The sequence below is a fragment of the Parasteatoda tepidariorum genome, chromosome 8 (genome assembly GCF_043381705.1).
Source record: "Parasteatoda tepidariorum isolate YZ-2023 chromosome 8, CAS_Ptep_4.0, whole genome shotgun sequence".
NCBI classification, from domain to species: domain Eukaryota; kingdom Metazoa; phylum Arthropoda; class Arachnida; order Araneae; family Theridiidae; genus Parasteatoda; species Parasteatoda tepidariorum.
The window spans coordinates 82782222-82926400 of NC_092211.1; positions in this window are offsets into that span (position 1 = coordinate 82782222).

Genomic DNA, 144179 nt, shown 5'->3' on the forward strand with positions numbered 1-144179 from the left:
ATAAAAGTTTAGAAGAATTTGTATTATAATGTTAATTAAATTTTTTAATCAAAAAATGACTACTTTAACACGTTAGCGTATATGAGACATGTTAAATATGAGACGATTAATTTTTTTTTTCTCATCTTTGTAGCTGCTAACATGTTTAAAGCCGATTTTTTCAGAAATTTCTTAATTTTTGCGAGAATGATCATTTCTTAATTTCATTATACAAATACAACTTACTCATTTTTGAAAAGAAAATCATACCACTTTTCCCCATTTTTCCCTTATCCTTATAATAAATTAATTTTATTATATTCCTTCATTAATTTAAATACGAAATAAATATCAATCCAAAAAAAAAAGAAAACATTTAAAGCATTTTTTAAGCAAAATCTATGCAATTTCTATTTTTTCTTAATTTTAAACTAAAGTATAAGGTTTATTCCTATTAGAAAATTTTATGTCGGGCACCGAAAAATAAACTAGTTCAGCAATCTTGAAAAAAAGTTATTTATTATTTTCTTAAAAAAATATTCAAAACATAGTATTTGAATGATTACCCCCCAAAACCAGCAATAAGCATTAGTGATAAAATATTAAGATAAATGACTTTGTATCCTAGTAAGGAGATATTTCACGGCAAACCACCAATGTTCATTAATAACAGATTGACAGTCATGTACTATTAAACTGTTTGCCTCACAATTGATGACTTTGAAGACGAGACAGCGAAACAGCATGTCAGTGCTATATATGTATTTCCTAGACCATCAATCACAAGAAAACCACAGCCTATAGGTCATATTTTTTCCCTGTCCATAGAATGCTTGTTTTTATTCATGAGGGTCCTGTTGTACCGTTTGACGCATGATGTATTTCATTTTTGTGCTAATGTTGGACTTCTAAGCCTTCGGCCTACCAAAAGCTATATGATTTATCCAACAAGTTATTTGATATCCAACAGGAAGAAACTCTGTTTTAGTGTCTGTAGTATGTATAAAAAAATAACATACTTAAATACAATTATAGGCACAAGTGACGAAATAAAAATGTTAATTATTTGTACTATTTTTTTCGTAATGGCAGGCACTGAACTTTTACGTTCTTCACCTAGGCTAGATGCCTGAAGTATTACTCATTTAACGTTACCCAGTGGGCACCTGTGAACCTAAGTCACGGAGGTGAGCAACATTACCTACTCCACACTGCCGCAGATACCCGTTTATAAGGCGGGCCACATTCACACATCACACAATAGAGAACAACGCAGAGAGAAACATCCATGCCCTGAACGGGATTCAAACCCGCAACCATTGACTTCGCAGTCAGGCACGCTAACCGCTCGACCGTCTGGCCAGCCATTTATTTGTACTATCACATTTCATGTAGTGCACGTTTAGGCACTTAAAGATCTTGATCTTACTGTATCATATACCACGTATTATTATTATAAGTTTTCATGCTCAGCCTTCGGCCTAGAAAAGATCACTTGATTTGTGCAATAAGTTATTTGATACCCAACAGGAAGAAACTCTGTTTTAGTGTCTGTAGTATGTATAAACGAATAACATACTCAAATACAATTTCAGGTACTAGTGACAAAATAAAAATGCTAATTATTTGTACTTTATCACATTTTATGTAGTGCACGTTTAGGAACTGAAAGGTCTTGATCTTACTGTATCATTTGCCACGTATTATTATTAGTTTTCATGCTCAGCCTTCGCCCTAGAAAAGACCACTTGATTTGTCCAATAAGTTATTTGATACTCAACAAGAAGAAACTCTGCTTTAGTGTCTGCAGTATGCATAAAATGGAAGCAAATTTAAATACAATTACAAGCATTACTGATTCAATAAAGGTGTTAATTATTAGTATTTAATCACATTTTATGTAGTACGTGTTTTGTTTCCTAAAAATCTTCCTGTGTCATGTGCCGCATGGAATTATTTGTTTCCACGTTATTAGTAGTCTTCTAAACTTCTATCTACGAAAATCATATAATTGATTCTTTCACTTACCCAACTGGAAACAAACTTTGTTATATAGCATGTAACGAAACAGTAAGTTTTGGCCCTACCGTTTCGATCCCGTTAACGGTTTTCTTTGCCATTTCTGTTTTTCTCTTTTAGATATTGAAATTTAGAAGATTTCAATGAATTTACAAAACATTCCAATGTAGTTGTAATGACCCTTATTTCTATTTTATTAATTTTTGGTGGCTAACATGAATCATATTTTCAAACATTTTTATTATTTCAAGGTAGGAATTATCTGAAAAGCGTTTCCGGATTGCACAGATATCCTAATTTATTTATTTGTTTGGTTACAAAATTTTACAAAAATAATATGTCATTATACATAATTATTAACATAATTGCATAAATAATGAAATACAAAATAAAGTGTCTTGAAAAAGATTTTCACTAATTCATTATAAATTTTATTTTTTACTTTGTAACCGTCGTTGAACAGCCGACCTAATTTTGGACTTACAACTACTTATGATCAACTCCGTAGCCTTGTAATTTGTAACCAATCCAGAAGACAAGGATATTCCTGGATCAGTATCCCTAGATGTTATGGGAACATAGAGGACTTTGTGTCCTGATAGATTTAACTTGCATTAGTAATCACTTACTTCACGGGGAGTCTTCAGCCGGCGGGNCTGTTTTAGTGTCTGTAGTATGCATAAAATGAAAGCAAATTTAAATACAATTACAAGCATTAGTAACTCAATAAAGGTGTTAATTAGTGGTATTTAAACAAATTTTATGTAGTGCGTGTTTTGTTTCCTAAAAATCTTCCTGTGTCATTCGAATTATGGTATTATTTGTTTCCATGCTATTAGTAGTCTTCTAAACTTCTATCTACGAAAATTATATAATTTATTCAATTAATCACTTACCCAACTGGAAACAAACTTTGTTATATAGCATGTAACGAAGCAGTAAGTTTTGGCCCTACCGCTTCGATCCCGTTAACGGTTTTCCTTTGCCATTTCTGTTTTTCTCTTTTAGATATTGAAATTTAAAAGATTTCAATGAATTTACAAAACATTCCAATGTAGATGAAATGACCCTTATTTCTATTTTATTAATTTTTGGTAGCCAACATGAATCATCTTTTCAAACACTTTTATTATTTCAAGGTAGGAATTATTTGAAAAGCGTTTCCGGATTGCACAGATATCCTTATTTATTTATTTGTTTGGTTACAAAATTTTACAAAAATAATATGTCATTATACATAATTATTAACATAATTGCATAAATAATGAAATACAAAATAAAGTGTCTTGAAAAAGATTTTCACTAATTCATTATAAATTTTATTTTTTACTTTGTAACCGTCGTTGAACAGCCGACCTAATTTTGGACTTACAACTACTTATGATCAACTCCGTAGCCTTGTAATTTGTAACCAATCCAGAAGACAAGGATATTCCTGGATCAGTATCCCTAGATGTTATGGGAACATAGAGGACTTTGTGTCCTGATAGATTTAACTTGCATTAGTAATCACTTACTTCACGGGGAGTCTTCAGCCGGCGGGGATCGAATTCACAACTTCTTGGACATGGGTCCAGTGCCCTACCAACCAGGCTATCCCAGCCTTTCATTATAAATTGTAGGCAAGGTCTCGTAAATATTTTTAATAATTTGGACCTTTGATTCCGCATGAGTTTTTAAATACTTAACCTTTTGCTTAGGGTGCTTACCATGATGAAGCCAATCTGGTCCATTTATTGTACCAGTCGTAAGCAAAAGTAAGCCGTAACCATTCAAAATTCTAGATTTTCTGTTACAAATAATGAATAAATAATTTTGTGAGCTAAAAAAATTGTTTAGAGCTCTTGAAACATAATCATTATAATAAAAAAGCAAGAAATGGAATGAAATGTCTATAGAAAAATATGCGAATCGAATTAGTAACGGAATTAAATCGGAAAGGTATCGAAATGTCAACAGGACCGAAACGCTAACGGGATCGGAACGGCAACGGGACCGGAACGACTGGACCAAAACAGCGGTATCAAGGAGCTATGGATCGGTCTCTAATATGTATGTCATACGAGCATGCTTGGTGCAATTACTAACAGTAGCGACTCATAAAATATGGTAAATATTTGTTCAATGATGCAAATTGAATTAAAGTTGTTCTGATAAAAAAGAGTGAAGTACTCTAAACAAAGCTTTTGCTTTAAAACTAAATTTCCCACTATAAATTAATTGCTGCAAACAATAATTTAAGAAAGCTCATCAAATAAAGAAAATTAATATCTGAATGAGTAAAAATTCAATCATGGGGACAAAAGTTTATCATCATGTAACTTCATGCTATAAAAAATATTATCCATGAATTCTATTTTTTCCCACTATAAATAATGACTTTCCACTTTGTGATTTTAAAAACTAACGCTGATGGTAGTTTTCATTAATCGCCATCTTAATAACAAAGTAGGGGTTGAAATGTTTTCTTTGTAGTAAATTTTCATACTGAAAAATATTTGAACCACAGTTCTAAAGATCTTCCCACTTTGATAAAGCCAAAATCAACTTCTGTTTTTATTTATCTCTAATGCAGGAGAAACGGAGTATGAATGCAGAGATATTTCTTTTATAAAATGTATGAAGCAAAGTATTCAAATTAATATTTGCATGAAAAAAGAGTAAAGCACCAAAATTGTGTTGCAAAGTATGCAAAATAAAATTTACATGATAAAATGTCCAAAAGTCTCCCCTTTTCAATGTAAAGTATGCAAAAAATTTACATGTTAAAAAGAGCAAAGTATCAAATTTTCTAAGCAAAACTAGACAAAATAAAATTTACCCGGCTTTTTAAGGGCAAAATAATCAAATTTGTTACTCAAAGTATGCAAGACAAAATTTGCATAGTTAAAAGTACAAAAGTATCAAATTTGCAGTAGAAAGTATTCAAAATAACGCTCGCATGGTAAAAAATGTAGAGTATCAAATTTTTTCCACTAAGTACTCAAAATATAGCATAAAATATTTAATGCACTCTATATACTCAAATTCAAAACTCGTTTAGATTCGATTTAATTGTAAAATGGTTTTAAATTTCGTTTGTTAAATTATAAGACATTTTATTTAACTTTAATATAATGTGAAGCAAATCTGTTCCTGTAAATAAATGCTTAATTGCCTGGGATTCGCAATATCTAAAGCAAAAGTTGCAGAAGTGATTATGCCATTAATACACTCTAGAAAACAGTTTTGTATTTCATTACACATCTTTTAGTTATTTGTTTGCTATTGTACAGAATGTAATAAAAGAAAGCCATAAAAAAATAGTTTAAGTATTATTTGTTCTCTGATTTTAAAAAAGTTGTTCATGTGATATTTAACTGAAAGTTCCCCCTTCCCTTTGCCCTGGGGAAGTTCATAGGGGTGGGACACAATAAAATCTAAAAGGGAATCCTTGTTTTTAACTCAGATTCGGATCCTCCAGAGAAAATGACATAATTTTGACCTACAAACTGTATTATATGTTTTATAGAATGTACTAAATCAAAAGAAAAAAAGATGTATAGTTCTATAAAGAAGAGATAAATGACCATTCTAAAAATTGTTTAGTTCCTTTCATCCTAAATATTGTTTAGTTTAGCTATTCCATTTGCAATCAAGCAAATTTATTTGTAAAAAAAGTAACAAAAATTGGTACAAACTGCGTAAATTAATAATTACTCTACAAATACTGTGGTAGCTGGTTGGTACATGCTATCAGATGTGCATGCTATTTTTCTTCCTTTCTGTTGAAAAAAAACTCAAATTTGAAATGACTATCCATTGATCAATTTGCATGAACAGGCAAAGCAACATATTTTATCAACAAAGCCACAAAGTAACGTATATTTTAACCTTCATCGCTTTAAGTTTTTAATCATACATGATTTAAAAACCTATCGCAGTCTTAACAATAAAACCCAACATCAGCTGCCTATAAAACTAATTTTCATTTATTTAAAGTAAACAGAAATAAAAGACGTAAATGTTGTCATTCACTTACAAAAACGTAGTGGTACATGAGTTAGAAATAATCTTAGACCGTATCAACGCCCTTCAGCCAAATGGCTGCGAAATCCAGAAAAAATTGGTAAACCATTCAGCGAGGATAATGCTGCATCACACAAAAACACACGCATGCAATTCTGCAGATGATTGAAAGTATTGACTCTCCTCACTGCGTCCTTCTTATTGAACAAGGCGTAGTTCGGGGATCAATTACCATGATCAAACCTGACATGGGTTGCTTTTCGTCCCACACCGTCACTACCAATTGTTATCTCTTCTCACCTATGGAATTTTTTCAATCTACTGTAGTGAGAAAGTCTAGAGAATGGTTTGTTTCTGCAAACCATGCGACGATGAATTTCACTATTCTTAATTCCCTTCTTCTTCTTTCACTCTGCACAGCTCTGACATCATTGTTGTCCACGGTCTTAATATCGGCAGCGATAGGGGTAAGCGCTGTCTCTAACCGTTTGCTTGTGGCAAGCACCATCTATGCATTCCATCTCGCTCAGAGCTCGCTTGTGACCATTCTACAGGATTTTCTTGTTGCATCATGTATGGTTTTGTTGCGAGAACTGTTCTGCCAATCCTTTCTGTACGATGGCAATAGCGATAATGAGCTATTATGCTATTTATCCGCTACATAAAGAAATCAATAAAAGGAGATTTACTGTGCTGACGTAGCATCAGGCACCAAAATTAAATGCTGCACTTACAGTTTGTGCGCAAGCAATTTCTGAACTATTACGACGTCATTCTAAAAGAAATACTGTGCAGCCATCAAGAGACCTTCTCTTTCCTCAAAACTTCCCTTTTTTAAGTCTGAGGTTTTTTACTGCTATGGAAACACGATTAAATTATTTCTTGTCATAGAGAATTAAAAAAATGAAAAACTCTTTCAGCATAAATCATTTCAAAACAGTTAACCACATACGCCCCTAAATTTAATTATTTTCAAAACCGCAGTCATATCCTCCTCTCGAATCTGGTTTTCAGAGAAGTTCTGATGATAGCCCGAGAATACTTCGCCATTCATTTCTGTGTTGGAAATTATGGAAATACTCTTTTTCCGATTGCATAGAAATATGTAGAAAATGTTTTTTTTTAAAAATTTCCAATTTAAAACTTTTTTACTACATTGTGCTTATCGCAAACAAGAGAGTTTTTTTTTAAATGTGGTGATCTAAGGAACTTAACTTTTCCCATTAATCTATCCGATTTTAAAGAAAGAGTAAGTCGCATTTATATAAATATACCGAATGATTTCAATCAGAACTAAAACTTATAATGAATTTATGTCTCTAATATTCTAAAATATTGTGGGTTAATACCTTAGAATCGGAAATAGTTATTTCTTGCGTAAAATTGCAGTTGCTTCATGTTACGTTACATATATGATATTACTTATCGATCTAAAGCCGAATAAAACTAAAACACTGCAAGAAAAAATATTTTTCATTTAAGTTTATTCCGTTAGGTAACCATATAACACAGAACAGGAAGCGCCAATCTATACAACTTACACACATAAAACTGAAATTTATTAGAACAATACTCTTTTAATATTCTCTTAAACTTTATTTCCATTTGCACTTAAATTATTTGTTTTTACTTTAAAGAAAACTGTAAAGCAATAGTTGAATTGAAGAAAAAGTGGATTAAACCACTACTCCACTGAATTTTTATCCGCCATGTGCTTAACTTGAAGTGTAAGAAATGAGAGTATTAGTGATATAAGTTAGGACGCATTTTATTTCTAGGGCTCAAATAATAATAATAATATAGTCGTCGGAATTATCAATAGTAATATAATCGGCTGATGAAACGAAACCATAGGAATAAAAGCAATTGTTTTTCACTTTTAATGTTCTAAAAATGACTTTATCAACAATCAAAATTTGGAATAAATGTATCAAAACTTTAAAGCAATGAAACATTTCCAATAAATACTTCAAGATTTAAAATGCCTTTCAATATAAATAAGAAACACTAGAAAACGATAGATTTAAGAAATAAATTCACAAAATTCCCTGATAAATATTTGGCAGTCTCCATTTAAAATAAGGCAAACATCTCTTAAGAAACTAATTGTCATAAAATAATTGATTCTTTTGAAGTTCAAAATATTTATCTCTTTGGTAAATAAACAATGATGTATTCATTGGCAAGAGAATCTATTGTTTTCCAAAGCTGAAGGTGTTTTGATTTAAGTAAATATATTATTTCGCCTAGCGAATAAAATCCCAACTCCAACCATTCTTCATACAGAGGTGGCCGAAACTTTAGTCTAAGTGCGAGATTATCTATATCTTAACAACAATGAATGCTCTAAAGGTAATCATGATTATCAATTATTGGGATGGCGGTTACTTTTGCCGCCTTTCTCGTGGAAGTCTCATTCCCTCGCGAGAATTGACGAGACGGCATTTGTTTTTCTTCCCTAGTGAAAAAAGTTTTCCCCCTACCTATAACTCCAAGAATCTTCATTCGTTTTGAAGCTTTTGACATGGATTCTTCTTCATCGTGATGGATAGTCAAGACTTCTTGCTAAAGAAAGTCTAACTTGCTCTGACCTTATGGATTAGGAGGGGGATAGAATCTGTCCAGACAGTTGCCAGTGATTTATTTCTTTTTCAGCCTTCAAAGACAATATAAAAGAAATTTCTTTTTCAGTATTTTATCCTGTCAGCAGCAGATATTAAATTTTTTTTTATCACCGAGCCGATATAAATATTTTTCATTTCTCTAAAAAAAAATTTATAGTAGGAAATATAGATTATTTAATGATGATAAACAAATAACAATATTTAAATTTAAGATTACTTAAAAGAATCCTTACTTGAAGATAATAATCCATGCCCTCAGATGGAAATGGATTGGATTGAATGTAGAAATTTTATGGCACAAGATCCAAAGGAGGATATGCTGCGCCAAACAATTTGCTGAGTTAGATCTAATGGTAAATTGCACACAATAGATTCATTCTCATAAAATAAATGAAACTAAAAGAATTGTTTATCTCAAGATACGTATTTTTAAAAGTTCATAAAAATCAATAAAAGCGTAATTCTATAAAATACACAGAAAAGGTAAAACGGTTCATGGGTAAGAAATAAGAGTGAATAAAATCAGATAAAACAGTTATATACAATATAAAATACCAATAGCTCGCATAAATGCGAAAATGTTAGGATGATGAATATCATCTAACAAATCCTTCATACATAAAATCGTGCTATTAAAGAAGGTAAGACGATGTTGGTTAAAACAAGGACAAATGGTTAAAATGTGATGAACGGTAAGTAAAGTATTGCAAGAGTCGCATTTAGGAGGAGGTTCTTCAAACAACAGATGAAGATGCTTGAGTCGAGCTTGGCCGATTCTGAGACGATTAAGCTTTACATCTGCATTACGTAAACGTAATACAGGTAAGGGGTCTATATCAGATAGAAATGGAATTTTACTTCATGTTAAGCTATGGAGAATTACATAAGCTATATTTCCTGGTTTATTAACCCACTAATTTATATTTCTGATTTTTTTTCTCTCATTTTATTCATGAAAATGTGTTCAATTAAAGTTAGTTATTACAGTTTGCTTAATATGGAAATTAATCTTCGTAGTTTAAGATTAAGATTAAAGAATCCTTTTCTATATGATGAAAATTCTTATTAATTTTTTTAATAAAAATAGCGCAAAATTTATTTTTGCTTAAATTTTGCATCTATTTTTAGACCTACTTTGCATCTACTTACACATTAGAGTGCATTTAACCCGAGTTAAATCAACACCTCCTAGAATAAGGAAGGCCTCACGGATCAATTTAGTAGTCCGATGTGACGAAGTTAACTGTGCAGTTGATGAAAAATAAGAAAGATGTCATTACGTTCGGGGTACTAAGCTGCGCAGTGGTTGAAAATACGAAATATGTCATTACGTTTGGACTACTAAAGGATATTTATGGTAACCCGTGCAGAGGCCTACTCTTTTCTAGGAGGTGTTGGTTAAATGGTATGGAATTCGAATACCAATACTGAAAAAAAAAATTTATGTTGCTGATTCAATCAAATAAAATTAAACTGTGTTAAAAATATGTCTGATTTAAAAACAGAAGGAATAAGCAAGAAAAAAAAATAAACGCGAAAATAATGGACACTAGTCCAGTTTTCATTTTGTGACGTAGCTAAGTTAACTGTTTACCAATCATTAAGGCAAAACTGAGCCATCCTCATAAAGTCCTCTTTTTTGCTTTAAATATATACAATAGCTAGCTCTGTGGCATGCGAAGAGGTTTACCCTTTCTTTAACCAAAGTAGAGCTTGTTAGGATATTGAACCAGTTGAACCTTTTTCCATGCTTTTTTACTTATAAAAAAACATTAACATTCAAACATAAAAAGTTACAAGGTTCTGCCCCATTTGAGTTGTGTATCAGGGTACTAAGAGATCATTAAACTTTTATTTTAAAAGGGAGATGAAACCAAAGGGTTATTTGTTAACATTTAAAGAAAAACTGACTTACGATTTACAATCGAAGACGAATGGGCAAAGAAAAATTTTCCAAAAAAAGAAGTCATATCTTAATTTTAACCAGGACTTTTTAAAAATCATCATATTACATATATATTTAATTTTTATCTCTACAAATTGATAAATTGCAAGAAACTATTTGCTTAGTTCATTAACTACAAGAAACTATAAACTATAACTATAAACTACAAGAAATTATTTGATGTATTGATTTATTAACTTAAAACTATTTGCTATATTGAGTTACCACTTCAAAGCATTTTAACAAAACGATATGAAATATTTTTCAAATATTACAAAATTCAGTGATTAATGTTCTAAAAGCTTGCACTTAGAATATTAAGATTTTTACAATAATACTCATTATAAAATCGTCATTTAAGATAAAATGTCTAGTTTTCAAATATAGTTTAAAAATAAATGCTTACAAATATTTAATTTTGAAATGTAACAATTCGGTATATTAATCATAAAAAAAATTACAATTTCAAATTTTACCCAGTTTTCCAAATAATGCGTTACAGTCATTTTCTATACGAAAATAAAAGATTAAAAATGGCAAAAACTCCAAAAAAATGCTATTTTAACAATTGTTTGTTCAAATTAATTTATTTAAGACAAAAAATATACGAACAGTCCGTGACAACCATAAATTATAATTTTTTATTTTAATAAAACTACGTATTTATAATTGGCACAAAGATATTTCTAGCATATATTCGTCTTTAAAAACTAATTGCAAATGTTATGTGTGGAACAAAGGGTGAAATTTAGCCCGTGAAATTCTGGCTTAACATTGGAATTTTTGTAAGAATTTAAATTTGCCGTATAGTTTTGATTACAGATACTAGTTTATAAACATTCGTATCATAAAAACAAACAATTATATCAGAAAACATCACCCTAGTGCAGCAGTATTCAATCAATTTATTTTTTGCAACATAACTCGAACAACAATAACAACATAACTCGAAAATTCATTTTATCAGTGCAAAAATATTGGAAACTAAAACTAACTTCAAACTTGAAAAAAAAGTTCAAGTATTTTAGAAAGAACGATAAAAGTAGTACCTCTATAATGCTGTTCGTCAGTAGCTTATTTTATGCAATTTATTCAATACTGAGTTTTTATTTTTTAACGCATACATCTATGCTATACAATGAACTAGTTCTAAATACGAATTTGTTCCATGGTTTAATTAACAGGTATTTTAGACTTTTTATGTTAGATAGAGAAATAACACTTAATATTTTTGATAAAAACGGAAGAATTATTATGATACCTATCAAGAATTAAAGAAGATAAAGTAAGGCAACGGCAGCCAAAATTAAATTCGAATTTCAATTGGTTAAGCCCCGAATTCGTTCATTTTTTTTCGTGGTGTAACCATAATCTTGTCGGTGTGTGATGCTAATTTAAAATCAACAGAGTGCTTCACCAGTAGGCTGGCCTACTGTCGAAGCACTCCGTTGATTTTACAAGAATTTCAAGGATTGAAATTACAAGGATTGTAACAGCAAATTAAAAATAAAAATTACACTCAGCCGGTAAAGGAAAGACTGCAAAACAAAACAATAAAGCAAAACAGAAATAATAACTACCGAGCAATTTTTCAATTCATTGAAAAAAAATTATCCAACATCTCACTATTTTTATGTCCTGCATTGATCAGGCGCCTTAAGTGATGTTAAGGAATTATAATTATTTTCATTAATTCAGTAATTTGAATTAAAAAAAAAAGAAAAAAAATTATGAAAAGCACTTAAACCACAAGCTCCTTTCCTCTAATCAATATTTCACCAGAATAAGAAATTATCAAATGCCTCTGAACCTCATTTTAATGACTAAACAATACTACTCAAACAGCTTACAGCTCCGAAGACACGGAAATGGATAATTATACCATCGATTCCCCACCAAAAATACCAAAAAAGCCAATCAAGAATTCTTTGTCATGTTGTTAAACGTTAAAATATTTACAAACCTCCATTTAGCATTGTGTGTCTAAAGCATAAAGCTTTTTAATTCAAGTCGAAGCCATGGATAGGGTGCGCATGTATGCAAATGCATTCTATTCCAATACCATGAATATGCAGGATCTTCCCATTTCCTTCCCTGTCCCCCCCTACCACAAACTGGGGGGGGAAGAGGTAATGGTTGTGATTTGCATTAATTAGTTTTGGGGCGTTCGAAACTCCCTTTAATTACGCAAAATTAATTACATATTGAAATCCGAATTCCCTCGGTTACAACAGCACCCCCCAAACTACCCTAAGAAGGATGAGTCGGCTGCTGGGTTGATCGAAAGTACCACTGAATCATTCATTGGGAAGTTCTACTCTAACCCTTTGAATCCGGAATAAATGCCAATACCGATCCGATGCACCAACCCCCCTGAACTGTCTTTTGGAAGAGGGGGTGCTCGAAATGTCATGCAAAAGATAGACGTAACAGTCACCGGTCGCCAGCTGCTCCTTTTAGTCCCGAGACACTAACCTTGGAAATTAGTTTTGACTTCTTCTTCTTTCTGTGGGAACACAGAAGTTAGATTTGTTTTGATCTGGTTTGGCAGCTTACGACAGTGATACTCATTTGGCGATTTTTTTGTGTCGTATCCCGGGAAATGAAAGTTATCATTCATTCAGTAGATAATTAGGTTATTTATGCAGTTGAAAAGGGTTGGTGATTCAACCCTGCATTTAATAAACGAGAAGGTCTTGTTGAAGTGTACTAATAGCCAGATTGCGAAGAAGTTTTCTGCGATTTCGTGCGATTCTAACCTTACATTTTATTCAAGATTTATGTTTACTTTGTATTTTTGTAGTACTGTATTTCTTAATTTTTATGCACAAAAATATTCCTAATGTTTCTATTCTATGCTGGTCGGATTTTTCCAATCAAATCTTCGAATTTAATCAAGTTTTTATTAAATCAACCAAAAACGCTGGCAGATTTTACATGAATGGATGTCACATATAAATTCGAAGAATGTCGCTTGTTTCTATTTCTTATATTACTATTACGATACTTAGCTTGACTTTTTTCCTTCCTCAGAAGCACAGAGGTACGATTTCCTATGATCTGGTTATCAACTTAAAGCAGCAATAATCATTTAGTGAGATTTTTTCTGCCGTGTCCCGGAAAAAGGTTGTTATCCTTCATTCAGCAGATAATTAAGCTTTGCTGCTGAATAAGGATATTGATTGAGCTCAGCGTTAATTAAACAAAAAGATCCTGTTGAAATGTAGTTATAGCCTGATTACAAGGAACTTTTCTGTGATTTACTACTTCATAATTGTAATACTATTGGAGCTTTATAATTTAGCACGTGCTATGTTTGTTATATTTCTATATTGTATTTCATAACTTTTATTTCAAAATATTTCTCATGTAACTTGTAGTACTCAAAATTCAGTGAGAAAATTTAGATTTCGTGAATGACATACTTTTGCTTGGATTAGATTAAATTTTGCCATGATTATTGCTTTGATAACTAATACAAATGAGTATTGTTGCTAAATTTGTATGTCATTGATCAGTTTTTAGACTATTACTTACGTATCTGATGGTCACTTCGAAGTTTCTGAGTTGGCTGGTAAGCAGTTCAATGTAAACTTCTCAATATATTTTAGGAATAAGTTCTCTTCAGTGTGGTTTCACTTTTATGAGGGACATTTTAAATAATAAAACACTCAATAGTTTGTTAATATGATTGCCCCAGTCAATCATAACAGGAAGGAGAAGATTTATTATCTTGGTGAAGCGTGGTTTCTTTAATGCATGCTTCACCTTAACTTGGGAATAATTCCTGTGAGATAATCAGAAATGCACCAATCAGTCACAACAGGAATGATATTTATTATATTGTTGAGGCATGGTTTCTTTAATAGATGCATCACCTTAACTTGGGTATAATTCCTGTGAGATAATCAGCAATGCACCAATCAGTCCTAACTAGAGTGAGAATATTCATTATATTTGCGGATTCTTTGAGTCATGCTTCATTGTAACTTGTGAATAGTTTTTGGATGATATTCAGCAATGCAACCATCAGTAAAAACTGGAATGAGAAGATTCATTATGATTATTGAGTATGGTTTTCAGTATTATTCATGCTTCACCAATGAATCATTTCTGGTTGATGCCTCGGTATGGCATCAATCAATCATAACTTTACTGTAACTCGTGAATAGTTTTTGGATGATATTCAGCAATGCACCAATTAGTAAAAACTGGAATAAGAAGAATATGATAATGAAGCATGGTGTTTAGTACTATTCGTGCTTCAATCGGGAGTTATTTCTGGATGGTGTCTCAGTATGGCATCAATCGATCATAATCGAATCAAGAAGATTCAATATTGAAGTGAGAAAAAGAGTTTCTTATCTAATGCTTCACTTCAACTTTGTGAATATGTAGTTTCTGAATGATGTTTATTAGTTTTAGAACTGTTCATATATGTTTGCTGTCGCTCTTGACAAAATGCCTGGGACATCTCGGTACTTTTGTAGAAAACGGTAAACCATACTTTGAAAAAATTGCCCTTCGTCATTTCACTGCATTTTGCTGTAGATTATTTTCAAAGAGAGTCAGTTTACTTCCTTGAAGTACTGAAATATCAGAAAATGAATGAAGCTTGTTTCATCACTAATTGTTAAGTTTAAAAAGTAGAGCAGTGCCTCCAATCATTTATAAGCTATAAGGCTTTTTTAAAATAAATCATGTTTCAGTGATTTCTGGAACAAAAACCAAAAAAACCCTTAATATTGCCACCTCAGAAAAATTATAAAAAATGACATACATAAATTAATAAATTACAGTGCTCTCAATGCCTCTATCCTGCAAAAACCAGGCACATTTGACATGCATTTTTCTAAGGATGTTTTCTACTATGAACTTTAGATATATTTTTCGTAATTTAATTTGAATAGAATTTTCCTAATATCTATGTTACCTCTTATTGTTAGAAACTGATTACCAGACGTTTATTTTTGATATTTAATATTTTTGATATTCTTACGTTTTTTTTTTGGAAAAAAATATAAACTGGTTATTTAATGTTTATTTTTTTAATCAGTTTCTTGAGATGCGAAGACAAAAAAAATTATATTAAATATTTTTTAATTTTAAAATTTTCTTTACATGTATTTCTTAAGCGAAATTGCAAAGAAAGGTATTAAGGAAAATTAATCAAAAATTTGTCATCACATTTTTTTCCTTCTTTTTTGTCTTAAAAAATGAGGCCTTCAATTAAATGAAACATAAGATGGGAAAAAAACATACTCCGAAAGAACATGAATTTATTTCCCTACCTCCACATATTTTATTCTACAACTTTTTAAATAGAATACACCATTAATTAATTCAACAAGAAATAAAACTTCCCAGAATCCATTTCTAACGTGCACACAATTCCAAAACTCGCTTCTGCCAATGCTTCTATATTCGGACAGCACGACTTTCCAATTTTCTTAGAACGAATATCCGAATGTCTCTGCAGCGGGAGGGAAGGCCACCTAATGGGAAACCCTTTTCCGGGGCAGGAAGATAGGAATCTTAGAAAAATAATGGATTACTGGAGGAATTCTTGAATCGCGTGATACAACATTTGGACACGAAAGGCGAAGGTATGCTGAATCATTCATGAGAGTCTGGTTGAATAAGGAACGCGATGCATTTTGCTACATCGAACATTATATCCACTGCCCCCAATTGTTGATTCCTCAAGCGCACCTGGTCTGGAGAACTATCCGGAAATGGTCAGGGAAGCCCCACAGATGCGGAAGGACACAATAAATGACTGCAGATATAGTGTAAGTGCACAATGTCAGCCATAATACACTAAATTGTTAACTGTCTTGACCTGATTAAAAACAAATCAAATTATTTTTAAAGCATTTAAAACGAAATGGATTCTTTGAATAAAAAAAACTTGCAGTTTTGAAGATCGTTTAAATAGTTAGATACGTAGAATGTAGAACTTGGTAGTTCAAGTTCATGAAGTAGTTCTGCTACACCAAAACATGTTGTTGTTTCTAATGCTACTTGCCACACTAGCAAGCCTGCTTGGTGAAACCGAACAAATTTAAGGCAGAGTGTGCGTTTCTTGTTTTTCAGTGACGCCATCTGTGGCCAAGAATTCGACTTCTGGCACACCATACGTCGTACCCGTTTATAAGGCGGACCTATTCATGCACAGTGCCCTACTGACCAAGCTGTCCCGGCCACAAACCAAAACATAAATTTTCCTACATATTAAACGCAATGAAATCAAACGGTGAAATAAATTAAGTCTGAAACAAAACAAAACAATAAGTAGGAAAAAAGGAGAAAAAAGTCGATAGTTTTCCTCGTATATTCATGAGATCTCCATTTACCTAAGCGCAGTTAATGAGAGTTAGTAACATACTTAAATAACTTGAAAAGTGGTGGCAAAATTAAGAAGAATTTTTCATTATTTTACACAGTTCGTAGCCATCACAATATTTTAATAATTCCAAGAGCTAAAATAGATAGAATACAGAATAGTTAAGATACATAGCTCCTAATTGAGACTTTTATTTGAAAATGTAAGCTAATAGTATTAAACTTGCAAAATATCTTCCAAAAATTGTTCCAACTTTTGAACTTTTTAAGCACAGTACAAACCGTGGTTAACCCTATGAAGGGTTTATGTTGTCATATGTTTCCTAACTTCTTCATTAATATGACAGCAGATTAGGAGTCACACTCCCTTATGTCTTATGAAAGTCGTAAAAAATTTTGATTGCCCATGTTCTCCGATTTCTCCAATTAAGTATATTGAATATCCTGTTTAAGAAAGTCAATATAATTCAATTAATATCTACCCTTTACTTCTGCTGTGATTGATTTAGTAGAAAAAAAAATTTTGCGTGTTTCTGTTCACTTCTATTTGAACAAGGTAGCCTTCCTCATACAATATTTGCATTTTGACTTATTTTGTAATATTTTATTCTCCAAACGTTCTAAACTGCGGATTCGTTCTTCTATAAGAATATAGAAAACTTGGAAGCAAATATTTTGAAATTAGTAGTTTTTGCATTAAGCAACAGATTTTATTGAAAGTAAATGGAATTTGTGGAATGAAAAGACAAGTGTGACAAAGAGTGAAGTATTTAAAGATACGAAAATTAAAAGCAACACCACTCTGTCAAACGTTAAAGTGACTGAGCAAACATATTAAATAATATATAATAGTTAATAAATAATAAAAATAATAAATATATAATAGTTATTAAACTAAATTTTACACAAAGGAAGGAAAAAATATCACTCAGTTATAGAAATCGTAAGATTCTATATTATTTAACCCAAAGAAAGATAAATCCCCATATATTCTTTTAAGGAACTGATTACCTTGTTGAATAAGGGTGTGACTTTTTGTGACTGGTTGATACGACATATTTTGGACATCTCTTTAGGTGTCTGAACCTAAGTGGATAAGAAAACAACAGTAATTGTCATATTTAAAAGTACAAATTCAAGCTCTAGACGTAAGAGAAAGTCAAAACCAACATTCAAGCTTTGTTTGTTATTTATATTCCAAATTATATATCTGATGATACTGTTTAAAGTGATACAATTGGGTATTGTAATTTTCCTCTCTGCTTATATATATATACAATCAATCATAACTTTACTGTAACTCGTGAATAGTTTTTGGNTCTAAATCTGCTTATTACTACGCTCAACCTTTTTTCATTTTTAAATTTAAAAACAAACAAATCTATTATATTAGATTTAAAAAAATTAGAAAATAAGAAATATTTACAATATTTACATGTTGTAAATATTTCTTTCTATATTAGATATCTCTTCGATTTCTTTCGCTGTAAATAATTCTGCACCTGCAGGACGCTCCGCCGAACTCCCTCAGTTGCTTTTTTATTTTTCGTTGATTTTCTTCTTAAAAATCAATGTTCTTCACAAAGAAAACATATTTTGTAAATGAAATATATAATTATTATAATTTAATGTAAGAACATTTTGTTAATAGGTTAATCACTACAAAATGACGACCTTGTTTTTTTTTAAAAAAATTATTAACTATTCTTGAAAAATAATTTAAATTTAGACTTACAAATTGCGTGACTCAAATGAAAAGTAATTTTAAGAAAATTAAATATAAACGTTCAATACGATCATTTCTCTCGAATTACTTTTTATATGCTACAAATTTCAAAAAATATGCTAAGATTTTTATCTGGCAACAATTTTGCTATCTCACTCTTTTTGTTACTTCAGAAATCAACTCAAGCAGGAACCTAATAAATAAAAATCTTCCGAAAGATAAATAATTTTTTCTACAACAATGCTTAAATATCCATTATTTATGGAAAAATGAGTGAGGAAAATTTATAGCAGAATATGTGAGAAAAATCATTGCAATCCTTTAAAATTGCAATTGTGTTTGAACAAATTGCAATTTTATTTTATTTTATAACTGTCGTTATACTCCTGATCCAATTTTTGGGTTTACGGCTACTAACGTTCAACAACGTAGTCATGTAACTTTGAACCTAATCCGGAAGACAAAGGAACTCCTGGATCAAGTATTGAGTGAAATTTGCCATCGTGGAGGACTTTTTGAGGAATCTAACTCACATTTGCATTACATTAAGAGGAAAACCACGAGAACCTCCCACGGTTAGACTGACGGCAAGGGGACTCTAACGCTTGATCCGTCTAACACTGAGAATATTTCCTGTCAGCACTGTGGTCGGTGCAAGCCGGATGCGGAACTCATATCGACCAGACATCGTTGGGATTCGAACCCGGTTCACATCATTCAAAGGCGAAAGCTCTATCCAAAAAGTACTCATTTCAAGTTTATTAATTAAAAATGCTGCATTTAGAACTTCAAATTTCAACTATATAGTCTCGTTTCTGCAGGCTATATAGCAGTCCGCATGGTATTTTTACATTTAATTTAACAATGGACACTTCTTGGAATGTAACCAAATATAATTTCTTTTATTTTATTCCATCTTACTTCCTTCACATTTTTCTACATGTCTTTGTAATTTTAAGTTCCTAAGTCTTATAGTCATAAACAGAACAACCAAAATAGTGAAAGCGATAATGACTCTTATGCTCTTTTTCTCGTTTTCTTTTGGCATAAGAGAAAGCAAATTTTAAAAATACATTACACGAAAAAGCATTTTATTTAGAACACAGTCTCTCTTAAATGCCAAACTAAATATATTCACCCTCTTACATCCTTAAAGAGTTCGTGCAATCAATTGTAAAGCAAAAATCCAATATCGACCACTTCTTCCAAAACATCTGGTTTTTCGCTTGTACATTTCGCTTGAATTTCCACCATCATCTGCTATAAAATTGTCTCACAAGAGTTAAATTGAATTTCAGATCTAAAGAACACCTGTTTCGCTTCCGATATGTACGATCTGATTGGCTGTTAGAAAACTGTTTATTCCACAGGTTGTCTTTGACAACTTAGACGAGAAATTCTCTTCCACTTCAGATCTTTCACACAGATCTTTGACAAACTGTAAAATTGAAACTTACTTTTAGTAACGAATATTTATATTTATACTTAGAATGCATTTTGGATTAAAAAAAAGTTTTTTTTTCAGTTTCCAACATAACAGAAAAAAGAAATAATCAATTATATTAAAAATCAATTCTTTATTATAAATAAATTATATGGAAAATCAAATCTTTGTTAAAAATGAAAGTAATTCATTTATTTATGATACACAAAAGACAACTTCAATTGAATCGAAAACATTTTGCTTTAAAAGCACAAAACTTGCCTTGCAATTGCCGAAACTCGAATTAATTTCAATCAATTAAAATAAGTTAATTTAGCACAGATCTCACAAACTCTGAGTAAAAGTATGGTAAAAACTACCGGAATAAGCTGAAATTTACCATGTCAGGATAATTGGTAATACTAAAAAGCTCAGTAATGATGTTAGTAAAATCAACAACAAAATATGGTTTTTAATAGGTGATAAAATTTGATAAATGTGGTAATTTTATCCTGATACCTTTAAACAGGCATAAAAAAGCCCTTTACTGGTTAAATATACCTTTCAGTTTTGTATTTTCTTTAAATGTGAGGTAATAAGAACTATAATTTTGAAAGCTAAAACTTGACAAAAAACTATTGCCATTTAAATGTAAAAATTACAAAAATAACCTTCAAGCACCAGAGGGAAAAAGAAAAAAAAGGAAGACCTAGAACAAGATGATTAGATAGAGTAGAGAAATAGTTTAAAGACTTGAGAGTTAACAGATGGAAAAATACATCATCGACTAAATCTAGATGGGGTAAACTGACTGAGACGGCCCTGGCCGGTAACCGACTGTAGTGCCTAAGAAGAAGAATGATTTAAATACCTTATATTTTGGTTTTATTCGCCGAAATTATAGGATTTTCACTAGAAATGTTATTACTATTCAGTTAGGTAATTTTGCTAGAATTTTTTTACCCGGGAATTTTTTCAACCTTTTGATTTCTACAGTTATTCACTCTGGCAATATTTTATTTGTTTTGAAAGGAAGCTGTGGAGAAATAGAAGAAGACTTAAGATAATTAAGGGTTCCATAGCTGAAAGGAATCGGGAACAGCTGATCATGACAACATTTTTTTAAAAAAAGAAAATGAAAATATTTTTTATTCACTATTGGCTCTGTTAAATAATGAATATTCCATATCGGTCCCTTTATGTAGAAAAGATATTTTTGGGGTAGTTATCGAAAGCTATTGAAATAATTTCTTTAAAATCCTGTCACTATAAAGAGTCACAAATTTATTCTAAAAATTTGACCGCGAATTAAATTTAATTCTTGTACTAGCTTAAAGTTTTAATCTGTGTTCTGATCCTACCTTTTACAAACTGCCCCTTTTATTCTCATTTGAATAACATTTCTCCTATCTAATCCTCAAATGAAATTTTTGCAGTTAAAAATTTTAATTTATTTCGGAAAAACAAGATTCAAAGCTGTAAAAAAAGTGTGAAAAACAAGAACTGCTTTTTTGATATCATGGGGGAAAAAACTCTAAATAGGGTTCCTTTTCTTAACAACAGAATGTAATTGTCTTTTTGTTGTTTTATTTTTAACTTTTTTCATGTAGAGTTGACCAAAAAAAACGGACCACCCTAAATAGCTTTTGATCCAATGATCGGATCTTAACTTTCTAGAACTCAATCATAAAGGTTCGAGAGAGTGACTTCGAATATACTAATTAGTTAGTGCGGACAATATTTTAAATTACGAAATCAAACACAAAAACACGCTTTCTCTGAATAAACATACCTATTTTTCAATGGATTTTGATTTCTGACCCCCAAAATATAGGGGATAGTTGCAATTGGGAAAATATGCTCCCCACAGTTTGGTCAGGAGAGCTGTCCAAAGTTTGGAACTCTTAATGTTAATTTTACTTTTTGCGTATTTCACCATATCTCGAGAACTTTTCAAGCAAATTGAAAGAAATTTGTCACACAATTATGAAATTCATTTATTCAAAGATGATTCTAAGCAAAAAATATTTCTCAGTAAATATTTATTATTTTTTTATTCTTTAATTTAATAGTAGCCGAAAAAATTGAACTGCAAGGTATACAATTTTTCATATCATTTCAAAGTATTTAATTTTGCATGGTAAAATGCAAAATTTGAGTTAAATTGGTTAAATAGTTCCAGAGAAATCAAATTTCTTAAAAAGCCGTATATTTTAAATTGACTGATTAAAATCGAGCCGTATATTGACCAAACTATGAGGAGCATATTTCCCAGATTACGGCTACCTTCCATATGTGGGGGGTCAGAGATCCAAATCCGTTGCAAAAAGAGGTATGTTTATTCAGAAAAAGTACGTTTTTGTGTCTGAATTCGTAACTTAAAATATCATCTGCATTAATACATTAGCATATTCGAGATCACCCCCTCGAACAGTTAAGATTAAGTCCTGGAACGTGATGATCTGATCAATAGATCAAAAGTTATTCAGGTTGATCCGTTTTTTCTTTTCTGTATTTTTTGGAACACTGTACACTGCAAAAAATAATTATGTTTTATTATGGAAAATTTCTGTCAGCAAATTTTCCAGAGATTATCCGTTTGCCATGGAAAAAATATGTTAACACAAACTTCCTGAAACAAATCATTCGAAACAATTTCTGTACGGACCAGAATTTTTCCGTATGTCAGAATATGGCAGAGAAGTTTGGTATAAAGGTAGTTGTATACCCTCTAGTTTGTATGATGAAACAGATTTCTAAACTTTATATTAGTCTTTTAATTGTTCAGTTTTTGGCGTGATTTTTCACGATTTTTGAGGTATTGAAGACCATCAAGATTCAAAGAACCGTCTTAGAATTTTTTCTTTTGTCAGATATTTTGAGCGGGATTCGAACCCGAGATCTTCCTGATATGAGACTAGCTCTTTGCCCACCATACAGTTCAGACAGAGTCTGTTTCAATACATCAGGTTATGTATTGCGCTTTGAAACCAAAGTTTTTCATGTTCAAGAACGAAAAAATATGTATCCAATAGATGCAATCTGTATTTATGGTTACAGATTTTTTTTGTTAACAAAAAAAATTTCACTTTTGAAAGATTTACTATGTCATTTAACAGTCAATTACTACTTTAGAGAGCAGAAATATCTGGTACGAAAGTGACAGAGTTATTCTTTCTTTTTTTAACAGAAATTTCTTGCAGTGTATATTTATAAAAATATACAAGATTTGATAATTTTTCCTGCACAGATAGAAGCTCAAAAATTCCTACAATTAAATTCCTACAATTAAATTCATTTCATTTCAATTTCTAGATTATACTTTCATATTTCCACGCTCAAAAGTAATTCGGTTTAAAATAAAATATAAAACAGTGCTTTATTTGGACAGATTCACTTTTATTTATTTATTACTCACGAAATTGTTTGAAAAACTACACAATACTTGAAAAGAGTAAAAAAAAAAACAGAAACAAAAATTATCTTTATATGAAACAAAATGAATAATATTGTCCTTGAAAGTTCGTGATGAAACGAGGAAAAACAATCAAATTTTAGAAAGTATAAATTCCATTTTGCTTTTTAAAGTAAAGAAATGGAGCTACAGCTATTTCCGAAATGAGAATTTCTTCAAATAAAAAAAATATTTCTTTTTTTACTTTTCGGTGATTTTGTTTTTTTCCAGTAGAAAATAATAAATCATTTTCTTAATCAGTTTAATGGACATTGGACATTTTAGGGAACGATAGATCAGCATAACTTTCTAAAGAAATGAAAATGTCATCTGCTTTTCAACAGAAGGATTTTTGGAGAAATAAGTTTTGAGATGTATTAGAGATTTAAAATCTCATTTATTATTATCTTAAATAAATATTGAAGAAAATCGAAATGAATATCTCATGTATGGTCATGATAACGTTCAAGAATTTTTTTAGCCATTCTACTGACAAAATTTTAAAACATTTTTTAAAACAATTTAAGGATTGTGGAATTTATTTCAGAAAATAGAAAAAAAGTGATCAAAGAACAAAAAATGAGTTATAAAAATTGAATGTTTGTGTTATCGAAAAAGTTCAAAATCTGGCATTCTATAGAACACCTAGGCATTTTACAGAACACCAAGAACTGGCCATTTTACACAACAACATTTACACATTCCTTGACCTACATTTTACACATTTCCTTGGTGTTGGTGTACAATGCCTGATAACAAACTGGCAAAGTATAGAACATGATAACGTTTTCACGGAGAAAAAAATTCCGCTAAAATTATTGTATTGTGTGGTAAGAACATTTATGGTAAGAAAAACTGTAATTCTTGTAATAGAACCAAAATATACGGTATTTAAACCATTTTTAAAATAACGGTTAACTGAATATTCTGATTTTCAAAATTATAGTGCGCACTACCACACATTTAGTAGAAATACAAAATTGAAAAGTAAATTCTACCAAAAAAATTATTTTTATGCCACGCTTTAAGGCATCATGATTAAATTAACAAATTTTACCACATTTACCAAATTATAAGGTCATATTTTGTGGCTAATTTTACCAAAATTATTACAAAGCGCTTTGGTAAAAATTGATCAAAACTACTATATTCTGGTAGTTTCGTTAATACTATTTTTTCTCAGTGTTGATATTTTATTTTATTTTAAAACTGTTAATGAACAGTTCACTCAATTTTTGGCTAATGACTACTAATGTTGAACTCAGCAACCTTATAATTTTGAACCCAATCTAGAAGACAAGGGAACTCCTGGATCAAGTATTGGGTGAAATTTTCCTTCGTGGAGGACGCTTTGATGGAACTAACTCACATTTGCGTTACAAGGAGAAAAAGAACCCGAAAACTTCCCTCGGTTTGCCTGACTCTAGCACATAATCCGTCTATCACTAATGATATTTTACATCAGCTCTGTGGTCGGTGCAAGCCTTGTGTGGATTTCGTATCGACCATCTATAGCTGGGATTCGAAGCCGGTTAGCCTCATTGGTGGGCGAACGCTCTATTCCCTGAACCACCATGGCTGCAGTGTAAATTGTAAAATTAACTTTATTAATCAATTTGATGAAAGAAATATTTTATCAAAAATAAATGTATGGTTTAAAAGTCAAATATTTCAAATATCATTGTTTTAAAAACAATATTTATTTAGATTAATCGAATAAAATGACAGTAATAAGAATTATTAATTTGTTATTAATGTAGAACAAAAGTATATGTATATAGGGGAGAGTCGGGTAGCCCCGCCCAGCGGGTACCCCCACCCACTGTCAATTTCATATGTATAGAATATTTTTTCAAGTCAATGGGCCATCGGACATTAATTGTTATATTAAAAAAAGATTATTTTCAAAGTTTCAAGTATTTATGCAGCTGGTAACATGGTAAACAATAGTTTTGAAAATATGTTGAATACAGTAGTCATGAAATTAAGAAAAATTGGTTGAATGTTTCGATTAAACTTCATTTTAATACTAAAAAAATAATTTTTTCTATACATACAGCATTAAAGTATGTAGTCTTAAGTTTAATTTGCACAAAGAAAGAAGTTTGTATGTAAAAAATTGTTCGAGTAATTACAAATTTACAAAAAAATTGGATTTCGGGTAGCCCCGCTCACATGAATGTCGGGTATCACCGCCCAATTTTATTTCGTCGATAAATGTACGGTTGCAAAGATTATTATTTTATTGCTTCAAATTTGAATGTTATATGCATTTTTAACAACAAATATTGTTGTTATTAAATGATTGTTATTAAATGATAGAATTCACTAAAAGTATATAAATATGTAATAAATAAAATAATTTTGTAATAAAAATGATAAATGAGGTTTATCTATTGTCAATACATTGGTCATTCTCATTTACACCTGAAAAAATAGCTAAAAAACGCAGTTTTTGTAACTGGGCGGGGCTACCCGACACATTTTGAAAAGAGCTGAAAAACATGTTTTTTTAAATTTCTATTTTTTTACGTTTTACTATTCTTTTTTTGGTTTATTCTTTTTGCATTATTTAATAAGATGATAAAATAATAGAAACATACAAAAATGTTGATTATTACTCAGTATTATACAGAAATATAAGCAATACTCCTTAAGTGAGCGGGGCTACCCGACTCTCCCCTATATATAAATATATTTAAAATTGATGCTTGGCTCAAACAGAGAGGAGTCGGTGTTTTGGTGTTTTGTCGGTGTTGATCCCCTCATATTATAACGGAGGCACAAAATAATTTAAAATTTCGATATTAGTTACTTTTCCCAAGATTGATATTTCTGAATTATTTTATTTGGTGAATTTGCTTATGTTTATTATCTTACTTTATTTCAATTCTGATGCCTTCAATTGCAAGTTAGAACAATGAGGCAGATAAGCTTTCGGAGACTTTTACAAATCCGACATAGAATATTATATTCCCGACATTCCGAACATTCTATAACTGACATTGAAGATTCTAAAATGGACATAGAACATTCTATAATGGGCATAGGACAATCTATAACGGACGTGGAACATTTTATAAGCGATATGGAACATTTTATAAATGACATAGAACTGAATTTATGTCACTAATTAAGTTGAGAGTCTAATTAATGACTAAAATGTCAGAATTAAGTATACTGCAACAAACGTAAACAATTTAACCTAATCTTAATTAACTAAATTAAGTTAAATCGTAATCTACTAGATTAACTAAGCAAACTGAAATAGTCGAAAAAATGGAAAAGATGGCAAAGGTCTTTTGGAGGAATCATATCATCCATGATTACCAGAATAAAGGCAAATCCTTTTAGTTATACGAAAAATCGATATCACTGAGCCTTTTTAATAAACTGATTATAGTTTTTTTAGCATAATATTATTTGTTCTTTATATCGTAACAACTATAAATTTTTTGCAACTTTACTGGATACTTGATTTGATAAATAAAAAAACAATAAAAACAAAACTGCCCAAGTCAAAATTTTTGATGATTTTTCATTGATTGACCGACATAATATTTATGGTAACGATCAATAATTCCATCATGAACCATTATATTTTTTATGGTAACCAACATAAGTAGCCATCACCCCAAATGTAGGAATTCGGACTGATTTATGATGAGTCAACATAAATAAAAGCCAAATGGTTTTGATGGTATATTCCTGCTGAACCAACAAGAATTTCCATTAAACCATCATGGAAGCGTATTGTCGTACCATTATGAACCTTCACGAACTTCTATAGTATACTGGAAATCAAATGCTGGAATGATCATGAACAACCATCATTCCAAAGTAAGAATAAAATTTATGATGGGCCAACATAAAGAAACTAAATTGTTTTGATGGTATATTCCTGAGAACCAGCAAAAATTCCCATTAAACCATCATAAAAATGTATAATTGTAACCATCATGGACCATCACGGATCACCGTGGATGGTTGGTTCATGAGAATCAAACTTTTCTTGATGGTTTACCATCATAGTATTAAAGTAGCATTGGTAGAAGTTTGTCGGCATATCAAACATCTTTAACGCATAATGAAAAATGTTGAATGATGGTGACCATCAAATGAAGTTGGGCCATCATGAATCGCACTGAAACCAACATAAACCATCAAAAAAATTTTATGGTTTATGACTCTTACTTAAAACTAAAAAAAATTTTTCAAATCATAACAAAGACTAGTCATACCGGGAAAAATTCACAATTTCTTATGAAGAACAATTTAAAATTTCTCCAAAAAGCATTCTAAAAAATCAAGGAAAAATTCAGTTTTTCCAATTAACACTAGAAAGACTGAAACTTAGCATATACCTATATTGGCCAAAAGCAGTCAAAATGACTGGATTGTAAAAGAATAAACAATGTGTAAAGAAATTTCCTAAAAATTAATTTTTGATATTTCTTATATTGTTTACAGTTATATAACAAGTTTTTAGTAGCTATTGACAATAAAAAAGTTATATGTTATACAAAATTCTAAGAAATTGTGTCAATATGCACATCATTTTTTTTCTGATTGAAATTAAAAGCAGTCAAAATTACTTCCTTAGGCAATCTAGTGTTAAAAGGAATTTTTTTTATCAGTTTTTACTGTGAAAAGTGATTTCTAAGAAGAGTTTCTCAACCTTAAGTTATAAAAGAAAAAAGAAAGAAAAAATAACTCGTGTTTATTTCCACAAACTGAGAAAGGTGTAGAAACTAGGGAAATGAATCTTTCGTGAAGAATGATTCTTTTCTAAAAGCTGTGCCACTTTTTTTGTGGCACAGTTTACAAAAGAATCATTTTCGTGAAGGGCAAAATCTTTATGAGTACTTTTTTTTCCATCAGTAACGCACAACTTAATAATGATCATTCAACAATTCTTTTTCCAACGAAAGCTAAAACCATATTTATCCACTATATATCCATTAGTATGTGTATTAATTTATCATGAAATTGCCAATTAAGAACACTGAAATAAACATTAAAGATAAGTTTCTTGCGCTCTTTCGTTTCGAACGAACCGAGTAGGCTTAATAAATTTTAGAATAAAAAATTATGTTTTGTAGGAAAAGTAAATAGTTTTTTTTAATAATATTTAAAGCATATTTTACCCACCATAAGGTACATTATTTCAATGTTTACTATCAGCATCGAAATAAATATTTTATTACTATAAGATTTTCTTATACTGCAAGATCATCAGTTTTATTCCATATTGCCCTCTACCCTTTCGTAATTGATCGGTAAGTCTTCGTCAGCTACGAGGTAGTAACGAAGCGGCCCTTCGGCTATAATCGATGGGATTCGAAGATAAAAGGCGCGGCAAAAGGTCCCCCGATGTTGCATTTCCAGCACTTTTCTACCGCAGGAATTCTACGATGGAATTTCCTCTTATGGCCAAAAGGCAATCTCTGAAAACATCCACCCTACTCGCCCGACTTCTCCCCAGGTCACGTGGGACAAAAAGGATGAGGTTTTGGACTAGTGACAAAATAGTTTTAGAATCACGCAACCAATAATTTTTTATTTTTCGAAAATAAGCTCTAATTTTCGTAAAAATAGTTGTAGAAATTCAATTTTATTCATTGATTTTTTTTATTTATAAATAAGGAATTAAAAAGCAGCCTAATTAATATGAGATATAAATGTTTACAAATGTTTTTAAAAAAAGTTATGTTTTTTTTTTTAAGATCAATCTGCAATTTGATCTAGATTATTCGTACTTAACGTTATTAAGATTTCATAAACAATTTTGAAAGCAATTTCTTGTTTAGTAATGAGTAATGGTCTCTTACTTATTTAAAATTATAACTTTACCAAATTAAGTATTTATTTACTTAAAATATTCCTATCTTTAATGGAAAGCTTTAAAAAGTATTCTACCTAAATTTTTTATTCAACCGAGGACAAAATCTTTCATGTTTGAAATAGATGTTAAGACAATAATTAATATAAAACAGTATTATTAAAAAATTACTCATTCCTTTTAATGGCCAAATATGTGAGGATATTGAAAAATTGCATCTTTTTATAATATATATATTAAATGATCAAAAGCATTTTAAATTACTGTTTTGAAAAATTTAGTATGTGAAAGAGAGAGTAAATTTTAATGAAACGAAATCCAAATTGAATATTTAAAAGAAGTAATTCAAATTCCTTTATTGCTTTTGATGTTTTTTTAGGTTTTGAATTAAACTATTGGGGCCCCTCTTTTTCAAATTGCAGTTATTCCCTCATATTGCATCGGTCACTTATCTCGGTTGAAATAAAGATTCTGTTTATCCAGAAAAACTTACGTAATGCAAATTATCGTTTGAATGTACTAAGTTCTACCAACCCTTCAAATTTTAAAGCATAGCTTCATAGTATGCGAAATTGTCGGAGATTACGCATTTTTCTTTACGAATTGTACTTAATAAATATTTTTATGTTAAATAATTTATTTATTAATTGATAGATTTTGTTTAATGTTTAAGAGCTCAGAAGAAGAAATATTTTGTTTTAATTATAAGCAAGAATATTATAAAATTTGTTCTTGATAGCAAAAATAATTTTTGAATAAAGAACGCAATGATTGATTTTGTCCTTTATATTGCTCCTGCTATAAGTTATGTACCAATGCGCTTATTAAAGATATTTTTTTATTTGAAAGGCTGAAAAAAGACTCAATTTCCTTTCTTGTGCTAAAAACATCTCTCCAAGTCCATTTTAAGTTAATGACCGTAAAAATAATGCTTGTCACTTAATTTGTCACTATTACTGTAATTGTGACAGATGTGCAGTCATTTATTACATCATTCTTTAGCGCATACATTATAATACATATGCACAAAATTTCATTCCACTCACTCAAGCGGAAGATTCAGGAGATCAGCGAAGTTATTTTATAATTACCCTGTATTTATGATGTTATTTATTATTATCAAATATATTTGAATGGTATTTCCAAAATGTTTACTGCTTTAGTATCTTTAAAAAAAATTATCTCGACTTAGTTCAGCAGAACATAAAGAAAGAATTTTTTGTGGGGCTGGCTTTAGATCAACATCTTCCCAGATCAGAAATTTAAAAAAAAAAGAAAAAAAGATTTGAGATGCAATTGGAAAATTCGAAAAAGATTTAGAAAGTTTGAACATTACATTACCGGAATGTCAACTGCTCTACTACTACTTTCAGTAAAATAAAAATAAATAAATTTAAAAAAAAAAATAAAGTAAGATAAAATTTTTAAAAAAAATAAAAATATGAACTGATACAGAAATAAAAGTTAAAAATTGCAAATTTCTGTTTAATTTTCCAACACATTAAAGGGCTCAGTTTCATCCTATCATAACAGGAACTATAGTTTTATTTTTACGTAGTGAAAGGCAAAATAACTTTATATTTCAGCTATGAATCATGCATCAGAGCAGATATTTTGCTACCACTAAAGGAAATGCCCTTAAAGCGAAGCAAGAAGGTATTTCTGCAATATATGTATATGGTAAGAGACCCAAATAGGGTCACTGCTGTAAAAATAAAAATAAAAATTTAAAAAAAAATTTTTTTTTTTATTGTTTAGTCTATTATTTTAAATGTAGATGGCCATATATACGCTTAAAGTACTGTAAATAAAGTAAAGGAGCGATAAGAGTCTTCAATTTTTGCAATTCAATACAACGCAAAGCAAACGAAGCGACATTTCATGTTGCAAAAAATATTCTGATAAATTGAACACATATGCGTGTTTTTTTTATTTATTTATGCAGATTCTGCTTTGATCATTCATCGTTATTGAAAGAATTAAGGTGATTTCCTTATCCTTCAAACAGTCTTGTAGCGAAATTTTAATTTTCGTTCATGATCTAATTATAGATAAAAGAAAACAGTCATCGGGCATATTACAAGCACAGAATATGTTCACCGCGAGAAATCAGCTTCCAAGTCATTATCAGAACCTAAGTTTTAACCCATGACGAAAGTAATAACAACAGACGTCAGAAAAACTGAGAGCTCGATACAGAGCAATACTTACCGTTTTGAGCTACATAAAGAGTGTTGTGAGTTTTGAAGAAAAAAAAATTCTATTTTTGTATGTCTGTCTTGTGACGACTGGAAATAAAGTATCACGCTGATTTAAGGCTTTGTTGGTACAATTTTAGAAGATGCAAACATTGAGTACTTACAAGAGCTCCAAATGTGGAATTATATTACTTAGCTCCACCCATAATTGCAACTATCTGATGCTTTTAACTCATTTCTCTTTTTTTTTCTTGACACTCTTTACAAAGAGAATATCGACCAAGTTACATTATTTAATGTGCTGAAACAAAAACTAGAATGAAAAATGCTTAGATCTGTCCATATTTGATACTTTTACCTTATTCGATACTTTTAACTTTCAGAGCAAAACTTTTTTTTGAACAACTTTCTCTCTGAATAATGCATATGCATTAAAAAAAACGTAGCCCACCTATTCAGCTGTTTAGTCAATTTTGTGTTCAGTACATTGAATTCACAAGAAACCAGTTAGAAAGCAAAAATTAGTATTTAAAAATTTTGTTGCCCATTTAACTATCTTGTATTATATTTAAATTTCATAAACTCTCTCGTGTTTAATGAGATTCTAGTGTAAATTTATGAGGACTTTTTTTTTACTATACAACATAAATATATCTAATGGCTTTTCATGAATGAAAGTCATATCTGAATAGAACCGACTATTTTGCTTCTTATTCCAAAAAAATTTGAAATATTTTGGAAAAGTCTTAACTTTTTCATTCGCTTTTCAAAAACTCTGCAAGTTTGAAATACACAATCCGGGCGTAACCCTTTTCTCCAATCCCAACTTCCGGAAGGCATCTCTATCATTTATTTCCAGAATTTGCACTTTGAGACTGGCATCTGGAATGGAGAGGTGGTATTCGTTTTGAAACATTCTAGAACGTTTCCTTTGATGACACGTTCATCGTTTATCACACCTCACGAGTCCCCTGCAGAACTCCACCCCTTCTAGAAGTGGATGATGTAGTGGAAGAGTCTGGCTTTGACACCCTAACAGTGGGCCTTCAAAAACCAGAAAGTTCGATGCCAATAATTCGAGTATGCTTTCGAGACCTAAAAGCTTTTCACTCAAGAAAGTAAAAAAGAATATAATGGTGATTGTAGATAAATTTATAGATAGACATAGATAGTATTTTATATTTTGAGAGAAACTTTTTCATTGAAGAAAGGAATTGCCAAAAATATGATGTGCTAAAAACAATATTACTTTAATTTAAAATCGCTGATCAATTTATTCTCATGTTTACGTCATCAATGAAATTTATCAGAAAAATTCTCTAAACAGGAGTAATTAGAGCAAAAGACAATTTCTATCTAACATGCAACTTAGTTAACCAAGATTGATTTCTGCTTTAGGTTAAAAGTGAGCAAGTTACTTCATTAGCACAAGTGCCAATAGTGCAAAAACTTAGACTTATACTAACTTATAAAACTTAGACTTAGTTATTAAACAACAACTTAAACGTAGATAACAACAATTAGTAGAGATTGATTTCTACTATGGGTTAAAAGTGCGTAAGTTAAATCGGAGTTAGTACAAGATTCAATACAAGAGGCAATAGTGGCTATATCACAACAATGATTAAATTAGTCAAGATTGATTTCTGCTATAGTGAGTAAATCAGTTAGGAATTATTATCGCAGGAGTCAAATGTTGCTATATTGTACCTTCAACTTGGTTAAACAAGATTAATCTCTGATATGGGTTAAAAACTTAATTGATGTTCGAAAATTAATGTCCTTGTGAGACAACAATGTTCTAGGAAATGCTACAGTGTGAATTATACAATGCTCAAAATAGCCCTATTTAGTGTTATTTTGTGCAGCTGAACTTATTGCGGCCTAACTTTGAAGAAATATAAGTAGCACTACAGAAATGAAAATAAGTCTCAAAACATTTGTGTGTGCCTACATTTGATAAGCACAATGCTAAATTGTTAAAAAAAAAAACTTGGCAGTTAACTGAAAAATAAAAGGGTTTTGCAAACCAGTATCATCACAATTTAAAAGTCTAAAATTTACTTAACTATTGATTCACCCCACATTAGGCATAAAATTCAGCTTATCGTAAAAAACTTTTAGTCTTCAACAAGACATTTATCAATCCTATTCATATAGACATAGAAAAGGAATGAAAATTCTACACAGCAGGACAAATTCGAAATCCAACAAAATCGCTCCGCGTTCGAAAAGTATTTCCTCAGCAACGGTGAAAATGTACCCCCAGGTGATAGAGACTCTCTTGAAGAAGAAACTTGCTCTGTCAGATAACGCTAGAGAAAAACTAATTACTTTCGCATACTCTTTTACCGTTAGGCAAGGATCCTTGAGCGAGTATAAAGTCACCAAAGTCCGTTTATACATCAGCGCAACAGTGTATAGAACTGGCATTTTCACGTTTATGAGAAATCCATACCTAAAATTTAAATTCTGATTCGACGTAGTCATGAACTCAACTGCCTCTCGTGGGCTCTCTGACCTTCTTAAAAATTCTTCCTACTTTCAAAAAGAAAAAAAAAATTGAAATTTTTTATTATATATTTATTATATTATTTTTATTTACTCCTTGTTTCTTTGGTCTTTGCACGCATTTTTACTTCAACATTTAAACTATGTGCTTAACAAGCTTTAATCAGGTATTTCAATTTTTCACCAGATTCGTCTGCTTCTATTTTATTATAATATTTTGTAACAATGCTGCTTCCGTTGCAGCGTAATATTATACAGCATTACATAAAACAATGAAGAAAAAAAGCACACTTTTCAATATTTCATGCGAACGCGAAAGATATCGAAAAATGATTGAAAAATTATTAGCAATTTGTAACAAAAAAACGCCATGCCCATCGGCGAAGCCATGCAAAAGATATAAGGGATAGTTTAATCTGCAACAAAGGAATTCCGTATTTTAGGTATTGAGTCCAAATTAAAATGTACTGGACAGTGGCGATTGCTTACAAATTGCCCCATAAAAATTTTCAAAGTGCTGAAAAAAAGATCAGAATCATAGTCTTTGTTCTCGAGTTATTAGCAAACCAGCATACAGACAGATGTTTGCCTTTTTAAATGGAGAGTAANCATTAAAGATGGGCAAAATTTTAGGAAGTGATAGTACACACCCAAGCAACCATTTTTTATCTAAGAATACATGGTCGAAAGCTAAACGCAAAGAAGCAGGCGCATTTGGAAAGTTGTTTCATGCAAACGAGAAAGCTCCATTCCTATTGCCAGTTATCGCGCTGCGAGATATTATTTGCATGTTATGGGAAGAAGACCCTTAAGCTTGGTGGTCCTTTAATTTGGCCACCACGCTCGCCAGATCTTTCATGTCTCGATTTCTTTCTGTGGGGGCAGCTGAAGGCTCTTATGTATAAGACTCCCATTGAATCTGCAGAAGAACTTGTCTCCAAAGTTTTCGGCCACTGCAGGGGAAGTTCGGTATATGCCTGGTGTGTTTCAGAATGTTCGCCAATCTTTTCTTCGCCGTTGTACTGCTTGCTTAGCCGCTGCCAGCCACTGTTTTGAACGCTTGTTGTAATCATATGCCATTAAATTTGCTTTTATAACTTAACTTCATCGTTCTTTGTGTGTTTTTGCCTCATATAAGAACATAACTTCTGACTCCCTCTAATGGTTTCGGGTTTTGTTTTCGACCATACATTCTTTAATAAAAATTGTTTGCTTAGGTGTGTACTATCACTTCCTAAAAAAATTGTGAAGTGGGGTAATTTGCACTTATGCACTTTATTCATTATGTGCAAAAAACGCTTAACTCTTAGCAACTAAAGCCCTTCAATGATATTTTTAGAAGAAAAAAAATTTTAAGAATAATCTAAATACCATTTTTTATGCGTATATATATAAAACAACAACTGAGGTTAAACTTTTTGCCACCAGTGAATGACGAACTTTATTCATAAAAAGCGATACAATATTTACAAATATCTTACAAAACAATCAAACTGAAACTTTCTAAATATTTTATTCATATATAAAGCATTATCTTAAACATTAAAAAAATTTATTATTATTATTATTTTCGAACATAAATTATAATTACGGAGAATAACAACGGGTTAATATATATTTTTGTAGATTGCCTATCGTTGGAATAAAAAAAACATTTTTCTAAACAAAAAAAACTTCTTTTACAAAATAAAAACCGAAACAAATTGAAAATTTTAATAAGAAATGCATTTTTTACGGGTTCTTTTTTTTTTAACATCCTTTTTATTATGGACTTGACCTGTTATATACTCATTGATTATTATTTAGTATTAAACTATGCCTAATCATTTCATTGAAACTTCACATATTAATAAAGTGCTGAAAAAATATTAAAATAGGTCTCTTTGAGCATTGCAACCAAGACTATGATGCAAAAGTGCAATAATCATTTTTATCGACATAATTTGAATGATTATTTAAAAATTATTTGTTATGTGTGCTTGTAAAGACATTTTATGGGGGAATATTCGAATAAAGTGTTTAATGTCACATTCACTGATAACGACTATACTACGCTATACGTAAAAAAAGTATAGTCTAAAACATTTTAACTCAGCCTCGATTTAAGGCATTTCGAACTCGATGAAATTAAATCATAAACTAAACAATAAGCATTACTAATGAATCTCGGGGTAGTGGAATCAATATTTCGAGCATTTCAACCAATACTTCCGTGCAAAAACACAATAATTATTTTAATTGGTGCAATCTGAATAATTATTTGATATACAGGGTGTTTATAAATTCCCGGACCCATTTTGATGTTTAATAACTCATAGAATAATGAAGATCTAAACAAACTTATGGCATTTATTGATGGAATAACTCATATATTTTCCTTTTCAGGTTTGAATATCTTTACTTTTGTAAATATCATCTGCGCGTGTGGTTAATTTCAGATAATTTCACTTACGAGTCTAAATATCTGTACTTTTCTTAATATCGTCTGCTTATTAATTTGCATTTTCTCTCTTTTGTTTTTGGCAACTATTGCAATGTTATGTTTACTTTTGATGTGTTTGTTCTATGTAGTACTTTTCTATGTAATGTGAGTGAATATTAAGGAGAATGCATACACCCCAAGAGAAAGCACAGATTTTATGGTGGTTCATAGAAACGAAATCGATAGTGCAAGCACAGAGAAACTTCAGAAGAATTTACCAAAAAGATCCTCCATCCAAAAGCGGCATCTTGCGGTTGAAAAAGAATTTTACAGAAACTGGAAGTATCGAAGATAAGAAACGTTCCGGACGTCCCTGCACAAGTGATTTTGACATTGAGCGTGTCAGACAGACATTTTTAGACATTCCAAGAAGATCTGTGAGATCAGCGGCAAGAGAATTGGATATGCCAATTTCGACGGTGTACAAGGTTATTAAGAAACAATTAACACTGCACGCATACAAAGTTCAAATTGTTCAAGGTGTGGAACCGGACGATAGGCCTAGGAGAATGGCGTTTGCAACAGATATGGTAGGAAGGATTGAAGATGATGCTGATTTTCTGAAGCTCATAATATTCTCCGACGAAGCATCCTTTCATGTTTCTGGCATTGTTAATCGCCATAATGTGCGCATATGGGGATCTGAAAACCCCCATGAATACCGTGAGACACAAAGGGATTCCCCAAGGGTAATGTGTGGTGTGGACTAATGCACGACCGAGTCATTGGGCCTTTCTTTTTTATCGAAAAGACGGTCTCCTCAGTCGTATACTTAGACATGTTGGAAAACTTCGTATTTCCGCAACTAGAAGAGCTTCAGCCACATGTCTTTTGCAACAAGATGGTGCACCACCTCATTGGGGTATCATCCTTCGTAGTTCTTTGAATAACTATTTTCCAGGAAGATGGATTGGGCAAAGAGGTCCAATTCCTTGGCCACCCATTTCATCTGATATAACGACGCTGGATTTTTTTCTTTGGCGATTTATAAAGGACAATGTTTACAAGAGGATCGTTTCGAGCATTGATGACCTAAAAGCCAGAATTACAACCGCAACAGCCTCTGTGGATGCCGACATGCTTGCCGCTACCTGGCGTGAAATTGACTATCGACTTGACATTCTCAATGCGACGAAGGGGGCACACGTGGAAATTCATTGACAAGGGTCATGAAATATTTTGAGTCTATCTAACCATTTATGTTATTAATTTTAATCTATATTTATTATTTTATGAGTTATTAAACATCAAAATGGGTCCGGGACTTTATAAACACCCTGTGTACGCTTATAATAACATTTGATGTGGGACTGTTTGAATTTAGCGTTTAATGGCAGAGACCAGGTAACGATTATACTGGCCTGTACTTCACCAAGTTATAGTCTAAAAGATCAATCTCGATCCATGGCATTTCGAACTCTTAATATGAATCTATCAAAATTATAAACTTTTGCTATAAACATCAATAATGAATTACGGGTTGTGGAATCAATATTTACGTATCAAAAAAAATCCCTGAAGGTAATCCTTAATAAGGAGTCAAATTGACGTAAGTATACAATACAATTAGGTGGGTAGCTATTAAGGGTTAATAACAAGCATTATCTAATATTATTTGAGTAAAATCTTTATATTGTAGCATTTCATACATAATTAATAACAGTTTTGAGTATAGTCTAGCACTTTTTCATTCTAGTATTTTTTTTTTTAAATTTCAATAACAATAATGCGAATCTTATAATATGACGAGTATTAGCGTAGTTTTCTAATAAATTAAAGCTATACCAATATTATAAACAAAATCCTCCTGGAAGATCTCCTGTGACATTGGCTAAATAATGGCAACAGGTGTCTTGGATTGCTTGGATACACGTTATTACTACCTCCTCCTCCTCTTCCTCTTCTCGTATCACAGCTTCTATACGTGACTACCATTTGATAGGATTGAGTGGTCATTGTGCGACTTGTCATTTCCCCCTGGCATTCTATGGATGCGGGGGCGTCAACTGTTCTTTGGGGAGGGAGCTTAACAAGATTTTATTCCGGGCGTACTTTTCTTGTAACAGCTGGTGGCCCAGCACAAATCTCACAACAGCTGAGAGCACTTCTTGCGAACAATTTTATGGTTGATGAAGATAATGGAATTGAATTTATTGGTGTTGAATATGCATGCGGGAGTGAGTCATTCTATTTTTTTAAATGATTATGAGAGTGTTTGCTCACCTGTGGCTCTTATATGGTTTCAAAGGATAACATTATATGGTATTTTGGTGGTGAGTATGCACAGAAAATCAAGAACCTACAAGATGCAACTAAAGTCTCTTACGTGATCTAAGTTAGATTATTTCAATGTCTCAACTGTAAGTGCTATATTGCAAAGTAATGTTAATAAATTTATATATGCCTGCTCTACATTTTAGATTCAATGTAGGTCCAGCTAATATTTGTTCAAAAAATTGTGTTTATTTTTTTAATAATATTTTTTAAGTTCAGTTCTGCAGGAATCAATGATCTAGCTGAACTAAACCAACCTTCTGATTTGTTGACAAACAATCCTCTTCCACTAAATCTATCTCCTACAGAAAATGAAACTTACTCAACATTTTCAACAAAAACGTTCCTAAAATGTTTCTTGAATCAATATAATCTCTAAAAATATCAATTTTTTTTTCCAACTTTTGAGCACATTTTATTTTTAAAAAGAAGGGTTAACTAACAACAGTTTTAGTGTCAAGGACTTATCTCGTGATTTTTTTCAACCTTTAAGGATATTTTATTTTTTTAAAAAAAGGGTTAACTAACAGCAAGTTTAGTGTCAAGGACTGATCTCGTGATTACCAGAGAGTAGGTACAATTACTAATTTTTTAATACCGAAATAAACAAACAAAAAAGCACTTAAATTAATTCAATTTAACCTTTTAGTTTCAAAAAGTGTGGATGACAAGGGAAAACTTCTTGGTTAGATGTCCTTACACGCAGGATTGATATGACGCATAAAACTTTCAATTCCTAATTCAACTTAATTTTTTATATAAATTTAAGTGAAAATTATTTTAGGATTAAAAATTATTTCCAATCATGATCTTTCTCTTTAGTACTTTTAATGCCCTAAAGCTTCATTCGTAAAACTGTCGGAAAATCATATTATATTCATCATCAAATTTTTTCCATTTTGGATTTCACAATTAAAATGTACCAATATTTGAAATAAAAAAATGTCTTGTTGAATTAAAACTCATGGATGTTTACTTATAACTTTATACTGTTAATAATAACTAATAACTTTTCTATTCCTTTTCACACCATATCATATATAGTCAAGTATATCTAAAAAATATTCAAGGAAATAACTAAAGAGAATTCTGATGACTCAGTCTGAACTAGATTTGTCTATTAAGATTATCTAGGACAATAATTGTTAAGAAAACAATTTTTTATTTTATTAATTTGCCTAAGTAACGACTGCGTAAAAAAAAGCATGCCGTCTGTATTTAAATGAAGCAATTGAAATTTACTTAGAATAAATAAGAGTGACACGTGACATTGTTTTCACAATTTACCATATGCAGGCAGATATCCAAGGCAATAATTTTTCAGCATCCTGCAGATCCATTCTGAACTAGATTAATTCTGTAAGATTATGGGAATAATATTGGTTGAGAAATTAATTCGTTTTTTTAACATAAGTATATTTTAAAAATTCAAATGTACTAGTTTTAAAACTAAAAACAAGCTGTTTTTTTTAACAAAAAATAATCAATATTTACTATTACTAAATAAGAGTGACATTTAAAACTATTTTCACAGTGGTGTGTTTAAATTCTGGTTGTTTAACCGTATTAGGTGAAAGCAGTTAATAAACGATTTTTTTTTTCACAGTTTAAATACCATCTTATTTACGGTTATTTAACTGGTTTGTCTGAATATGGTAAGATAAACATTAAATAAATTGTTATTTAACCATTATTTCGTGAAATTTCTAACAGTGCAGACAAATATCCAAGACAATAACTTTTCAGTATTCTGCATCACCATTCTAAACTCAGTTAGTTTTGTAAGATGTGGAATAATAATTGTTTGGAAATCAATTCGTTTGCAATATAAATAATAAATGTATTTTAGGTTTTATAATTTCAATTTGCTAGTTTACAAACTAAAAACATGCTGGTTTCCTTTAACTAAAAATAAGCCATTTTTACCATTATTAAATAGGAGTGGCATTTGGGACTATTTTCACAATATACAGACAAATATCCAGGGCAATAACTTTTCAACATTCCTCCGCATCATTCTAAACTAGATTAGTATTGATTATTGGAATAATCTCTTATTGGATTAGAATTATTGCGGAAGGAAAATTCTATTAGAATTGCCTATCGAATGAATTGGAATTTAGATTGGGAAGGCTTTGTCTCAATTGGATTAAAATAAATCTTTCTATTGAAGAATATCAAAATCAAATTACAATAACTTCATTGTTTGTATGAGTTATCCTGTTATATTGATTTCTCATTATTCTTTAGACACCACACGAGCATTTGACCCACTCCAGTCTTCTGTGTTTTTATTGAAGATCTCGTACAAGTCACGAAATTGAAACTTATTTCATCAATATATTTCATTCCCTTTTGGTATTGGTTTTAAAACAAAGCTTTTTCATTTTTGAAGCCAAACTTAGGGTCTGATATTTTATTGATTACTTTGAGTTTAGTGTAATACGTGAACTTTCATCGGCATTTTTTTTATTTATTTTCCAAAGAAAATCGAATAGTTTTACTCACATAATATTGATATGGATCAGAAGGATGTTGATAACTCTGTAAATTGTTTAAAATGTATTAATTCTGAAAAATAATGCATCATTTGATTAAATTTTGATCTGATACAAATTTTTATGTTCGTTAATTCAAATATTTTAAATTTTAAGATAGAACTTGCAAGATTGCCTTGTTATTTTAATTGTGGTTAGAACTCCTCTACTTTATTTACTTTTTCAAAGCCGTTATAAGGATGGAGCAAGCTGGACGATTTCCCAAACGTCTGCATTTTGTCGCCTCTAAATGAATGCCTCGCTGGTGATGTTCATAAAAGTTTTTTTTTTCAAATTTTAGGTGAAAAAATTCAAAAATCTTGCTTTCTATTTTATAATATGAATATGGATGAAATGGAGAAGAAGGCATCACACTCCATATTTTTTGGTGTTCCGAACTAAATATATTTCACACGAATGAGAAGTACTGAATTCGAAAAAAATTCCTGTAACATTTTAAAAAGATGATTCCAGATGGGTCTTTTAATGCTAAGTTTTTGATTTCTAAGGCCAACACTAGTACTGAGTAGTTCAAATTAAAAAAAAAATAGAAGAAAAATAGAAAACTTACAAAATGATTCATTTTTAGCAATGAAATTTGAGAAGAAAAAAGAAAGAAAATTTAAAAGGCCCCACAAAATGTTTTATCCAGGGTTACCGCAAAGTAAAGGCGAGATTGCATTTTCTAAAACCTCTTAATTTATAAAAATCAACATTCTTTGATAATCTTCTCTAAATATAGGATTAAACCTAATTACATAATATGATGTAGTTAGATATTTCGTTTTCTTAAATAATAATTCGAATAATTTTCTTTCCACATTTTTGCGTTCGGCACGAAAAAAAAAATTCTATTGTAATTACCTTACTATAATAACATTTGTGGTAAAAAAAAAATAAGCATAAAAATCAAAATACACTGTATTTATACTATTAATTTTGTAATTTTTTACTTTCATAAGGTAACGGTTTCCATATAATGTTCTAAGGTATCATGATGAAATTAAAACATTTTACTTTAATTACCAAATTTTTATCACCTATTATAAGATCTTTTTTTATTGTTAATTTTACCATAATTATTACCAAAGCGCTTCGGTAAAAATTACCAAGTTTTTGATGTTCCCATAAAGCCAGAAACACGATAAATTTTAACATATTCTGACATTTTTGACCATAATTTTTATTCTCAAAGTGACTGCTTTAATACCGCAGAAAAACTATACTCCAAAAAATATCAACTTCACGAAGGATAAATTTAGTACGAACACTAAATCAATTTTTTAGTTTCATTTCGTGTGTATTAAAATAAAATAATATGACTTTTTATTTTAGATCTGTGATCAAGCGAGGTAATTAATTGATATTGTGAACAACTTTCTAAATAATATATATACTGTAGCTGTTAACCTTCATCACTTAATAACTTTGATCCCATTTTAGAATGCGAAATTAAATTAATTATTTAAAAACAACCATCCCCGATTTCTGTCTTATGAAAAAGTAAGCCACGAAAATTTCTCGTGATTAGACTGTTGGACTTAGAGGCGTATACCAAGATTGGAAGCGATTAGACTGATGGACGCGTATAACAGTGCGAACATTTGGTGTCAGCGATGTGGACAATACAGGTGTCGAAATTTAAGCCAATCGAAATTTGAACCTAGATCTCATATGTCAGGCATTCTCTCTTTTTTCTACATATTTTTTTTCTTAAATTATCTCGGTTCAAAGCGGTTACATTTTTTGTTTAAATTTTTTTTTTCCTTTTTGAGTTTAATTAAAAAATTTTATTGCTACTTTTGTGTAAGGCAATGTCTGATCTTAGAATTTTAAATATTAGAAATTTTATGTAATTTATTTCACTTCGAAACATTAATTATTCAAAATAATATCTAAAAACCCCAAAATACTTCTTTTTGTGCATCATCCAACAAAAATGCTAAATCATATATATATATATATATATATATAGGATATAGCATGACTTTACCTTNTATATATATATAAAATTTAGCAATATTAGTAATATTGTATATATATATATACAATATTTTTTTTTCTCTTTTAGCATACACTTTGTTATCAAATTTCATGTTTTAAACTTCGGAGAAACGTATTATGATAGGGAAAAAAAATTTAAGGCTCACATGAAATCACTATTAGGTCATAATAAAATAAAATAAAAACTCTGCTTGAATTCATTGTTTCTTATTTTATTTTAATTTCATTTATATAAAGAATATTCCTTTTTTTTCTCTTTTAAAGATAAGTGAAGGCTGTGAAGAAGATATGTAGAATGACACAAAAAAATTTCTGTCAACGCACGCATCAAACTGCTATTATATCACAAAAATATGGATGTTAAAAAAAATGATAAATAAAACGCAACATGTGATACAAAGAAAATTCAATCAAAAGATTTTGCATTTAGAATTCCTTTCTTAACTGTCACCGCGTCTCGTCCAAAATACCACAACAATTGAAAAACAACGTCGTTATTTTAAGCCTCAGCGAAAAACAAAAAACATATATTAAAATTGAAACGATCGAGAAAAGAAAACAAACAAAAAAAACAAAATAACCGTCAAAATCAAATTTCCTTCATTTTTCTCAATATTTCTTCGCACCCTTTCTCCCTGAAAAATTCTCTACCCCCATTTTTTTTTCCACGACAAGCGACGATATTTTCATCGGGACAAATCCATCACTGATTCATACACACTCCCCCGCAAGGCTTTCATGTATGGCCTGGTTCTCGCCGTGGGGTGGACGGAACATGGGGAGTTTGCATTCGATTTGGGTGGTGGAAGATAGGGTAAGGGTGGAGCACAGTTTTTAAAGTAGAAGAGCGAATCGATTTTGTGTCTTTCTTTCCTTATTCTTTGGAAGGGATCTTCAAGTGCGAGTGTTTGCGAAATGTGTGAAGAGGTTCTTGAGGACCCTAGGGGGTGGAGAAATAACGTGTTGCAGACGATTGCTCCTCACTCTCAATACTTCCTTTTATACCTACTCTCTCTTTCCTCCTACAGCCCTAGTACTTAGGTATAGAAGGTTTTTCTCAAACTTAAGTTAAGGCTGGGTACTTTCAAACTGTTCCTGAGTGGATGAAATTCTAGTTTGAAATAGCGCTTTTACCACTTTACGATTCGCCTGTTGCCGCTCTTTGCTTTTAAACTTTAGTCGAAAGCTGCTGCCATTTTTCTGTATGAAAGGCTATTTTCTTGCTATATCGTGTAAACCGAAAATACTTAACGAAATTTTTCTTTTCCAAGATGAATTTTAATGTCTTGAATAGTTTCGAAAACAATTGTCCCCTTCCATTGTCTTTCCTAACTGCCATTAGACTTTTATAACAATCGAACAAACCAAAGTTTCCTCGATACTTTTTTAGGAACTTATTAGGGTGCTTAAAATAAACCTCGTGAACTTAATTCATACTGTATCGTAATCCAAACCAATTATCTTATTCCTTATCAAGTGGCTTTATTTAAAATATATTAATCTCCATGAGTTTCTTCCTTACTAACTGTCTTCAGCTGCAGACTTTAGTAACAATAATATAGTCCACGGTCATATTTATTGTTTAGGAACTTATCAAGGCACCTAACGTCTGGCAAAGTTAATTCATACCATACCATAGACACTTTATCCAGTCTCTTTGTTAATTTTTTAACGTGATTTGAGCAAGTTCGTAAGCATTTATATCCTTTATGAACTGTCTTTGCTACAAATAGGACAATTTCTTTGCGCTCTTTTCCTATCATATGCCTTTAGTGCTTCACAGCAACAGGGATAAATACCATAACCTCTTCAATATTTTTGATTTGGAATTCGTCAGGGTGCTTAAAAACTGTAGTTAGTTTTGAAATAAATGCTTTAACACTGAAATTAAGTAACTTCTAAAGATTGGGATTTCAAAAAGAGGGTAATTCTTTAAAGATTTAGCAGGCCTGGCAAGTTTTTAAACAAATCAATAGAAATGACAACTGCGTTCTCAATAAATTGTTTACTTCGAAGTTAGAATCATTTGAATTGTTTGACTCTTCTCTAATAATTATCCCAATTGTCTTTAGACTTTGGTAAAAATGGAGTCTAGAATAATCTTTGTATTTTTGGCTTTGAACTTTTCAAGCAGCCTAAAAATTTACTACAATAAGCAGTGATTTTGCAATAAATGTTTAAATACTGAAAATCAGTACATATGAAACATTAAGCTACCTAAAATTATGCATTATCTTGACCCATATTAATGTTTAAAATGCAAATTATCAATAATAATTTGTGTATTCATATTAAATATCATGCAATCAAATGGACAAAATAACAATATTTTTGCTCTGAAAAGATTGTTATATTTGAAAAATATAAGAAAGAAAAGCGAAATACCGAAAAACTATAAAAATCTAATTTTCCGATAACCGCTCTGAGGCTAGATGAAGTGGGTTCAAATCCTACTATAACACTAGAGTTATATTTTCGCTGTCTTTTCTGAAGTAGTGCTATGTGTTTTTTAAACTGAAAAGAGTTTTTAAGCCTTTCTTTATATTTACAAAGAAACCCACATGCTTATGCAAATAAATAAAACTTGCTACCCATATAAAAGTTCGATAAAACAACCAGCATATGTTTTTTTAATTATATGAGTTTCGCAGCTTTAAAACACTTTAATTAAATATTTGAAGCTATCAGTCATGTCCCTTTACCCCTTTTGTAATTGAGAAATTATGTTAGAATAAAAAATAATTAACGGTCATCCAACTCCTATAAAAATAACAAATAACGGTAAGTAGCAGTCCTATAAAAGAAGTGTAAACAGATTATCGGAATTCTGTTTGGCAAGAGGCATAGACATCAAAAGGTTAAAACTACCAAATGAGTGGTAAAATAAGCGACAGTTCTGAAAAACAATTTCGTAACTTTATCATGATACTTTAGAGCATGGCGCAAGAAACATTTATTCAGCTAAATTTACTTTTCCCTTTTGTATTTATTACTAAATGTATGGAAAAAAGAATTATAATTCTGAAAACTAAAATTTCCAATAAATCAACACCATAGCGAACTGTAAAATTATCAAGTGAATGGTCTAAATACTGTTTATTTTAGTTTAATTGACAAAATTATATTTTCTTTAACAGGAAATGTCTTTATCACCCAAATATGGTAATTAATAACAATAATAATGATAAAATTTACTAAAATACGTTCTGAATACAAATAAACTAATTATGAAATTGCATAATAAGAAGCTGTAAAAAAATTAAGATAGTGAATAACATGATAATATGACTTAGTAAAAGCTGCATTCATATGAGACTTGAAAACGCAAAATGTTACATTATCAATCTAACTCATAAAACACCACTATTGATAAAATTTTTAATAAATAAATACTTAAAAATAATTTCATCCAATTTTCGTCACGAACATAATTATCTTAGCTTAAAATTATGAAACATTTTTGAAAGAAGATGATCCGCTTAATAGTTTGAATGATTAATAAAAGGCGTTTTCGATTCAATTTTTCACAAAATTATACTGTGTAGTGCTGCTGCCTATTTTTTTTTTTTTACTTGAAAATATTTTGCAGTTCTTCCATTTAATAATCTTAAAATACAATAGCAGCTAACAAAAACACATAAGATGCTCGTAGCTAGTCACTTATATGCTCTTCAATAGCAGAAAAAAAATTTATTCGAAACAAAAATTTTATCACTATATTTATTTTTCTTTTTCTCATTTTAGAATTTTCATAGCTTTTTTTATCTAATATTTTGATTTAAAGTCATTTTCTGAAGCTTATTAATCTGATTTAAAGCTACTACTGTTTATTTTCTACTACATAACTTGAAACACTTCCATTACTAGCTTTTTGATATTAAGCTTTGTTTACCACCTCATTGACATTAAAAAATTTTGCAATATAATTTTTCCTTTTTAATTTTTGACTTTTCACAAATTTTTTGTCATCTAATATTGCTATTTTAAGAAGTTTATGATTATCAATAATTTTATTTACTGAGTTTTAGGGATTTGTGATTCAAAATAACTCAAAAATTCCATTTTTTTAAATTTGATTTTGAAAATTAAAGTTATTTTTCCACTGTAACATTACCACGCCAAACCTAGTAACAAAAAGTATAATTTGTAATTATAATATTAGGAAATATATATTGTATTAAGATTATGGTCTTCAAGCTTATGGGGCAGATTGGATAAAAAGTAAAGTTTTTTGTACAAACTGTGTAGATTATTTTTAACGAAAAATTTTTTTATTGTATTTCTAAGAATTCTGCGATAATCAGTATTACTTTCGAAGAAATATCATTTTTTTTTCATTTCCATGAAATTTTAGATAAAATTCTGAAAATTTCAAATTCAAGCTTTTGCCGCGGTGGCTAAGGGCGCTCGTCTCCCAATAATTGAGTGACTCGATTTCAAGCCATCGATACGAATTCCGCACCCGGCTCGCGCTGACCACTGATTCGACGTAAATTATTCTCAGTGGAGAGATGGATCATGGGTTAGAGTCCTCTCATTGGGTTTAGTCCCTTTGCCTTCAGACTAATTGGCGATGGTTTTCGTAGTTTTCCTCTCCATGTAACGCAAATGTGAGTTAGTCTCCCAAAACTTAATCCAGGAGTGTCCTTGCTTTCTGGATTGAGTACAAAATTACAAGGCAACGATGTTGAACATTGTTAGTTGTAAACTAAAAAATTGTTGAGCTGTTCAAGAACGATTATTGTATAATCCTTAAAATAAGACAATTTTAAAAGAAAACTTATTTCCTGTTACATAAAAGACGTATTTCTTATAGCGTTTATTAGAAACATATTACAAAGTCTAAGAATATTGAAAAAATACCTGGCTAACAGAAGCATGAATGAAAGAAAGAAAACATATAACGAGATAAATTAAAATAAAAAGCACGAGATTTTGATGGAACATCAAAGAGCTGTTGATTTTTGAGAAGATAGTTTCTGATTTTGAGGTTTACATTAACCGGTTACTGGTTTCTCTATTTTTTTTTAATTTCAAGGTTATTACTAACCCCTTTTCGGGGGTACTTTAATTTTGTTAATTTATGTGTGGATTTTAAATAAATAAAAATTTCCAAAAAAAAAAAAGAAAGAAAGAACTGTTTCTTGAAATAGCTTGATTCGTTGCAATACTCATAATTAATTTTATAAAAACCGTACATTTTATAACGTTTATTAAAAACGTCTTCTCATAACTTAAAACTAGAATAAAATAGTGTTTGTAAAAATTTCAATTATCTATTGAAAATTGACCTATATTTTATTCATTTAAATATATAGTTTCAATTCAAATAATATTGTATTGTATTTAAATAATATAAAATATCAAAAATGACAGAAAACATACTAAAATCCCTCCCCCTCTTCACTTTTAATCGATTATAGGAAAATTCAGCTTCTGATTATAAGGGTTATATGCCTCTCTTTTCGATACTGCCATGTTCTCACAACATTTTTAATTCAATAGTTACTGACACCAAACGTGACAAGTGCAGTCATTCAAATCGACTGAAATGTCACGTGTTTAATGTGAGCACCTACCGTCCATCACAGATAAGCAGTGTGTAATACCTATCGAAGCATTACAACAACGAATGGAACCTGCAAATTCCAGCCCATGGTGCAACAGTTGCTGTCGAAATTACGGACGGCTGTTAGGTTACCCCCCCCTATCCGATTACAGTCACAGTTGGCAGTTCATGGCACGAGTCACAAGAGAGCACAACGTCCCCCCAACGGACTGCAACATGTGGGAGCCTAGGAACGCATTCGCCCGTTATAACACCATCCCCCAATCTACTCCCCCGCATTTACGATAGAAGGGCGATATCAAACAAAACTACTGAAAGCGTAACAGCTGGGAGGGCATATAGGATGACGTCAAAAAAGATTGAATTCTGGGATACGAGAGACGTGAGCAAACGATAATAAAAATTTATGGCCTGGAGCACCCTTGGTAATGGTAGATCAAAAGAATAAATTTATACTTCAAAGACATGAAAATTTTTAGCAGTTATTTACTCTCTGAATTCTATCACATTGTAAAAATAATATATTACCCGTTCTTGAAATATATGCAACATTCTTATATTATTACATACTTAAAATGACTAAGTATGTTGTGTTACGTAACTCATATATCAACCCGTTCGTGGGGTTTTCATGCGGAAACATTGTGTATTAATAAATATTTCAAATTATTGCTTTTTAATGGGATGTCTTACTTTTTTTTAAAATATATGTAAAATTGAAAATTTTTGGAAAAATTACAGTATGATGTAGTAATGACATTTTTAGTGAAAAGAAAACAATAAATCTGGTAGATAAAACCAAAATATACAGTATTAAAAACATTCATGGGGAAGTTTATCCGTTCATATGGTAGAGTTTATCAAAAATTCAGGTTTTCAATGTAGCTGTTCTTATCCTCACACATTTAGCAAAAAATATAAAACTAAAAAGAAAATTTAATCAAATAAATTTATACCACGCTCTAAGGAATTAAGATAAAATTACTACATTTTATCACATTTACCAAATTTTATGACAAATTATAAAACCATATTTTATCATTAATATTACTAAAATCATTACCAAGCAGCTTTGGTAAAAATTACGGAGCTTTTTGATATTCCCATAGATTCAGAAATACGGTTAATTTCTGGTAGTTTTGACCATACTCTTTTTCTTAGTTATAAAAGTTTTAAGAGTAAAACTTTCTACATTAAATTTCTAATATTTTAGGAATAAAACTCCTCGAATTATTAAGATAAATTGACCAATTTTTGACACATTTATCAAATTTTATCACAGATTATAAAGCCATATTTTATTGTTAACTTTACCAAAATCATACCAAAACCGCTTCAGTAAAACTTACTCCGACTATTGGTTTTGTTCTTTTGGGGTTGTTTGGTTTTGTTTTACTTTAAAAGCATGATAATTTCAAACTCTAAATAATTTTAGTTATGTTCAAAAAGGCATGAACCAAATCACCATTGTAATAAATCACTAAAAAATCACAGAAATATATATTTTCCTTCATGTAATCAAAACCTATAATTGAAATACTTAGAGCAATATAACGATAAACCACATCTTCAAATTTGTTAGGAAAGCATTTTTATGTTTGTTTTTCCTGTGAAAAATAATACAGTTTATAAGTAAAAGATAAGAGGTTTCTGTCTGTTGTGCTGGTTTGTAGTACGAAATTCGAGACAATTATACAAAAAAAGCATGATAAATTCTATTTTAAAAACTTTTGAGAAACATGCAAAAAGATGGACACACTAAAATACAACTGATTTGTGTATTTTCTTTTTATTGTACATTTAAAGGTATTTTTAGGGAGAAAAACACAATTTTTATGCGAAAAAGAAGATATTATGTGTAATTGTGCTATTTTGTAGTAGAATAACAGTAGTAGTAGTAGAATGAGAAAATTGCAATGATTCTAAGGAAGAGTTGGATCTAAAAATTCCATCTTTCGAAAATTGATGCACTTTACTCTTGGTAAACTTAATAAACACTTTCAGAATAAAATGTTAATTGGGCTGTAAAAATAATTAATTTACGTAAATTAAATTCTTTTTTTTTCTCTTGAAATAATGCTGAAAATCTACCTAGTACATTCCACGTGCGAGAAACACGTTTCAGATAACCATTAAAATAATTAGATTTCCTTTTTTTTTCGTATAAATAAATTTGCATTTAGAAACAAACAATGAATAGTTTTAAAAACGCTTCGAACACGCGTGAAAATACAAATTTGTTTTACACTAATTTTTTTTTCTTTCAGTAAATGAAATTACTTCTCGCCTAAGACTATCAGGAATATTCATAAACTATTTAACTCAAAAAACTCACGCGAAATTTAGTCAAGAGTTAACATTACCCTACTAGAAATTCCTGCGCTTTTTCGAATGGGTTGATGTTCTTTTATTTAATTTTTTTTCTTTAAAAATGAAAAGCAAAAACATTTTCTTCATTTAAGAGTGTATGCGTGTGCTTGCGTTAATGGAGGACTGAGAGTTAGAAAAAGCAATTGTTTCAAGAAAAACATAGTGAGTAAAAAGACGATAAATCAAGAGCTGTAGTAATTGTTCCTTTTTCTCTTTCTCACTTTAATGCGNAAAATAATTAGATTTCTTTTTTTTTCGTATAAATAAATTTGCATTTAGAAACAAACAATGAATAGTTTCAAAAACGCTTCGAACACGCGTGAAAATACAAATTTGTTTTACACTAATTTTTTTTTCTTTCAGTAAATGAAATTACTTCTCGCCTAAGACTATCAGGAATATTCATAAACTATTTAACTCAAAAAACTCACGCGAAATTTAGTCAAGAGTTAACATTACCCTACTAGAAATTCCTGCGCTTTTTCGAATGGGTTGATGTTCTTTTATTTAATTTTTTTTCTTTAAAAATGAAAAGCAAAAACATTTTCTTCATTTAAGAGTGTATGCGTGTGCTTGCGTTAATGGAGGACTGAGAGTTAGAAAAAGCAATTGTTTCAAGAAAAACATAGTGAGTAAAAAGACGATAAATCAAGAGCTGTAGTAATTGTTCCTTTTTCTCTTTCTCACTTTAATGCGCTTACTCGCTGAGAAAATTTTCGAGAGTTTTCTAGAACAGTGTACGTTCGAAAGAAAAATTTAAAAAAAAAAAATATTTCTTGTTTTGCTATTTTTATATCTGTTATTTTCCCATTTAAAAACTAGAGCGCTTGAATATTAATGATATACATAATAAAAGGAGTGCTTAGCCTGTGATAGTGAAGTTTCAAGGAAACAATAGCGCGCGAGGAAAAAAAATTAGGAAAAAGCTATGGAAAGTGGAAATTGCGCTTGTTTTATATATTAAAGAAAGCAGTAAATTGAGCATTGAAAATTTGCAAAAGCGGCTTTCAAGTGCTCCAACGAATGAGGATAATTTTAAAAGCTACTGGACTGAACTTGTAGTAAACCATCTTCTTTAATGATTAGATTTTGCTCTTTAAATTGATGAAGAGATTTTAGGAGGTACTTAAAGCTGTTATTGCCGTTTATTTTATCTTGCCTAATGAATATTAATTAGAATTTTAAAGAGGTTATCAGATTAGTTTCGGTCATTATACATAAACTAGTTTACTCAGTTAAAAGAATTTAGTTTTTTTTTTTCCTTAATATTATTACATTTTTAGAATGTTAATTAGATATGATTTTTAGTTATTTTGGATCTGAAATCCTTTGATTTAGTGATTATTTTTAAAATAAGTATGCATAAAATTAACCTAGCTTCAATGAAATTAGTAAATATTAAACTTTAAAACAACTCAGAGAAAAGGGAGTTAGTTGGTCTTTTTGGCGCAAGAGACAGAAATGTCTATACCGCACCATGAACTTGGTCTGAAAAACGAGTTCTTCTAAATAAGAGACATGAATAATTTAAAAAGTGAAATTAAATTGAGGTGTAAAATCCAATGTCCTTAAGGTATAAGAGAAGATTATAGTGTGATTTATCGCCAATTTGTAAATGTAAAGTAGGATAATAGCAGCCAAAATAGAGTTGTCTTTGAAATTTCAATTTGTGGCACTGGGTTAGAATGTGTTTAGTAGTTAATTTTTAATTACAGCTAGAGCAATCTGGTGCAGGTTCACCTACTAAAAGATGTTTATGTGTAACACGTGTATGACCAATACGCAAATGTTCAGTATAACTTCGTATTTTCTCGGCATAATTAGTTTCATTGCTGGTTGTATATTTGATTTAAGACTGTGAAACTTTGTTATTTGTCTCCAAATTCCGATTTTTTTTTTGCCATTCTGACTGTAGTGGAAGATTAATTGTTTCCAATATCTGTATGTGATAATAGTTCAACAGAAAGGTTTTGATTCACTTTAGCGAGTTATTGTTTTACAATGATGCAAACTAAAACAATAGAGGGTTTAAAATTTGGACTGATTTATTATTTTTTTATAAAACTTATATACTTATTTTGGGGATGGTATTTTGAATCTGAAATACCTTGAATTAGTGATTATTTTCAAACTTTGCATACCTATAAAACTACTTTGCATCTATACAATTTACAGATAATAAACTTTGAAGCAACTCAGAGAAACACGTCATTGTTTTACAATGATACAAACAAAAATAATAATCGAGATAAGATTGGGCTAATTGTTTATTTACAAAATTTATTTAGTTATTTTGCGGTTGATGATTTAGTCGGAAACCCTTTGAATTAATTATTATTTTCAAAATATGCATACATATAAAATAACCTTGCTCGAATGAAATTTGCAGATAATGAACTTAGAAGCAACTCGGAAAAAAGATTTACAGTTTTACAAAGACGTAAACCGAAGCAATAGATGATGTAGAATTTGGATAAATTGATTATTTACAAAATATATATCAAATAACTGATTCAATAAAGTTTCCAAAATTATAAGTTGTGGTGTAACTCAGAAAAAAAGCGTAATTTCCTTAAATACAGACTGAAGTTATCGATTATATTATATTTGAACTAAATATAATCGATCGCAAGAATTTAAATATTATATTCAATATTACAATTGTTATCAACTTTATATACAGTCATAAACATTTAGGAATATGATTTTAAACGTAAATTTATGAATACCTGAAATCAAGATTTGGCATAAGTATAATCATTAATATTTTACTAAACGTCGGTAATATATTATCGAATATTAGGTGAAAACGAAGTGCCACAGTCATAATGCAAGATTACAACGATTTGATTTCTAGTAATAGTAATAAACAGCTTACAGGAACTTCTAGTAATAAGCAACTTACAAGAGTGAGTTATGTAAATTTGTGAGCCTAAAACTAAGCTAAAAGTTCATATAGCTTGTTTAAAATTTAAGCACTCGGTCCAAATTTAAACTTGATTAAAATCCAAACACAAAGATGAGTTGGAAAAAACTTAGTTAAAATCAAAACAACCAAATTTAAACTAAAGTAATTTGGCTAAAATCAATACAACTAGATAAAAACTGATTAATTTATTTTCACAATTTTACTAATTTGAACTGAATTGAATTGTAAAATCCGATGTCTTTGAGGTAAGGTAATAAGCTAGGATAAGGAATGCCACTCAGTAAAATTGCTAAAGTCACATTTAAAATACTTTTAAATTCAAATTTCAAGCAGTGCGTCAGAAAATGCTTTACCCTAAGATACTCCTGAAAAAAAACTGTATCGTGGGGGAGCTTCATTTAAAATTTTACATTTGTACGTTAAACGGGTTTGTCTAGGTAAGCAGTATTGCGCCAATTTTGACTATTTATGTCCAAGAGCCATATTTTACTGTATAACTTTGAAAACTTAATAAAAAATATTAATAATATATTAATTTAGCTTTGGGCCGAGATAACCTGATCAGTAGGGCGCTGGGCCCATATCCGAGAGTTCGTGGGTTCGAACCCCGCCGGCTGAAGACTCCCCGTGTAATAAAGTGACTGATGCACGTTAAATCTGTCGAGTTTCAAGTCCTCCATGTTCCCATAACAAATCAATACTGCTGGGGGTACTGGATTAGAGATTGATCGTTCTCTGATTCAGGTCAAAATTACGATCTGTGGATGAATGAATGGATGTATGAATGGGTCCGCCCTATAAACGGGTGTGACGTATGGTGTGGCAGAAGTCGAATTCTCGGCCATAGATGGCGCCACTGGAAAACAAGAACAATCGCACCCCCTCTGCCTAAAGAAGCAACAATACGTCATCAACAACAACATTAATTAAGCATTATACTAAACTTTAAAAATTAATTGCACAAAAGTCATGAGTGCGCATTCACATTATGTTATCTCTTGGCATTGTGATATAACATATTTTAATGTAACGAAATTAAACGGTGTTCTAGACATTGAGGTAAAAAACTGAAGAAAAAAAATTATGAGATAATGAGATAATGCTCACAGGAAGATGACGAGCCCCTTATGAAATATATTTTCGATAAAGTTAATTATTTGTACTTTATTATTACTTTCCATCCAATGCACTTTTCCTCAATTTGGTTCTTTCCACTTTCAAAAATTTTATTTCCATCCTTTTTAACAAATATTCAGTTTTCATTTTATTTGCATTCAAAAAATCGGGTTTTAAACTATTCACTCGAAAGTTTAGCTTCGCTCTTGCACTAAAAATATTTTAATCCACGTGCTCAGGAAATTAAATTTTATTATCTAGTGCAGAGAGAAAAGTTTAATTGGCTTATAGCTTGCTGTGTTACTATAAGGGGGAGATGTTGTTAAGGGATAGGGCGCTTCACCGGCTTATCGAAAACGGTTAGCTGCAATGACAAGAAAGAAACATTAAAAGCTGTATAGATTAGTGAAAACATTCCTCTCCTAACAAGAATGAAGAATTCTCATTTTTTCTCGAACTTTCATTAAACAAATCACCACTAAATCTCGTATTATTTTTTCGTATTTACAAAGGCACGCAATTGCGTGTTTCTTTCTATTTAAGGCACATAACTCGATTTTGCTAAGTATAGCTGCTGTTATATTCCCCAAATGCGTTTCAGTAAGTTAATCCTTTTTTTCATAAGCATCATTTCAAGGGAATAATTATTTTTTTGTAAAAACTTGTTTTAGTTTAGATGTTTATACACAAGGACGAAAAAAAATATTCTAATCCGTATTATTTTTTTATAATCTTGTGTCTTCCCAAATTATAGACTCCTATAAAACTTCAGAAGTAAAAATACATATTTAAAATACCTATATACACCGCAATATTCAACAAATTTACAAAGAGCATAAAAAAATTATTTGCTTGTCTATTTCGTTGTTTAACAGCTGTTATTCCATCTGTTATTATATATTTCGAAATAGAATTGTGCCTCTTTCTGATATTTTAAAAAGTAACAGTCAATAGTTATGATTAATTATAAAACTTTGCAAAGCTTTATTTGCTTAATTTTTAAAGCTGCTTTATATCAATGCCTAAACTAAAACAAATGAAGTGAAACCATGCATTTTTAAGTCGATTTCTAAATATATTTTTTTTTCTGATAATAAAAGCGCATCCGTATTTCGTATAAACGATTTCTGGCATTTTTTCAGCAGGAAAAGATTAACATTGATAGCGGATTTACTCTATTGTGACATTTTAGCCAATGAAAACATTAAGCTGTCTGAATACACAAGTCTACTACTACAAGAATCGTTAACCTTAAGACAAGCAGTAAAATCATATTTTTATATTTCAACATCAGAAAAATGACACTTAAAGCCTTCTGCTATATATATATATATATANATATAACCGAAATAGTATCGCTAAAAAAAATTTAAAATTTTGTGAAAATTTCACGGTTATCCAAAAAACTTTCTAATCATTAATGTAAGTATTTTCTTCTAGGGAACTTAAGAACATCTCTGAAGTTAATAGGTCCCTCAGTGGACTGATCGTTAAGACACGGTTCCCAACAGATCACCGAAGTCAAGCATCACTGGCTGCGATCAGTGAGTGGGTGGGTGACCACTTGGATTAGTCTGCATAGGGACCGAGGGTGTGCGGTATTAGTCCTCGTTAAACTGTTCTACCGTAAAGTGCTCGACTTCACGTGCAGGTCGTCGGGCTACCGAAGCGGGGATGCCATACCCTCTGCAGAGGATCAAAATTGTGATGGCATGTCTTCGGATCATCCTCAGGGATGTTTCCCAGACCGTCACCAAAAAGCTCATTGTGCAGCTCTAGTGCGACGTAAATGAACTACTACTTCTTCTGAAGTTAATAGAATTCAAAAAAGTTTACATCTTAGTTAAAAGCAGATTTTCTCATAAGGATACTTCAATATATATATATATATATATATATATATATAAGTAGCACAGTAAATAAATACAAAAAGGATAAAAAGGAAGAAGAAAATTAATAAAACAAAACAACATAAAACATATATATATATATTATTATATCTTATTTTCAAGTGTTTATTTTTAATTTTTTATGTTATTTTATTTTAATATTCTTATCTTTTCATTATTCAGTAATTTTTTCCATGTTTTTGCTATATTTTGAGCCTTTATGTATATATCATTTTTCAGAAATAATATAATGAAATGTTGAGTTGAGTAATACAAAACCCGGAAGTGGTACTGCTGCTAGAACAAAATAAAGCATTGAGATCTCTCTTAAATGTGAAGAACATCAGCTTTTGAATGATGTCGCAACTGTCAGCCGAAGGCTGTTAGTATATCGATAAACCCAAGAATTTATGAATGTAGATAACGCAAGAATCTATGAATATAGATCAGTATATAGATAAACACAACTTAGAATTTTTCGCAAAAAAATAACAATAAATTCAAAATTCAAGACTTTTGGCTGAACTTTAAATGATATGTATAGCTGATGGTGTTCTTTAAGTCTCGAGAAGTGGTGTGATCAAAAATATAATTTATTACCAGATGAGCCTGAAAAATTAAAATACAATAGTTTACGCATATCTCCAGATAACGTAAAACGAAGATAATTCTCATGTATTGTTGCAATTAGCGAAATTAGAGTTAGATTTGAAAATTTAGTTAAAAATAGGAGCGATTAGCGTAAACAAGAACCATTACCGAGATTTCACTTGACGAGAAAAGATAAATTGCAAGCAGGTTGTGTCCAAATAAAAAAAAATAAAAAAGTATTAAAAAAATGCACGACAACAATTTTGTCTCCATGAGGAATTCCACTTCACGAATACCTTAGTTTTTCATTTTCTTTGCCCTTCGCTATGTTACTTTCCCTAACTTATGATTTATTTAATTACATGGCTGTCATTTGCTTCGTTGATTTATTACGATGAATAGAGGCAACGAAATAAATGGATAACACTCATTTTAAGTGGTTTTGAAAGTAATTTTTTTCATTTTCTTCCAATTGTTCGTCCTTTCGTCACATTTTTAACTTTTAACACCATTTTGCGAACGCTCGGAATCATTCGTTTTTATGCTCCTTTTTGCTCATTTATTCTAACTGTGAAAGCTTAAATGATCAATTGATAAATGAAAACTTTGGAAGAATCAATCATTTAGGACGTAATTTTTATTTTAATTGTTTTGATTCATTGTCCTACAGTTGTTTTTATCAACTTTTAATGTCACTTCTATTGTAAATCAAGAGTAATCTCTCACAGTACATTAAAATGTAATTGACAAGTCAACGCTTTTATGCGTAATTAATTGAAATTTTGAAAATGAAGAGTTTGGTTAAAGTTTCTGTTTTAAAACTATTAAAAAAAATTAAAATGCAAGGAATTACCTATTAAACTCTACAAGAATATAAAGACAGTCAATCTTTGTACCGATTTTTTTTATATTCAAAATAATTCGGAAACTAATTTGTAGCTGCTTTCCTAACTATGCCATTTTAAGTAATATCAATATTTTTGCTTTTTTTAAAAAAAAACTGCAACCAAAAATATTCCGATATTATTTGTTAGAAGTAAGAAGTATTAAAAAATAGTGTCTTGCTCAAAAAAATGTTTAAGCATTTATAAATTTATATTAATAAACCTTCTATTTTAAAGACCGTCATATTTTCACCAATCATTTTTTTACAGCTAAATAACATTTTTCAACAATAGGTAATTCCCAAATTAGTTTTGAAAATACAAAATATTCTAAACTGATATAAGTTAATACAAAATTTCTGAAATTGTAACAAATTGAAACACTTAAAATCTGATCAAAAATAACATATATTTGTAACCTTTGCTGTTAAGCTTCATAATTATCAAAAATATTATTTATTTATTGCTTGAATATGAAATAATTATAATGCAACCACAATAATTGTATTACCGGACTTCATTAATGACATAAACATTTGAATATTATGACCGTTTAGTACATTTGTTTTTATGGTATAATATATATATTTCTTCATATATATTTTTACAAATATTTTTGTTTTTAGTTTTCAATATTTTTTATAGTTGCAAAAAAACTCTAAAAAATACAATCTTAAGAGTTTGCTTATGATTTATTTTATTCTAGAATTTAGTGTTTAAAGTTTCAATAAAATTCTTCCTCGCAACACAATTGTGGTGTTATAACTTCGAAAAACATGGTTTGAAATAAGTCTTGAACATTTTAAAAATCTTTTTAAAAAATAGCCTCTTTCCTGAAACCTAATATTAATGAATTCGAAATGTAAACTTTATTTCAGGATTTTAACAGTGGTTACCATTGTTAAAATCAGGGGCACCTGGACGGGAGGTCTCGGGATGTCACTGTGACTTCCCAAATATTTTCATTATTCGGCAAATTCGGCCATTCGGTAAATTTCGGCCATTCGGCATTTTTACGAAATTTCACTTTTTCTCATTTTTAAAAAAAACAGTATAAAGTTAGTCAATATTACACCTTTATTTACTTTTTACAAATAGCGATGATAAAAAATATACAAAATTATTATTTAATGTTCCTATTCCACGACTCTTATATTTTCCTCAATAAATTTACATCCTTCCTTGCCACTGAAAAAGTCAATTTTTTATCATTTTTTATGGAGCTCCTACTTTCGAGTACAAGCGAGCCAGTTTCTTTTATGTAAAATAAAAATTCGAAAAGTGTAACAGCGAATAGGAAAATACAGTTTCGTTAGTAATATCTGCGAATGTTGCATGAAGTTGAAAAAAAATAAACAATTGTAGTTACATACTGTAGATCTTATTAATTATCTTAAGTATAACATTTCTTAAACTTTTAGGATATATATAACTGGCATAACTGGATATATATAACTGGATAACTGGCATCTTTTGATAAAATATTCAATATTCATCAACGTTAGCTGAACTGAATATATATTTGCTGAATATATAAATAAAAGTGTTAATCGTTCTGTTTCTTTTTGTGCATTAGCAGTTAGTAAATTTGATGTAAAGATTAGTTACGTACTTGCTTGTTGATACTATATTAGACAAATCATACTTATTTCTTTAATGCCACACTTTTTTAGGAAGTTTTTTTCTAGTCGTAGTGAAATAAAAATTGCAACAATAATTTTAAGCTTTAATGTCTTAAATTTCATGAACACTTAAAACCACAACAATAATTACCAGATAATTTTTATGTGTTTAAATTAATTAGGTATTTATGATGATGAAAGACATTTTAAGTAATTAATTAAATATAAAAGAATAAGAATGATTGCCTTCTTTAGAATTCGATCCAATCAGAAATTTCATCAGGCAAAATCGAAATTTCCCCTATCCCAAAAATCAACAGTCAAGACGCACTTCAATGGTTTTGAAAATCAACAGTCATAACGTTTGAATGATAATATAGAAACTATCTATCATATAGTTATCAGACATCAAAGTAATCAATGCAAAAGTTAAAATTAAGCAAAGCTAAATGAAAAATTTACGATTCAAATCCATTCCATATTTTGAAAGCATTTAAAAATTACCGTTGGATTTGAGAAAGCACAAAAATTAGCATTGATTTTGAAAGTATATAAAAACAGTATTTGACGATTGTAAAAACGTAAAAAATTAGACTCAAAATTAAGAACATTTATAAATAAGCATTATTTTAAAGAGTTTGAATTAAAAATATACAATTCGCCAGCCATTTGTAACTAAATAGTAATATTTAAACAAAACTCTGCCAAATAATCTAATAATCTCAAAAAGAATTATTTTCTACATTAAATTATATATCTTTTTGTATTTTCAAAAATTGCGGATTCGTTTCTGAAGATTAAAAAATTTCTTTTTGAGATCTGTCATATACACATATTTAAAATCCGAAATTAAATACCTGGTACATATAAATAATTCAATAAGTCTTTTAAACCGATACAAATGGTTTTAAAGAAGTCCTATCGAACTTTAAACTTCTCTTAAATGGCGCAAACTCTCGGAAATACAGAGATTTTGGAAGCGGAAATTGTCTGAAAGTTTTGTTCCGTTCCAGATAGATTGAAAATAGTTCAAGTTTCTGAAGTCTACTTTTATTGCTGGAACATTTTAAGATGAAGTTGGTGAATTCCCTTTTACTTCTTAAAAGTTCAGAGTTCGTGACTTATATAAAATTGGAATTTGCTAAGAATATATTTATAGTATTTATCAAACGTAACGTTAATATTTCCTCGAAACTTTTATTTCCAACTTTTATTTTATCATTTTTTATTTAATAAAAATTTATTTCGTTAGCTGGTTTGCTAGTTTTTTTGATATAAGAAACAAAACACTTGTACCATTCCTAGGACTGGGTATTCTTTAAAAATCAGCTTTAAATTTAAGTACCCAGTGTCCTTAATTTTTTTTCCAAGAGATGTTTGTTGCTGGTCTAGCTCCTGGCAGGATTCGAACCATCTCTGTGGTAGTCGTCGGACGCACTAACTACTGTATAAAGGGCATACAGCCCAGTTCAGGGTGAGTGAGGAAGCTTTATGCATAATGGCCACCGCAAAAGTTTTTTTTTTTTTTCAAGTAAACCAATTTGCCCACCTGGAGAATGACCTTTCGTCAATACAGGTAACTGAAGGGCAGATTTGTTGACCACTCTTTCAGGGACACCCTATTAGTTGGGACAAAATTGCTAACACAGTAAAGACAGATAGTACAGAGAATGAAAGAACATCCATGCCTTGCCCGGGAGTCAAGCCCAGAACCTTTCTGATGCAAGACCAGTTCCCTGAGCCCCTACACAGTCCGATCGACATGTCTTTAAAATAGTCAATGAGATTTTGATGTGATTTGTAATATATATAAGTAAGGAAAATCACAATTAAAATAACAATGTTCCTCAATTTTTAATTTAGAGCATGGGTCAAGATTTGCTTCTTGGTTAATGGTTCTCTGCAATTAGATCAAAAATTTAATTGTTCCTTTTTAAAATCAAATCAAATGCATAATTATTCAGATAAAGAAATGGTCATGTTCTGAAGTCTTTATCAAGGTCTTGGAATAATTCTATTGGTTTTTGAAATTTCAACTTTCGTTTGCTACCACTGGTAAATGCATTTCGAGCAAAACTCAAATGTAGAAGAGTTATGTAATAAGTGCCAACTATACAAATATAGGGATAAAGTATTTTATCGATATATTTGGTAATTAATAAAGCTGCTCCAATACTTTGCAGTTTTAATACCGATACGGTAAAAATAGTGCCTTACGGCCCTTCGAAAAAGATATGTACCGAGAAAATTAAGTGATAGTGATACATTTTGACTATCATGAGTTAGCTGAAAGCAATAGCATTATACCAAGTGATGCTGGATGCAGTTAATCTCGATGCTGATAGGATGAACTACCAAAAAAACGTGTTTTAATTGATTTAATAACATAAAGCCACCAGAAAGGGCAACAAATAATAATAAATTAAAAAATGTCATTATTTTAGCTCTATTAATTGTTTCGGTGCATGCCTTTCAGTTTTGGACATGATTTCGTAGTAATGCTCAGTACTGATTATTCATTTTTTTTTCCGTGCGATGAACGGGTATTCAGCTAATTTTATAAATAAAATCGTAGATAGGATTTATATGTTAACAGTTGCACAGTGAAATGAAAACATCAAATGACTATGTGATTGTCAGCATTCACCATAGTGATTAAGTGAATTTCGTCATTCACTAGATATTAGATTAGCACGTAACACCTGCAAATTTTTGCTTTTATAAATGGCATTTAAAATGGCTAGCAAATATTAAAAACAGTCTTTCAAAATATTGTAAGCATTTTGACATCTATCTTTTCTTTTATAAACTTAAACAAGATAATTCAGTAAAAAGTCTTATAAGTAAACATTTGAGCATAAACTAAAACAGCTTTTCTTTCATAGAAACTTATATACCTTTACCCCTAACAACTCCAAATAGAAAGAGGCAATCTAAGCTTATTTCCATTTAAAATGTTTCAACATAAATCAAACAAGTAAAGAAAATCATCTTTAGTAAAAATCATACTGAAATTTCCCCAAAACCAATTTAGCGTCCATTTTCTATCAGCCACGGAATCCAGTTGCTTAGAACGTGTTGCGAAGGACAAAAACATCGGCAACACTTTTCTCCCTTTTTAAAAACATCATGTCCCATTCCGTTGTTTGCTTTTAGGAGAGAAACTTTTAGTTTTCCCGACTGAAAATAAAGTTAAGGCGACGCCTTATAACAGGAAAAGAGAAGGAAAAAAAAGTCTACAAAGTGATTTAAGACGGCGACAATGGCGACAGAAACTACATTTGCTGCTCCATCAATGGCACCTTTCGTCTCCAATCAGTGCAAATAAACATTCGATTGTCTCCGGGTTCGTTAGAGAAAACTTTCCTCTCTCTCTCTCAGTGTTCTACTACCTCCTTTTCGAATGTCTATTCCAATCAAAGAAGCCCCTTGGGGGTCTTAATCTTCATCGGCTCGGCATCCAGTGTTTGTCTTATTTTTTTTTCTGGAACATTCTGAAATAGATGATGAGCAGCTACAATGAAAATTAATGGTTTTTCAAGGCTGATGATAACTCTATTTGAATAGAAAGTTCGTGAAGTATTGTTGTCTTTATCTGACGTACTTTTATTAAAACAAATGTAGAAACTGTCAATAGAAAGAAATGCTGTAAGATTTTATTTATTTTCAAATGCTAAGACATGTTTGATCAATGAAATTGATAAACTACGGCAGCTAAATATTAAGAAAAAAATATTAAAATATCCAATTAAAGAATATGCAAGACATAAAATATAGTTAAAAACCATTACTAGATAATTAATAACGGTACCTTCATTTCATAACAAAAGGGGAAATTTCAGAAGTACATAAGAGACAATTCAAGAACAATTAGTTTCTTGCGTGTTATCTGTTATACGAAGCACATGGGCCACTTTTATGTCTTCAAATTTAAAATCATAATAAACAAATCACTAAAACTTAGTTATTAAAAGTTATAGTCCAAAAGCCTTGTCAAAATTTTTAAAAAATATATACGAAGAAGAAAATAAAATAGAGAAGCTTTTAATAGGAAAACGTAAAGGTCTTCATCAGGATACATCCTTTACGATAAATACGATATTTCTGAATAAAGAATAATTATCTTAAGATAAAAATTATTCTTTATATATATATATATATATATATATATATCAGAGCTCGAGAAATCGCCCGTCCTCGGCGGTCNAAGGATTATTTAAAGTGTTGATTATAGCTTCTTGGCCAGTTTGTATTTTACATAGTTCTTTATTAGGTTTAAAATTATATTTGAATAGCCACAGTTAAGATGGTTGTAACTGGGAGAAATAAATTTTCCTATTTTAGTGGCATCATGGCTTATAAAAAGAAATTCGATTAACTATACTTTAAATTAATTTATTAAAGGAACAACTATTTCTAAAGAATATATTTCAACAATGAAAATATTCATAGCTGCATAATTAAGTCATCGTGTAGAAATCATGCACTATGAAAAAATAAATAAATAAATAAAAATAATCTCTGAAAAAACTGTCGTATAACATAAGAGCAATTACAATAAACTGTTATTATATGTATTTGAACTGCAAATCAAATTTTCCACTAACACTTGAACATAAATTATATATTCTGCTTATTTCATACAAAATGACGCTATAATAAACGAATATTCTTTTTAAAACAACAATAAGAAATGCTGAATTAAAGTTATGAAAAATCTCTTCATTTATCTTATTATCCACTTATATTTTATCCTTTATTTTATAACCGCCGTTGAACAGCCAACCCAATTTTTGGGTTTACGACTTCTAATGTTCAACTCCGTAGCTTTGTTATTTTGAACCCAGACCAGAAGATAAGGAAAATCCTGTATCAAGTAAGTATTGGGAGAAATTTGTCTTCGTGGAGGACTTTTTGAGGGAACAAACCCGCATTTGCGTTACGCGGCGAGGAAAACCACGAGAACCATCCACGCTTAGCCTGAACGGAAGAGGACTCTAACCCATGATCCGTCTACCACTGAGGATATTTCACGTCAGCACTTTGGTCGGTGCGAGCTGGGTGCGAAATTCGTATCGACCAGTAATCGCCGGGATTCGAACCCGGTTCACCTCATTGGAATATTAACCACTTATAAGAGAAAACTTGGGTTCATTTTTTCAATGACCATTGAAATCTCGGCCTTGTGTTTTAGTATTTCGTAAGTTAGGAATTATTTTTCCGCAAATGATATTCATATAAACTTATACACTTCTCACCAGTTTATACACAACCCAGACCACCCGTACACCTATCAAAATCTAGAATAACCACTTTTCGAAGAGAGGGCCATTGCGGAACGAGCAAGAAGATAGTCAATTAGGTTCTTGAAGGTGCTCACTAGGATTATGAGCCATGCCAACGCCAATGCTGTGACCAGTTGCTTTAGGTTACGCGATTAAGGATCCATCAATCCTTCAGCCACTACGTAAAAGAATGACAACTGCATTGTTTAAGAATTATTATTTTAGTTGCAAGGACATTAAATATATACTTTCCAATGTATACTAAATTTTAGAATATCATGCTTCTTTTTAATTATTTGAATAACATTTTACAGCAATTAGATACCTACAAGTGACGTCATCAATCAGGTTCGACGTGACATCTCTTAAGTTTCCAATTAAATCTGTTTTAAATCGTATAATTAGGCATGATGACTTCACTTCTTCTCGAGTTGCAAGTACACAAATGTACTACTTCTTACAATAATAAATTCCAATATTTTTCTGTAATTACTAGTTATATTGTTTATTATAAATCGTTGGTGATACATTCAATTATCATAAATGATGCATCATTGGAACATTACTTTAATATTTTTAGTAGTTAAGGAACAGTATTCAAATGAAAATAGCAAAGTTTAGGAAAAGTAATTAATTTTAACCTGATTATAGATGATACTTTCACATGCATAAAAATTTAATTCTTCTGCTAGTAAAATAAACAAATAACTTACTTTTAAATTAATTAGTTATAAATATTTACTGTAATAGCATAGTTTTTAGAATTTCTCCTGCTTTATAGATGTAGATACCAAAATATAGCAACGCTTATTTCAGTAAAATTTAAAACGCAAAACTTTAAATATTGAGTATAAAGTAAGAAAACAGCCATTACACAAATTATATTCTCAAGGCTCTAATGCCATATGTAAATTTCTCTAGGTACTCTAATGCCATCTTGACCGTGGTAAAATACAGTTCCAGAACCCGGAAATATGATCTGCTACAGTTCCTACACCTAATGATAGTTCTCCTCTCACTGTATATAAACATGTAAGCCTTTAGCAACAGGAAAAGATCATTTTCTTCTAAATGATCTTCGCCATCAAGTGAAAATGCGATGGCTGGAAATTAAGCCCGCCGTGGCGATGAATAAGCAAAAGGTTGGCGACGATGAATGGCAAATTAGGCTAGTCACCTTTTCACGCATCGTTCGTCCAATCGTGAAAGCGGCAATTTTCCGTCAGTGGGCCAACGTCGCAAATTGCTCCAGCCGTTGCACATGCACATATGGACGCATAAAGGCGTCTTAAAAAGCTGAACCTTTTTCATAGGTCACAATGTATCATTCTCGGATGGCGCAACAATGACGTCACGTAGAGCACCATGAGGGATGATGAGTGGAGCCTTACCTTTAATAATTTCAGTAGTGCTGCGAGAGAAGGTGGTATTGGAGGGTGGGCTTGGAACAAATTGCTCGATACAGATTCGCTTTTCCTCTTAAAATATGCATGACTTAGTGGGGCGAAAATTTAATCTGGAAAATTCTATCAACTAGACTGATTTATAGGTGAAGAGAATAAAAACGATCCAAGCCATAACCTAGGAAAGAAAAAAAAAATACGAAAATCGCCATTAAATTTATTAAAATTAAAATTTATTTCAGAAAAATTATTCCAAGCCATTTTTCTTAACAGCAGTATCTATTAAATGAATTTAGTACAAAAGCAATTCCTATAAGTAATTCATTCTTTTTTCTTTTTGTGGATTATTTCTGGAATAACGATACACTTCTGTATCATTTCAGTATTTCGTCATACATAATTTGTATAGTTTACACTCAAAAGGGAGAGTTTATTTGTTTTTTGTTTAGAGAAGTTCCCCCGTGCACTAGAAAAATCAACTTGAATGACGCAAAATTCAATATTGAGAATTTTGTATACTTGGTATTTTTGTATGATAGTATACATGTTGCAAAAAAAAAATTTCGAAAATAATATTTTTAACCAGTTTTATGAATTTTTTTATTTTATAACCGTCGTTGAACAGCAGACCCAAATTTGAGTTTACGAATACTAATGTTCGACTTCGCAGCCTTTTAATTTTGAACCCAATCCAGGAGGCAAGGGATTAGTACTTCTGTAGGTATTGATTTGTTTTGAGAACTTGGAGGACTTTGTGACTCCAACAGATTTAACGCGCACCAGTCATCATTTAATACACGGGGACTCTTTGGACGACTGGATTCGAACTCCCGTTCTCTCGAACACGAATCCAACGCCCCACCAACCAGGATATCTCGGTTCCGTTTTATGAAATTGTACTTAATTGTACTTGAAATTGTGTTTCAGTGATGATAGTATTAGCAATGGAAGGAAAATAGCCATTATCAAGACACTTTTATCAAATTTGAATAGTTGTCAGGCCGCTTTGTTACCTAATATTTCAGAGAGACCAGAAATCCAAGGAAAATTATTTACTAATTTTCCGGGAGTAAAATATCGTACTGATCCTTAATTTTATGAGTATGGGAATCTGGTCTTAATTTTCTGTTTTTCTAGGCTTGAATGCAATTTCTTATTATTAACTAAGTTTTCAAAGTTGACATATTTATTTTATAAATGTGGCATTCAACATAAGCATTATAATTATTTATTAACATTTATTAACGTAAGATTAACATTTATTAACATAATTTATTAAAATAGGAAAATAATTTTTCAATCAATCAAATATTGACTTTTGAGAGACTAATGCTTTCAACAATTTTAAGTAGATCATAACAAAAGTTCTCTTTTGTACCTTTTTTTTATAAAATTTTAAGTTGTGAATTAAAATGAATAAGGAAAAAATTACTCAATCTTTTTTTAAATTGAGATAAAATAATTTTTAAAAAAATACGATTAAAAATGAGCGAAATTAAAATTGATCTGTAAATCAATCTTTTTGATTCAAAATTTCTGAACTTGTTTAAAAGTGTATTTTTTTATTTCCATATCATGTTTTAAAAGTTCTAATAGGAGACTTTTGAAATCCTTGTAGAACAGTAATAAAAATATTAATATATTTCTCAAACTTAAAGTTGATATTACAGTCATACGTGAAGAGAAACGTATGCGTAACACTACTTTGACCACATAACCTATCTTTAAAGCTTAAATAAAAGAGCGTATTATCAAGAACAAAAAATTTTCAGCCCATTCTACGAAAACAGGGAGGAAAAATATAAAGCTTTTGAATTAATTTTCGGTTATCAATTGTTAATAAAACCAATAGTTACAAATATTCAAATAATGTTTTTAATGAAATACATTATAAACAAAAGGTATAGAATCATCAACTATAGTTAATTTAAATATGAGCAATAATATATATTTTCAACATTAAGTTGAAAGGAATACAACATGTGGATGCTGGAAAGATGCACGATTGCATAGAATATATGTAAAATGAATTTATAGCTATTTTTTGTAAATTATTGATCTAGAACAATAGCCATTATATAACCAATTTTAGACAATATTATTGAACTAGAACAATAAAAATTTTATAATGAAAATATTTTGATGAAATTATGGGTGAATAAAAATATGTTTTTATGCGTCTAGAATAGTTTTAGAATATTTACTTACTTTTATGAAAGAAAAAATTTACCTTATTTTTCATTTGAAATTTACACTGCTTTTTTAAAATCATTTTGTTGCACATCATTTTGCCGCAAAATCTATTGTACTGAAAAACTTCTTTCAAGTAATCTAATAAACTGTATTTTCAGTTTCCAAATGTTTATGAATATTACATAACTCATTTTATGCGATTTTGAAACAAAAAAATAGCCCCTGAAGGAATAATACAATTACTAGAACAAACAATAAACTAGATCGGATGTTTGCAAAGTGCTTCGAGAATCAAATATGTACAACCAATTTCCGAAATCGAATTTCCACAAATGAAGCCATTAACCGCAGTTACCAAATAGTTTTATTCTCCCAACGTTGGCAACAGCACGTACAAGCCTCATCAGTTGAAAGCATCAGCAGCAGACGATTCTGTAAAAGAAGAAGCAAAGAAAAAAAATTCAAAGGCATCCGAGCTTTAATCCTTTTATCCTGTCCACTTCCGCAATCTTCCCTTTACCTTATTCTTACTAACTGTAACTTTATCTCTCTTCTGCGGATTCCTCGTCAGACACGATTACGGAACCACATAAACAATTTCCTGGAAGACGACACTTTTAAAAGGATTTTTTAACCGAATTCCGCATTAATTAGATTAAGCGGATGGCAACGGCAAATTCCTTTCTTGAAATTTCTTCCCGCCGTACAGGTGGTTTAGTATATAACTACTTAGAGCTTCATTAGGGGTTGTTTTGTGTAGGGTGACATTTAAAAGGCGACAAAATTCACTCACCGACGAAACACCTTATCCTAAACGAATTTGGATGTACGGTGGCAACTTTTTTTTTCTTCATTATCTCTTTGTTCCTCTAAGAAAAGATGGGGCAAATTGAATTTACTGGAAGGAAGCTTTTAATATTTAATGCTTCGAAACTATTTTCTAAACATACCTGGTAAATAAAATCACATAAGCAACTTTCAGTGTTAATTTATTTTATCCGAATTATTATTACTGAATCTAATCTTTAAGCTCCTGCTTTCATACTTTTATGAAGTCCAAAAGCAATTAAATTACAATTTTTATGTTGTTGTTTTTTTTTTTAAATTTCCATGTAAGATTTAATGAATTTTGTTTTTAAGTTTAAATATAAAATGGCTGATTAAATTTGAATATTAGTGGCTCAAAACAAGCAACAACCGAACTAGGCAAAACAAACATTATTATGCACATGAGGTAAAACTATCAAACAGTGTTATTAAATTAAATTATTTTAACTTTAATTAAAACTTCGAAGGAGATATTATTTTATTTTATATATTATAACTATAATGTAAGGTTGAAGGACAAGGAATTTAGTTTAAATGAAATATAGTTAAGAAGCGAGAAGATATTTTAAAAAAATATTTTAGCAAACAATAATAAACAGCTACAAATATTTAAAAGCGAAGAGTTATATATTTGTATCTAATCTGTTGCCACCTTTTTAATATAAATGCTAAACTTTTCTTTTAATTCACATAAGTTAATTAAATTAAATTTATGTGAATTAAAAAGGCTATATTTTTAATCTGTATTCTGAGAATACTTTCTCTTAAAGGCAAATATACAAAAGTCATAGAACAAGTATAAAATATATTTGTGAGGATGAACAATATGTTTCATATTGCATAAACTTTGCTTTCTTGTTTTGATAAAAAAAAATCATATTTAACCATTTAAATGATTTCCCGAGTTTTGTCGGGTTTAGATAAGTAGTAATTACCCGAGTTATACCGGATTCAGTTAAATTACAATTATAAATTATCTAGTGAAAACCTGAGGGTAGCAGACATTATCAGTATGATTTGTTTCAGCTCGTTCTTATTGGTGGGGAAAAAATATTTTTGTTTGACTGGCAGTTTGCCAAGTTTTGTTTAAGATCTGTCAGGTTGAAAGGCTGAAATGGATTTTGCAGATTTTAGTCAACTTGCAAATTTCCGATTTTGTCAAATATTGCATCCAAAACCACGATGGCAGATAATACTTTCAAAACAAAGATATACACTTCAGTTCCATGTTGCTAAAAGAATAGTGGTTGCTGGAAAAGGATTGAATCTTTCAAAACAAATAGTTTAACATTTCTAGTGTTGGTAATATATAATAGAAATAAGAGATACCAACCTGGGCTCCAAAGAGTTGAAAAGGTTAAATATCAACATAGTATGCATTGTTAAAATTCATTATCTTTAAAGTAGGAATAAAATTTGATTTTCTGCAATTTTTTTGATAAAAAAATTGATAAGGAAAACGGTGAAATAACTTACTTTTAAAAAGTGCACAGTATTTTAAAAACTAATGCAAAATAGCCGCTTAAGTTTAATTTCTATACCACGTTTTGCATTAAAATAAATACTACAACTGTTGAAACTTTAGCAGCACCTTTTAAACTATTTTAACTGTGTTGAAATATAAAACTTTCCTGTGACATTGTTAGGGAAAAAAAGGCTGTTCTCTTAGTACGTGCTACCTTTTGTATTTAACTATATGCTATGAGTATTTTTATCATATTGCTTCGAGCAGGCCCACAGTCGTTATAGTCTGTCTTAAACTACGAAAGATTGTATGTGTAAAAAATACTAACGTAACACCAGGAAAATGGATGAACTTCACTCTTTGCTGTGGCAACGGAAATTAAATAATTGCATTCAAAAACGAAAATTTAAGTAACTCATTAAATGAAAGTAGTGTGCTAAACCACAATGGTCAAATGAATAAAGTTCAATCAGTTTTTGTGGCTATAGTGTAATCCAAATTTAGTCCCTTCTTTTTTGTTAGATAAATATAGCAAATTATTTCGAAAGAGTTTAGGAACTTAACATATCTGTAAAATTGTAATCCCTTTCCTTCATTCAAACAAAAATTAATCAAAATGCAGATGATTGAAGTATGCGCTATATACTTGCAATAATCATATAGTAAATATTATTATTGTTTCTACTTTTTAAAAAATATCTGCAGATTATTGCTCATATCAGTTCGAAAAGATGGGAAATTTTTCAAAACAGCAGCATTTACCTATAAATAAGAGTGGAAAAACAAGTAGCAAGTGCAAATCATCAATGTCGAAATTTTAATTTTCTTTTACTTATTGGCAAACATAAAGGCATTTGCAATTTATTTTCTCACTGTTTATTTTTTTTTATACCTACCTAATGTAAGCTAAAACTTTGTAAGTGAGAAAAATATTCTTGATCTAAATTTAATTTAAATGGTAAGTAATAGAACTATCACATGAAGGTTAACCTAATTTTTACTATTATTTGACTTCGTATTGCTTAAATTTTGTTAGCTAATAATGTAGCATAACAAAAGCATTTGTAAAGATTTTTATACCCAGTTACAAATAATATTTCAAATAGCATTTGATTAAAATTTATTTGAATTAATAGTGTATGTGCTTCTTTTTTGCATGCTTATCAATAATTCCCATGTGCTTAAATTTTTATACTCAGTTCCCATTTATAGAGAGAGAGAAAATAATCCAATAGGAATAAAAAGTATAAATATCCATGTTTATTATGTACACTAACAAAAGAAAAAAAACACGATAGTTCAAAGATAAAAAGCTATCTAAATTCATCTAACTATTTCGCTTTCATCACATCTTCATTCAATAGCCTAAGACAAGTTCAAAGATAGGAAGGAAAAAATCGGATTCCTCTCTAACAAATACAATCGAATCCTATTTCAGCGCTTTTTCAACACGCTACTAAGCTTATTTCTGTCACTCCGTTACGGTTATCGTTAACAAACTGGGGTGGAACAATCCCTTCTTTTGGCTTATGCTGCCGTCTGCTGCTTTTTTTTTAGTGTGGGTATATAGATGAAAAGGAAAAATAAAAATATAGAAAAAATCATCTCTATTCCCGCGTCTTGTCCAATTTCCTTCGACACGAGCAAAGGGCAGGGTGGGCCCCAGGCCCCTCGAACTCCGTAATGGTTGTCCTCATTATGAGTTGACAGGTGGGGCCCCTGAAACAATGCTTCGGGACACTGTTACTATGGAAACGAGAGACCACCATTTCTTCAACTTCATTTAAGGCAAAAGCTTCTTAACATTCCTTTTGTTGGAAATGCGTTTCAAGCAGGCATATAAAAAAATCTCATTCTCTTTTTTTTTCGTGACATTTATTTTTTCCCTCTTTTCCCCGAGCAATCTTATAGCTTTGAATTTTTTTCTTCCCTAACTCCTTTTTATTTTGGCTCCTTCTCTTGGCGGTGCAGACACACTCTGTAACTTTAATACGCCAGAATGCCTGTTGCCACATTTCATTACAGAAATTATGAATTTTTTCTCTTTGTAATTTGCTTCCCTTTTGTTGGAATATTTTTTTTTCTCCATTGCATTCACAAAGTAGAAATGCTTGAAATAAAAACTCGCATAGTTTGTTGTGATATATTTAGTACAATTCTGGCGTGCTGATTTTATGAGCTAAAAATTACCAAATCTCATTTAAGTTTCCCTTTTTATTTCTTTTTTTTTTCTCTTGGTTTGTCTCATTATCAACAAGAAATATAATGCTATCCAAAAAGTGTATATTATGCAAAAAAGGAAGTTTTCTTAAAAGGAAATCAAATTAAGCAAAATTATTTCAAACCATGGCTTAGCTCTGGATAAAAAAAATGTTATTTATGCATTGTTTTTATTTCGTACATTTTATTTCTTAATTTAAGTAAAGAATAAACGAATTAATTCTTTAAATAACATCATTTTATAAATAAATGTTTTAAAATACAATTATTGTTTTTTAATATCTTAAGCGAAAATAAGCAATTTAGCTCAAATTTCCGTATCAATTGGTTTGCTACTGCAATGTAGGAAATTAGTTAAGGACTTGCCAAAAAAGTAGGAAATACTAGCATTTTAAACAAGGCTTGGAATTTTCAGGCAAAATATGAAAGATGAGAGCTGCGAAAAAGAAGCAGCATATGATGTTCTTAATAGACAATACTGGTCTTTTGATTAAAGAAAAATAACATCTTTTGCAAATAAATCATTTTTTATGAAATACAAATTTTATTTCTGTTTGGTTAATATCAATAATGTCCGATTAACATTGCTAATGTTACCAGTGTTATGAATATTGGGTAATAAATAATAAGTCCAAAAGCATCAGAGTAGGGAATACCAGGCAAGTGTATGCCGGGCAATTGCCTTTTGCATTGAAAGAACATCAGTGTAGAGAGTTTCATACACTGCCGGTAATACCGATATAATCCCGGTATACAATATTTAGAATTTAACGTTGAATTTAATAATGACGTTGAACTAGACGTTGAGTTTAATATTGTATATCCAACTCCGCCAGTTACAGATATACGGTACAAAATTTTAAATTAAATATTTCAACCTTTTAAGTTCCTTTAATATAAGTAAAAGAAATTTTTGCCACATTTTTTTAATTTCCCAACTAGAATGATAGTGTGATTATATTTTGGATTTAGTTCTATAATATAGTTATTAAAGATTTATTACAGATTTATTATCGATTGATTGATTGAATGTAGAGTTTTATGACACAAGATCCAAAGGGGGATGTGCTGCGCCAAACAATTTGTTGAGTTAGATCCAATGGTAAATTGCACACTACAATTTCATCGTCATAAAGTAAATGAAACTATTAAAATTGCTAATCACAAGAGATGTATTTTTTAAAGTTCATAAAAATCGGTAAAAAGTGTAATTCTGCAAAACACACAGAAAAGGTAAAACGGTGCATGGATAGTAAATAAGAGTGAATAAAATCAGCTATATGCAATATAAAATACCAATAGCTCTCAAAAAGGCGAAAATGTCAGAATGATGAATTTCACCTAATAAATCCGTCATAGATAAAATAGTGCTATTAAAAAAAGCAAGACGATGTTGGTTAAAAAAAAAAGGACAAATGGTTAAAATGTGATGAATCGTAAGTAAAACATTACAAGTGTCACATTTGGGAGAAGATTCCCCAAACAACAGATGAACATGCGTGAGTCGAGTGTGACCGATTCTGCATTACATAGGTAAGGATTCATCTGCATTACATAGGTAAGGATTCCAAACATGGTTTGATGTTATAAAGTTTATTTTGAGTTTGAAGGTCTCAATGTTGTTGCATTGGGACCTTCAAACTCAAAATAAACTTTATAAATTTATTATCAATCTCTAATATCTATACCTAAAATATTATGCTTGAATTATAAAAAATATTATTTATAATTATAATAAATATTATCTACAATTATAATAGATAAATTATATTCATATAGTAATCGCGGAACAAAAACTATTTATCAATGAGGCCGAAAATGAATATGTTTCTGTGCTTTTAGATATTCGTTTGCCATTTGTCATTTTAATTTGTGCTTCATATTCGTGCAAAGATATTTTAAAGTTAATGTGATTTTTTTTACCAAATCTGCTAACTCTTCCAGTTTTTTCGTAAGATTTCATTTTATATTAAAAGTGGTGTGGTACACTGAAAAAATGTATGGTCAAAACTACAAGATTATGGTAAAGTTTACTGTTTTCCTGGCTCTATGAAAACACCATAAAGCTCGATAGTTTTTACCGAAGAGCTTTGATAATGATTTTGGTAAACTACGAAATATGGTATTTTAATTTGAGATGAAATTCGGTAATTTTATTATATTATTTTAGATCCTGGTATAAAAACTATTTATTCGGTTAAGTTAACATTAAATTTTTATTAGAATGAGCAATATTTCGTTCATGAGCTGCAATAGTGGTACAACTCAAAATACACGCATTTTGGACTAAGAACAGGTGCAAATATGAAAATACGCATTCTTTTCAGCAGCAATACTAACACAACTCATAATTCAACTTGAAGTTAATCTTCGTTTAAGCAAACTAAAGCATTTCCTTTGCATTTTCATTAGCAATGAAAACTTTAAACCCACTTATCTCAAAACTTGATTTTTTTTTTAGTTGTGCAGCTATTAAAGCCCATGAGCGATTTAACTAAGACTGCAAGGATATTTCTAACTAAGCATATTAATAGATATAGTTTTGCTTTGCTTTTTATCATAGAAAAAATTTATTTTTTACTAATTCCATGCTATAAATTATTTCAAAATATTTAAAATGAAATTAATTAAAAACTCCAATTATGTGTCAGTATTTCTTTCCTTTATTGAACAGGTTTTCTTTTAATCAATAATATAAATATAGTCATATACTTAAATTTTAGTTCGCATAATATTGTTGTTGGTTTAATAAATTCATATTTTGTCAAAACAAATATGATCGATTTCAAAAGTTTTGTTACCAAAATTTGCAAATTACTGAAGGAATGATAGTTTCTTTACATCAAAATTCGAAGCTAAACCTCGAGGACTAATACCATATAGACTAGAGCAATTAAATAAAAATAATAATTAAATGGAAAAATTTGAACTAGTGCCTAAAATTTGAAGAAAAAAAAACCACTCAAATGTTTATTTTACGTAAGACGATGATAAAAAATTAAATCGCCTTGTTTTAATTCAAATAAAAAGTATTTTACCAATTTTCATGCACAAAGAAAAACTTTAAAAAATAAATATTTATTGATTAGAGTGATAAATAATGAAAAATGCGCATATTTGAAATTTAATACATAGATTACCTTATTATATAAACAGTTTAAAAGTTCAGATTCGTCAAGAGAGAAATTTCATAAACCAAAGCTAGTTTTCTTCTCCTCCTACTAAACGTCAACGCAGGGAAACAGTTTTACATACAACAATCCTCTCTAATGGAAAATTACACAGAGAGACGAATTGAAGAATTGAGAAGATAATAATTGAATTGCTTTATAGATAAGCTTACGCCTTCATTGAAAACATGAGAATACTTAGTATATTTAAGAATTTATTTATTTATTGCGAATAAAATTATTTTCGTAAAAAAAATGTAAATTTATTCCATTAGTAAAATTCTATTATTTTTATTTTATGCCAAACACAATTTTTAAAAAACTGGATATACAATTTTATTTTCACCAAAAATTGACGAGAAAATGCAGTTTTTGCACTTACTATATGTTAAAAAATTATTATTTTTACACTCCTTTCTATAAAATAATGCATGATAACGATCTTACAAATTCTGTAATTATAGCTTTGTCAATTTTTTTTTTTCTGTTTCGGCCATTAAGCGGTGAATAGTCTAGATGCATAGTCCATAAAATGATTTTTTTAATCAATTCAGGTATCTTTTTTTTAATTTGTTCCTTTTTCGTTTGACAGAGCCTGTATAAAATTAAATACATTAAAAATACAAAACAATAAAAAAAAAAATTTTTGGTATCAAAATATACTTGGTGTCGAGAGCGAAGAAATAAATAAATAAATAAAAAACAGCACTCTTTTTCTGTTTCTACTTTTTATTATTTTGAAACTTTGTTTTCTGTATTTTTTCTTAGCTTCTAACATTATTTAGATGGAAAAACATCTTTATCTGTGCAGTAAAAAAACTAAGGTCATTAGTATAATATTTATAGCAATGTATTGTGCAAAAAGAAGATTCTTGATGCTTTAAAAATTTAAAAACCATTATTCTGGTGCTGAAAACTGTAACAATCGAACTAATTTCTCTTGCTATTGTTTCGTGATGGAAAAATAATATGGTTGACTATATTTATTCTTTATTAATTAATTATAATTAAAATTTTCACTTATTATTAGAATTTCTTTTAAACTAAGCTCATTGTATCCAAAATGCACGTGTGCAACTGATTTTTGGAGCAAAAAAAGTCCTAAACAGGGTCATATTTCGACTAACGCAAAGTGTACAGTGCTGAGCAAAAAAATAATAACTTTTGATCTAATGATCAGATTTTCACATACTAAGACCGAATAGTATTGACTCGGGGATCTCACCTTAAATATACTAATTAATTTAAGCAGATGATATTTTACATTACCAGACACAAAAACGTACTTTCTCCAAACAAACAAACATCTTTTTTCGACGGATTTGTACTCTTGACCCTCAAATTACGGGAGATAGCTACAATCTGGAAAATTTGTCCTACACGCTTAGTCATAAGAGCGGTGGAAAGCTCAGACCCACTATTGTTAATTTTACTTTTTTGCATATTTTATTATATATCGATAACTTTTTCCGAGAATAGAAAAATTTGTGCTCTCAATTATAAAATTCGATTATCCAATGATAATACATTGAAAGTAAATCGTTTTTAATAACAAATTGTTATTTTATTTTATTTAGGTAGTCAAAAAATTGAATTACAAAATATATGAGTTTTTCATGTTGAAATAAAAGTAAATTTCTCAACATTTAAAAATTGAATTATTATCTTATTTAATCTTTTTCTCTATTTATAAAAATCACCGGGTAATCTCATTATTCAATAACGTTCGCTTGAGTTAAGAATAAAATCTATTTTTAAAGATTCCTTCATAACATAAAATTCGAAAATCATTTCATGGTTGTTAAATGTTTTGTTTTGATTTTATTAAAATTTTAATCTTTTATAGGAAGCTTTAATTCTGTCCATTCACCATAAAACCATTTCTAACTGTTTAAAACAAATCATTATTAAAAACACTTCCAAAAGTTCTTAAAACGTTCGAAAACTGTAATTGCTTGTCAGAGGGTGCATTACTGCGCAAGTTTTAGAAAAAAAAAAGAAAAAAGAATAGTTTATAGGTGCCTCGTTACAGGCTTTGTCTCACCTAACAGCCCACAGATTACAAAATCTAATTTTTTGCGTCCTTGCTCAGGCAGAACTATCCATCAAAAAGCTCAGCTCAACCTCCTACTTTTCCCGTTTTTCGCTCCAACGAACCGTGCTATCCCCCATCCGATTAATCAGGAGAGATTTCCAGCTTTCTGGAATTGGAGAAGCTACAAACAAGTGGGTCCGATCCGCCCTTCTTTTCTACTCATTTCCCAAATGGATGACCAAATAGCCATCAGGTCACGTGTGCAGAGAAAAAAGAGAAGATTAAAAAAAAATAAAAGGTAGAAAAATTCCAGGCGCCAATTGGCGTAATTGGCCGAATCGCATGAAGCTAAGCCTAATTGGAACAAACTTATACAGTACTTCTGCAATATTCATTCTCTGGCAGACCACTTTTGAAAGATATCGTTTGCATTCGTGGCTCTAATTGGATGCAGCTTCTAGATGGATGGAAAAATAAATAATGAAAATTGCTCGAACCTTCTAAACGAAGAGCAACCATGGTCTGTAACAGGTGGCCAAGCGCCCAATCGATATTCCTCCAATTTTCTCGCCCAAACCTTAATTCAGTCAATCGATACGTCAAAGGCGCTGTAGCTTGGTTATAAGGCAGCGGGGGCACTTGCGATAATTCCTAAAGTAATTGACCTCTTCTCAATTTATCGCGTTGGCAACACCGAAATAACTCGGCCGAAAGTTAAATGGATATTATGCATTGAAGTTCGGAAGATTAGTTTAAAGTGTTGACTTTCATAAGTCTCTTGGTTACTCATATATTTTAAAAGATTTAATTTTGAAACGATCTTCTTAGATGTGCTATAAAAGTGACTAAAATAAAACTAAAGATTCATTTTAACACGGAAAATATTGTTAGGGATAAATTTTTTCGATCCATGTTCATTTGTGCTTAGCTTTATTTGTAGAGCATAAATAATAAAGTAACAAAGATGTGTGTCAAAAATTTAAATTATACGGTCGCATTGTGGCTGGTTGAAGAAAGTCAACAATTCAAGAAATCTAAATAAAATTGTGTTCTATATTTAGTTTAATGCAAAAAAAAGGAAGAATATTGCTCTTTAAGGTTAAATTTTTTACCTGAAGAAGGAAAACCGCTAGGAGAACAATTACATCGTCAACATATAGTTTTGCAAGTTTAAAATATCTTTGGTGGTACATTGCTGAAAATCCTAAAGAGACAGCTTGCATTTCAAGAAGAATATTTCTGCCTTTTTTTTTTAGCAACAATTAAAATTATAGCTATAACGAAATGTTTTTTCGAACCTAAACTCTTAATTATTAACTAGAACTGTAGGAAGAGCAGTTGCACAATAAAATAAAGTACAGCCCTCATACAATCTTATAATACTTTCCAAATAGAATTTTTGATTAATGGATATTCCATTTATATTGTGTGGTAGTTTGAACAAGACAGACATTAAATGAAATGCCAAGCATTTTTTAATGTGTTGGAAAATTACAAAAATAATTAGATAATTATGTGTATTTTTTGGATCTTGCACTACTGTCTATCAATCACGAGGTAAACTCCCAACCCATTAAAATCAACCTCTTCTCCTGATTGCAAGACGGTAGGTAATTAAAAAAAACATACCCCAATAAATATATGTAATTTATTCTCATAGTTACGATGCATTATTAGAACAAAAATATTTTTATAATTTGACTTGGCGAATTTTATTTTTTATCAATTATTAACCAATTTAAGGACATTAATCATAACTCACAATTTGAAATTTGTAAAAAATTTCAAACAGTGAATTATTCTTTAATTGAAGTATGTCCCTCTGATTTTCCCTAACCGCCTAAAACGTACAAAAAATAACCTTTAATTATATTTTATTTTATAAATATTACTCTTATATAAGATTATTTCATCTTTTTAATTGATTCAAAATCAATATCAAGTAAAATGAACAAGATTAAAATACCCTCGGTTAGATCATATTAATGAGGATTTAAAAATGGATAATGTAAAAAGAAATAAATGTTTGATGCAGTAGTTAGTTTTCAAGTATGTTGAAAATTTCAAATTTCAAATGAACAGAAACCTTATCAGCAAAACTATAAAACTGTCATACTTAACAATCTTCTAGTCTTTTTTTATATTAAAATCTATTACCTAGATTACATTGCTAGATCTTGAATCAGAACTTTCAAAGTTAGAAAATATGCCTTAGTTGATAATTTTCACACAATAGGTTAAGGTGAATCAAATGTTTGCTTTTTTCTTTTTTAAGGTAATTTCTTAAACTTAGACTGGTTGAATTTCGTTTATTCATAAATAAAGTCTACTTTCTTGCTAAATTTATTTCCTAAATGTTAAGAAACCTTGTCAAATATTTAGTAGAAGTTGAAGATTAAAAACATAAATGACTGTGAAAATAGATTTAATGGTTTCTAAAAAAACGACTTTAAATTTGACCATTGCAACATGGGTGGAATGGAACATCCGACTTGCATGTTGCTATTGTTTCCGACTTATTCATTGAGAATATATAGTTATGTAAAGAACTGCCTTAGCCATTCGTCTGGAGTAGTAGTGGTGACTATGGTTACGAGGTTTAACAAATTCAAGTAGGGGTTTTGGGTCATTAATTAATACAGGGTTCGACTCAGGTTGGCGAGAGAAAGGCAGTCAGGGGAGAAAGAAGCTCCAGTTTTGAAATGCGCTATTTCTTGTTTCCATAGCATGGCTTCAGACTTCATGGCGAGGAGAGTTCTATCTATAGACAAACTATACGTCACTTCCTTATGGTAGTATATGATTTTTCCCATTGTGAATACATTTTAAGTAAAATATTTTTTTTTAATATTTTTGCTTTAAGATATTATTTAATCCATGGAAGTTTTAAGTATTAAATGTTCTCATAACATCGCATCATTACATTTTTAAGCATTAAAATTAAAACAGCTGAATTACTTGCGTTACCCTCTTCGAGACGGGTGAGTCATATAATCATTCTGAGGGGTCATCAGGTTAAAAAAGCTAAAATTGGTAGCCAAACGTTTTCTTTCGCAGTTTATTTGTGAGCGGGATAATAATAGTTTGATTTATTTAATTTACCGCAACTGAGTTCGCAATAAAAATAAGACAGTTACACTTTAAATTAATATTGATTAGATATGTTAGAGTTAAAATAAAAGCAAAAATATGTCTGTCAAATTAGCCATGTCCAAATTTTAAATTTTTTCACCTTGATTCTGTACAAATGCATTTTTAAGACTCTCCCGGCTTGAAGATGCTGAATACATTATTTCAAAAGTTTAATTATTAAAGGCTCAATGGTGATCCATTTTACATTTAAAAAAAGCATATAATAAACTGCGGGAGTGTTATTTTTAATATCTTAAGTAAAGAACATAAGCCAATTTTATTTAACAAAATTACGTATTTCCACACAACAATGCTTACTCCTTGTTTCCACCATACACTAATTTCAAAAACTGTCTCCATGCAACAATTCTTTGAAATACGCACCGATTACAGTTTATACCCAGATAGCAAAATAAAGTTTATTTTAACTCAGCAAAAACCTTTTAATGTAAACCTAAAAGGGTTTTTTGTGAGGTTTACGTGTACCTTACCTTAAAACGAGATCCGTGACAATCTGCTCCATTCTACGCACATTACCCTATTCCAAAACCTTGAAAAACAACCTTCTATATAAAAACCTGAAAATCGAGGTTTTCTTAGGGTTTTCAAAAGTGAAAAAATCCTTCAATAAAGCTAGTCTCAAGGTGAAAATAATCCTAAATCCAGGTAATTATAAGGTTTCTTTTCGCAACGTCTTGTATGCTCAGTTAAAATAAACCTTGACATGAAATTTTAATAGGCAAATATAATTTGATCCTGTCACTAGTGTGTCATCAGCTAAAACATTATTATGAACCTAAATGACCATTTTACCTAAGTGACAATACTTTTTAAAAGAATCTTTAAAACTAATTTTTAATCCTTTTTGGATGAAAGGTTTGAAACTGCAATATTTTTGCTTTATTAAAAAAAGGTTTTTAGTACAAGCATTTTCGTGACAATAAAAGAAAATTCCGATGCAAGGTTGCGGAAAGGTTACATGCTTTCTGGGTACTATTCGTCCACATTCGGAAACATACGTAAAAGTATTCAGGCTTTTCATTCAATAAAGATGGTTTTCCTATTGATTTATTAATTTTAGCCTTTTAATGTAAACCTAAAAAGGTTTTTGTGAGGTTTACGTGCAAACTTTCTTACCTTAAAACGAGATCCATGACAATCTGCTCCATTCAACGCACATTACCCTATTCCAAAACCTTGAAAAACAACCTTCTATATAAAAACCTGAAAATCGAGGTTTTCTTAGGGTTTTCAAGCGTGAAAAAATCTTTCAATAAAGCTAGTCTCAAGGTGAAAATAATCCTAAATCCAGGTAATTATAAGGTTTCTTTTCGCAACGTCTTGTATGCTCAGCTAAAATAAACCTTGGCATGAAATTTTAATAGGCAAATATAATTTGATCCTATCACCAGTGTGTCATCAGCTAAAACATTATTATGAACCTAAATGACCATTTTACCTAAGTGACAATACTTTTTAAAAAAATCTTTAAAACTAATTTTTAATCCTTTTTGGATGAAAGGTTTGAAACTGCAATATTTTTGCTTTATTAAAAAAAGGTTTTTAGTACAAGCATTTTCGTGACAATAAAAGAAAATTCCGATGTAAGGTTGCGGAAAGGTTACATGCTTTCTGGGTACTATTCGTCCACATTCGGAAACATACCAAAAAGTATTCAGGCTTTTCATTGAATAAAGATGGTTTTCCTATTGATTTATTAATTTTAACCTTTTAAAACATTATTATGAACCTAAATGACCATTTTACCTAATTGACAATACTTTTTTAAAAAAATCTTTAAAACTAATTTTTAATCCTTTTTGGATGAAAGGTTTGAAACTGCAATATTTTTGCTTTATTAAAAAAAGGTTTTTAGTACAAGCATTTTCGTGACAATAAAAGAAAATTCCGATGTAAGGTTGCGGAAAGGTTACATGCTTTCTGGGTACTATTCGTCCACATTCAGAAACATACCAAAAAGTATTCAGGCTTTTCATTGAATAAAGATGGTTTTCCTATTGATTTATTAATTTTAACCTTTTAAAACATTATTATGAACCTAAATGACCATTTTACCTAATTGACAATACTTTTTTAAAAAAATCTTTAAAACTAATTTTTAATCCTTTTTGGATGAAAGGTTTGAAACTGCAATATTTTTGCTTTATTAAAAAAAGGTTTTTAGTACAAGCATTTTCGTGACAATAAAAGAAAATTCCGATGTAAGGTTGCGGAAAGGTTACATGCTTTCTGGGTACTATTCGTCCACATTCGGAAACATACCAAAAAGTGTTCAGGTTTTTCATTGAATAAAGATGGTTTTCCTATTGATTTATTAATTTTCTAATAAGTAAAAAGACATTAAAAAATTCCCGAGTGAGAGTTTTTGTAAAACTTTTTACCGCTGCACGAGCGTTTTTGCTACATTAATTCCTAAACAAAGAAGTTAATGTTTCGTGCATAATTTATTGATCCTTAAATTGTTTAGAGCTGCATTTTAGCTTTATCCGAAAAAAGTTTGAAAGCTTTCTTTTCTTTTTTTTTCTGTATATAGTAGGAGAAGCTAATAAATAATTAACATAAAAACTGTGGAAATATATTTTTTACATTTAAATAATCAAATATATTATTCTTATTAAAAATCATTTTTTAAAATTAAATCTAAAATTAGAAGCTGGTTTGATTTTTAAAATAAACATGTATTATTTTACTTTGTTAAGTTATTTATGTACAGTGTTTCCTAGGGCTTATGCTCTGTGCCAGGGGATTAAAATGTGTCACCCTAGGGTCAAAAGTGTCCTTTTAAATGTATTTTTTTGCTCCATATCTCCATTAGAAGAAATCTGAATTCTTACAAAAAAAATAATAAATCGAAAAAAGATTAGTACATATATAAATACATAGAGAGCACATGTGTTTTTAAAATGTCTTAAAATTACTTGTACTTATTTTTATTTAATTTAACTTTTATTATTATATTTATATCATTAAATTTATATTTTTATATTATATATTATTATATTCTATATTATTATATTTTAATCCATATTTATTACGGCTTGAAATTAGTTATTTTAAAACGGCTAACGTCCTCTTCGACAATCGCCTGCCCCTGCCCTTTATAATAAAAACTTGCTGTTTTTCTTCCTTTTTTTTTTCTCTAATTTTTATCTGCTAAATTCTAATATTGGAAATTAGCACCTAATTTATGTTTTTTTATTCATTGAATTATTCATTGCGTATAAACAAAGATGTCGAAAATGAAGTGTCTATGCCATCGGCCATTTTAAATCCTCTTTTTATTGCGAAAACTACAACCTGAAACATATGGAGAATTTTGTTTCATAACGAAGCAAATCATCAATACATTTGTTCTTTTTGTCTCTTTTTCGTTCTATTTGAAACGACATCCATTGAAAGGTCTTCTATTCATTATGTGCGAAGAAAAGAGATCGAAGCGTAATCGCTTAGGGCCGACAGTAGAGTACTTTATTGCTTCCCCACCTCCTACTTGCCTAATCCCTTTCATTCGCTGGACTGCCGGATTAGCCCGGACGCTCGGCAATTGCCGGTGGCACTAATATCCTGACTGCCCGGACATTATCGGCACTTGTCTTGTTAGAACTCACAGACAGTAAACAAGAGCTGGTGATGCAGAAAAGATCCCTGGTGCAAACCTTCCAACATTGACTGCAGCACTTACAGCACAAACAGCCCTGCAGCGGTGCAACCGGATGGGGGGGGGGACGAGAATTCGCGCTGAGTGCCAGCTTAATCGAAATGAGAATTTTCAGAAAATATGAGGAAATGCATTCTCGCGATTTTCATTATTCACGCGTTTTGGAGCAGTGTTTGCATATCGCCGGTGATTATGGAGCTATGTTTTGAATCGCGATATTGAGCTGAGTCTTGAAATTATGATCCGAGTTGGGTGGGGGGAGAGGGGGTTCAGGATTAACTTTTGAATTGCAGCTTTAAATGTGTAAGTCAGCGCTTTTAAAGTGCTTGTAAGTGTGGATAGAAGGAAACATTTGAAATGTTATTGAAATTTTGCTGTATAAAAAAATAATTTAGAAAGCATTAACCTGAGTAATTTATTTTTAACAAAAAGGTAGGAAAAATAGAATAATGTATAATGAAATTATGATGTTCTTTTTTATAACGTAAATATATGAAATAAAAATTTCTTTTTTTTCATGTATTTTTAAAAAGAGGAAATGCATTTTCCCGATTTTGTTTCACGAGCAGTGTTTGCTCATCGCCAGTAATTATGGTGCTATGTTTTGAATCACGATATGGAGCTGAATTGAGTATGGGATTAAGGATTAACATTTGAATTGCAGTTTTAAATGCATAAAGTCTGAACTTTTAAAGGGCTTGTAATTGAGTCCTGAAAGAAATATTTAAAATATCATTGAAATTTCGATGTATGAAAAATAAATTAGAAAGCACGTTCAAATAAATTATTTTATAAAAAACCGTTTGGAAAAAATAGAAAAAAAGTATAGAGACGTTATGAATTTGTTGTTTTTTTATATAAACGTTAATATATTAATGAATATTTCATAATTTTTTCCTTACTCGAAACACACAAAAGGTGTTAAGTAAATGTTTCAACTACATTACCGATGCACAATTATTAATATATCACTTTATTATTAGGTAAATGTCTGAAACATATGTTTTTATTTCCTTTTATAGCAGGCGTTGAACAGCCGACCAAATTCTGAGTTAACGACTATCAATGGCCATCTGTGTAGCCTTTCAATTTCGAATCCTACCCAGAAAACAAGGGAACTCCTGGACAAGCAATTGGTGAAACTATCCTTCATGGAGGACTTATTGATGGAACTAAATCATATTCACGTTTTATGAAGAGGAAAACCACGAAAACTTCCTACGGTTATCACGTCGGAAATACGATTCTAACCCATGATCCATCTACAACTGAGCATATTTTACGTCAGCACTGTGGTCGGTGCGAGTTGGAAGCAACCTGCACCGCTAAAGTCGAAACAACCTGCTACCGCTAAGTTTCGAACCTGGTTCACTTCATTGGGAGGCGAACGCTTTCTCGTCAGTTTGAAACATATGTTTCAAAAAACAGAAAGATCACTTCATGTTATGCTTGTTTTTCATGGCTCCTGGTTGTTGTTGTTTTTTTTGTCACGTGTTTTATTTTTACTATTTTTAACACGGTATGTCATTTGTGTATCTATACTAATACTGAATGCATTATACGCACGAAACTTTTCCGACTTAATCAATTCTTTATTAGTTTATTCAACTCAATTGCTTCATTTTTCAATGAACATCACGATTTTTTTAATTCACTTTCGGGTCTGTGTAAAATAATTCTTGTCATTCTCAACTATTTTTTTAGAAGCATTTGAGTAAAATTTCAACTTCGTTTCGGTGTAAGCAAACTGAAAAACATATAACTAAAATTTTAAAAAAAAAATTTAAAAAACCTTGCAAAAACTATGTTTTTTGAACTGGACTAAAAAGGAAAAAGTAGATTTTATGATTTTGTCACACTTTAAACGGAAAAATTATGGGGATCATTTACGCAATAAGCTTCGATTTGTATCTAAAGTTCCCTCACGTTTTTTTCATAAATAATGCTACCTTTTTTTTTCTTTTAAAGTGAGAAAAATTCACATTTACTTTCCTTATTTTTGGGTTATGGAAAAACATTGTTTTCTTTAAAAAAATATATTACTGATAGAATGAAGTAAATTTTGTTGATTAAATAATTTTACTTTTCATTTTGGGAAGTAATCGTCCTACTAACTATTATATTAATATTTTATAACAATAATATAAGTATACTAGTATATAAGTATACTCTCGATAGAAAAGGTTTTGTATCTTTATGATTTCCGGGGCTGGTACCCCTGTCGACGCCAGCTTCGGTTATCATTATCCCATTTTTCATTTTTCGTTTATATATTTGAATTTTTTATATTTTTCATTGTTTTTTTTTTCTTTGCTTACAATTTGAGATTGGTTTCAAATTTCTTGTGGAATTCCTGCTGCATTGCGCAACTTTCCTTTGATATTGTAGTTTTTAGTTGTTTCTTAGATTAATTTTGATTTCTCTTTTTATTATTATAGGTATACTAGTTATTTTTTAACATTTCTAAGTAGCAAAAGAAATTTTTTAATGTATCGGCAAATAGAACATAATAACCCAAATATCCCAATATTTAAAAATATTTTTTATTTATAAAGAAATATTTTAAACAAAGAAAGAACTAAATTTTAATCAAACTAGAGTATTTTCTAACAGGGCTTTTTGACACTAAATGTGGTCAACCTTTGTCCCATTTTATTGTTTAATCTGACTTTGAAGCTTTTAGTTCAATGTCTTAGAAGAAATTGAAGAAAAAAAAGTACCAAATTGCAATGTAATAAAATTCTTTCAGATGCAAAATAACAGACCGACTTAAACTGATTAGCGTTACAAACGATAACGCTAAAGCTCATTATAACAAAATAAAAAATGAATTTAATTTCATTGTTTTTGTAAACAACACATTCAATTAAAATCACTATGATATTTTTAAAAGAAACTATTCACTATGTTCTTGTCATTTAAATCGCAAGAATCTTTAAGTAATTACTTTATTTTTGAGACGGGGAAAAAACCAGTCTGGATAATGTTTTAATATTTTAAATATTTCAATAAAAGAGCAGCTTAATAGAATATTCAAAGAGACGGAGAATTAAAAGAAAAAAAATAAGAAATAAATAATTATATTTAACCACTGGCATTAATATTGAAAGAAAGATAAAATAGAGAAAATAAAATCAAATTAGGAAAAGCCAGTTATACGCTACATTCAGTTTCTCTTCCTAGTTTTTACCAGTCACAACTCGAATTTCCAGGACCTTAACTGCCTCTCTCTCTTTCTCTCTCTGAATATATTTCAAATTTAATTAGTCAAACTTCTCTTTCGTAAGTCAAAAAGAGAGCTTAAAGCTGAAGAATAAAAAAAAAAGAAACAAAGAAAGTAAAGTTACAAAAAATATTTTACTCGAATTTTATAAAAATCGCAGCTCTCCCAACCGGAGTAGTCTGATAAAGGGGCTTTAAAGATAGATTCGAAGCGAGCCATTTTCGAGAGTCTTCGAAAAAAAATGTGAAGGTAATTAAGACATATAAAAGCCATACGGCAAGGTACTGTCATGGCTAATTAAACAAGAGTTAATTGAACTATAAAACTAGCTCGCTTTAAGGATCGTACAAAAGGGGAAAGTCATAAAAAAAATCAAAAAATCGAATTTTATAATTTCGCATATACCATGTATCGTTTTCGTCGTTTCGCTTTTTGGCAGTTCTAAAAACTCGCCGAAGTGTTCCTCTTAGGCTCATAACTAACTTTTGAAGGCCACTTGTCGCAGAACAGCTTTTCGAATTTAAGTTTAGTTTTTAACAAATACTTTGGCAGCAGTAATTAAAAGTGTCAGGGAATTACGGGAAGGGGAACGTAAATGAAAACTTTCATTGACGAAGCAATCGTCTGATTGCATTGATGATGGTGTGTTTATGTGGAAAAATCGTTTTGATGTTGAAATCGAGCACTTATGGAAACTTGAGATGAAAAAGTAGTTTTTGGTAATTAGTGGAAAATAATGCTTATGACATGTTATTAAGGTGTTTCATGCGATCGTAGAAAAAAACTAGTATCATTGAAAATAATTGCGAATTTATAATTTATCTTTCGAAAATAAATATTTCTGCAAAATGAAAATTTAACTGATAAAAATAATTGCTACAATGAAGAAAATTAAAAATCGTTTTGTTCGTTAATAATTCCAAAAAAAATATCTATTTGCAATTAAAATTCGGATATTTTTGCACTCGAGCAAATGGGTGAAATGTTATTGCCATTCACGCAATAATGAATTTAAAGTTTATTATTGTATTTTAGTTCATTAAACATAGATCATGTTATATCAATAACATTTATTGCACTAAAAAAGCTGAGATTTTACAAAAAATAAAATAAATAAAAAAATTCATAAAAAATAATAAATAACGCCAATGTTTTTACAAAGCCATTTTTAATATATAACAAATCAGTTCCCAAATTGCTAAAATTTTGACTAAATTTGAGTTCTACAGCTGCAAATAAAATAATTTTCACCAACCATAAAAATTCTATTGCTGATTTTAATAACTGAGGTATTTATCAAATTTTATATCAATGTTGTCTTGCGTACATTGTACAAACCAGAGTTGGCCGTCGATTACAGTAATCGATTACAACTGTAATTGATTACAGATAATTACAGCTATGTAATCAATTGCTTGTAATCAAAATTTTTGATTACATCAGAGAAGAGCGAAATTGTAATCGATTACATTTTTCAATTACTGTAATCAATTACTTGTAATCATGATTACAAAGTTTGATTACATAGTCGATTACAGTAATCAATTACTTGTAATCGTGATTACAACTTTCAAAAAATTTTGATTTCAGCTGTAATTGTGATTCCAAGTAATTGCGATTACAAGTAATCACAACAAAAACGATTACGGGTAATTTTGATAACAAGTAATTAAAATATATGATTACATGTAATTGTGATTACATGTAATTTGATTACATGTGATTTGATTGCATGTAATTTGATTACATGTAATTGTGATTACTTGTAATCAAGCTATATGATTACAAGTTATTACGATTGTATACTATATGCAAATTCATTATGCAAGTATGTTATGCAAGTATGTATGAGTTTACATATTTTTACGTACTTGGAATGTACGCATGCATGAGCATTACAATTTGTTATTCCTATGTATACTATGTATGCACAAATGTTGTTTGCAAGTACAATATACATAATTATATTGTAATGTACTTATGGCAATACGTAGATGCTTAATACAAATAATCATGCATTTATGATACATGTACGCATTTATGCTAGTTTGTACGAAAATGCAATGTTTTGTATCTTTGTATACATAAACAATATATGTATGAGCGTATATGAAAATAATGTTTATACGTTTGCATGTTTTTATGTACTTAAGTACATACACTGTATAAATTTACGATAATAACGAGCATATACAATGTACGTATGTATATAAAATTGTACGTATTTACGCACAATATGTAAGAATGTTGTTTAAAGGTACAATATATGCACATAGTTGCATAAATAAAATGCATACATGTATGAATGTACATTTATATGTACATCGATATATGTACACGCGAAGAATGTACTTCTGTACAACGTACGTATGTAGTTGTATGACTACATATTTTGTTAATACTTATGGGCATGTAAGGTATGGATGTACAAAAAAATAGCACAATGTACATATGTACATACACGTACTTGTATACAATGTACATATGTACGGACACTTATGTTATAAGAAAAAACAAATCTGTATTGTCAAATATTTCATGAAAATTCCTGAAAAAAAATTTGATTCAAAGATATTTAAAATGACATAGAACAATTAAAGTTGAAAACTAAATTTAAATATCGTTTGATTTTGTCATTTAACTTGCTTGAGTCATAATAAGTTAACTTACATGCATTGTATTTACTGCATTGTACACATATTTAGACATAAATGTAATGTATATATGTATACGTGTAATGTATGAACGTATGTACAATGTATGTACATACATTCATGCATTGTACATACATTCATGCATTGTACATGCATATGGATATGCATACATAGAACATACGTGCATTGTACATGTGTGAATACATTCGTTGGACATATATACATTGCACCATATGCATAGATTGGGATAGCATGCATGTACACACGTAAAATTTGTACGAAAGAATTATGTCCAATATATTTATGCACATATGTACTGTATATGTACACACATATGTACAATATATGAACATTATATGTTCATTTCGTCTTATGTACATTATATGCTCATTTCATCATATGTACATTATATGAATATACATCTGTACACTATATGTATATACATCTCTACAATATATGCATCTCAAATGTGTGTATGTGCATACGTTATGCATGTCGAATGTATGTATGAATATATGTAAAATATAAATACGCCCACTGTACGTACAATCGTACACAAATGTATTATGCATATTTGGATACATTGAACATGAGCATATTGAGTACATGTACATCCAAACATTGTAATCACGATTCCAAGTAATTGATTACTGTAATCTACTTTGTAATCATGATTACAGCTGTAATCAAAATTGTAATCACGATTACAAGTAATTGATTACTGTAATTAATATTGTAATCATGATTATAGCTGTAATTTTTGAAAATTGTAATCATGATTACAAGTAATTAATTACTGTAATCAAAAAATTTAATCGATTACATTTTTGCCAACTCTGGTACAAACTAAACATATCCTTAAACTTTGACTTAAAGAACTCGAAAGATATGTCCAAAATCAGGACATTAACTAATCTTCTATCGCTCTACACAGGTGGAATTCAAATCAAAGGTTTGAGTTTTCTTCTGCTAACATCATTCAACACTGCTCTTCATCTACCAAACTTGATTTTTGGGAATCATTCTATATTTTGAAAAAATTCTAATTAATTAGCTGGTGATCTTTCTAGTATTCTACCTACCGTTTTCCAACATTTGGAAGTCTACTTAAATTTAATCTGTTGCATCCTGGGGCTCCCGCCAAATCTCCTCACACCTGTTTCTTATCTCCCTTTTTAGATTTAGTTCAAACTTGTTCCTCTGTCCCCATTGGTTAATCCACTTTACACGCGTTCGTCTCTTTACTTCTCTGCCATCATTTGGCGTTTAGAGAGGAAGGTTCTTGTTCATAGAACTGAAACTATAGTTTGTCCATTTATGTGCTTTCATTTGTACTTTCTTTTTTGCTTTAATCAGTTCTTAATTCTACGTCTTATTCACATGAATGTTATGTATTCATTTAATATGTAATCCAGAAAAAAATTACAAATCAACCCAAAATATAAACATATATATATAAAATGTCGCCGCAGACAATATTTTGAATCTAACTTCAATAATATAAGAGTAAGAAAATTGTTGCAATTGTGTAAGAAAAAAGTAGTAAGAACGCCCTTTGAGTTTGATCTTCCAAGTACCAAATTTGTATTATTAACAAATCAGTGAATCGTTATTTACTAGAGTCTACTCAAATACAGTGATCACTGGTTTTTAAACTCAATGATATGAGGAGACAACTATCTGTTGCCATCCAGTTTTCATAAATAGTAACATTTATACATGATAAAATTGTATTTTTTTCTCATAACAGTTCAAAATTAAAATCAAAACAATTTTCTCAATCATTAAAATTTGGTGAAATTGAGAAAAACCTTCAAGTTGGAATATGAGATGCAATATTTTGAGTTCATTTTCTAAAAAAGTAGATCATTATCAATTGTCATCCGTAACAAAACCAGTTTCTTCTTACCTTCACTTAATGAACTATTTCTTTTTTTTAATACTATAGGAAAATGTGGTTCGAAATTTCTTAAGATGTGGAAGCATAGAGAAAGAAGGCATTTGATTGGCTCGAAAATAAGAAAGGTCTACTTTGTCTAAGTGAAGGAAATGCCCATTGTGGGCCAAATGGGTGTTTCATAGAGTTTAGAGTTCCATAATTTCATGGCCAACGAGATGATTGAGGCAATGTGGTCAACATCACAACCCTACTTTAGCTCCCATGGTTCTGAGTGAGGGTGGATTGCAATTCTCCACTGAAATATCGTCTTCTGTGTCTAAACTAGTAAATAAAAGAGATTTCTTCCACTTTTAAAAGCATAAGTAATCAATGAGATAATTGGCTTTAATTTGTGCTACAATAATTTTACTTGCATTGAAGTTGAAATGAAAAATATTAATATACTAAATTAAGATTTCCAATTCTTCATTAATCATTTAAATTCGCATAAACTCATTTTATTTAGTTCTTCCGTATAATTGTCAAATAAGGCATTTTACTTCATTTAAGCTTTAAAATTCATTTAATTGTTAAATCTCTAATCCTTTTCGAAATAAAGTTAACGATTAACTTAGCATTCATTCAATGCAGTGGCAGAAAAGTGAATGTCAAATTCTATTTTTAAGTTTTTCTTTCTTTAATTTTCAACACAGAATAAAAATTTGAATTCAGCATATATTAGCCTTACTTTTTAACATTCTGTACATTTTATTTATAGCCTAATTATTAAAGAAAAGGAAATTCGTTTTATTTCGTTTGGCTCGAATTGCCTGATTTTGAAAAAGACGATGTATCATCTAATAATAGATACTTCTCTACGACCACGTTTCTCAATTTGGGTACCACGGTAACAAATCAAGGAGATAAGGAAATTTTAAAAAAAAGCGATATTAATACATAAAAGAATACAGTTTTCTCAAACTCAAACGAAAGCTCAAATTTTACAGTAATTACTGTATAAGCTACTATTGTATTACTGTTTAAACTTCGCATTGCCATCGATATAATTCATGAAATAGTTGAGATTTTTCACTCATCAAAAGTGATTTCGCGTTAAGAAATAGATTAAAAAATGCATCCTCATCTGTTTCTGAAAAGTTAAGAGGAAAGGGATAAAAATATTCATTTCTCATTTTTTTTATTTATTGGGCGTTACGGGAAAAAAAGGGTAGCTACTACTATCCGTTACTTCTAAATTAACTTTTGATCTAATAGTTTGAGCGGGTCTCTTTCTCTTGTAACCTGTTGTCAAAATTATATAAAAGTGACACTTCAATTTGTGCCTAAGAAGCAAATGAATCTAACATAATTTTCAGGAGGATTCAACTGAAAATATATTCCTTGAAAAACCTACGAAGCAGATATTTTTTTAAATAAAAATATTTTATTTATTTTACAACCGGCGTTGAGCAGCGGATCCAATTCTGAGTTTACGACTTTCAATGTTCAACTCCGTAACCTTGTATGTTGAACCCAACCGCGAAGACAAAGAATAACCTGGATCTAGCATTGGGATTAACTAGCCTTCATGGAGGACTATTTTTAGGGAACTTGCGCGTATTTGCGTTACATGGAGAGGAAATCCATGAAAGTTAACCCGACGCAAGGGATTCTATCCCACGATTCGTGCACCACTGAGGATATTTTACGTCAGCACTGTGGTAAGTGCGAGGTGAAAGCGTTAATTCGTATCAACCAGCTACCACTAGAATTCGAATCTGGGACACCTCATTGGGAGGTGAATGCATTGAGCCAACGCTGCTACAAAATAAAATTATTAGATCAAGAAAAGTTTTTCTTTCATATCAGTATTTCTCTTTCTTACAGAAACTATAAAACTTAAGAAATAGTTCAACGGCCCATCTTTAATAAAAATAATTCTCCACTGAAAATCATTGTTCTATGCTCGAAGTTTCTTATGCAAAATATGTTTTCTGTTAGTTTATTTAGCTAATTATTTTAATCAAAGCCATCAGAAACCGATACCCGAAAATATCATCGTACTCAGTAAGGGGCTGTTCTACATTGTGACCTGCTCGGAAGAACACGAAGAAATCACTCATAATGGAGAAGTACCCCTAGTGGTGTATGATTACGTTTTCGGACATGGTATCATATGCAGTTTTAATCCAGAGGATGTTTCTTAACTCCCTTAGTATGAAGCAACATTTATGTGACCCCCTGTTTTATATTACGTTTTCAAAACTTGCACATTTCTACAAAAAATATCCTTTAAAACAAAAACTTTAACTTGAAAAGAGAAAGCGATTGCGAATTTGAAATCAGTATTGTGAAAGCATCTAAGAGCTGTTAAAAAAATCGCATGCAACAGAAAACAAAAAGATTTCTTCGCCATTTTAGCTTTAAAATATTAGCAATATTTTTTCCATAAAAAATGCACCACAATCAGTTTTAAAAGATTAAAAATAAATTATAAGAATATGCTTTAGTGAATATTTGCCCAATACCAAATAGAGAATATTTGTCCGAAAAAATAAATTATTTGATAATATCCAACATAGTTAGTTTTTACATCACTTTTTGATGCATACTTAGCCACTATTTGTCCGAAAAAATGAATAGTTTAATAGTATTCAATACAGATTTTTTTGCTTCATTTTTCAATGCATGCTAAAAATGAAAAGGATGCTTTATACTTACCAAAGTTAAATAATTCATAGGAATACAATAAAATAGCGATTTTTAAAATTGTAAGCTTGCAAGAATTTGTTATGTTTAAAAAAAATAAAACAATTACCCCTTAAAACAGAACTTGACATGTTTGCATTTTTGCATTATAAAATTATCTATCAAGAAATTATCAAAGCTAAAAAAAATATAGACTGATCCTACATAAATCTCCCTCTCAATTTTCCAAAAGAAAATCGACATCCATCGCCTATTCCTTCGCATTAGATTCATTAGATTTTGATGTCTTCTTTTTTCTCCAGTCTCTTAAAATTGCTTTTTCAAAACAATATCATTTATTAAACATTAGCAACGTCAGTTTTTTTTCTTAGCTCTGCCATTTTCTTCTTTTTTTTTGAGATATACAGATGGTGTCTCTATTTTTTTCTTGTTTCTTGTCGTCTTGTGATTGCCTTTCCCAGCCTCTGAGAGTTTTTACTTTCCAATTTAAAGCTAGATTAATTTACGAAATAAAAAAAACTCATCTGAAGAGCACTTCAAGTTGAAAAATTAGAATTGTTTTGCAATTGAAGATTTTCTTTTTTAATTGCCACGCCATTGTGTTATTGATTATGTCTATGTATGAGAAAGAGAGCTTTTTCTCTTTCTGGAAGACATAATTTTGTTCCTGAGTTTTAATATATTTTGTTTGAAATTTTGAAATTTCATTCTAATTTTGCAGCGAATTTTTTTTTCTTTAGAGAGAACAAAAATGACTTCTAAAGCTTAAGGTAAGAATTTCCAACTAATAGTTTTTATTTTCCTTGATTAAGTATGAACGTTTAACTTTTGGTTTTTAAAAATATAATCACTGTGTAAAAATGTATTTATTGTACAACAATTAAAAAAACAAAAAATAAATAAAAATGTATGCCAACTGCACGCGGTGTTCCCAGGTGGTCACCCTCCCAAGTACTGACGAATTAAGTAAAGTACATGAAACAAATCAAGATTCATGAAACAAATTGTAAAATAAATAATATATTTTTTGTAAATATTTTAAGCCCAGTTTCACGTGAGCAAAAGTTTAAGCAATTTTAAAATTCAAAACAAAATTTATGTCTGTTCGCACTGTTGCGAGATGTCTTATATTTGTTACTGAAAAAGAATGAAATGGCAAAATAAGAGATTTCCACATTTTCAATTATTTATCAAAATGATTGAATGATATTGGATTGAAGGAAGAGTCTGATATTCCTCTAAAAGTGCCATAACTGTGCAGTGTCTTAGTTAAAGTGTCTTAACTGTGTAAAGCATTAAAGTTTCTTAAACTGTAGATCCAGACCCCAATCTCGGAAGCGGAACTCTGAAGCAGGGGGTGTCGCAAATTATAGCAATTTTGATAATTTTTAACATATTATAATACTTTTTTATTATTACCAAAACATATTACCAAATATTTTTCACAATGTATAAAAATATTTAAAAAAAAAATATTAAATATTTATATATATATATATANATATAAATAAGACAATCTATAAAAATAGGACATTACAGGCAAAAAAAACTAACACGTTTCGAGGTATTTTAATTACTGTATTCCATTTTTAAGTTTGTTATTTTATTAAAATTTCCAATTATTCTATGTTTTAAAATTAAGCATTAAAACAAGAAAACTGCAATAGCAAATGACAGCACAAGTAAATACTGTGACAATTTCTCTCACATATATGCTGGATTTGCGCAATAATAAGGAGATTCTAAAAACTTTTTGTAAATACTATGGTGTCTCCACGCCAAAATGTTTAAGAAACGAAGAGAGCAACAGTATTTTCATTATCAGCAATAGTATTTTAAACGAGATTATTTTATTATCAGCAACAGTATTTTAGGCAACAGTATTTTCATGGGTTTTTCTAAAAAACCATTTTTTTTGTCAACTATTTTTGTCAAAAGGTGAACTGTTTCGCTTGTGAGTGGATTTTAAACGCATTTTTGTTTGCCATAACACATAAATTGGTACAGATAAAATTTTAAATATTTTAGGTATCAAATTTGGGTTAATTACTAATTCGAACGTATGCACTCTGCACATCCCTAATTTATTAGAATTCTTAACTTACACTTAATGTACAGAATAGCTTCAAAAAGTATATAGCTGTAAATAATACATAAGAAGAACCTTAAAAAAGACTCAAAATGAGGTCATATTAAAAAATCATGGCCCAGAAACTGAAATAGTCTTTATTTAAAGCAGAAACAAAATGAATTAAAGTTCCTAACATTTCCGATTTTTGTCTCATTTAGTTTTTTTTTTCCGCATAAATGCTAAAAATTGCATTTACATAAATCTGATATTTAGCACTCGCAAAACAAATTTAAAATATTGGAAATCATTTTTGCATTGTCATTCCTGATACTTAACTTCTAATGTGTGTGAAAATATTATCACCATAAACATTTTTGGTTTTCACAAATCAGGCTTGGGTGATTCCAATAAAAGATAAAATAATAATCGTTTTCAGATGTAAGAAACGATTTTCTGATAAATTAATTTCCAATTTTAAAATTATTTTTCCATTTGCCTTCTTTGCCATGCAATCATGAAATATTTGCCATTTCATACTTGCAAAAATGAATCTGCTCTCTATCGGAGAAGCCACATTTAATGATATCTATCGATTTATAATTATTCTCAAGAACCATTTACTTTCATAAACACTTAGGCCGTTTTTGATTAAACTTTCTAGGGAATCCAAAGTTTAAAAATTAAAAATTAATTTTTCTTGAAAAGAAGATTTTTTACTAGCAGTAAGTAGGATTTTACTAATTATTCGAAAAGATTTTTAAAAATTTGGGACAAGGATGCAGATTACCTATAAAACAATTAAAACAGAAAAAAAAACTTTCATTTTATTTCTTGCATTAATTACAATAATTCAAATGTTACAGTAAAATTTTGATTAAGTTTCTTATAATATTGAGGCATAATTTGCTAGAATGATAAAGGAGTTAAGATTTAAAAAGATAAAGTTGCATGAAAAAATAAACCCATAAAGACTCTAGTTTAGCTTATAAATAAAACTATTTTGAGGAAAACTGAAAATTATGAGGATATTCGGCAATTATGCAGATAATTATAAATCATGCTGTTTTTACATCTGTGCACAAATTGTGTATGCCTGAAATAAGTAATTTATTAATATATGCTCCAGGATTCGATATCAATATTCTAAAGATTTTAACTTAGTATCTAGTGGTGAATATAGACATGGTGAGTACAGAAAGACATGATATATACAAGAAGGAAATATGCAGATAACCAGGAGATGAACAAAATGATGGAAATGTACCGTACTAACTTTACAGGCAAAACTGTTAACACAATTTGAATAACATTTTTTCCGATGTAAAAATTTGGATCAACCAAAATGAGTATTTTAAATTAATAACTTCTTTTCATTAAATAACTAATCGAAATAAACTGAATCTGTAAGAAATTACTTGATAAAGAAAAATGATTCTTCCCTTCATTCCCATTAATTTCTTAATGGAATCTTGTTTCATTCATAAGACGGATGATTCCCTTGTTTAGCAACAATAGTTCCTCGCCAACACCCCATAGCGCGTGGAAATGCATTTTACCCTGATTTGCCACTCTCAGATACTGTGGGTTTTCTTGTTCTGATTTTCATCTTTTTTTTTCTATCTCGTTTATTGTGGTTTTTCAAATTTTGTTTCTTATATTCATTTTTCCTTTTTTTATTTCAAATCACTTTTGTTTCTTTTCTTTCGCATCTGGCAAGTCTTGAAAATGGCCATCTTCCTTTTTGGGAGCATGTCGACTGTTGTTTCTATTTTCTATATTTTTTTAAGGGAATGAATTTCGGAAATCAGGTAACTTCCTTCTAGCTTTAATAACAGCAAATTTTTAAATCATTTTAAGGGATTGGAATAATTACATAAGAATGCTTTTTTAATTATAGTGGTACTGCACAAAGAAATAAACGTATAACTTTTTATATATTCATTTTCGTGTATGTAAATTTTGCTAGGGTAAAAAAAAGTCCCCATTTCTAAAAGCTTCAAGCATGATCTTTCAAATTGTGCCAGTAGTTCTGCCATGTAAAAACTTTCAAAACATTTGTTGCTAAAAGAAAATGCTTATATATACTTAGTACAGAAGTATTTCTATGATGTTGACCAACTCTATTACATACACAATAGTAATAATTGTATTAAATTTGGTGAAAGATTTATTTTCCTTGAATTTTTCTTGGTAGTCTTTTAATTAATCAAATTTTCGAATAATATGAACAAACATATTTAATATGTTTACGCATTTGCATACGAAGTAAATAAAATGGTAAGTAGTTCAAAGTTAATAATGAAGGAAAAAATAACGTTATAAGCAAGTCATTTACAAGTAAATAAATTTTCCGACAAACAATACATAAGCACTAATACAATAAAATGATTCGACAAGTAATCCCGGGATTGAACTAGATCAGTAACTTAATTGTTGCACATCAAGTTTTTTCATTACACTCAAAGGTACTGTCACTAAAAATGTTGCTCCTTTAAGGTTGGTTACATCTTCTACATGAACAATGATTGAACCTCTCTACAATGCTTATTTAATACTTCTGATTATCTTTGGACAAAGCCAATTTATAAAATGAGAAGCTTAGTTTAAAAAATTAAATGTGATTTATCATATTTAAAAATTGTTACCAATTGTTTATCAATTTAGCTTACTGAGAAATTTCCGGGGAATTTTAAAATCTAAATTGGTAATATTTTTATAAGTTAGAACTTTTCTTAATAGTCACTTATGCATCTCTACTTTTTTTTATTGTGATAATAAAATTTATGTAAACATTTAAAGTTATAAAGAGATTTTCAAACAAATCTGGCTTTATTTAAAAATAATGATTTTATTAAATAATTTCAAGTGCACAATGACATTCTTAACAACAACAAAATATAATTTGTCATTTTAAGACTGATAATGATGCTTAATATCTAATCTTAATTTGTTTTAGTATATTGTATGTACAAAACAAATGTCAAATCTTTTTTTTTCCACAAAAAGACACCCCCTTACGTTAAAACCAACGATCTTCACAACGTTATATCATTTAGATGCTTTCAAGTGACGTCATTGTAGGTAAATCATGACATTTGTAAATCATGGCTAATCAGGTTCGAGACACACGGGCCACGTCACTTACAAGTATCCAATAAAATCTGACTTAAATGATATGATTAGGCATCATCACTTCACTTTTTTTCCAGTCGCAAGTACCCAATTAAACTAAATTCCCAGACATGATTTCTCCTGTTATTTTGTTGCCAAAGCAAAAAGGGCATGTTTCTGATTGTCGAAATTTAAAACGCTATGCAACGTGTACGATAAGTTTGTTTTTAAATTTTGATAACACTTCCTGGAGTAGGGGTATTACAACAGATAAAATTCAGGTAATGAGCAAGCCTGTGTACAGACGATTATAATCAAGTTCAGCCTTGATTATACATAGCCCCAAAAATATTAACGCGTAACTTCTAAAGGACATAATTTATCAACATCAACACAGATTATACGCTTAATTCTGTTCTGATTAATGTTCCTTCTTTCTTAATTTTAAAAAAAAAAGCGAAATCGAAACATTTTTAAATATTACATAAAATTTCAACAAATTCGTTAATTTTCTATCAAATCTATGACGCAATATGCTTCAAATATGCAATCTAGTAAGCAAAATAAATTACTTCTTGTTATTGGCCAAATTTATAAACTCTATGAGCCCACTCTATGAAGTCGTAAAAAAAGCCACTTTGTGCTAACAGACTGCAGAAACAATATAGTAAGACTAGTGTAGTAAAATTATTTAACCGGAAAATTACAAAAAAAAAATCTTGTGTGCTTTTGTCTCTTGAATCACCAATAATTACGAGGTAGTATTTTCAAACAATTCTAAAAAAACTTCGTATTTTTAATAATTTAAAATCTCCACCAGTTAGTATTAAAAAAAAAATTCTCCACTAGTTGGTATTAAAACCAGTTAATTTAAAAACTAGTTTTTTCGTACATATTATTATGTACATATTTAAATAAATCAGACGGTGAGAAACTACACTAATTAAGCACAAACATTGAAATAAATAACCAAATAACATCGCTAACCTACTAATACTTGGTTTTAATTGCAAAAGAAAAAAAAAACTTTCTTTTTTCTGAGTTTTATCAAATTATGGAATAAACAGAAGGCAAAACTTATAACATAAACAGTTAAGGTCAATATTTCAAGCAGACGATTTCTTTATACATCATTACATTATCGCGATTTCCATGTAAGACACGAATCGTCTGAAATATAGTTCGTTAGTGGTCCTGAGTGTTGTTTATGCAGTTTTAGAATAAATAAAGTATTCAAATAAGAATGATTCCAAATTTGATAATCCGCGTTAGATTTTCTTTTCTCTATTTCCTGCTTAACAACTACTACAGCACACAAGCTCGTTCTCTGTTTGTATAGCTGTCCATGCTAAGGAATTCTTTTTTCTGGAAAACGCACATGTCCCCATCCACTGTCTCCAAGGAGAATAAAAGAACAGGTCAATAAAGGAGCCGGTATCGTCTTTATTTGCTTTAGACTCCCGTATTACGTTTCCCTGAGAAGAGCTAAGAAAATAAAGGGACTTGTTTTGCTTTGCTGATTGCGTCGTCCCTTCGCCTCGTTAGCCATTTTATTAGGCAGAGGGGGGGGAAAAAGATGGAACGACTTTTCCCTGTCGTTTTCCCTATGAGGAAGACAATGGAATAACAATGGTGAAAAGGATGATGCCGTTAACGGACTTGATCGGGTTGCAGAGGCACGCATTATTAACGGTCTCCACCATTAATTGTTACAAAGTAAGCCGATTATGAATTTAAACCCTTTTGTCATTAAAGGATTTATTATCTGAAAACAATATAGAAATTCAATTTGTTTAAATACATTTAATTCAATCGTTTTATTCTTTTTGCTTTGCTCATTAAAATTCACACTTCTGTTGAAATTGCAAGCAAGCAATTTTAAAATCTATTTATATTAAATCATTAGATAATGACGCAATTTATATTATTGAAGTTTTCGAAAATTCTTACCGATTCTGTGTATGTATTCTAAAAAATGGAATTCGAGAAAATTTTGCTCCCAATTAGACAGATTAAAATCCGCAATTGATAAGGAATCTGTACAGCTCGTGTTCTATTAGGGAAAAGCGTGACTTCGTTTGTGCTTGACAAAAAAGCTTTAAAGCTTCTTTGGGATGTTGTATCCCATCCATTATAATCACCAGATAGGTTCCCTGTTATAAAACTTCCTTAATGGTCTGAAATATGATTAAAAGTTTTGTAATAAAATGGCGCTTGGGTAATTTAATAGAGTAATATTAAAAAATAAATATTATGCGTTCAAAACTTCCTAAAATTTGGCTAGGAATACTTTAAAAATTACCATGGCATATAAGTCATAATCATGGATAGTGAGTTATCAACCATTCAATTTGCATTTCAATTGATTAATATTACATTTCAGTGGTTTAATATTCAGAACAAATGGGTTATTCATAACTATTGAAATAGAACTTAGATTTTTTTTTTTCTTTATGAAAAGGCATTCAATTTTTTTATTCTAACTATTGCTTGAAATTTCAATTCTATAGAACTTTTTAAAATTGTCGTTTATTGTAATAATAACATCAGCTAAATTGTCTTAAAAATGTATTTCACTCAAAAACACTACTCAAAGATAAATTATTAAAGCCAAAGAAATTTTACATCCTTTATCTCAAAACACCGTTGCGCATTTTTCAGTACACATGATATTACAGAATCATTTTGATAAATTGTACTTAACAATATTACACGAGAAGCATTTTTATGTAAATATAGCAAATTTTCAAAGTTATGACGTTTTTAGTCTGTTACGAAGTTAACACGTTATATTCAAAAGTATGATACAAAATGACAATTTAAAAATGTGATTATCGAGTTTTATTGTCCATTTTTTGTTTCAACTATCTTTTGGGAAAACTATCTTTCTGTAATTTTCTATTTACAAACAAATAAACTTATGACTTTTTTCGGAATATTTTTACGCATGGTATTAAATTTTAAAGATTGTTCTTGTTTTAAATTCATAACACAATGTAATAAATGTAAAGATCCTTCTTTAGATTTAAATACATTAGTTAACACTGTTAAATTCATTAAAATACATTAAATACTTTGTTAAATATAAGTCAAATTAAGTGTTATAAAACGCTATGGTTTGCATTTTTTTCAGGTAATATTATTCTAAGATATTACATTCCACTAAAGGTTTTCATTATTCAATCAAATTGATTGAAAACAATTACTCATACCAATCAGATTGATTGTAAATTAAAAAATTAAAAAGATTCGCTAGAAAATGCCAGAAAAACCTGAAATGAACATCAACACAGCAGATAGTGTCTATTGTTACAAATATCAACTGCATATACTGAATGCAGAATTCTTCCGCTAGAGGGCGCAAATATATATATTTTGCTCCTAGGTACATGAGATTCTTGGTACAAAACTCTTCCCTACCCTAAATAAGGTGGTTATTGCTTAAAAATGAATTCTAAACAGGTATATTACGTTTTTGTACGCATAGAAGGTGATTTTTTTCCAATTCTTTAAAATGTCACTACCATGATATCCAGCCAAACTTTTCAACACATCTCTAATTTTCGTTCCGGTGAGTATTTTAGTAAACAATACCACATAATTAATGATGCAAATCATTAAACTGAGTGGCTAATCTTTTGATAGGGATGGTATGTCCATAAAACTTCAGGTAGTGTTCGCGATTTACTAATCTTCTTACTAAAAAGGAGTACTTCAAATCAATATCATAATGCGTTGATAACTTTGGGCAATTCTAGATTATTGAGTAGCAAATTTAATTTATCAATCACTATTAATAAAATATAATACATAAATGGAAGAGGTGAACTATACTATTAGAACTACTAATTATTACAGGCAAAGTCTATAATATATAATAATATATCCAGATTGACGAAGTCTACTCTATAATTATATACTACGAATTTTGAATCTATAATCTAGTCTGCTAATATTATAAACAAAATCAATAATATCAGCCTAGTCGACTGTACATCACACCTGTGCTATAAAATTAATTTAAAATTAAAAAAAATGAATTTTCCTGGGAGTGAAAAAAGTTGTCCCCAACTGCTATTGATTTATCATGAACTCATGGTGTTGCGAGTGCTATCGAGTGGAAATTTCAGCCAATGAAGTTAACGCAGCTAAGGTGATAGATAAAGCATATTTTTCTACGCTAAATGCGGGCTTTAATGCAAAAGCAAACGGAAATTCTTGAATTACGACACTATTATAGAAAGTGCATCGTGCTTTCTCTCTCTTGCAAGATTACTTATTTTAAAGAAATTCCAAAACTTAGCGCACTAAAAAAACTTTTCTTATCCCCGACATAAAAATTACCATTAACTTTAAAATCAATGTGGAGACATTGGAACCTTGAATTAGGAGCAACGTTCTATAAGCGTCCAAAAGACTTTTTAAGGTGTTATAAACATATTCAAAAAGAATTTCAAATTCACTTTGATAGTATTATTGTTGAAATGACAAGTGTTTCAGATTAAAACCTCGCAGACCAATCAATTCAAATTTTTCGTGGTTTTGTACGAGTTTACTGGTTCTCAGGACCAAAAAGAATATATGACTGTAAAGTCACGATGGTTCGATGTTTAAAAGCAATGAATTGTCACTATAAAAATTGGTCTAAATCTTCAGTGGCGGCTTAAAGCCCAACTAACTGCAGATCGATCAATATGAACTCATCTGATTAGTAAAGACAGCATCAAACACAGTCCTGACCTGACCTAATTTCCCCAACCATGCCATTGATCAGAAAATTGTGGGGTTTTCAATCTCCATGAATACCGTAACACACAACTGGCTGTTGCGTAAATATTTTACTTTTTAAATCCTACATTCGAAAACATGATCAAAGAATCATAAGTTGTCAAAGAATCATAAACAATCGAACTTTTATATGATAGTACCTTTAAATGGACTAAATAAAATGTAAGATTTGCATATATTTTTCAAGTAAATTTCTGCATATTTACAATAAAAGATAAAATAATAATAATAAATTTTCAGATGTAAGAAACGATTTTCTGATAAATTAATTTCCAATTTTAAAATTATTTTTCCACTTGCTGCTGTTTTTACTCATGACAATGTTTTCCTGTCTGTTGTTTTTACAATGGTATTTTTTTTTCTTTTTTACGATTCGTAACAAAATAGAAATTCCTCTCACAATTCTTTGTAATAGACTAAAATCCAAAAAAAAATATTTTATAAGAGTACCAAAAACAAACTCTCGCTAACTTCACCCTTGTTTTTAAGATTTTAATTAATTAAGAATTTTTTAAGATTTTAATTAAGACAAACATCAAATAAATTAAGTTCGCACATGATTAAACTTATTAACACTTTTCTTTTAAACTAAGCCTTAATAGAACTAAAAACTCTCTCTTCAACCGCAAGAACTGATTTATTTTAAGTTTACTATAACACACATTAATAAAATATACACAATGTAAACAAATGCAATAATTTTGTAATAAAGACAAAAGCATTTTACTATCACGTTTGATGCCAAATATCTCAGAACTACTCGAGACTAAATACAAGCACCATTTAGATTTCTTCACCTTCCTCTAATTAATCCACGAACGAGATATTTTTCCAGAAAACTGGATAGATTCTCCGGCTAAGAATCTTAGTTGAGATAAGTGCACATAATGCAGAAGCTGTTAATCCAATTATGTGTTATTCCCTCTTGAAGTGTTCATAACAGTTGTTGTTTTCAACAACGAAGGAGAAATTCTCAGAAAATATATATGACACTTCATTAGTAAGCTTTAGAGGACACGATAAGGCGTGATTTCTTCAAATAACTTCCATATATTTTACTAATTTCTTTATAGAACTTTAAGGTAGAACGGGATAGTTAATATTCGAAACTTTATTTGAGATGCACTATTCTATCTAATATTTGTAATAGAATAAATATATCGATCCGTCGGTTTAAATTTGTATGCTATCAAACCTCAAATTTCTGATATCGCGTTTTTCCATACTCTATGCAAAAACAAAATAAAGCAGTGTTACGAATAATGCCTGGTGAAAAAAAATGGCACTTCATTAGTAAGAGTTAGAGGATACAGTATAAGCAATCAGGCGTAGTTTTTCAGAACTCATTGTAGCTTTTTAGATTAGAGCTTTTTAGCTTTTTCATATATTTTAGAGGTGTGAGAGAAATTTAGAGTAAAATTGGATAATTATTGTTGAAAAATTCATTTGAGATACACTAATCGATTCAGAAATTCTAATAGAATGGATATATCAATTCATTGGTTTAATTTTGTATGCAATCAAATCTCAAATTTCTGTATTGCGTATTTTCATACTCTATGCAAAAACAAAATAAAACAGTGTTACGAATAATGTCTGGTGAAAAAAATGGCACTTCATTAGTAAGAGTTAGATGACACAGTATAAGCAATCAGGCGCAGTTTTTCAGAGCTCATTTTAGCTTTTTAGATTAGAGCTTTTTAGCTTTTTCATATATTTTAGAGCTGTGAGAGAAATCTAGAGTAAAATTGGATAGCTATTGTTGAAAAACTCATGTGAGATACACTAATCGATTTAATAATTCTAATAGAATGAATAAATTGATTCATTGGTATAATTTTGTATGTAATCAAACCTCAAATTTCGTAATATGCTTTTTTACATGCTACAGGCAACAACAAAAAATGAACGGTATTATAAGCCGTGCCTGACGAAAAAATTAAAGAACCCCTGAGGAGATTACATACCTAATGATACACTAACAGACTATTTTATAAACCAGATATGTAGAAAAATAAAATAACAAAGTATTTAAATCCACAACGTTCGTAGTAGTCATGCTACTGATATTGAAGTTCGATGAGACAAAGGCAGGGCGCGGCTATACTACAGCACACTCCCAATGCAACGAAATAAACGATCTTAAGACATAATCTGCAGGGATAAAACACGAATAATCAGTACAAGAAATATCAGTACATCTGAGTAATGATACAAAATTCCCTGAGATATCGAGATAGTAGATTGATCGCATGCAGAATTTAAAGATCGCATGTAGAATCAAAAACAAATTGTACTAATTTAATTGTATTGTACTAATTTAGTACAGATTTAGTTGTCTGAACCAAATACAAACGAAAAGGGTATCAAACAAAACGGAAGAGGAAGTCTTTTTCAATTTAGGAATCTTGAACTTTCTCATCGAGTTAAACCCATTAAAAGACATTTACAATCAAAGTTGAATGGTAGAAATAGAATTTATTTTTACTCCATCAAGCTAAAAACACTAGGTAACATTTTAGCATAAATAAGTACAGGCGTATGGATTCTAAATGAAATAAGTGCTCAATTGCACTATCTTCAGATTTATGACATTTACGGAATTTATTTCATCAAAAGTAATAACGTCAAATAATATTATAAATTATATCTGCATCATGAAATCAACTCGAATAAATGATGTAAATTTTTATAGAATATCTGTAGGTTTACTGCATACATTTTAGAATAAATAAATGTATTCATGCTGACTCTAAATGAAATATATATCACATAGATCAATTGCACTATTTTAAAAAGACGAATTTATGATATTCATTTCATAAAAAAAATTATGTAAAATAATCATTTAAATCATATCTGCATCAGAAAATCAATTCGAATAAATGAAGTAGCTTTTTTATAGAATATATATGAATCACTAGATAACATTTTACTTTAAATAAATTTCTGCAATTCCTCCTCTAAATAAAATATATGTGACCCAGTTTAATTGTACTATTTTGAAATATAGAATTTCTGACATTTATTTCATCGAAAAAAAAAATTTGAAATAATCATTTAAATCACATCTGCTTCATGAAATCAATTCGAAAAAATGAAGTTGCTTTTCTATAGAATATATATAAATTACTAGATAACATTTTAGCATTATTAAATACATGAATATGGGCTTAAAATGAAATATACATAATATAGTTCAATTGCACTATTTTAAAATGCCGAGTTTATGACATTCATTTCATCAAAAATAATTATGTTTAATAATGATACAAATCATATCTGCATCAGGAAATCAATTGGAGTAAATGAAGTAGCTTTCTATAGAATTATATAAGAGTTTGCTATTGAAACAAACGATTTATTGGCGCGATTGTTGTAATAATGGATAACGATTAGTGGATAGGATACGAATGGACAACATTGATGGCTAACTACTGATATGGGCACTGTTATGTAATTATGAATGGAAAATGATTCACTTGGGATCAGCTAACTAATATTGACAGTCCAGTCCTCATGGATTGTGAACACTATCGATAGCAAAGCATCAGCCAAAGCACTATGATAAAATCTTAAATGTGCTTACCATTATTCAAATTCATGATTTGGCTTTACATTAAAATGACAAGAAAACTAATGCTAAAAAACAAGTATTTGAGAAATTATGTTGCATATGAAATAATATTTCATACAATTACGGTGACATATAGAATGATTGGATTGGTTGAACACATTCATCGGAAGCGGCAATACTGCGTCAAACGTGATTTAAATTATCGATATTAAATGGTATTATAAACTTTATGTTGGAACTAATCGATAAACTAGGTTCGAGTAATTCGAACAGACACTAAATTCGAACCTGTAATCCTCTATGCTGATTTCGAAATGTCAATTGAACTGAACGGAATTCATTTAATTTAATATATATATATATATGCGCAAAATCTTTTTCTTTCGCTTTTCTTCTTTTTTACTGTTATTATTCATCTATATTTCTAATGAGGTCTAGAATTTTGCTCGATGTTATTGTCTCGAATTTATTTCTTTATATTGTTTTTAAAATTAAGTTCTTAATTTTGCAGTTTTCTAATTTTTTTTTTATNTAATTTTGTTGAAGTTTTCGATAAAGCCGGTGTCTTTGGATAAAATATGCTAATAGACCATGCAGTTGCAAAACACTAGGTGCTGTGTTATCAGTTCTGAATTGCGTAGATACCATTCCTTTACAGTGACAGCCATGATAACTGTTGCTTCTAATTTATTTCTTTATATTGTTTTTAAAATTAAGTTTTTAATTTTGCAGTTTTCTAATTTTTTTTTTATCTTTGCTCAAAAAAACATTTCAAAATGTCAAGTTAGTGCACGCAATATTCTTCCAAAACTAAATCTGAAACAAAAAAAAAACGATTACCAGAATGCCCCAAAAGTTCTATGGTCTTTTGGAACAACTATCTGAAAATGAAGCCTAGTGTGATTTTGAAAAGCGATAATATTAGAAGTACAAGAAGTTACATGTAACAATAATTACACTGACTTAAAGGCAAAGATACTCTAAATCGTTAAATGCTTGTGAATAGACAGTCAACGGATAAAAATATGCAAAATGAATGTGGATACGTGCTGCAACAAACTGTTTAGTCCTATTACGATTTCCTGACCTCAAACGATGTCAGCGCCCTCGCACTGCATTAACAAGAATTATCAAGTTGGAACAAAAGAAAAACTTTGACATCAAACGGTGGCTTTAATGTATCACTCACTCACTCACTGGAAATAAAATTATTTTCCTTTTTACATACTACAAAAAATATCCTCATGAAATATCATGATCCGTGAAATATCCTCAGTGGTAGACAGATCATGGGTCAAAGTTCCCTTGCCGTCAGACTAGCCGTGGGAGGTTCTCGTGGTCTTCCTTTCCATGTAACGCGAATGCAGGTTATCTCTTACAAAAAAAAAGAAAAAAAAAGTCCTCCACGAAGACAAATTTCTCCCAATGCTTGATCCAGGAGTTCCCTTGTCTTCTGGATTGGGTTCAAAATTACAAAGCATTGGAGTTGAACATTAGTAGTCGTAAATCCATAAAATTGGGTCTACTGTTGAATGAATGTCGGTTATAAAAGTCTAAATCAATGATTAATTAGATATAGAGCTAGAACAATCCTTGCATCAAACATCAGGAAACAATTTCTTGTTGATAAACCTGTCCTTCAGTAGATATCCATATTTCAATAATAACTTAACATGTTTTTTAGAATGATCCATACATTTCCCCGCCAGCACATACCAATCTAAGTTGTGTACTAGTTATACTTAATTGTCAATAAATCCTCCGTCCGATGCAAAGATTATAGGCAGTTGGAGATGACGACCGGTATCTGATGATGTGAATTACAGGAAAGCGAACGTACTTATTTGGCCTGGATTATCAGATTTAACGTGGATTGAAAGCCTGAATTGTGAGGAAATCTTCAGTTTAAAGCAAATTATTATTCTACCAAGGTACGGCAAGTGACAGTTAAAGGGGATATATGCGGGAATAATATTATAGAGATGCTGCTTTATAGACATTAAATAAGATAAGCTTTGCTAATTAGATTGTCGGTAAATTCGTTTTGAAAAAACTTATCCTTCTTATTTTTGTCATTTGTATTGATAAAATAAAGCGCGATGTATTATGCAAATAAAATCTTGCACAAATTCTCAGACAATATCTAATTTTATAAGGAAGCGTAAAGCATTAAATTTTTAACTAAAAACAACAAAAAAAAAAGAATAAAACTAAAATCCATCACCACTTTGTGAACAACTAAATCTCTAAATACTTTTGAAATCTTACTTTAAGCTGTTCAAATTAATAAAGGGTTCACAAGAAAAAAAACACAAATAAGATCAAGTTTCAGTGAATTTTTAAATATGAGACTAATATAGAACGACGTCAGGAAATAGCTAATAAAATGTTTTCTTTTTGTAAAATCATCTTATATTTTCCTGCCCTTTCCTTACAGCGTTTTTAACTTAAAATGCTCTTACAGTAATTGGTAAATTGGATATTGAAAAATTTTTACCTCCACCACTAAGCTTTTTGAACAAATACAAAAAAATAATCGTACAAGTCAATAATAAGACACCATCTCAAGGTAACAAATAAAGTAACCATTATAAATTACTATTAAAGAAATTTAAGACTTAAAGTTTCAGTTTTAAGGTAATTTAAGAGCATTTCAGAATTAAAACTTCATGAATGAAGTTAACTAAGCGAATTACTGTATATAAGAGCATATTGAGGATATCATAAAATTAAAAACGAAGTAATAATTGTACTTACTTTGATCATATAGATCTTTAGTCAATTACGAGTATCAGAAATATTCCAAAACAATAATCATATCACCTTTCTGACAAACATCTCCCCATCGCTCAAAATTAAAATATGAGAGACGAAAACAAAAACACAGGAGCAAAACTTTAACGGAAATTTCCATTTTCGCATTAAGGAAAGTAAACTTTGAAAGAATCATCGAAGCACACAACTTCAGGAAAGGGGAGAGATGGGTTAAACTACGACCCTGCAAAAGACACAAAATTCGTTTTCACCCAGATTAACATTCATCAGGGACGAACAACGCTCCTCTTCCTAAATCCTAACCCCGAGGATTCTCTTCATTCCCATTAGCACGGAAAACGAGATTTAGATGGAAGGGAGGGATAGCCGAGAAAAGGGGGGTTAAAAGAAAGAGAGAGACCACCCTCTCCCCTTAATGAAGAGGTCATCTCTTGCGCTGTGATGATTTACTAAAGTCAAGATAACGAGTGCGCCTTAATTTCCTGCGAGCGGCTATAATGAAGTCGTTGATAGGTTTAGTCTTCTGATTTATTCCGGCACCCCCCTCGATTCAAGTCTCGTGCACCCAGCTTTCCCACCTGCACTAATTAAAGGCTGATTGCGAAAATTTTTCTCGGAAATTTTCGCTTTAATCGGTGAAAAATTCTTTCCAAGGGAAAATTCTCAGTCTCGAAAACTCGTCCTCATCGTTTTCTGATGCAGAGGATTTTCTTTCTTTCTTTTCTTCGTGGAACGCCACCCCCTGCCATTGTGATTCCCTCTTTATGCTTCCTTTGATCCAGCGGTGTCTCTTGCGGTCGCAGTTTTCTAACAAACGAGATTAGCTTCGCACACAACTGCCTATGAATATAAAGGAGATGAGGATCGAGATTTTTACCGGCAGGAGGGTCGTGCAAGGGAGAGAAAAAAAATATGTATTCCGTACAAACCTACAGAAGTAGTAATCGAACGCCGTAATGCCACTTAAGCGAGATTTGATGGAGATTGATGTCGTATTCATCCCCAGACCCTCTTTTCCAATCCATTCCTTACCCCCCACGAACGCCCACCCATTGTTCTTCGTCATCCCTAGATAACGTCAACTCCTCAACCATTCTCATCTGTGCCGATAGTCATCCCTCATTAAGAAGTTTTCTTCCTAAAGCTCATCAAAAACGTCGAATGTTGTTAGAAGATGACTTCCATCAGGAGCCCTTTAGGTGTCCCTTGTAATCTCTTTGACGGAGTATTTGCTGTCATTATGTAATGGATAATTTGGTGAAGTTTTCGATAAAGCCGGTGTCTTTGGATAAAATATGCTAATAGATCATGCAGTTGCAAAACACTAGGTGCTGTGTTATCAGTTCTAAATTGCGTTGATTCCATTCCTTTACAGTGACAGCCATGATAACTGTTGCTTCTCAGTTTGCATGTAAGAGGGATTAAATGAATTTACAGCTCAAGACAGCTTACAAACCCCAATTACAATGCGCGCGCGACATTATAGTGCTCGAAGTTATGGAAGAACCTCAGGGGTACATGAAAACCCTCAATGGCTGAGTTACTGCTATTAATAGATGGTTTAACCACACATATTCAATGCACTGAAGTTATATAAGGACCACAAAGTGTTAATTTTTATTACTAGAATTCAAGCAATTATTGTTATCATATAACCTTATTGACATGTAATACAACAGGTGCTTAAAAATGTAGTTTAAATTTACCATTGAAATTATGGATAGCATAGAATAGTAATTTGTTATGTTTACGCTTTAACTATTATAATGTTTTCAAAAATATTAATCTTTTAAAATGAGTTTATGAAAATCTTTTAAATTTAGTCTCTTATACACACTTTCAGGAAAAAATTTATGGTTAGTTTTGTTTAATGTGAAAAAAGCCATATTAAACTTGACCATACTTTATATTTGGGAAAAATAAAATTAAATAAAATATGAGATAAAATATGATATTCCTTTAAGATAAAATAGGATATTCCGGTTTAAAGTACCTTCAGTTAAAAACTTTAAAATGGTAAATTTATGCTTAAAGTAGTACTGTCTGAATTGTTTATATTTCATTCAATGAGTTAGAATATATTATACTTTTAAGATATACGGATGAGAGCAATTTGATCCCTCTCATTTTTTGTTGCTTTGTATTTCAAAAAATAACTTACTGAAAGTTCTGAGTGTTTCTGACTTTTCATAATATGATCCAATTTAAGCCCTTATTTAATACCTCATGTATTAGCTTTATAGAAGCTTATACATAAAACCTTATACCTAGAATGACGGGAGAGATGGCTCCTTAGGTATTTTGATGGTTATCCCAAAACCCAGAGAGTTTTGGATATTAGGTACTCTTTAGTATGTAGCAAGGTACCTCAGTTTCATTAAAAAACAAGAGTATTTCAACATATCTATAATTATTATTTATAGATAAAAGGAAGCTCAATCATCTAAGAAGCGAATGCAAGTGTCATTGAAAAGCCAGTGTTCCGATTAATCAAATATTATTTTCGTTTACCAAATTCGAATATAATACCATAGAATTTCGATGAGCGAGTCTATAATATGTTTATATTAAATTAATTATGATTTTTTTTTAACATTTTAGGTGTCTAAATGATCTATACACAATCAAATATTACGGCCAATATTACGGAAGGGGCCAAATTAATCCCTTCCGTCTTTCTAGTTATACTGTAATGTTCAGTTTTCCCAGAGTTAAAGAGTCTCTGAACCTTGAACACACAGTAACTAGTTTTAATAATGCATGTTTTTGTGTAAAATGCGTGAGTTCAATTCTCAAACACTTTATACAGATTTATTTTTGTCTAAGCAGATTTAAGATTTTGAAAAAGGACTTGTAGCATGTGATATATTTTCCTGGAAGGTAGGTAGTTACTTTATTTACGTCGCACTAGAGGTCTGGACTATTGGCGATGGTCTGGAAATACTCCTGAGGATGATCCGAAGACATGATCATAACATTCTAATCCAGATAAAAAACTAACATTTTCAAAAATTTGGGGGAATAAGGAAGAGAGGGAGATAGGCGATAAGATGGCTAGACTGTGTGGAGGTGGACTTGAAAATATTGGGAGTGAATTGATGGAGAGGTATGGCTACAAATCGAACTGTTTGGAAGAGGCCGAATGAGAAAATCTTAGCCTGCACTGGACTGTAGTTCGGTTAAAGAAGAAAATAGGAAGACTCATCTTCGATATGGAAAATTTAACTGCAACCCTGTGATTACTCAATAGAATCAATCAGACATCAGTGAGGTCATCCGTATCAGAAACAAAGGCCCTGCATCCTGAACAATTTCATGTGTCTCATATATTCATATGTCAGCTATCTAGAGTAAAAAGGTATAATCCTAAATCCACTTCCACAGTCGTTTAATGTATTTGCAGCTAAATGCCTCAAACTGCACTATTTTAACACTATTTCTACTGTAACTGCTTTGAAGTGATATGGCGTTTAGTTAAGAGGTAACTATTTCTTATGTCAGCCATTTCATCAGTGCAGGATAAAAATTACTGATTAAATTGTACAAATCCTTAAAGTAAAGTCGATGTTTAGTCATCGAGGAAGGTTTTTGTTTAGAGAAATGAAACACGTGTCCAATTCTTTACTTTATTGGTGCTTTATTCAGGCATTTATTCATTTAATATTTTATATTATCATGTGCCAATCCATTACAGTTGTAACACTGCATACAACCTACTTGACGTTTTGGTCTATAGCTTAGCATGTAACTTAGTCTTTTGTGTTATCAGGCTCTGTTCGATTGCCTTGGTCCTGATTTTAGCCCATCATAACAGAAAATAAGACTTATATTTTATACGGGATTTAAAACTTGTTTTAATAACTAAAATTAATTCATCCAAATAAGTATTATCAGTTTAAAAGAAGTATTACCAGAACTTACCTAAAATGAATCGACAAACAATTAGAAGTAAAAAGTAAAACCGATGGAGAGGAAAAAAAAATTTTTTTCCACTCAAATTTTTTCAAAGCATTTCCTATGATAAACAAATTACCTACACTGTCTTTTAGCACATCTCAAAATAGCATGTCCCCTGCCTAATAGTATGTCCCCTGCCATAATAATACGAAATAATTAATTTCGTATGATTTAAGATAAATTGCAGCAGCAATCTAATCAAAACGGCCAGTCCGCTTTAATACACCTGCACTATCCAATTTTTCTCTATATTTGAAGGTGTTTAACTAGCTTACAGAAACATTTAGTTGGGATCGTATCATAAATGGTTGAGTTCTTTAACTAAAGTTAAACATATATAATAACTGCTAGCTTTTAGGTTAACAAACTCTAAATTTGTATAATCGAATTGGCGAATTCTAAATTTATTTAGAATAGCAAAATATATTAAGTTCTGAAATAGTCAAAGAAATCCGAAAGTCTTGATTTTATTTAATAAAATATCAGGAACAAAGAAAGAGTCGCATAAAATGCCTTTAACATGCATGATCATCTAATTTTGAAACAGTCGAAGAAACATGCTACAACTGTTTGAAAACCTCATAAAAATAGGATTAGTAATACTTGAAGCAATGAAAATTTTTATTTGCTTTAACGAAGTCTCGGGGCATTTCAATCGAAACAAATAAGCAAATAAAAAGTTTTATTAACAAAATCCAACCTTAAAAGAATACATAAACTGAAACACATTTTCAGCCAAACTGAGAACATGAAAAAGAAACTCAAAATATATTTAATACTTTTTAGCCCCTTTTATGAATTCTAAAACAGATACCGAATTACTAAATTAAAAATCTCTACATAAACCTGTTCTAACTTTATTTTCAATAAAACCATGCTTTATTCGTCGACAAAAGCATGTTTAGCTTTGTTCTTAAGCCATACTTTGTGACTTAGTTCAACATTTTATTTTTCTTGATCCCATTATTTAAGTTTGTAACAGTGAAATCAGAATCATAAATTAATTTCCTTTTATTTTGTTGATTAAAATAAAAAATTTGAAGAACTTCAAAATAAATTATAATTTAATATAACTTGCCAAGTGCAGTTTTAGGATTTATTTTCTGACATAAATTGGCAGTGCTGTTTGAGAAAATTATAATTTACAAATGTTGAGAGATGAAATGAAAAGAATATAGAGTTTATTAGCACAAAATCCAAGTATTAAACACAACGTTACGCTGGGATAAAAATGAAATGATGAAAAAATTGGGATACCTACATACGAAATAGTACAAATAATCACCCAATGCACAACAAAAATGAAAAAATAATGTAAGAGAATAAAATAATGCATGGGTGATCTTCAAGTCTGAAGCATTTTTGAAACTGAAATCGTTTCAAAAATAAAATGTATCCTTTTTGTTCATTAACATCTAAGGTGGCCACTATGCATAAACCTTCCGCACTCACCCTAGCCTGGGGTGTATGCCCAGGCTAGGGTATTTCTATACTGGTTAGAGCGTCCGACTGCTACTACAGAGATCCTTGGTTCGAATCCTGCCAGCAACCAACAAACATCTCTCTCTTTCCCCCTCTCCTCCACACGTTGATTCTTGTATATGTCTTGCACATGTTTTAAACGGCAGCATCAAGATTGAGTTCAAATTTTGAACTTTTGGGATGATACAAGTTGTCACTAAGCTAAAAAATAATACACCAATAGGTGACAAACCGTACAATTTCACATATTTTTTTTTTTTTTTTTTCTAAAACGTGTAAACTTTTTATACTTAAGACGTCATGGCTCAAATATAGTTAGCAGAATTACTTTGTGAACGATAAAAAGTTAATAAAACTTTAATTCTCTTTAAAAGTTGAAAACAGACCGGACACAAAAAAAAAAATAATCATCTTTTGAAAATTCAGAAATCATCAAAAATTATACATCATTTCAAGATTGCTTTTTTAAAATGACTACCCCCACAAACTGAATCATGAAAGCAAGATTAAAAGTAAATGAGATTTTTCTGTTAGAAAGAATTTTTCACCGATTAAAGCGAAAAGTGGAAAACAATGTGTAAAAATACTGAGTAGTTTAATTTTTTTCTTCTGTTTTTGGCGGTAACAAACCGGATACTTCACTTGGACAACACAAATAATTAATATGTACCATGATATAATTTTAAAAAAATTCAAGCATATCTTTTAGATTTAATGTAAAAGGAATTTTTTTCAAGTGCATGAGTGTTTGGAAATCGTTTTACACGTTGAATATTGATTAACTATAACAAAGAAATTTGACTTTTTCGTTTTGGCCAGCCTATTTGTTCCGGCCAATGTTACTTAAACATTAATTTATGATAGTTGAAATTTTATTTAACGAAATATTCACTATTTTTAACCAAATAGAAAATCATTTAATTTAGTAGAAATAAAAAGGCAGCTAGAACTCCCAATCATTCTCAATGTTAGCTTATACAAAATGCTTACATTTAATCATGACACGCACCTTTCACATTAAAGAAAAATTCATTCTCAAATTAGAACTTAAATTAATCATAGAATTAAGAATATAAATAAGTATTAATTCGTATTAAATGGGGGGAAAACATATCTCAAAAACTGAAAATTGCTTGATGAAGATAAAAAAAAAGCTTTCACTATTTTAATCTTGAAATTTGTAATTTTTATTGAAATATTGTAATTATAAAATTTGTAATTCATTTAGCATTGCAATTATATTTAACAACAACATTTATTTTAAACTGAACTATCCGAAATTGAAATTTAAACAAAATTTTTTAGACAGCGTTTCAGTGCATTATAAAGTTACAAATAGAAATGCAATTTGCATGAATTTTAACTAAATTCTTTAGAACTATTAATATAAATTTTGCAAAAGACTTTCAAATAATAATTAATGAACAATTCTTATTGGAAATATCTATCAATTTTCGTACCAAGAAATTCGATTAATTTATTATGTGAAAACCAATAAATATAATGTACCATATTAAGATTCAATAAACCGATTTGATTGTAATAGGATGTAAGTGCCCATAAATAAAAATATGAATAGCTTGGAGAAGAAGAAAAAAAGCGGAAAAATCGCACACACTTTTACCATCAAAAATTTTAAGAACAAAAATAAACAACCAAGTCTTGAGTATCATCATTCATCCATTCTCTGATTTAATTTTCACCATTTGATTATTTCAATCCAAAACTGTTGATATCTACTTTCATAAAGGTTTCTTTGCCAGAAAGTCAGATAAAGAAGTAGGTCATTGCAGCGCCATCTTGTAGCAGCTTGCTTAAATATTCCGTGAAAAACTTCTACTTTCATATCAACCTCAACTGATGTTTTTTTCGTTAAATAATCTACTGAAATTGTTTTTAGGAGTTCAAACTTATCGACGAATTACAGCGAATAATACACCTTTGTATGAGAATTATTGTTTGTGGTGATTATGCTTCCCCACGTTGTTTTAACTCAAATTAACTATAACTTAAATCAGTGTTACTCTATAATTAATAGAGCGACTTACAGACTGCGAATTAAATTCAGGCTTATTTTTATATTTTCTTTATTTATTTATGACAAACAAATCAGCGTAGTGTAAGAAAAATACTCTAAGTTTTAAAAAAAGATATATTATTAAATGTAACATTTAGAATCCTTGAATATCTTAAAATGTTACACTTAACAAATCTGGTAAAAGGTGAGAGTTTGAGGAATATTTAGTTTTCTACAGCTAATTTTAGTGACATCATTGAGTGATACGAATTTTAGAAAAAAAAAGTATCATATGTAGTGCTAGTTTTGATAGTTGAAGTCAGTTGACAAAAGTAGTAATTCCAACAAAGCATTTTTCCTTACTTAAGAAATAACGGTAAAAATAATTTATTTCAAAAAATCGTTTTAAATTACAGGAGTGCAATTATTTCAATAATAAGCACTATAGTGTCATAAACCATAAAACTGATACTTTAGTTTTACTATTACCACCACCGAACGGACAAACTTTTGAACGATCTTTAAGATTGTTGTCCAAAATTGTCCTTTGCGCTCAAAAGTGAAATTTTAAGATTCTAGTACAAATAGATCTAGAGTTATAAGAAAAAAGCACAGACAATCTCTGTTGTTTACTTTTAGGCGATCTTCTTACACGATCTTTTATAATACAATTTACTTTTACTTCTTCATTTACGTTTAAAATACAATTTTATACTTTGATAATATACGATCTGCAAAGTCTAGCTCTTAACGGTAGAACAATTTAACGAGAACCGATACTTCACAGCCACGGCCCCTTCGTAGCCAAAGTGGTCACCCACCCGCACATTGACTGCATTGCTTCACTTCGGTGTTCTACTGGGAACAGTGTCTTATGATCAGTCCACTGTGGGTACAATAAAAGAAGAAGAATGTGCAATAAAAACATTATGTAGATTGATTTTGGTTAAACAGAGCTGTAAGCTAGTGTAGATGTTAACTATTAAATAATTGGGGAGAAAACAGAACCATCTGCAGTTTTATTTAAACTACGTAGATATATGTTGTGATTTAAAACAATGTTATAGGAAAAACTAGTTCTTTGCACGTTCCTCCCAATTAAACTAATTACGACTTTTTGGAAAAAAATTTAAGTCTGGGGCTAAAGTTTTCCTTTGCACAAGCTGTCCGAATTTCAGTTTCATGGTATAAATAATTATGGAGTTATAAATAAGAGATTCACGCCGACAGACACACACAAACTTCTTCCTTTTATCGTTCTAAGAATAACAACGAAACTCAAAATTAAATACAATCAAACTCGGCTATAACGAGTCATAACTTAACGAAGAAGCTGGAAATACTTGGTTGGTACAATGTTCAATCTATTAGTGCATAACTCGCTTTTAACGAAAAAAAACTGGTTTTAATGAGTATCAGTTTAGTAGTTCATATAATTTCTATTAAAATCCATCTCTCCTACTCAGCTAATCCCTTCTAGAGAAAAATTCTTTTTTCGAATTTTTTTTGGATCGACAGATTCTTTCAGAATGTTCTTCGGGTTAACGAATTCCTTTTTGATGTCAACAATGTTTTTCTAGCCATTGTCTTAACCGAAGAATAATAATACAGCAAAGAGAAAATAAGACAGTTCAAAGCAAATTATCAAAAGCCTTTTGTACTGTCCAGAAATAAAAGATAAGTAAATACTATATATCTAATATTTTACGAGCATTCTGTTATAACGAGCAAATATTTCGATCCATCTTGCTCGTTATAAGCGAGTTCGACTGTATTTAAAACTCTTATTCATTCTGTAATTTATAGAACATACTGACTCATGGCAATTAGTCATAGTCTTGTGGGACTTAAAATTGCTCTATAATTACCAATTAAATAAACCGTTTGTATTTTTAATTTATTCCCAATTATACGATCGAATGTTCAAATTCTATTTGTGATTCGCTCATCCTGTAGCGGTAAATCAACGGAAGAATAAATTAGAAATTAAAATGTAACAGAGGTTTAATTTCATATTAAAAGTTACACTAAAGGTACCAATAATTGAGTTAACAAATTAAATGCAAGTTACTAATTTACACAGTGTTCTGGAAGTTAATTAATTTCACTACATTAACTCAGCGAGGAAGGTGTTTGTTCTTCGAGGTAGAACTGAAACAGTTTATCTAAACTGATACGCTAATGGAAAATATTACGAACGAAACTTTCAAAAATTGTTCCGTAATTGGAGAATTTCCAGTAAAAGTTAATGCTCAATAGTTGTTTAAAAACTTATACTATTGAACACTTGCTATTCATTCCTGTTCTTTTTTCACTTAAATTCTCCGTAAAAAGCAAGTGAAATAGAGTACTTAAATTTTCAAAGCAACTTGCTAGTGAAACTGCTTTCATTATTTCTGTATCAAACAAAGGATTAGATCCAAAATTTTGGTCTAACAAATCAATAAAATTTCTGAGTGTGCAATGTAAAAAATTCCGGATCAAATTACGGAGTAAAGTACCGGAACTTTGGATGCCGGCACTTCCGTAAATTCCATTTTACCGTAAAATATTACTACTTAATTTTTTCAATAATATTTATTTAATTAGAGTGATTCAGTGATTTTACGGTAATCATTACTATAAATATTAAGTTATATTTGAGTTTTTGTTGGGTGCATGTTCAGGTAAAAATGGTTTTTATGTTAAAAAGTACCGGCACCTGAGTGCCGGCACTTTTTAAAGGAATTTTTTTACGTTGCGAGCAGCGGAGGACTCTAAAGGAGATGTTTTGATTAAGATAAGTTACACAAAATTTTGATATATTTTGTTATGTAAGCCAAATTATGAAATGGAACATTCATATTTGCGCATATTAAGGTTCTGAGTTTATTACATATTAAGGTTCTGAAAAAACTAAAAAAAAAAATTTGTACATTGTTGAAATATAAATTATAAGGTATAGTGTCAGAAGAATAGTTTTGACTCAATAAAAGATATACAAGAACGATAATTGGAAATGGCTTCCCTGCTCCAAACTGTAATGACATCAAGCGATATTATAAACTAGGTCTGTCTCATATAAAAAATTTGAAGAAGGAAGTAAAATAAAAGAAGCTCTATATTGTAAGACCCTCATTTCTCAGAAAAAGATAGACCTTCTAAAAGGGATTTCAAAAGTTAGTTTCAATCAAGTAAACCACAAAGCGTATTTAATACACGAATCTATAAATCTACCCGGAAAGTATATGAGTCACTGTTATTACATTAGTTATTTTGGTTATTGCATCTGGTCTACTCTTTCGCCATCAGGCCAACGTATGTTAACTTGTCGATTGTTTAAGCTAACATATAATTCAAGAGCCGATTATTCTTTTCCGCGTATCCTTATTTCAAGTATATCAAGATTAAGGAATCGTAATATCAAGAACATTGTTTCAACATAAGAAATAAGCATAAAAAACAAAACTTTTTTCATCAATAATTCATATATATTTTAGGGTAGACTTTAAGGCATATTTCACTAGAGTTTATTTTTTACACCTTTTTGTTTTTCTTCTTTACTTTAAATTACTCAAGCTATATGATTGATTTAATGCATATGTTACGATCGTTAATGGCGCTTTTCCTCATCCGTGCAAGCGATCTCACCAAAATATAGGAGTAAGTTTAAATAAATAATAGTTAAATTATTTCTCGTTTTAGCTTTCAATTAATAAAATGTTTCGTTTCATCAGATTTCAATTCCGGAATTAATGAAATTATTGAGATGGTTTATGGAGCAATGACATTCTTGACTGATGTAAGAAAAATGGGTATACATATTTTCAGCAAAAAAAATTTTAAAACTATTCGCTGAACATATATATGATATTACAAGAGTTTTATTCAAGAAAATATAAAGATATATTTTGCAAAAACTTATATCTTTAACATATAAACTTAAATTTTTATTGTTTAATAATTATTAAATATCTATAGTATAATCAATGTATAATATTCATATATTTGCTCTGTATGCATACTTAGATACATTATTGAAATTGAATCAATTATCGGAAAAATCTAATAAAAAAATAAAAATAAATAAATAATTATGACCACGATCTATCAGAAACCTGCTTTTATAAAACTTGATAATCTTTGAATAGAATGTTTTATTCAAAATTCTTTATTAATTTAAGAGTAAATTAGCAAACTACTTTAAAAAAAACATCGTATTGCTTTTTTAAAAAAAAGTACAGAGAGAAAGAAAGATCAAAAGAAATCAACGAAAAAATTTGAATGAAATTTTACGCTACGTTTGCGTAAGTCAAGCTCTTCGTAAGTTAACCACAGTAACGTATTAATTGCTCTATTTAAATATTTATTCACTGTCGCCAAATTATTCTTTTAAAAATAATTATTTTAATTTTCCTTGGTTTCTATTTTAAAAAAATTAAACTTTTGATTTCTCAATAAAAAATTAGTTTAGTGATATGGCATTAAAAAATTTATGCCTTATCATTCAAAATGTTTTCGTTCACTATTAAATTAAATAATAAAATTATTAAATAATTATTAAAAATAATTTTTTAATAAATAATTTTTAATATATCAATAAGGAAATAATAATAATGTCAATAAGAAACGAAACTCTCCTGATAGAACTATTAGGACCCCAATTTCCAAATTTCGGCTCACCTTATTCTGACGGTGAGAAATTCAATTATGTAAAAAAAAAAATGAGTTTATTCATAGAAAGTACATTTTTGAGTCTGTTTTCGTAACTTGATTAATAGATAGCACTAAATAATTAGCATATTAGGGGTAATATCATGGAACCATTAAGATTGACACTTAGCACGCGAAAATCAGATAATTAAAACAAAAGTTATCCAGGGTGATTTTTTTGCGCACTGTTTCCGGAATGATCCTACTTTATGAATCGTAAAATACTTTAGTTCATTCTGTTATTTACATTTCATTACTTTTTATTTCAATATCAAATGCTTGAAAATATCACTTCAAAAACAGTTCTAACTTTCTAACCGGATATTTCTATATGCATTTCCGATCATTATTCTTTTTTAGCTGTCGTTGAATAGTCGAACCAATTTAGAGCCTACTGCTACCAATGTTCAACTCCGTAGTCTGTCATTTTGAACCCAATTTAAAAGACAAAGGAACTCCTGGATCAAGTATTGAGAGAAATTTGCTTTCATCGAGGACTTTCCGATGGAACAATCCGTGCATTACATGGAAAGGTAAACCACAAGAAACTCTCATGGTTAGCCTGATGGCAAGAGGACTCTAACTCATGAAATGTCTACCACTGAGAATATGTTTGCGTCATCACTGTGGTCAGTGCCAGTAGGGTGTGGAATTCGTATTGACCAATCATGTTTGGGATTCGAACCCGGGACCACTTCATTGGGAGGCAAGTGCTCTATAGTCTGAGCCATCATGGCACCGGGTATTATATTTATCCTTACTTCTTTATTAAAGCCATCAGCCTGGCGAGTAACACCTCCTAGAAGAGAGGAAGTGTTTGTCAGACCTACAGCCGTGGATCACAATTAGGAAACATTTGGTCAAAGATAATGTCACTGATGTAAACTTGACCTGATTCCTCCTATAATATAAAAAAAACACAACTTTTGCTGCATTTCAAAAGGTAATTTCATTCGTTTACGTCGTCTCATAGCTCATTAGCTCTTATCTATTACAAATGATACAGATCTCTATAATTTATTTCCATAAAAAATTTAAATTTAACTTTTTGAAAGCTTCCATATATCATTTATATCTAAAAGCTTAAACTTCAATGATTAATATGAGAACAATTGAAACTCCAGAATTAATTTCACATAATTCAAACAGTTTTAGACTTTCAAAAAAAAGTAACAAAAATGCAAAGCTTCTTACGTATTTTTAATGATTTATTCAACAAAAAATAGCTTTGATCCTTAAATCCTCTATTATCAGCTGTCAGTGCTCAGCGTTCTTTGCTGTCTTCCAAATCAGAGGTTGATTAATGATTATATCTAAACGTGAATTTAATTGAAAATGTGAATTAATGATTCTCTGAGGGATAACGAAGCTAACAGTCACTCCACATTTAAATAACTTTTTTTTAAAAAAAAAAAATATTCTACCGTTTACTTCATATGCGCTTTCATCAATGTTTTTATGAAATCCGGCTAAGGAAGGATGAAATAATCATTTATTAAAAATGTTAAAAAAAAAATAATCTATGATATCGTTAAAAGTTCAAAGATTCTTCTCATTTAACAAAAGTTTAGCAATTTATAAAGGCAATAATTAAAAAACGATAAATTAAACTTACCCAAAAGCAACGAATTTTTTTTATGATACATTCATTACTTTTTTGGTAATATAAATTGTGAAGAAATTCGGTATTTAATTTATACAATAAATCGAAAAATATAATTATTTCAGCAAATATTGTGCAAAACTGAAATATACTCTATAATCAATGCGTAAATTAAGAATATCTAATTTTATGTTATTTATAAACTATTATTAAGCCCGGTGGCGTTAAAAACTATATTATAACGTTGCCAAGAAACGTTATGCACCTTAAAATAATTACACTGAGAGACAATTTCTTTTTCGTTTTATTTTAGCATGCTCTGTTTCTTTTTTTTTTCTTTTTTTTTTTCTTTTGCTCATGATATTTTAGATATTTTTTTCGTACATTTTCACGTCGCTGTTTTCTAAACTGCTATTAGTTTTCCTCTCCAAGCTGCAGTTTTTTTAATGACATTTTTAGTTTATTTTTTGTTGAAACGTTCAAGTTTAAAAACGTTATATGAAACAGGGGCTCGCAAAAATAATACGACCAACATCTAAGGGAGCTAGAACACATTACCAGTATCAAAATTTCATGGGAACCTATGCCCGTTAACGTAAACATACGCCGATAGGGCCACTTTCCTAAAATGAATTATAAACTATTTATTCGTGTGGTTCTGAATATGATAGGGTGACTGGAAGAGACTATGGTCAAGTAAAAGAATTACACTGGAGAACAAGTTTTTCTTTACACGAGATTTTGTAACAGTTCTTAGATTCTTTCAAATCGCAGATATCAAATTTGAAATCAATTTCTTTTCCCAAACTACAGTTTTGTAATGAAATTTTTAGTCAATTTTTTGTCGAAGCGTGCATGTTTAAAAACGTTGTATATAGCAGATTGTCGCATAAATAAAGCAACAAACTTATGGGGTAGTTAGGGCACGTCAACAGAATTAAAATTGCATTAGCTTGATTGATTGAACGTAGGGTTCAGTGGCACAAAGTCCAAATGAGGACATGCTGCACCAAACAATATGGTGAAACAGTTCAAACTCTTAAGTACATACAAAATGTTAATTGCAGCACAATTATAACTGATAAAGCAGTACTAAGTGAATAAAACAATAGAAATTGTATGAGTAAAATCAGATAGAAAGTATGAATACAGTATAAAAAGCACGAAATAAGTAAAATGTACGAAGGGCATAAGATAGTTACGAAAATTGCATTAGCACTCACTCCTGGTTACGTCATCATACGCCGCTAGGGGTGCTTACCTATTACAAATTATGAATTGTTCCTTCGTGTGATTCTGAGCATCATATGGAAAGTGCCTATAGCAACGTGTGACTACATTTACAGGCGTGGGTTTTTAGGTAATTTAATCCCATTGATGTGCCTTAACTCACACTTGTCGCACCATCTGCGCGACCCCGTGTTACATATAACATGTTTAAACTTGTATATTTCGACAGAAGAAATAGATTAAAAATGACATTGTAAAAGAAATCCGTAACTTAAGGAGTAAAACTAATTTCAGATTTGAAATTCCCACACCCGAATTTGACAAGATCAAGAACCTTTATAAATTCAGAAAAAAATTTGTTCCCCAGTGTAATTAATAAACAGTAAAATAAATATTTTCAAATATACCAATTTTAAAAAAAATTTTGATTAGCTAACTTTTGACGGCAGGAATAAAGGATGTTTTTATAATCCTCTTTTTTTTTTAAACTGAGGTAACTGAGTCAGAAAAATGATTCAAAAGAAAATGTGGAACGTTTTGATTAAAACCGATGAGTACAACCATCAAGAACATGGAAAAAATTGATTACTGCACATGCTACAATTTTCAATGATGAAATCGTATAATCAAACGCTTTCTGGAAGAAAAATAACTTTGTTGCTTTTATGCTTTTTTATGTCGCGAAATTAATAATTTGTTTTCTGTTACACCAAATAAGTTTTATGTTTGTATCCATGCCAATGATTTTAAAACTTATTATATCGATTTATGCTTAAAGTATCTAAATAAAAATGACTTATTCTGCTAACTTCCAATAACACTACACTTTATAATACAATTTACGTTACATTTTACATTAACTCTAGCATGAGAAGTTTTATTCAAAATCAAAGTCATTTGCAAAAGAAGTTGTAAGAAATCAAGCACATTTTATTTCATATGTCAAAAATGAACAATCGTGATTGAACTAGTTTACTTTTAAAAACAATGAAAAAATAGTTTTTTTTTATAAAGAGTCTTATACTCCTGCACTGTAAGAAATTACGGTCGAAAGTACTTTTTACCGTAAAATCCATTTCTACCAGAACATGTTTCAGAACAAAAAAATCTGATATACCGTAATTTTCCCAGTAATAATTACCGTGGAATCACTAAATCACTCTATTTAAATAACGATCTCTGTAAGATATACGGTATAATATTTCACGGTAGAAATTGATTTTACGATAAAATAGATTTTACGGATGAGTACAGGAATTTTTTTAAAGTAAGTAAAAAAGATTGACAGTGTCCATTTTTATTGCAGCAGGTGATAATGAATTACAATTCAATAAATTACTGTAAAGTGAATAACGAACTCTTGCGAGAGCATTAGAAAATTTAAATGTGGATTTATTTTCGTATTTTGTAGGTAACATATAAGTGAAAAATCAACTCCAAATATATAAAAATAATTCAACAGATTCTGTATTAAGAACAATAGATACAAAAACTAATGCTTTTTGCTGCTGAAACCATAAACTATACAATTTATCATTAGAAAGAAACTGATATTCGCTCATAGTAAAATTACCGTAGTGTACGGTAAATACATTTCTGGTGAAAAAAATATAAATAATTCTGGTTAATAAAACCAAAATACACTGTATTTGAACCATTCATTTGGTAATTTTTCCGTTCATATAGAAATGCTTTACCAGAAATTCTGGTTCTCAAAATTATAATTCTTATTAACACACATTTAGAAAAAAATACAGAACTGAAAAGTGAATTTAACCGAATAAATGGTTTTTATTCCATGCACTAATGTATCGTAATAAAATTACTAAATTTTACCACATTTACCAAAGTTTATCATATATTGTAAAACAATATTTTATTGCTAATATTTCATTACTAAATTCTACCACATTTACCAAAGTTTATCATATATTGTAAAACATATCATATATTAGATCTGCTAATTTTACTGAAATACTTATCAAAGCGCTTCGGTGAAAATCACCGAGCTCTTCGATATTCTCATGGTGACAGAAACACGGTAAATTTTACCATATTCTGATAATTGTGATCATACTTTTTTTTCGAGAATAAATGGCACAATCTTGTCGATATATACTGCATATCTATGTATATTGATCAAATATATTGCATATCAATTTTCGATATATATTGCTATAACCGTGCTATTGGAAGGAAACCAATAGCACAGTTTATTGATTTCTCAATATTTTGCGGGAAAAAAAGACCCAGAGAAAAGTGAATATGACCTGAAGAACTAATTTTGAAAACACCTTTCCCGGCAAGCGTCATGACGTTAAACATTATATAGCTTAATATCAAATTCTTGCAATTTGAAACCAGCCGAACCAAAAGCAGTTTAGACAAGCAAGCCTACAAGCTCAAACGAATTAAAAGTATTTTTGAACGAGTAATGATGAATTTCTCAAAACTAGTGGGTTGCGCCCTCTGCTCGCTAACGCTCGCCAACCCCCGAAAATTGCTAGCCGTTCTTATATTGTTTGCTTCACAAACCAAGCTCGCTTTGCTCGCTACTAACTTAGGTACATTGCAAATGCACAAAATTCTAAGAATTCAAAACAATCATTCAAATCCATATAAAAATTTTCTTTTTTAAAAAAAATTTCATCTTTTTAGTAGATACTAAGTCATTAAAATAAATCTGAATTCAAATAAATGACATATAATTCGTTAAACCTATTAGAAATGTGCTACAGTATAATTCGTGATAAAAATCAAAAATCGTCAAATAAATTCGTGAAAAGAAGCGCTTTCGACAAAATACTAAAATAGAGATCTATCGACAAAAACTACCACCCCACTTCTGCCTAGCTTAATAGTATGAGATTGCCGCAGCTGATACTCTCTGGTTATTTCAGTTTCCGTTTTTAAAAGCGCTATATGTTGAGCCACCTCAGCTAGATTTGGCATGTGACATTTTTTGCGGCAATTATTGGTCGATTCGCCGTGTAAGAGAAATAGTAACTTAAACAAAACAAAGCAAGCGTTGCCACCGGCGGAAAAGAAATACAGCCCAAATTTGGGAACCACGTAAGAGAATTATATATATTAGATGATTATGCATCCGTGCAAAGTGTCGTGACCGATAATAATGATGATGCCATGGTAATGATTATATGCCACGTTAGTATTTGACAATATGTCTTCCATGTAAACGATCCAGATTTGACTTATTTCAGATGGGGGAATCAAACCCTGGATATAAAGGATCTCTCAAAAAACTTTAGAAAAACTTTAAAAGAAGTAGGATACGTCGAAAGTTTTGAAAATTGCATCGCAACCCATAACCAGAAGCGTCAAGCAAAAGTGATAACTGAGGTAGAATATCAGAAAATGCACAAGGAAGATATTCTCTAAAAACCCTAATAGGATTTAATGAGTAAAAATGGCGTCTTAGATGTACACAATTTATTATGTTAGAACAAATGGCACTTAACGCCATTTTCATAATCAACATGAAGGATGCTGGCTAATGGTGGAGAAACTTAATCTAAGTGTCTCTTATAGAGATAACTGTTAGAAATCCAATAGTTATAAAAATAGTGCATGCACAGAGGACGCTGGCTAAAGGTGAAAAAGCTTTATCTGAGATACTCTTATTGAGCTAACTGTTAGAAAACTGTTATAATAATTATGAAAAATAATTATAAAAAATAACATAAGCACAGAGAGTGCTGACTGGAGATGAAAAAACTCAATCTAAGAGTCTCTTTTAGAATCGTTAGAAATTCAACAGATGTAAGAAATAACATAAGCACAGAGGGCACAGGCTAACTGTGTTTAAACTTAATCTAAGTGTCTCTTATAGAGATAACTGTTAGAAACTCCACAGATATTTTTAAAAAATATCAAAAACACAGAAGGCACTAGTTAAAGGTGGGAAAATTTAATCTAAGAGTCTCTTATTGAGATACCTGTTAGAATTTCAACAGTTCGAAAAATAATATAATATGACAACAGAACAGAAACAATGTTTAAAAAAAATTTACAGTTTGAATAAATTTTAATAGAGTATAGGGAAGCAAAAGACGAGGCGCATAACGTTCAGTTGCAACAAGTTCAGTTAGTCATTAAATAAAATTTATAAAGGTCTTTTAAAGATTCTTTGAAACAAAATGTTTTTAATTTAAAAATGCACATTTTTCTTTTGAAAAGAATAAAATGTGTACGTCCATTTTTCTTCATCTAATACGAAAATTCCCTTACTATCTATTTTATAAAATAAATAGCGTGCGGAAAAAATTTTTGAGTTACACTATATCATTACGTAACCTTCAAATCTTTGCTAAAATCACTTTCTTTAATGTTACATTGCAACGCCACATCAGAAAATGACTTTAGTCACGAATCCTGCTACTCTGGTGTCTGTTTGATTACACAATATCGCTTCTCTTTGCCAAATATAGATTTTAAAATGTTCATATAAATAGAAACGAAGTACGTCTACAAATTTCCCAGTAGTTTAACCAACATACTGACACAACTCGAAGATTACCGATTTGAATTTATAGAGATATAAGCGATATTTTTTTCCTTCCTTATTCTTTGATGTTTTTATAATCATCAGGATTCCATAGTCACATTGTAATTTCCTAATGGAAAAATTCAGAAACATGATCTCATCAAAATAATATTTGCTTTTGCTAATAATTCCTTGGAAAAAGAGGCTAGATAAAATATAACGTCCTTGGAACAATTTTAATCTAACTTTTTTACATTTTTATACTTTATTGCTTTGGACATTCACTTGGTCTCGATTGACTTGCCTTCTATTTCATATTGTTATCTTTTTTTTTTCATTTTTTATATCTGGCACATGAACTGAAAAGTATTTTACTGCACCGAGCACTTGGTTAATATAAAAGAATGGGTTTAATTATTAATAGTTATTGTTGTTATATGATTTAGGAAGAAGTGTGTAGTGTGAATAAGACTTTGGTGAGAATATTGATGCCTCAGTGTGAATAACTCAGAAATTATAACGCCGGGAGAGGAGAGGCAAATATGGTTAATGGTTCTACTGGAACAAAGAGGCGTCCATTTAATTTCTCTTACGAATTCATTGTATATTTGTTTTTATAATGTGTGCAACATCTCAAAGCATTAGAAAAATCAGGGAAGACCATGCCGCTTTTATGCAACAATCACTAAGTTTTCTGTACCAATGAGAATTTTAATGATTCCGTTTACCACCAAGAACCTGAGTGCTACAGAAAAATAAATACAGATAGTCTTAACTTGAAACTGACACAAATAATTCACGTCTAGAGTTTGCTTACGCTAGTAATTGCTCGTTAAAATTTTAATACCTTGTTGGGTATCTCATGGATTCAACTAACACCTTCTAGGAGAGAGAAAGCCTTCGCACGGGAAAAACGAGAAATCCGATCCTCCAGTAGTTCGAAAGATGTTATTTTAGTAGTTCGAAGAGAACCAGTCAGATATTTTTCATTTATCCCCACTGCATAGTTTATTTCCGTTCCTTCGGACTACTAAAGTGATCCGGGCGAAAGCATTCTCTCTTCTAAGAGGTTTTGATTCATCTATCTGAGATGCATTGTTTGGGATAATTTCAATGATTTTCGATTATGATAGATTTAAGCATGTCTTTAAATGTCATTTCATGATATCTGTATTTCCGTTCAAGTAGATGCTCTATGTTTAAATTTTAAAATTTATAATTGAACATACATTGTTGATTTAGCTATAAGTAGCTAAAGTCTAACAATTTATGCCTTATGCTTGAGATCAACATTTTGCTGAAAATAAAAATCATCAACCACCTTAAGCTGTTCTGTAATTTCCCCAAGTTTTTCTCAAGTACAAGCAGGACCGTCTTAGTAGCGTGCCAGGGCACAGGTCATACTGCTTAAAATCACACTAAAAAACTTCACATACATAAAATAAAGGATTTTTAACATATGTACTAATTTGAACAAATTTAAATACATTTTGATTTAAATATATTTAAATTTGTTTTTAGTAGACCCAAAAAAACTGAATTCACCTAAAAATTTCATTGGAACGTAGAAAAATAGATTTCGGTTGTCTTTTTCAGTTTCCCTGGTAATGAACTATTTAAATTATTGTTGTTTACATGATAAACAATCACTATTTGTAGAAAGAAAAGCAAAATACACACTTTATACAATAAAATATATTTATTTTAAAAATTATATAAGGTAATTTTGTTTAGTCTTAGTTTTTTTAATACAATTTATGAAAAGTAAGATTCTCAAGGGCCCCCTGAGTGCCTGGGGCCTTGGCCACTGTCCGGGTGTGCCCATACGTAAAGACGGTACTGAGTACAAGTGATATGCTTTATTCATGAATGAATCATAAAACTCACGATTACTAACGGCAATTTTTCCCATGCACAATTGCACACCCAAAACATAATGTCTGCTCATGCTCGTGCTGAATAGACAATATTTTTTAAGCTCAGTGCAGGTACACCAGACATACTTTCATATTTTTCCTACATACTTTCGTACTTTAATGTCGAAAATATTATCCTTTTCTAAAAATAATACACTTTATAATTAAATATTCAACGAAAATACACAACTGAAATTAAAATGTGAGGTAAATCTATGACATATACTCCTGCCATCTGTATTTCATGATGCAAATGATTTTATTTTCTACATTTTTCATGCTCTATATTTAGGTAATTATTTTACTGATCCTCTATAGTTTCAAATTAATTAGAACATGCAAAAAATTCCTATATTCCATCTTTAAATTTTACCCGAAACGAAAACTAATTCATTCTTTCTCTTTTGATATACTCGCTGTCTTTGATTATTTTATTGTCTCAAAATTCGAGGATAGCTGGAATCTACAGTTTTCATTCTGAGTTTTTCAACGTCTAAAACCTTTGACCACATCCTTTAAAAATATCTCATTAATTTTAGAATNCCATCTTTAAATTTTACCCGAAACGAAAACTAATTCATTCTTTCTCTTTTGATATATTCGTTGTCTTTGATTATTTTATTGTCTCAAAATTCGAGGATAGCGGGAATCTACAGTTTTTATTCTGAGTTTTTCAACGTCTAAAACCTTTGACCACATCCTTTAAAAATATCTCATTAATTTTAGAATATGAAATTATCCAATGAAGCTGTAGAATTTAAAAATTCTATTTTCACGGGAATGAATGCAAGGAAATGCTAGCTTTTCTTATTGATTTGAAACTTGAAAAGCCTAGCTCGTGTAGCAAATATCTAATATCGTTATAGCTTTTGAGAAGTTTAAAAAGAACTACACCAACAGTTTTCATCACGTTAAAAGAAATATCAGGATTGTCTCTGATGAAACAAAAAGGTTAAGAAGACTTAAAACCTACATCAAGCTTAAACCTGTGAAAAAATTTGTTTTAAATAATACAATTTTCAAAACCTTTGATCACGTCCTTTTAATATAAAAATAAACAATTTTAAAAAATAAAACTTCTCTGTAAAATTAGATATTTGCAAATAGAGAAGAAGTGAAGTAATTATGCCTAACCATTTGATTTAAATCAGGATATTGGATACCTGTAAGCGACGTCACGCGTGAGTGTCGAACCTGAGTGGTTTCTGAATCGGCAAATGCCATAATTTTCCTACGATGACGTCACTGGCAGGTATCCAATTGTAAGTGGTGAAAATTCGTTTCTCCCAGGAATACAATTCAGATAATAATAATTTTTGTAATTGATTGAATAAAAGAAAAACATTTAATGGTTGTGAATCTTAGCTCATGCAGAAAATATCATTTTACGTAATTTCTTTTTTGCTTTTCGAAAGTTTGATAAGAACTACGCCAACTATTTTCAACAGGTACATAATCACTTTCGTAATTGATTGAATAATTGGAAAACTTGGAAAATATCATTTTATCTAATTCCATTTAACCTAATTACTTTTCAGAAGTTTGATAAGAGCTACAGCAACAGTTTCAAACCTGTAAAGGAAGTCTCAGATTTACGCTGATTAAACAAAAACGCCAGGGGCACTTAAAATCAATATAAATTAAGCTCTAACGAGATAAAGTTCGGGTGCAAACTTTGCAATCCGGTAAAATACGACAAATTCGCTCACGGTTTGGAATATCAGCCAACAAATTAAATGTCATATTTTTGGCTCAGACCCATGATAGCTTTCCTCCAAATAAAGGGAAAGGAGCCAAAAGTTAATACTCTTGATTGTGAAAACGCTTCGGTTGCTCTAATGAAAAGCAAACAGAGAGCCTTTATTAGTTGGGGAGTCCAGTTTTCTTCGAGTGCACTGTCAACACAGCTTGTCTTCTATTTCCCATCTAACAACAAGAACCCTTCTCAACGCAAAGAGAAAGAAACTTGCACCAACCCGATGACAAGATTCAATTTCGGAAATGCTTGAGCATCGCTCTTGGCCTTTTGCAAGTCTGGGAAAGAAATTGACGCGTCGGTATTCTGGAAAGGAAAAAAAAGGGATGAATAGTATTTCTAGCATTTAAATTACTGCATCCATTTTATCTATTATCTAAAGTAGATTGTTAATTAATAAAGTAGCATATAATCTTTTACAAGTGCTACGAAGGTTACATTGTAATAATCCATTAAAAAAAACTATGTAATTTCTGGAGTGTGAAGTTTTTCTTGGATTTTCGTTGTAACTAATGATTTAGATCATAAGAAAAAAGGTATCAGTTATTTAAAATTAACAAATAATTTTGATAACTGCCTTTTAGATTAACTTAAGATTCAATTTATTGCTTGAGAATAAAATCAAGATAACTATAGGGTAATTTAGAATATTCTTTTCTAGGTTAGAGCCTGCCAGTTAATAAAAAAATTATTAATAGACTATTGCTAAAACTCATGATACTTAATGTTTATTATTTTAATAATTTTTTATGAATCGCTTTTTTAGAAATTACTACATCTTTTCTATCTATAATTAAAAAGATTAACAAAAAAAACGATCGTCACAGTAACAGAAAACTTTAAATGACTCGCATTATTAAATGGCATTTGCGGGAGTCAAAATTCTCACTTGCTAGACTAATATTGGTTAATCTATAAATAAATAAGTACAAGCAAAAAATTAATTTTCAACCAACTCTTTAAGTAATTATAGAGATATCCAAGTCAGAGGCTGAGCTAGATCGCTGTCCCACTATCATTCAATCAATTTCCGTTTGCATCGTTATTATTAAATAATTCGTATTCCTATCCAAATACAAACGAATTCCTTCCTATTGGTTGCATTTGCGACTGTTTGATCATTGATAGATTTCCAGTGGAGTGATAAGTTAAGTGATGCCAATTCAGGCACCTCTCTTACTTTAAGTAAGGCTCCTATACTATCAGGTCTCTAATTCAGGGGCTCTAACTTTAAGGTATTTGACAAACATCGAAACAACACACTCTGAAAATATATATTATTATGGCTTGCTTCAGCAAGATAAAGGAAGCTCTTTAATGCAACCAAGCAGTAATTATTTCACTTCATAAAAGCGTCAGATCAAAATTTCTTATCAAATTTAATTTTGAGTAGATATGACTCCAATTAGAGAGCTTAAATGTTTCAAATCTCAAATAAAACCATCACTCGAAATTCAAAACCTACTTAAAAATCAACCAGATTTTCTTACCGTTCTCATGTATCAAACCCTTCTCTTGCCAGCTACGTCTGAAAGTGTAGAAGTTAAAGATTTACCTGGACACGTTGAATTGTCACCAAACGAAAAGCTTAGGATTCGGGAATTATTAGAAGACAAAGAACATCGATTAATAAGCAACAACAAGTAGTACATGGTTCATGAATTGAATAGATTATAATGACATTATATCATGCCTGAGGAATAAAATTAAATTTTCACCGCAATTTTGAATTCATTTTGGTAAATTTCAAAACCAGTGATAATATTCCCAATTGAGTAAATTTTCGTACTTCTTTAATAGTATAATGATTTTTTTTTTAAAAAAATCCTTTAATTTAACTCGCAGCAAACAAAGCTTAAGGTTAATTTTCAGTGTTTAAGAACTTTAAGATAAAGCTTCTTATTAGAATTCGCACGATTTTGTCATTTATAAAATATATTAAGAGCAATAATTATTAAAAATAACTTCGAATCTATATAAAGTACATAACGTATTAAATTTACATTGTGGCGTAACTACCACTACGATTATTTACACGTTGAGCGCCGCGTCAGCCATCAGTGGCTGACACTGGACTTTACATTTAGGCTGCTTCAACCACCGGTGGCTGACACTGAAATTACATTTAAACCGCTTCTACCACCGGTGGCTGACACTGAAATTACATTTAGGCCGCGTCAACCACGAGTGGCTGACACTGAAATTACANGCGTCAACCACCGGTGGCTGACACTGAAATTACATTTAGGCTGCGTCTACCACCGCTTGCTGACACTGGCCTTCATCGGCCGCGAAAAACAACTGGCTGACAGAGTATAACATGATATAGAACTATAAAATTTACACTCTTTTATGGAATTGCAGAAAATTTATTCAAAATTTACTTAATTATTGTGATTCTTGGTTTAATAAATTCAATTTAGATTTCATTCACCATTATTTTTAAACAATTCGTAGGCATATATAATTCACCAATTTTTTCAAATATATCATGCTAAACCTTTTATAAACCAGCAAAATCTGTCTATACTTGCAAATTTAGTTTGTAGTTATTTACCGTGTAGCCAGACGAGTAAGCCATGTAAAATTAGCGTGGCATTCAACGTGTTAAATATGAATTCATAATAAGTCGTATATGAAACATGCTATTCAATTGAGGTATCTTTTGATTCATGAAGGTTGACATAGTCGAAAGCTTTTTCCCCCTGCGGACGTGATATGGTAAGACATACTTCGATGCATAGTTCACATTGAAAAGTACAATTGCTATTTGTGACTGCGTCATCGCCCTCCTCACGCTGTTGCTTCTCAGTCTCATTTACACACTACGTGATCCTGTACACACTCGACTGCTATTGGCAACACAGAAGGGTCTACATGCACACACAACCGTGAACATAATACAGCTCTCCCGGCCTTTCGCAAATACGGCAACTAGTGGTATACATTCATCGAATTCTATCCCTGATAAAATTCTGTTGGGGAGTAATGTGGCGTAATTACTACCACCGCAATTATTAAAGATCGATTCACTAGTAGATAAGACATGCTAGCACAATTCAATCTTGGTGTATCTTTTGATGGATGAAGTTTAACATTGTCGAATGCTCTTTATACAGTGCGTCAACAAAAAACGGCCCATCTTGAATAACTTTTGATCTTATGATCGGATCTTTTTCCAAGACTCAATCTTGATGATGCGAGGGGGTAACTTCGAATATGCTATATAATTAGAGCAGACGATATGTTAAATTACGAATTTAATTTTACTTTTTGCGTATTCAGCCATAGATCGAGAGCTTTTTAAGCAAATTGAATCATTTTTGCACACAATTATAAAATCCGTTAACCCAAAAATAATTCCACGCAAAAAATTTATTTCCGTAAATATTTTTTTTAATTATTTTATTTAATAATAGCCGTAAAAATTTCGAATTGTAGAATATACAATTTTTTTAAGTCATTTTAAAGTATTTAGTTTCACATGGCAAAACACAAAACTTGAGAAAAATCGGTCGAATAGTTTCTGAGAAATCGAATTTTAAATATACGGCTTTTTTAAAATAATAATGCCCAATAAGCTTAAAATTTTCAAAATAATATTAAATTATGAATATTAACAACTAATTTTCTAAATCGGTCAAAGTATTAGTTTACTAACCACTAATTCTATTATTATTCCTATTATAGAGATATTCGATCTAATGCTATCCTCTTTCTATCTTAGGAAAATAAATTAACTTTCATACAGAAAAAAAAAAATTAGTAACTGGGAAGAAAAAAAAATCGAGGATATTGTTCGAAAATATTAAAGTGTGAAATAAAGTGATTTGTTGCACGGATTGGTAGAAACCTTATTATTCGAAGCAATTTCATTACTTATTAGAAGTCTTGTAAAGTAGATACAGAGGATTTCAAATACAATTGTCCTAACTTGTTATATCACTTCATTCTTTCAACCTTCATTGTTGAAAGACGTATCGTATCATTTAGTCAAATAAACTTCTCTAGCATTGTGATGAAATTGTATTTACATGCAGTATTGTAAATATATCAATTTAATGTAATTTAATTTAAGAGTTCGTGCATCTTCACAGTGTTTTAACCCGCCTTTATAACAAAGCGAGTTGAGAAATTAATTTTGCTACGATAGTAGTAGGTTAGAGTTCATCGCACAAAAGCCAGAAGCGGCTATATTCACTAAACTCAAGGGAAATAAAAAATTGTAATTATGAACTCAAGGGAACAAAATTTAAACAATGCAAAAAACTATATCTGATGCAAAAAAAATGGGAAAGGAATCATGTAAACAAAAAAGGAAAAGTCATCACCTCGGAGTACTTTATAGACAAACTTAAACATGGAAAATTTATTAGATTTACAGTGTTGTAGAATAACAAATTTATAGCAATCCCTGGTAAGCGACATAATGAATTTATAAGTCGATATCATAACAAAAATAAATGAACTGTCTACACAGGTTGTGAATTCTTTATATAACGTTACAAAATCATCACATGCTTTAGAATGGATTATGTATTCAAAAACTATTTAATCTTTTAGTATTTGAATTAAAATATTATTATTTAAAAGTTTGTTTTTTAATATATCAATTTAACAAAAATATTATGTTTCAAACAAAGAGCAGAATAAATAAAATACAAATATCATATAATTTAGGCAGTAGTCACGAAATTCAAAATATTTATCTCACAACAAAACATGAAAACACCTTTAATTTTAAATGTAAGCGAACATTCAAAACTCTCCTCATTTTTCAACGTTCGGAAGAGAAAAAGGGAGAAAATATATGAAAGAAAACTCTGGTTAGTTTCTAGGAGACTTATTTGAACGAAGCGTTAAACCACTGATAACAGTTTGCAATTTATCTCGGCGCTTTTCCGTTCCCTCCAGTTTATGGCTAAAAAAAAAAAAGAGGGGGGGAAAGAAATAAACCAAACGAAAATTGAAGCAGGGAAAAAAAACTTACAACGAACAACTATACAACGTCGCTTAATAACCTATAAAGAAAAAAATATTTGCCAAGGTTTTATCGCCTTTAACTAATGAAGGTTGAAAAAGATAGCGCGAGCCTGAAAATTTTTCACTCAGAGCGCGGTTGTGACAATTTCCAGTTATTTTCGGGCGGCGTCATTTGGGGTAAATCTATGAACCATTAGCCTGGTAAGGACTCCTCCCAATACTGCCATCTACCGTCAATTAATCATGGCCATCGCTATAAATAATTAATCTAGCCGCTTGGGTGTGGACGAGGCTTAAAATAAATACTTCGTCAGATCTTACCCCCATCCCTACAAAACGATTTGATAAGAAATTTGATGGACACCAACAAAGATAGGGGGATGGATGATAAGAATGTTGTTTAGGTGGATTCGTTAATGCACATTTGCCCTTAAATCATTGGCAATCATTTTATTTTATGCGTCATATCTGTTGCATTAATAATTTTTAAGTTTCATAAAATTTTATTTATTGTTTAAATATCCTAGCGATTATCGTTTTAGTGTGTTTTTGTTTATACATGATTTATATTCTGTAAAATTTGTCGTTCAAACAAAGCTTTTTCTCGACTTTTCTTTTCTGTTTGCCCTTGTGGAACACTATTTTGAATCTCTTATAACTCCATAACCGTTGACGGTAGGGTTCTGAAATTTGGGCAGCGACTACGAGGAGCAGTTTTAGGCCCTGGTGTCAAAAATCGCTTAAAAAGTGTAATTATTTCGGTTGCGAAAAATGTTTTAAAAAAATGATTTCTTTTTCCTATTAGTTTAACATTAACTACTGCTATAAATAAAACTGTAAGCGATTATGTTTATCACATGCTCTTCAGTGTTCAATTATATTTTACAATTTCAGTCATCATCGTGAATGACTTGTGGATCGGTACTAAAGTCACCGAATCGGCATTTAACTGAAACTTATTTTGTTCACAGATGTGCTTTTGAAGCTTGTTTCTGGGGAGAAAAAGTAAGGAGCAGTTTGTTTTTTCAGACTTAATAAATCTTAAGACAAAAATTATAAAATAAATAAAAAAAAATTGCAAAAAATTTCATTGAAAAAAAGATTTTTTAAGGGTCATCAGAAAAAAGTAATAAATAAAATATTGAGTGTAACTCATAAAAATCGAATTTATATAGTCTCAATTAATTTTCCAGCTATTATTTTCGTTTTATTTAAAATAAATCTTAAAATGTGTTGCAAGAATTTCTCACAAAATTTTTTAAGAAAGCAGATGAAAAAAACGGTGATTTTTCGAATAAGAATAATAAATACAAATAAATGGTTCCATAATGTGTACGAGGGGTACATGAATAGGAGGGTCTAGTCTTCTGGATTGAGTTCAAAATTACAAGGGAACGGAGTTGAATATTAGTAGTCGTAAACCCTACAATTGGGTCGACTATTCAATGACGGTTATAAAATGTAAAATAAAATCTCTCAAGAAGTATCCAGGAAAAAACTTTCCCAAGTTTCACAGTCAATTAATTAAATTGGAATTTTAAAGAAAATAGGTATATAGCTCCAAAAAAGACAGGATCACTGGTCATTCAACCAGTCATCAAGTCGCTCTCTTTAGCCAGATTTCAAAAGATGCCTTAAATAAATAAAACATCTTGCCAGCTGCATTTATTGCGTATGGCAAATAAAGTAGTCGAAAAACTATCTTACAATAGGATAAATAGTAATATGTTAAACTAGGATGAAATCCTTAACAGAATCTCCGGATAAGTTCAGAGCGTGAGAAGTGGATGAGGCAGCTGGAGAAAATAGACAGTACCGCAGAACTGGACATAATGATAGAGGAAATAACAAACAAAATCGTTTCAATATGTGAAACATGTAAAAAACGAAAAGAGAAATCCTATAAAGGAAGTCCAAAATGGTGGTCCTTGGATCTTGCGATCCACAGAAAAAGATTAAGAGCAAAGAGAAGAAAATACCAGGTAGAGACAAACTCTGTTCAAAGGAAAGTCAAGCTTGTGGATTATAAAAGAGAAAAGGCACTATACAAGAGACACATAAGAAGACAAAAAAAAGAGAGACAGTAAGAAGTTATTTACAAAATATAACGACACAAGAGTTTTTTGGACATTCATACCAAATTGCCAAAAACAAGAATTTTGACGATAGGATTTTCAAACCACAGAGGAAAATAGATGGAACCATGACAGTAAATAGTCTAGAAACCATTCAGGAAATCATTAATTACCATTTCAAGACCAACAGGCAAGAAGAGTTACCGAATACCGAGAATTGCAATATTGATCAGCTCTTTACACAGACAGAGCTGAAACACGCTGTTGATAAAATCAGGAATAACAAGGCTCCAGGCTGCGACGGCATACCGACGGAAGTCTTTAAGGCAATCTATATATTAGCACCAGACTGGATGCTAGGGATCTTTAATAAATGTCAAGAACTCTGCTACTTCCCAAGCATTTGGTAAATAGCAAAACTAATTCTGATTCCGAAGATGGGGAAAAATTTAAATCAACCTGATGGTTATAGACCAATTTCTCTACTCCCGGTTTGGGGGAAGATTTTGGATAGGTTGATCACTTCCAGACTCTCGTACTTTTTGGAATCGAACAGTTTACTCCATGAAGACCAACATGGCTTCAGAAAGCATAGGGCCACAACAACTGCGGTTAAGCAACTCCTTAACATTATTGAGCAAGCGAANATGGTTATAGACCAATTTCTCTACTTCCGGTTTGGGGGAAGATTTTGGATAGGTTGATCACTTCCAGACTCTCGTACTTTTTGGAATCGAACAGTTTACTCCATGAAGACCAACATGGCTTCAGAAAGCATAGGGCCACAACCACTGCTGTTAAGCAACTCTTTAACATTATTGAGCAAGCGAAAACAAAGGGTGAATATACACTGGGGGTCTCCTTGGACATCAAGGAGGCCTTCGATACTGTGAGGTGGCATAAAATACTAAACCAGCTACTGAAATTTAATTGTACTCACACTACCTTTCATCTGGTTAAAAGTTTTCTTACAGACAGGAAGATCATGCATACAAGTGATGAAGTTACCATAGAGCATATTGTCACCACTGGGGTACCAAAAGGATCGAGCATGGGACCATTACTGTGGTTAACAATAGCTGATGTTGCACTCAGAGAGGAGAGGCAAGTGGACGAATACGTCATCGCATTCGCCGACGATTTTCTTGTGCTGGTTACGGGAACTATAGTAAATAGACTGGAAGAACCACAGATATTCTAAAGAATTATCAATCATGGGCAGAGACACAGAAACTCCATTTTAGTGTCAATAAAACCCAAGCAATTGTATTTCCAAAATCCAGGAAAATAACCAGGAAACCAACATTAAAACTTCAAAATCAAAATATTCCTATTAGTGACACCATAATGTACCTTGAGTTTCGGATAAACTGTCAGCTCTCCTGGTTGCCGCACCTTGATGGTTCATACGATAAAATTTTATCAT